This window comes from Mixophyes fleayi, chromosome 2 (assembly GCF_038048845.1).
Source record: "Mixophyes fleayi isolate aMixFle1 chromosome 2, aMixFle1.hap1, whole genome shotgun sequence".
NCBI classification, from domain to species: Eukaryota; Metazoa; Chordata; class Amphibia; order Anura; family Limnodynastidae; genus Mixophyes; species Mixophyes fleayi.
In genome coordinates, this window is record NC_134403.1 from 361104625 (window position 1) to 361240420 (window position 135796).

Here is a 135796-nt window from a genome sequence, read left to right on the forward strand (position 1 = left end):
ATTTACAAGGCAAAGTAAAGTAGGTTATGATCAAAATGATCTATTGATGGATGGAATGTGTAGTGTTCCAAGGTCCACCAAAATTCTATTGTATGTGACACGCTTAGATTCACCGGGGCAACAGCAAAGTATCACTGGACAAAATGATCTACAAATGTGTTTTTTAAATGCCGTAATGTCTTTTTCTTGTTAATTACAAAACCTTTTTACATGAATAGGAAGCAAGGTAAATGATATATTTATATATATAATGCGAGATAGAGGTCTCTCCTTCCATTGAATCCTTTGTTCTACAGAGACAATGCTGATACAATAGGTGAAAGATGAGAATGACAAGTTGTCCTTCACAGCAGTACAGTGTGTTTAAGTGTTACATTGTGTAGGAAGCTGGTCACATTGGAGAAGAATACAGCCTCCAGCTCACACATATCTGAATGAACAATGAACTTCCGGAGGGTCTGTGCAGCAGTAGTGCCCCCTCTGCTGGTTATAGGTGGCTATGGAATGAAAATGTCACAGAATTACTCTACAGAGAGACAATTTAGCTAAGACTCCGGGCCTGATTCATTAAGGATCTTAACTTGAGAAACTTCTTATTTCAGTCTCCTGGACAAAACCATGTTACAATGCAAGGGGTGCAAATTAGTTTTCTGTTTTGCACATAAGTTAAATACTGCCTGTTTTTTCATGTAGCACACAAATATCAACTTTAAATTTCAGTGTACAAATACGATATCAAGTATTTGTGTGCTACATGAACAAACAGTCAGTATTTAACTTATGTGCAAAACAGAAAACTAATTTTCACCCCTTGCATTGTAACATGGTTTTGTCCAGGAGACTGAAATAAGCAGTTTCTCAAGTTAAGATCCTTAATGAATCAGGCCCACCATGCTTAAACTATAACCCCCCCTTCTCACACTGGCCATTACCACTGAAAGAGTTAACAGTTAGATTGTCTTTGCTTAGTTTCCTCTGACATTCCTTTGAACAGTTTCTGTTTATAAAAAAAAACATACTTAAACTGTATTCTGTTACCTACTGAACCCAAGGTCTAATGACGTTAATAGATAATGCTCTTGTTTATTATAGATATTTCTAGAAATACGTTGAAATATTAAACCCACATCTAATGTATTTTTTCTCTAGTCTGCTTAGCCTTGAGATATGTACTTTCTATTGATTGGCATAATGTATTATATTTTACATACGTGATACGCTGGCGTGATTGTAATATGTCTACGTAATCTGAATTTCAAAAACTGATGTCAGAATTTTTGCAGTACGAGACCTGTGTGTATTTCACTGACTCTCCGGCCGTATTAATCTAATACACCTTATCTGATCACTGACCACTCAACAAATATCCCTGACACAACACATGATGGGCTTAAAAATATTTTATCAGCAAAGTGCCCTTGGATACTATTTAACGTTGGCTTCTATGTTTCCCTCTGCACTATTCTTTAGCAGTGCTCCCCACAGTGACAGTGATTTTTTTTAGAATGCTGAATTAACAAAGGTTCCTTCTATTATAAGTAGAATGTAAATTATCTTCATCATTTAGTTGTAAATCTCCACAAATTTAGAACAGGAAAACAGGTTATGCACAAAACAGAACAAATCACATACGTGGCAGATGAGACCAGAACAGACGAGAGTCACAGGGTAGAGATGACGCTGCTTTTGTGAGCTTACAATCAAGAGGGAGGGGGGAGGGTGGGGGGATTGAGACTATGATGATTATGGTGAATGCTGATAATGCCCGCCGGGGTAGTTTCATGTGGGTTGTGGCCAAGATGTAGGTGACAGGCCTGGTAGCAGGAATCAGGCCTCGTAGGGACATCAGGGCTGGTAGAGGCATCAGACATACTGAAGCAAGGGCTGAGCTGGAGCATTAGAGAGTAGGAGCATCAGGCCTTGTAGAGACACGAGGAGATGCTGGAGGTACCAGTTCATGTGGTGGCACTAGGAGTTGAAAAAGCCACCATGTCTTGATGGAGCAGGGGCCACAAACCTGGAGCCAGCTGTAAGGACGGAGCAGGGCCCTTGGTGGAGTAGAGGCCTGAGTCGGGTGTCAGCGACCAGACCAGCAGAGTAGTATGTATTGCCAGATGGAACGTAAAGATCAGGTGTGTAGGATGAAGACTTCAATAGGGACATCACCGGAGGGGCCCTGCCGGGAGTGGGGACATGTGCAGCCCATCTAGGCCCAGCCTGTGATCATAGCAGGCAGAGACAAAGGCCCATTAGACTGGCAAGCCACGCAGTTATGCAGCTAGGAAAAGGACACACTGCGTGGGTCAGATCTGATGGAAAGTCATCTTCTGGATTGAGACAGCATCCACTGTGCGGGCCTTCAGATGGTAAGACAGGGACTAACATCCTGTGAAGCTCTGAGACTGATAAAGAAAGAAGCCTCCTCCATATAAATATACACTGAGAACAGGAGGAGTAGGCAAGAGGGTCACATGGAGGGTCCTGGTAGAGGATGGGACGTGTCAACGACAGGACAGGTAACAGGTCATAGAGGTCCATAGCTTGGGTGGAATCCAGAGCACAGTGATCAGGGCTAGTGCAGCAGTCACTGAACTGCAGGTATGAAAGTAGCCAGCAGTGGTATCAGGATACGGAGGACAAATTAGTTAATTAGGAAGCAATCTGACATACTGTACTAGCATGTTATCCACGCTTCTACAATACAGAGGGCTTATTTATTTTACAAAATTATTGTCCTGCACAATACATTCTACAGCTTTAGCCTACATTTATAAAAGAAAGACAAAAACAACACATAATAAAATTAGCCTGCACAGCAAATGAAAATACGTATCAGTACTTGAAATAGAGATATAGGCACAGATTCAATTAGCCGCGATGTTTCTCCGATCTGAGCTGATGGACTCGCCCTATACTTTAATTGAACCAAATTTTGCACCTCCAGCTGAACTTCAGTAGAGAAAGTAATTTCAAGGTGCACTTTAAACAATGTAATAAAAATCTTCAAAAGAACAAAAGTGTCCCCTGGCAGTCCGGATGTGGAAGGCTGGCAGTACCGTTAGAACCTAGGAGCTCACCTAGGGCACCAAAATTTAAGCGACATCTAGAACCATGAATCGGTGACATGAGGTCACTCATTCTGTATTTTTAATGTCTCCATGGCGCCCCCTACACTGTACGCCGGCTGCTGACATGGAGGAGCAGGTAAGAAGGTGCCGGCTGCTGGTCCTACATGATGGAGATCTTCAATTTTTGGGAGTGTTCTGCACTGGACTATGATGTCACAGCCCGTCGCCACCATCCGAGTCTAAGGAGCAGACGATGTAGAGGGGTAGGCAAGGGGTAGAGGGTGAGGACGCAGCAACCAAGGGTGTCCATGAAGATTTTGATGACCCTACCGAAGTCCCTTCGCTCACATGATTCATTAGAACCACACATGGAGGCCAAACAGAGCAACATTTTAGGAGAAAAACTAAAACGTATTTATTGAATGAAAATAATTGATTGATTTATTGGGCAGCATGGTGGCTTAGTGGTTAGCAATTCTGCCCCGTGTTTGCGTGGGTTTCCTCCTGGTGCACCGGTTTCCTCCCACACTCCAAAAACATACTGGTAGGTTAATTGGCTGCTACCAAATTGACCCTAGTCTCTCTTGCTCTGTGTGTGTGTTAGGGAATTTAGACTGTAAGCTCCAATGGGGCAGGGACTGATGTGAGCGAGTTCTCTGTACAGCGCTGCGGAATTAGTGGCACTATATAAATAGCTGATGATGATTGATTTGATACTGTAGAGGATTAAGTACACTCCACATATATTCTGGAATCTCTATTGAAATATAAAATATCCAGCTAGAACTTGGAAAATGCTGCAGAGGCGGTTTCTCTGATTATCCGTTTCCTCTGAGCACGTTATATTTATGATATTATACAGCCATATCAGGTTGCATTACCAACACAGTAAATAATGGGTTTAATGTAACTTAAAACAGTAGTCTGGGCTATTTAATGGACCCACACACAGGTCTTACAAGGGATTCTGCACTTCCAGACTGCACAGGTCCCCCCACCCCCGAGTCTAATGCTGGGTGCCAAGAACAGATTCTTAGTATGTTCTGTGAATTAAAATCTATTTCTGCAGATTTACTATGGCTTATTATAGCACCCAAGATTCTCTACAAATGCCAGACAAACTCACCACAGCTATTAAGCTGTCTACCATGTGTAAAACATTGTGCTCTTAAATAAATGTTTCCGAGGGAACAAGATTATATATATATATATATATATATATATATATATATATATATATATATATATATAGTAATGATTTCTGTGGGGACTGTGTAAAAGTTACAGTGTGGAGCAGTACTTGATAGCACAAAGCTTTTGCATTGGAAATTGAGGTCCGAACTATACTTGTCAACTCTCCTGGAATGTCCGGGAGACGCCCGAAATTCGGGTCAGTTTCACGGACTCCCGGGAGAGCTGGCAAATCTCCCGCATCCCTCTACTGCGGGCATAAAATGACGCGATTCGTGGTGAGTCGCGTCATTTAGGCCCCGCCACAAAACAATTCCCTTTGTGGGGGGCGGGGCCAAAATGCAGCATTTCGTCGCGCCACGCCCCGTCCCGGAAAGAACTTGCCCAAAGTAGGCATGTATGGGTTCGCTGCACCAAACAGGAATGAGGAGACGGTCATCAGGAAAAATCACTTTATACACAGTCCACAGCGCTGTTTAATTCAAAAACTAGTGGAACATACTGTGCCGTGATTAACAAATGCAGGAACAAAGAAACAGTAGGTGGCTGGTTTGTGTTTGTTTCACCTGTAATATTATATATATTATTTTTATTTATATTTAAAAAATCGGTACGGTTACATTTCTGTGGATGTATTATTTTGCATTGCACATATCTTTAGATAACTGCAACTGTAACCCTAGAGTATCGATAGGCTTGGCTTGTATATAATACGACCATTATTGTCATGTTAGAAACTTGCACCATAAGATATATAAGATGCTTAAGCTAAAGTTGGGCGAATGCACAATGCGGAAATTGTTCAGCGCGTCACGTGGTGAAAATTCTATGTCTATCTATATATCTATATCATCCTTGACAACTTTATTTCATTTAGACATGTGACAAGTGCAAGAGGGGGCGTGGTGTTGTAATTGCGTCACCATCGCCCCTCCCACTGTCGAAAGCATCGCACAGCAGGGGGCGTGGCACAGTGACACAAAGGTGCCATTAAGTCCCGCCTCTGCTGGGATCAGGGAGGGGCCTTCTTTTCCAAAAGTCTGCATGGACATTCTGGGAGAGAAGACAAGTACGATAAATATGCCCTAATGACTTAATGATTACAACTTAAAGAGAAAAGATAAAAGAAAGTGGTTTTACATTTGGTGTTTTTATTACTAATAATTACATAGTGAGATGTGAATATGTGGTCTGGTTTCCACAACAGCAGTAAGACATCTATTCTCCAGTTATCTTCCATAGACTAACCACAAGACTCCTTCATTACATCCTGGACAGAACCCCGTTGGTTTTATATATCGTGGCAGAAACAATTTAAGCGGAAATCATGTTCAATTATCAAAAATTAAATTCCCTTCCCTGAAGTAAAAAATAAAATAGAAAATTTCGATGTAGCAAGAGATTTGTTTTACGCAATAACAAATAACTGAGAGGTGAAGGCACAGGGAACCCTTCCTATGGGGTAATGTTTCGTGATTCCATTAATATTAGAGATGGTCACTGACCCCCGTGTTTTGGTTTTGGATTCGGTTTTGGATCTGGATTACCGTCGTGTTTTGGTTTTGGTTTTGGTTTTGCAAAACCGCCATTGCGTGTTTTGGTTTTGGTTTTGGTTTTGTTTGGTTTTGTTTTGCTATTTTTTGGGAAAATCCATGTTTTTGGGCCTAAATTAACCCAATTTAGTGCTCCAACTGTTTTAGAGACAAGTAATCTAATTGTTGAGGTAATAAATCATCCAAAAAAACAGTTTAATTCTTCGTTGGTAGGCCTATTCTACACACAAAACAGATTGTCTTCCTCTCCATCTATGCATATTGGCAATGCAGCCATCGTCTTTGAATGTATATTACACCCTACACTTATAGTTAAATATGTAAAGAAATGGAAAAAGCCAGTTTGGTTTCTGTCTCTCAAGGCCCCCCTCCACTTGTATAAAATAGCAAAAAATTCAGCCATTATAGACTGTACAATATTAATTGACATGGAGAAAGCCAGTTTGGTTTCTGTCTCTCTAGGCCCCCCTCCACTTGTATAAAATACTAAAAAATTCAGCCATTATAGACTGTACAATATTAATTGACATGGAGAAAGACAGTTTGGGGTCACTCTGTCTCTCTAGGCCCCCCTCCACTTGTATAAAATAGCAAAAAATTCAGCCATTATAGACTGTACAATATTAATTGACATGGAGAAAGCCAGTTTGGTTTCTGTCTCTCTAGGCCCCCCTCCACTTGTATAAAATACTAAAAAATTCAGCCATTATAGACTGTACAATATTAATTGACATGGAGAAAGACAGTTTGGGGTCACTCTGTCTCTCTAGGCCCCCCTCCACTTGTATAAAATAGCAAAAAATTCAGCCATTATAGACTGTACAATATTAATTGACATGGAGAAAGCCAGTTTGGTTTCTGTCTCTCTAGGCCCCCCTCCACTTGTATAAAATACTAAAAAATTCAGCCATTATAGACTGTACAATATTAATTGACATGGAGAAAGACAGTTTGGGGTCACTCTGTCTCTCTAGGCCCCCCTCCACTTGTATAAAATAGCAAAAAATTCAGCCATTATAGACTGTACAATATTAATTGACATGGAGAAAGCCAGTTTGGTTTCTGTCTCTCTAGGCCCCCCTCCACTTGTATAAAATACTAAAAAATTCAGCCATTATAGACTGTACAATATTATGAAAAATGGACAAAGCCAGTTTAGGGTCACTCTGTCTATAACACCCTACCCTTAAGGATAAATTGCCCTAACAGCAGCCTTTCAAGATGGTATGTGATATGGAAATGCCACAAGTCCCTTTCCTCTTTGGGGGTAGATTGCACCCTACACTTACATAGAAAGTTTTAAAAAGATGTTATCGGCATCATCTTCAGCTTCATCCTCACCCTCATCAGTGTGTACGTCATCATCACAGACTATCAATTCATCGCCGCTTGAATCCGCCATTAGAGAACAGTCAGTGCTTGGATGTCTTGGATGGTGAAGGCCTTCCTCGTGGAAGATGTAGTTCATTTTTATAAACATCATTTTCTCCACATTTTTGGGAAGTAACCTTCTACGGCGATCACTGACTAAGTTCCCTGCTGTGCTGAACACTCGTTCAGAGTACACACTGGAGGGTGGGCAGCTTAGGTATTGCAAAGCAAGTTTGTACATGGGTTTCCAAATGGCCTGCTTTTCTTCCCAGTAAGGAAAGGGACTGTCTGACATTTCCATATCAACTACCTCTTGAAAGTAATCCTCCACCATCCTTTGCATGTTTATACTCATATTGGATGGACTTATGGGCAAAGTGACACATTTTTTTGAAAAATCCTTCAAACCAGCCCAGATGTTAAATTGTTCTCGTCTGCCCCCTGTGTCTTCCCTGCTTCTTTTTTGGAAATTTAATTTTTTACGAGCAACAGCTTGAGAAAGTGAAGGAGGACACGTCGTCAAGCCGAGGCCCAGTTCAGCGGCCAACTTGCTGAGCAATAGCTCCTTGCAAAAGTTCACATCTCGCTCATTTACAAGTAAAGACTCAATGTAGGTTTTAAACCTTGGATCAAGCACAGTGGCCAAAACGTACTGATCCGAGTTCAAGATCTTAATAACTCGAGGATCATTGTGAAGCGAATTAAGTACTTGATCGACAAGGCCAACATACTTTGCTGAATTGCTTGCTTTCAGCTCCTCCTTCATTTTCTCAAGCTGCTTTTCCAATAGTCTAATTAAAGGAATGACTTGGCTCAAACTAGCAGAGTCTGCACTGACCTCACATGTCACAACTTCAAATGGTTTCAGCACCTTGCACAGCACTGAAAGGATTCCCCACTGTGCAAGAGTGAAATACATCCCCCCTCCTTTCCCAATGTCATGACTTGTGCAATATGCTTGGATGGCTTTGCGCTGTTCCTCCATCCTCTGAAGCATGTACAGGGTGGAATTCCACCGAGTTACCACCTCTTGCTTAAGTTGGTGGCAGGGCAAGTTAAACTGCTCTTGGAGCTGCTGTAATCTCCTACATGCTGTGGCTGAATGCCTGAAATGGCCTGAAATTTTACGGGCCACCGAAAGCATCTCCTGCACCTCACGGTTATTTCGTAGGAAGCTCTGCACCACCAAGTTGATGGTGTGAGCAAAACAGGGAATATGTTGGAAATCACCCAGCTGTAATGCTCGCACTATATTGTTGGCGTTATCTGAAATGACATACCCTGGGGAGAGTCCGAGTGGTATAAGCCATGCATCAATCACATCTCTCAGTTTGCGTAACAAATTGTCAGCCGTATGCCTGTTAGTGAAGCCGGTGATACAAAGAGTGGCCTGCCTGTGACAAATGTTACGTAGTGGTGTACATGCTGCTGCTGTTCCTGCTGGTGAAGGTGAATGACCAACCCAGTGGGCTGTCACAGTCATATAGTCTTTGGTTTGGCCACTTCCACTTGTCCACATATCTGTGGTTAAGTGAACAGTGGGCAGAATGGCATTTTTCAGCGCAATCTCTACATTTTTACACACTTTTTGGTATAGTTGTGGAATAGCTTTACGGGAGAAATGGTGTCGCGATGGAATTCTGTAACGCGGACACAAAACCTCAATTAACTGTGAAAAACCAGCTGCGTTTATTGTGGAGATTGGACGCAGATCTAACACTAACATTGCAGCCATGGCGTCTGTGATTCGCTTGGCGACTGGGTGACTGCTGTCATATTTGCTTCCCCTCGCAAATGATTGTTTCACAGTTAATTGCTGAAATGTAGGACTGCTCATTTTATTCACCTGCCTCTGGGATGACGATTCACCCCCAGCAGCAGCAACAGCAGCAGCAGGACTAACGCTTTCTTCAGAGGAATCAATAATAGTGCCGGAGTCATCCAGCCTTAAGTGGGATGCCGGGCTAACTCCGAGCGCTACTGAGGATATTGATGAGGATGGTGTGGTGGGTGTATTTTGTAGCCGTCGGTATGTCGGTGAGCGGAGGGTCTTAGCTGATGAGGGAGTGCTTGTATTCTTTTGGGAAGAACTTTCAGCTTTTCCCAACACTTTGCCATGAACTCTCGTTAAATGGCGTAACATAGACGAGGTTCCAAGATGGTTAAGGTCCCTCCCTCGACTGACTGTGGCTTCACATACACTACAAATGGCTATACAATTGTTGTCTGGATTTGGGTAGAAATAATTCCACACATAAGAAGTGGATTTTTTTGTTTTATGCCCAGGCATGACAATGGCCTTTTTCTTGTCACGTGCCAGAACTGCTGCCACTGGTGCAGGACTTACACAAACAACCTCATCCTCATCAACATCCTCATTAGCGCCCTCGTCGCCTACACAAATCTCCCCCTCATCCTCTTCTAATTCCAAAGTGGCATCCTCAATTTGGGTATCACCGGCTACACTCGGGCTATTAAGGCACACATCAGCAGAATGCTCACGATTAGACATCCCACTGTTGGATGGACTCTCCACAGGGATTGTTGTCATTTGTGAATCAGAGCAAATATTCTCCTGTAATGCCTCACTGGTATCTTGCAGCTCAGCTTTGACGCGTAACAGTAGTTGTGCACCAATTGTAGCCTGGGTAACTTTTTGGGATCTGCCACTAATAGCCAAAGGTGAAGGCCTCATTCTCTCTTTGCCACTGCGTGTGTAGAATGGCATGCTTGCAATTTTTTTTTTATCGTCACTTAACTTTTGCTCAGTTACACTTCTTTTTCGCTTCAATACAGTAAAATTTTTTTTGGTTTTTGTTTTTTGCACTAATTTGAAAACACTCTGTTGTTTGACATCGCCTTGGCCAGATGACGTACTGGGAACACTAACATCAGGACTGGTGACAGAACCTGGTTGCTCATTTAGATCATATGTGGACTGCTTTGAATCCATTCTGAGCGCAAACCACTGAGGAGTGCTAAAAATTATTGAGTAGATACTGCTGACAGATATGACTTTTGACAGCCAGAAATATTAATGCACAATTAGGGAGGACACCCCAAAAACACTGAGGAGTGCTAAAAATTATTGAGTAGATACTGCTGACAGATATGACTTTTGACAGCCAGAAATATTAATGCACAATTAGGGAGGACACCCCAAAAACACTGAGGTGTGCTACAAATTATTGAGTAGATACTGCTGACAGATATGACTTTTGACAGCCAGAAATATTAATGCACAATTAGGGAGGACACCCCAAAAACACTGAGGAGTGCTAAAAATTATTGAGTAGATACTGCTGACAGATATGACTTTTGACAGCCAGAAATATTAATGCACAATTAGGGAGGACACCCCAAAAACACTGAGGAGTGCTAAAAATTATTGAGTAGATACTGCTGACAGATATGACTTTTGACAGCCAGAAATATTAATGCACAATTAGGGAGGACACCCCAAAAACACTGAGGAGTGCTAAAAATTATTGAGTAGATACTGCTGACAGATATGACTTTTGACAGCCAGAAATATTAATGCACAATTAGGGAGGACACCCCAAAAACACTGAGGAGTGCTAAAAATTATTGAGTAGATACTGCTGACAGATATGACTTTTGACAGCCAGAAATATTAATGCACAATTAGGGAGGACACCCCAAAAACACTGAGGAGTGCTAAAAATTATTGAGTAGATACTGCTGACAGATATGACTTTTGACAGCCAGAAATATTAATGCACAATTAGGGAGGACACCCCAAAAACACTGAGGAGTGCTAAAAATTATTGAGTAGATACTGCTGACAGATATGACTTTTGACAGCCAGAAATATTAATGCACAATTAGGGAGGACACCCCAAAAACACTGAGGTGTGCTACAAATTATTGAGTAGATACTGCTGACAGATATGACTTTTGACAGCCAGAAATATTAATGCACAATTAGGGAGGACACCCCAAAAACACTGAGGAGTGCTAAAAATTATTGAGTAGATACTGCTGACAGATATGACTTTTGACAGCCAGAAATATTAATGCACAATTAGGGAGGACACCCCAAAAACACTGAGGAGTGCTAAAAATTATTGAGTAGATACTGCTGACAGATATGACTTTTGACAGCCAGAAATATTAATGCACAATTAGGGAGGACACCCCAAAAACACTGAGGTGTGCTACAAATTATTGAGTAGATACTGCTGACAGATATGACTTTTGACAGCCAGAAATATTAATGCACAATTAGGGAGGACACCCCAAAAACACTGAGGAGTGCTAAAAATTATTGAGTAGATACTGCTGACAGATATGACTTTTGACAGCCAGAAATATTAATGCACAATTAGGGAGGACACCCCAAAAACACTGAGGAGTGCTAAAAATTATTGAGTAGATACTGCTGACAGATATGACTTTTGACAGCCAGAAATATTAATGCACAATTAGGGAGGACACCCCAAAAACACTGAGGAGTGCTAAAAATTATTGAGTAGATACTGCTGACAGATATGACTTTTGACAGCCAGAAATATTAATGCACAATTAGGGAGGACACCCCAAAAACACTGAGGAGTGCTAAAAATTATTGAGTAGATACTGCTGACAGATATGACTTTTGACAGCCAGAAATATTAATGCACAATTAGGGAGGACACCCCAAAAACACTGAGGAGTGCTAAAAATTATTGAGTAGATACTGCTGACAGATATGACTTTTGACAGCCAGAAATATTAATGCACAATTAGGGAGGACACCCCAAAAACACTGAGGAGTGCTAAAAATTATTGAGTAGATACTGCTGACAGATATGACTTTTGACAGCCAGAAATATTAATGCACAATTAGGGAGGACACCCCAAAAACACTGAGGTGTGCTACAAATTATTGAGTAGATACTGCTGACAGATATGACTTTTGACAGCCAGAAATATTAATGCACAATTAGGGAGGACACCCCAAAAACACTGAGGAGTGCTAAAAATTATTGAGTAGATACTGCTGACAGATATGACTTTTGACAGCCAGAAATATTAATGCACAATTAGGGAGGACACCCCAAAAACACTGAGGAGTGCTAAAAATTATTGAGTAGATACTGCTGACAGATATGACTTTTGACAGCCAGAAATATTAATGCACAATTAGGGAGGACACCCCAAAAACACTGAGGTGTGCTACAAATTATTTAGTAGATACTGCTGACAGATATGACTTTTGACAGCCAGAAATATTAATGCACAATTAGGGAGGACACCCCAAAAACACTGAGGAGTGCTAAAAATTATTGAGTAGATACTGCTGACAGATATGACTTTTGACAGCCAGAAATATTAATGCACAATTAGGGAGGACACCCCAAAAACACTGAGGTGTGCTACAAATTATTTAGTAGATACTGCTGACAGATATGACTTTTGACAGCCAGAAATATTAATGCACAATTATGGGGGACACCCCAAAAGCGCTGGGGAGTGCCAAATATGAAGAAAAAATAATAAACCTCTATCCTCCTCTCTGCACTAGCGATTTTGGTTAGAGCAATTGCAAGAACAATATGGTATTCTCTGTCCCTGCTCTAATTAGCCTATGACTACACCCTGCTCTCTCCCTCTGTCAAATGGCGATGGATTGCTGTGGAGGCGTGTATTTATAAAGTTGAAGTATCGCGAGAACCGAGTCCCGAGATCCGACGACGTCACAATGACGTTCGGCCTCGATTTGGATTCGGAATGGGCGGGAGAGTACCGAGCTGCTCAGCTCGGTACTCGGATACCCAAAGTTCGGGTGGGTTCGGTTCTCGGAGAACCGCACCCGCCCATCTCTAATTAATATTATCTGGCCCAATATTATCTGAAATAAACAACACTTATATACACAAACTAAGCTTTGTTCTAATAATGTCTAGTCTTGGCGGTGTGATTTTGGTTGATCAGTTTTGTCATTGTGACGCCTGCTCAGGGGTCTGGCTTCCGCAGTGTTCCCCTATTATTAGTTTTTCCTGTGTGGGTGCTAATGGCTCTCACAGCCTCAAGTTTTACCCTGATACACTCGGAAGCGGGTAATTCAGCGCAGTCCACTGTGTAGCGTGGAGGATATAAGAACCTCTTGACCCATCTAGTCTGCCCATTTTTTAACCTATGGCAACCTCCGGGGAGCCGGACGATCCACCGGTAGTCCCCGATGCTGGTTAGCCCCGGCCCCGCTGGGTCCATTAGCCACGCCCCCGCTGGGTCCGTTCTCTAAATTCCCCCGCTGGGTCCGTTGTTCCAAATAGGTGACAGGTGATTGAAGTGCAGAGAGCACAGACGCGACTGTGGCTCTCTGCACATGCGCTGTACAGCACAGTCGTTGGTAGATGAGTCATGTCACATGACTTATCTGGAAAGAAGAACCGCCCACGTAGGAGAGGTCCTGACTCCTGCCGCCCAGAGGAGCTACATGAACAATGCAGGAGCAGCAGAAGCCATTTCTTATAAGGTCAGTAAAGCGTGCAGCCTGTCATTTTGGGGAAGAGGGGAGAGAAACAAAGTGGCATGAAAGATGAGGGGCAATAAGGGCATGTGAACTGCCATGGCAGCATGGCAGAGTGTGAATGGGGGGGGGGGGCAGAGCAGCATGGCAAAGTGTGAATGGGGGGGGCAGAGCACAGCATGGCAGAGTGTGAAGGGGGGGCAGAGCAGCATGGCAAAGTGTGAATGGGGGGGGGCAGAGCACAGCATGGCAGAGTGTGAAGGGGGGGCAGAGCAGCATGGCAGAGTGTGAAGGGGGGGACAGAGCACAGCATGGCAGAGTGTGAAGGGGGGGCAGAGCAGCATGGCAGAGTGTGAAGGGGGGGACAGAGCACAGCATGGCAAAGTGTGAAGGGGGGGATAATGCAGCATGGCAGAATGTGAAGGGGGGGCAGAGCAGCATGACAGAGTGTGAGGGGGGGCAGAGCACAGCATGGCAGAGTGTGAATGGGGGGGGCAGAGCACAGCATGGCAGAGTGTGGAGGGGGGATAGTGCAGCATGGCAGAGTGTGAATGGGGGGAGAGCACAGCATGGCAGAGTGTGAAGGGGAGGGCAGAGCACAGCATGGCAGAGTGTGAAGGGGGGGACAGAGCACAGCATGGCAGAGTGTGAAGAGGGGGAACAGAGCACAGCATGGCAGAGTGTGAAGGGGATGGGACAGAGCACAGCATGGCAGAGTGTGAAGGGGAGGGGACAGAGCACAGCATGGCAGAGTGTGAAGGGGATGGGACAGAGCACAGCATGGCAGAGTGTGAAGGGGGGGACAGAGCACAGCATGGCAGAGTGTGAAGAGGGGGAACAGAGCACAGCATGGCAGAGTGTGAAGGGGAGGGGACAGAGCACAGCATGGCAGAGTGTGAAGGGGAGGGCAGAGCACAGCATGGCAGAGTGTGAAGGGGGGCAGAGCAGCATGGCAGAGTGTGAAGAGGAGGCAGAGCACAGCATGGCAGAGTGTGGAGGGGGGGATAGAGCAGCATGGCAGAGTGTGAAGGGGAGGGCAGAGCACAGCATGGCAGAGTGTGAAGGGGGGACAGAGCACAGCATGGTAGAGTGTGAAGAGGGGGAACAGAGCACAGCATGGCAGAGTGTGAAGGGGGTGGGACAGAGCACAGCATGGCAGAGTGTAAAGGGGAGGGGACAGAGCACAGCATGGCAGAGTGTGAAGGGGAGGGGACAGAGCACAGCATGGCAGAGTGTGAAGGGGGGGCAGAGCAGCATGGCAGAGTGTGAAGAGGAGGCAGAGCACAGCATGGCAGAGTGTGGAGGGGGGGATAGAGCAGCATGGCAGAGTGTGAAGGGGGGGCAGAGCACAGCATGGCAGAGTGTGAAGGGGGGGACAGAGCACAGCATGACAGAGTGTGAAGGGGGGGAACAGAGCACAGCATGGCAGAGTGTGAAGGGGATGGGACAGAGCACAGCATGGCAGAGTGTGAAGGGGAGGGGACAGAGCACAGCATGGCAGAGTGTGAAGGGGGGGCAGAGCACAGCATGGCAGAGTGTGAAGGGGGTGCCAAAGCAGCATGACACAGCGTGATGATGGGGGGCCAGGAGAAGGGGGGAGCAAAAGCAGCATGGAGGGCGCAGTGTGATCATAAGGAGGCACAGTATGGCGAGCATGGTGATGAAGGGGCACAGTAATGTGTGTATGATGGCACAGCGGGCTTGTGGCAATGTAATGTGTTTGTGGTAGGTGGTGGCTAACTAATGGGTGCTATTTTGTTTGTAGGGTGATGGTGGGGCAATGTAATTTTATAGTGGAGACTATTAATTTAAGATGGGGTGTTTGGGGACTATTAATTGAATGTGGGGCTGAGTTTGAGGAGCATAATGTCTATTTATTAAATGTGAATATGAATTATTTAATGGCAGTGACGGTTGTGGGAAATAGGTATATTTATTATACATAAATGTAATTCATTTATTGCTGGGGTTGTCTGAAGGGAGGGACATAGGTTAATTTATTTAATGGGAATACTATTACTTTAATGTTGGGGCTTTAGGAAGGCTTAAGTATTAATTGTGGGTCCTATTGATTTAAGATCGGGACTGATTGGAATTTTCTAAATGTACCCATTTTTTTCCAGATAGGGCCCCCAAAATTCCAGGATCCAGACAAGCCGCAACTAAAGAAACCAGCAGCCACAGGTGGTGACAAGAACAGGTAGGACAGTCTGTCAAATGTTCTGAGTCTAGTGGGAAAATCCGGTTTTTTTTTTGTTTTTTTGGTGACTGTTCTGCCCAATCTATGGGGCAGGTCAAGACTGTGTACTCTTTATGTACACACTGCATTCTTTTTATACTACACTAGGGTGCTAGCTGTCCTTTGTGGGCTGATCACTCCCCCTCTAGTGTCTGACGGTCTTGCCTCTTTGATGGCTTGCCACACCCCTTCTGGTGGGCCCCTGGCATTGCAGCCCCCGGTGGGCCCTTCATGCCCCAGTCCGACACTTGATATTATTATGGCTATCCCAAGCATATTTAAATTGCTCTACTGTATTAGCCTCTACCACCTCTGATGGGAGGCTGTTCCACTTATCCACTATCCTTTCTGTGAAGTAGTTTTTCCTCACATTTCCTCTGAATCTAATTCCCCCCAGTGTCAGTACATGTGCTCGTGTTCTAATACTTCTCTTCACCCTAGTGTCAATGCATGTCCTCGTGTTCTAATACTTCTCTTCCCCCCAGTGTCAGTACTTGTCCTCGTGTTCTAATACTTCTCTTCCCCCCAGTGTCAGTGCATGTCCTCGTGTTCTAATACTTCTCTTCCCTCCAGTGTCAGTACTTGTCCTCGTGTTCTAATACTTCTCTTCCCCCCAGTGTCAGTGCATGTCCTCGTGTTCTAATACTTCTCTTCCCCCCAGTGTCAGTGCATGTCCTCGTGTTCTAATACTTCTCTTTTCTCCAGTATCAGTGCATGTCCTCGTGTTCTAATACTTCTCTTTTCTCCAGTATCAGTGCATGTCCTCGTGTTCTAATACTTCTCTTCCCCGAGTGTCAGTGCATGTCCTCGTGTTCTAATACTTCTCTTCCCCCCAGTGTCAGTACATGTCCTTGTGTTCTAATACTTCTCTTCCCCCCAGTGTCAGTACATGTCCTTGTGTTCTAATACTTCTCTTCCCCCCAGTGTCAGTACATGTCCTCGTGTTCTAATACTTCTCTTCCCCGAGTGTCAGTGCATGTCCTAGTGTTCTAATACTTCTCTTCCCCCCCAGTGTCAGTACATGTCCTTGTGTTCTAATACTTCTCTTCCCCCCAGTGTCAGTACATGTCCTTGTGTTCTAATCCTTCTCTTCCCCCCAGTGTCAGTACATGTCCTCGTGTTCTAATACTTCTCTTCCTCCCAGTGTCAGTACATGTCCTCGTGTTCTAATACTTCTCTTCCTTTGAAGAATGTTTCCTTCCTGCACCTTGTTATAATCCTTGATATATATGAAAGTTTCTATCATGTCCCCCCTTTCCATTCTCTGCTCCAAACTATACATATTAAGATATTTTAGTCTTTCTGGGTAAGTTTTGTGCTGTAGACCATGCACCATTGTAGTTGTCCTTCTTTGTGCAGTCTGTAATGTATTTATTGGACAATCAATGGAGTAGTGCGACGCAGATATATTTCATTGTAAGGATAATCATTTAATATACATTTGTTTCAGCAGGTTGGCAAGATAAAGCTCTTTGGGAGCGACATTGTGCTTTAATACAAGTCCGTACCAGGACAACATAGACAAGCGAGATAAGTGCTTGAAATCTACCCTCTAAATATTGATTAAAGGAAATTCTTGTACTGCCATTTAGAGCATTGCACAAGCACTGGCTGCTATGCGCCAATTAATCCATCAGATAGCTCTGGTATTAACCTAATTACCATCACTTAGCCCTGTCCCATTAGACCTCTATAGGGGCAGCAGCATTATTAGTTTATTGAGCTGCGAAGAGCGCAGCCTTTTTGCTGCAAAGTCATTAGCCCTTTCTCAATTCACTGGCAGCATTAGTGGAGGAAGGGGGGTCTTTGCCGCGGCTCTGAGAGCAGCCCCGCATGGTAAATTGCAGCGGTATTTAATTTTCTATCATTGCCATTTGCAGCGATAAATATTGATAGTGACCCCTAAGGGCTGTTCTGTGATATAGAGATGCAACACTTGTGTTGCTGAGGTGGGGGGGGGATGTATATGTTTGCCCCCTTTGTTATATTATTTTTCCTGTGGAATGGGACCCACGCTTAATACAACTGCTCTTCTGGTGAATTTATTTGACATTTTGCAATAAGTTTTTATGAAATAAATGCAGACAACGCATTGTGCAAGCATAGTGATACTATACAACCGTGCCTCGCTGCTAGTTAACAACATTAAATGATCAGTATCGGAGAAACCGTTTTACTTGTCAATGTGTCGGTTCACACAGTGGACTTAACCTCTCCAGCACATGAGACGCGCGGGTCATCGTCTGTTGTCCTTGGCTTAGGCTAATATCAGGGTAACCTGATAGCCTGCACTGTGTATCGCTTAGGTGCTTCCATGCGTTGCGAGGCCTGTAACTGTGTTCCTATAAAAATGATTCAAGCTTCCTTTATGTAACAGAGCCTAAAACCAAGGATGTGGGATAAGGACTCTTACTGATTGTATTGGGAGTCTGACACACAGCCAAGATGAAAGTGGGCTACATAGCCTAAATGATTTATACGCTTTGGTGCCGGGACCTGGGCGACAGATTATCTCGGAGGTGGCTAACGAAATCAACACGTACAGCATATGTAAATAATACGGTAATGCTTCGTAGGGACATAAATGTGCCTTACAGAATGAAACAGTTGATAGAATCGTAGGCATTGAACACTGCCGGATCTAACACGACCGCCTTCACTACCTGGCGAGCTGCAGACCAGGGCCTTGTTTAATAAAACGTGTTAAGCTATTTGTCTTCCAACAGGATAATTTCCTATTTGTTTAATGTGAGATGTTGGTTCGGTCTGCAACAAATCCGTGAAAAATGACTACATAATGTGTGTTCTATAAAAGTGACTTTATACTTTGGGGTTGCAAAACCACGCCCACGTAGTACTCATTAGCATAAGTAGAGCCAGAAATCACATATAAGATTTTAGAATATGGATTATAAAGGACAATCCTATGGCCAAGATAAGTCTCCATTACATTCCTTCACCTTGTGTAGCAAATCCCCATCTGTGGCCATCTACCTCTACCTTAATGCGAGTGGTCCCTCATTTGCTCTTAAAACAAATTAGTGGGCCATGGACTAAACAAGGTGTGGAAGGAGCAGCATCAGACTGTGGCCCATAAATGGGTCATAGATACAGTAAATTATCTGTCCTCCAAATAGCTTGTTCTATCTCATCCCACAGATGCTTCATTGGTTCGAGAACATTATTCCACACGTATTAATGGACCCAAAACCACACTGACAGTAATACACCCAAAATACTAGTCTGTCGCATTGTCAGCCTTCCAGATGGATCTATGGTTCATTTAGATTTTGTGATATCCTGTTCCTCCAATCAGCGTGAGATAGCCCGACCACAGGTGAGCTCTTAGCGGTTATGAAATTATATTTATAACTGGGGGATCTCCCTAGTCCTGAACTCAGGGCGCGGGAAATCCCCCCGTTATAAATATAACTGCATAACCGCTAAGATCTCATTTGCGACTGTCGCTCTTAGCGAGCCAGTACTGCTTTGTTACATACCGTTTTTTATTTTGCCAAGGCGTTGATCAATAGATGAAGATGATGCCAGCGGCGCCACATGGATATAGGATGTTGTAGGGGTATTGTTAATTAAAATGTGTTTTTAAAATGGCGTGACTGTTTCATGTACATTTTCCCCAGTGCACCACAGATCCCAGCAAGCCCCGTGTGCCAGGGCATACTGGCATTAGTGGGTCATCAACTAACAGCATGTCCTGGCAGCCATGGGTATGCTGGCATTTCTGGTACTACAAGCACCAGCATGCCCACTTAATGGCATGCTGGAACTTGTAGTGCTCTACAGCCAAAATGGTACATTAAATCTATTTTTTACAGAGTTGATCCACTCACAGACAAGGGATGTGGAAACAGCCCTGTATGGACCGACCCAGGGCTGGTTTGGCTCTATGGCAGGGGGGCCGCACTCTGCAGGTCTCCTGTGGCTGGCGTGGCCTAATGCTGGTACTGGAAAATGGAGATGAACCCCACACTTTTGGTCCTCCCAATTTTTCCAGCACCATCCAAGGCTGGCAGGACTAAGATTTGTTAAGCATTTTGGCGGAGCCCGTTTATTTATATTTATTTAACAGACTTACAGGCCGTTGCGTAGGATTCACTTAAAGCTCAAGCTATCCTTTAAGTGTATATAATGAAAATGTACAGATTTCGCACATAGCTTAAGATACAGGCAGCTCAGAATACAGAGTAAACTACGGGACACAATTTACATTTGGTAGTAATAGTACCGAATATCCCTGTCACTGGGACACCTTATGCAATAAAGACGCATTTCACGGTAGCTCACATAAACCTGTGTAAATACTAACAATGTAAAGTTAGGATACCCAAACAAAGACAGCCCCATTGTCCCCATATTCCAATGACTAATTTAAGACATAAAGGGGCATATTCAATTAAGCACAAAGTGCCTTCGGAACGGACCAGAAACCACTTTGCGTTACCGCAACATCACAGATTTCCGTTCATCCCCCCATAGAGTTGCAAAGAGGGAAATGCGCAATGTTGCGGTACCGTCTTAACATAAAAAATGCACGGCCGCAATGCCCGTGGGTAACTGAACATGCTCCTAAAATTAGAAGTATTTTAGGTGAAAATATAAAAATGACATTTAGTAATGGGAGTGTCCTATACGTGACAGTTCAGTACATTTCAGCGAGAGTTCTGCTTGCTGACATACGCATTTCCGTTACGCAAATCGTAGATAATCATTATAAAGGGGGGATGACGCTGTCCTCTGACATTTGCTACCAGTGGACCAACAAAAATCTAGGTCCCTCATTCTTGGCTAAATGTAAGGACCATAACATGACTTCTACCCCATCTTGGGACTGAAACATTATTGTTTCTCACGATGTTAGAAGCAGCGATCAGCCCCCAAGTACGTGTCCTTGGATAGCAGCATCTCTCTCTCTCTGGCCGCGTCTCCTATCTCACAGCGTGTAAACGTGTACAACACACCAGCGACAGGACATCTGCTCCGCATCAAGCCACGGAAGACCTCCAGATTGCTATTTTTGGATCACAGGGCCATTCTGCAGGTGGCCCAATTATTAAAATATGGTTCCCATTCATGGCCCACAGTTTGTTTTTTTCCCCCCCATAAAACGTAGCAGCTTTTAAAGTCTTAAGTAGAACGTTTCAGGAGTCTGGCAGACGTATGTCAACACCTCCGAGAGGGAACACGTCACAGGAACACTTTACGGAGCTTGTTTTATGTCAAGTTTGCTGGAAGGGGGGGGTTCTAATCATTACGATGCCCTCGGGGAACCTTTGAAAGGGTTAAATGAAGTCTGGCAATTGCCAACGGCGGATTTGTGTGATAGGGTTGACTGAGAGCTCTGGAGACGGAGAGAGAAGTCCGACAGGGTCGCGTTTCTTAGCCAACTGCAGGATTTTATTCTAAAATAATTAAACGGTCAGTATCTTTAATACAGACTCTCTGGTGGCATATTAAGAAGACGCCACACACGAGCCCACGAGTGCACTGCTAGCTCGGCCCATGCAATGGATTGCTGCATATTGTCCACCTACATGCGTCGCCAATTTGGACAGAGGGCCTGTCGCTCAGCCCAAGGTGAATGGTTAGATTGCGAGGCTTTGTAGATACAGGAAACAAGTCAGTCTATAGAATTCTACATGTGAAATAGATTTCAGAGAATTCCAATTGTCCCCAGGTTCCAATGAGCGTTTACAAAAGATTTGACCCTGAAGTTCTACGTTCTACTTACATTGTATACTGGCTGAAGATTTCTGTATCTGTTGTTCACAGCACTACTTTGTCTTTGGTAGGTAAACAGGATGAAATTCTCAGTATCTTGGTTTTATTTTGTATATGTGACCCCAGGCACAGTATCACTTCTCGTTAGTACACCAACAGGTAAATGGATCAAGCTGTAAGTTTCAGGGCGGGTTTGAAAAGTGGAGGTGTTGCCTATAGCAACTAATCCCATGCTAGTTATCATTTTATAGAATGCACTGACTAAATTATAGCTAGAATCTGATTGGTTGCTATGGGCAACACCTCCACTTTTCAAACACGCAGGGAAAACTCTCAGCTTTACGTGGGTCTGCCCGGCGGATTATACATCAGTAACGGCATTGGTCTGCAGAGTGCTCTTCAGACAACGCAAATTAAGGAAAGCACTCTACATTTGTTTGTTGTTTTGCTTTTTTTTTTGCTATTTAGCCCCCTTTAACACTTAAAAGTATTTCAAGAATTGCATTATGATACTATCCAGTGATCACATGATGGGGTGTTCAATACCCCGGGCACAGCCAGAACGGGTTCCTACAATCTGTTTTTAAATGAAAACCACTAGATGGAGCAGGATCATCCTGGATACATGTCTTCCATCTCCGTTTCATGTGGACCATTTGAGTAACATGCTCTAAATCAGTGTTGGCCAACCTGTGACACTCCAGGTGTTGTTAAACTACAAGTCCCAGCATGCTTTGCCAATATATAACAGCTAATTGCTGGAACTTGTAGTTTCACAACACCTGGAGTGTCACAGGTTAGCCAACACTGCTCTAGATAATGAAGTCACTGGACAAAAACATCTGGTCCTTGTTACGGACATAATAAAAATCTATTGTGTTTAAAATAAATAGAATATATATATATATATATATATATATATATATATATATATATATATATATATATATATATATATATATATATATATATATATATATATAATCAGAATAACTATGTATACATTATTTCTAATCATAAAAACTGACAATTATTTAGCTCTGTATGTAATAAAAAAAAACAAAAAAAAACATTTTCAATTAAATAATTAAATAAAAAGAAAACAAAAAGTGGGGAGCAGAAAGGATTCACACCCCAAACGTTCAGCGCTCTATCACTCTAACCTACAAACCCCACATGCAGCTATTATTTTCCATCCTTGTAGAACGCTAAATAAGCAAATACGTCTCCGCTATCAACTTGGTGTCACGGTCAACGAGAGACGTAAGAGCTCGTGGTATTGTCACGTTATTGATCAGCTCACCAGAGAGCAGACATAATGCAGCACAGGATGAGAATCAACCAATACTGCCCTCTAGTGTCACTACAGAGTACTACAGCACCCTCACAATGTAAGACCAATGATTTTACTTGATTGTTTAATTGTTTTTAAAACATTCTCGTCGCCCTTCCCCTCTAGTTAAAACTGCATGGCATCCCAATACGCGTGACAATTACCATTCAGGAAAATTAAATGCCCAAAATGTAAATCTTCCGAGCTTCATCCCTTAACTAATTATATATTATATTTATCCAGCATTGATTGAGGCACTCTAGGCCAGTGCAATCCTGCTCCAGGCTGAACAGAAACAATATGAAGGGTCTGCAGACCGGAGTTTCGATGTAGCTCTCCTATATTAATGTTCATATATAAAATACTATATATTTTTTTCCTACCTCTTTTGAAAGGTGTTCTTCCTTTCTCTCATGATGTTATTTTCTTACCTCACACCAGCTAAACTGCTCCTCTCCTTCACTTAGCACCCTACGGATCACATGGGAAAACCGAGGGGGGGGGGGGGGGGGTTCTTAGTGCCTGGAAACCCCCTCCAAGCCTGGGGCACTGTATAATTGAGGTGGCTGGACCCTGCCCTCGCTTCACACGACTCTGCTTGAAAAGGGAGAGCTGCGTGCATCTAACAGTAGTGCACGCAGCATTGCCCATGTATATTATGGCTATAGGAAGAGTTGGAGAGCAGCCAAGCACTGTCTAATAGTATAGCCACACCCCCATGTATGTTGGCCACGCCCACTGGTGGCGTGGTGTGGAAACCCCCCTCTACAAATCCTGCGTTTGCCCCTGGACCGCTGGAATCCGTGGCACATTACCTCGCGTCCAGGACATTCAGATACCCACCGCTGTGCTTCACGGCTACATCATAAAACAACTGCCCCCGCCAAAATGTCCGCCTCCAAGTGTAGGAGACGAGTTCAGGCGACTGCTACTAGAATTAGGCTTTAATATCTGAATGTATACAACACAAATGCACGGTTAAGAGAAAATAAACATTTTATTCCTCGACATTTACTAAACAGCACTGTGTAAAATGACCATTATAGTTCAGCCTCCTATTCCCTGCAGAGGTAGGAAAACCAGACTCTCCAGCTGGGGAACTACAAGTCCCATCATACCATGTGTCGGGCACGTACGGCCCTCCCAGACAAAACTATATGTACAGGTTGCTTTGAACTTCTCCGGTTTTCACCGTCTCCTTCAGACTTTCTTCAATTTTGTCAGATTTCTGAAAATAAAATAGTATTACGCTCATTCATAGCATGTGGCTTCAGGATTATGGGGTAGATTTACCAAACTTTCTAAAAAGGAAAAGTGGAGGTGTTGCCCATAGCAACCAATCAGATTCTAGCTATTATCTAGTACATCATAGCTATATTCTAAGTGGTTGCTATGGGCAACACCTCCACTTTTCCTTTTTAGAAAGTTCAATACATCTATCCCTATATGTTTATTTTCACAGGTAATATAGAATCTATTCTTTAAGTTGCCCAAACTGTTGAAAAATGGAAAACAAGAGCATTGGCAAAAGATTTATCAACGTATGGTCGTTCCACTCTATTCTTATAGCCTGCAGTATTATAATTGCTACTGGTCTTAAGTTTACTCAATGACTTTGCCTCCACACAGCGATCTCACTGGTGTTATCTGTAACGGACCAGATACAGCGGTAAAACCACCAAATAATAGGATCATAATCAGTCTGATGATTTTCAGGCTTTACCAGGAATCCAGTCTGCAGACGACTGTTCTGTCTGTGCGTGTGCGATGATCTGCAGACTGTAACCGCAGCTTATGTTATGCTGGCCTGGGCCCACGAACAGATGGATCTGTCCAAATCGAAGATGGATCCCGTCACACGCTGGTTGGTCAGCCCGGGTGTGTCCAGTTTAAAAGCTTTCAATATACAGCGACATTCTAATGTGTAGATTGTAAGAATCAACTATGTCGCAACATTCCGTTATACTTAATATCTCTACCGGGCTTTTCAGCAATATAAAAAAAAAAATCTGTGCAATAGGCGGAGGTCACGGAATCTTACCACAGCCAATCGGATCATGCTCTGGCAGGACAGGACGGGACGGAAAGCCTCCATGGTAATGGAATCCAGTTTAGTGATGTCGGTGTAGCACTGGTAAAACACCGCGGGAATCTCCCAGACCTGACAATACGTCATCACTGCAAGGGACAAACGGAACCAATGACAAGTCTCATCCTATCCTCAGTTCTTACACTACAATCACTTTACATAATAGGGTCTGGTGAACCATCACCACCAGTTATTATTACCGGCGGCAGGCAGTCCATCCGCAATATTTGGCTGCTCCAGCGGGCCGCAGGGCGTCCTGTCTATGTACCGCTTGGTCTTGATGGCTTTGAGGAAGGGGACCGGCAGGTTATAGGTGGAGTCTGGGGTCTTATAGTCTGAGACGGGGCAGGTAGAAAGTATGGTGACCTTTAAACTGGACCTCTGTATGCAGCCGAGGACCTGAAAGACAATATATAGCACTGTATGTAAACGCCAATATACCAAAATGTCGTGGTGACTACTGACAATATGTGTTACACAATATCCTGCATTCAGTTTGTATGTAATGACTACAGAAACTCACATAATACATTGTGTCATGACTCTATATCACCTTACCGCTAACGAATCGCTTCTTGTTTTACTGCTAAACCGTTATTTTGATTACGTTGCTGCAAAATGACATCTCACCTACTCTTCACTTATAGATTCCAAAATGTACACCTGTCGCACAACCAATCACATGCAAGTGTGAAAAGGCCACTTAGGAAGTCAAGAAATGTGGGTTCAGCAACTTACACTCTGGTCAGACAGTAACTAAGCCCACCCGCCACGTCACGGCTCCTGTCCAATATATACTGTATGCAATTAAATGGTGAGAGGATAATTTGCTGTAAAAGTGAAAATGTGTCAGGAACCCCCAGTTCTGCAGGGAAGCTCTTGGATTGTCGGGTACAGATGGTGGCATCTACAAGGGGGGGGGGGGGGGGTACATGACTTTGGGAAGAGCTGGGCTGGTTGTGAGCACTCCTTGATAAGTTTGGTTTGGGCGCAAAGGTGCTCCTGGATTTGCACAGTGAAGCAGAAACAAGATTTCGTTTTGTGGGACGGGATTTTTTCTCAGTGAGACAAAGGAGTAGAGAACGTGCACATACATGAGCATTTTCGGCTATATGAGAAAGTGCGATTGTAAAGCGCTATGGAATTTGCTGGTGCTATATAAATAAATGTTGATGATGAAAGTGCAAAGCCTCTTCCTTCCAAAAACATGCCTTGAATTCTACACCACCTTCAGATTTTGCAATTTGCAAATGACCCTCGGTGAGTGGATCCGTTAAATTCACTCTAAGGGGCATATTCAATTAAGACGGCAGATTGCGGTTATGCGCAGCTGAACGCTTCACGTTACTGCAACATCGGTACATGGGGTGTGACTGCGTTCTGCTGTCTTAATCGAATATGCATCCTAAAAAATTACTTGAAGTGTAAAAGGCTCTCTCTGTAGGATACAAGGTAAAACTCACTCGGTCCCTGTTTGTATTTGGGAAAAAAACAAAAAACACTACAGTCGAGGTCGGAACTTCAGAAACCTTTGGTGCCGCGAATACTCTCTGGCCATAATAACGCCAACGTTTCCCAACTGCAGTTAGTCACACACTCACTTTATTCAATGTGTTGCTGAGCAGAACAGACTTTCAGTTTTGTATTCACAAGTGGAGACATGCAGAGAGTTTAGCGTCTTAATAGTAATGTAAAGTACAACACTGTAGTCTAGAGACTTTAAATACTCCATCAAAGGACGTCTGCAAAACATTTATCTCCGATGCTTTGGATACGATAGAAACCTGCTCTGTTCATACAACCACATTCCATTGCACAGGAAAGAGCAGAGTCGTGTCCGAGGGCAACACAGATAAACTCTGGGGGTTAGATTTACTAAAACCTTTAAAATGGAAAAGTGGAGGTGTTGCCCATAGCAACCAATCAGATTCTAGCTATCATTTTCTAGAACGTACTAGATAACCGATGGCTAGAATCTGATTGGTTGCTATGGGCAACACCTCCACTTTTCCATTTTAAAGGTTTTAGTAAATGTAAGCCTTTATTAATAGGGGGTTATGTCCTTTAACATTCGATGTCAGTCATAACGAGAAGTCAATATCTGAAGGAATCCCGAACGGCTTTTTAAGATACTAACGATCCGTCTAATTTAGAAGGATCATTACAATTACTAGTGAGACAGACACTGAAGGATCCGGCTTCATCTTATCGTGTAATAAATACGGAGACCGGAAAAAGTCACACTCAGTAATTCTACACTGGAACATGTCCAACATCAGAATGGAAGGACTAACGCTTATGACATTTCTTCCAAGATTTATTTATTGTTTCTCTGCATTTTGACAGAAAATTCCATCAATGTAACGCGCGCCATTTCATGGGATTTTTGAAACTTATCCAATTGCAATCAGATCTGTTTACAGCAGTTCAGGACATACATGACCGTGTTTGAAAATGCCGCTTGTGCAGATAAATATTTGTACAGACATCACCTTCATCCAGAGTTCTCCCTGCGTCTGACAGACACGATGACAGTGTGTTTGGGCTAAGAGTGATGGGCCAAAGGTCTGGTTCATATTAGGCTGTGATTGTATAACTCATGGGATGGGAGCGGAATGAGGAGTAATATTTGGGACATCTGGTAATTACTGGGGGCACGTGATGAATCATTCTCATCTTTATACAAGAGATCAGTCAGGTTATATCTACCCCGCCACGTTCTCTTACAGGTTCTTCTGTGCCGTCCTTTTACAGCGGGCCAATTGTCTATTGCCAGATATTCACAGCAAAATGCAATGCGCTAATTCTCAAGTGTAGGTATACCAAATACCAGGGGCTGACACTGTTTTAATGCCTAGAACCAATTGATATTTTTGGAAGAATAGTTTTTTTCCAATCTATGGAGCACTGTGACTGCAAGAGTGTGAATGGAACCAATGGTGATTAGTGTCCGTCTCCCTCCGTCTGTCCGTCTCCCTCCCCTCCTCCGACCGTCTCCCTCCCCCCCTTCCCCCTCCCTCCGACCGTCTCCCTCCCCCCCTTTCCTCTGGCCGTCTCCCTCCGTCTGTCCGTCTCCCTCCCTACCTTCGATCGTCTCCCTCCCCCCCTTCCCCCTCCCTCCGACCATCTCCCTCCCCCCCCCTTTCCTCTGGCCGTCTCCCTCCCTCCCTCCCTCCCCCCTCCGGCCGTCTCCCTCCCTCTCTACCCCCCTCCGGCCGTCTCCCTCCCTCTCTACCCCCCTCCGGCCGTCTCCCTCCCTCTCTACCCCCCTCCGGCCGTCTCCCTCCCTCCCTCCGGCAGTCTCCCTCACTCCCTCCCTTCGGCCGTTTCCCTCACTCCCTCCCTTCGGCCGTTTCCCTCACTCCCTTCCTGCGGCCGTCTGCCTCCCTTCCTGCGGCCGTCTGCCTCCCTTCCTGCGGCCGTCTTCCCCCTCCCTCTCTCCGGCCGTCTGTGTGTCTCGCTCTCGTCGTCTGTCGGGAGTGGGGGGGGGGGGGAATCAAGGTGTTAGAACATTTTGTGCAAGGTCTGTAGGACACACAATATATGACCATTTCATTGACCTGGAAAAAGGGGGAGATAGGGACTAGCAAGTGGTTCATCTGGTTGCAGAGACGACCAAGGCCCTGCACACCAGCACTTTGCATCACTTTTAATAGTGCTGTAATGTTATCCGACATGTCACCTAGCATTAGGTCATGGTTCCATTACAAGCAATCTATTGTCATTATGTGCCTGGGAGAGGTGGACCAGCAACTTCCTGCATAAACTTTACCCCTCCCGAGTACAACCGACCCCCCACTAACGTCATAAAGACATCACCGTTACACTCTTTATACTGAACTCTGTATCAGGTGTTCAGGAATCAGATCAAAGAGCTGCTCTACAGCCTCTACCAGACAACAGTGTACAGGGTGACCGTCCCCAAGAGATGGCAGCACCGTGGCTGTAAGCGATGTGCAAGGACAACGCATACAGCACTGGAAGCGGATTGCGTTAGTCCATAGTGTAGATGTTAGTTACAGCTTTTCCCTTCAATAACAACATTTCTGGTTCTCACCTTCTCGCACCACTGGAATTGTTGATCTTCTGCCACAAAGCACTTACACTGGCACAACATTACCTGAAACCAGAGCATACAATATCAGAGAATACCTCAATCTTAGTAACATTCTAAGGACATTTATGAAACATTTAAAAAAAAAAAAAACATATTTTTAAAATTTACGTTAAATCCTTTTCTCTAAACCCAAATGGGGAGGGGGGGGGGGCCCACTGGTACCAGGGGGATCTTGCTCCTCCCTCCTCTATACCCCACAATCTGGGGACTCTGTTTTTGCAACAAAGCCCCCCAGGAGAGACAGAGGATCTAGAGCAAGAACACGTCATCTCGGAAAAGAATCACAACTTTTCAACAAGAAAAAACAGCAACAGAGGGTGAGTGCGCAGCGCCCCCCAATGGATTCAGAGTAAAGGATTTAACGCAAGTATAAAAATCTCGTTTTCTTTTTCATCCTATGGGAGACACTGGTACCATGGGAATATCCTAAAGCAGTGTTGGCTAACCTGTGACACTCCAGGTGTTGTGAAACTACAAGTCCCAGCATGCTTTGCCAATATACAGCAGCTTATTGCTGGAAGGTTATGCTGGGACTTGTAGTCTCACAACACCTGGAGTGTCACAGGTTAGCCAACACTGTCCTAGAGCTTCCCCATTGGGTGGGTACAGTCACCAGGTTGCGCTGTGTATCACCTTTCAACCAAAGCTGGCATCCTTGGCTGCCAAAACATTACACCTGCAGAAATATGTGTACAGAAGACCATATTCATAAGGATGCAGCCGATCAATCTACTGGTTTCGAGTGAACGGATAAGCTGCATTTTCATCAATATTGATCCAGCTCACAAAATAATGGCTCCTATAGGTGCTAGAATTTAAAATCACATTTACTTTATTTCATCTTCCAATTTTGCCGCTGCTTCAATGTGATTGATGCATTCTCTGTACAATAAACAAATATCTCATTAACCGTGCAAGATTTTTCAGGGCTCTTTGCTATATATATATATATATATATATATATATGAATATCCCCCAAAATGTCTGTGTATCTCCTCACCATGGGATCAGTGATTGATCGATAGAAGATGCAGGACGATGGGGCAGTTGTGTTGTCATTTCTGGGTATGTGGTCTCGACACCTCTCATTCCACAATCGGATATAACCGGAGACCTCCCAACTTCCAGAGCTCAGGATATAGGACGACACGAACCCTGGAGACAGAAAATATACATTAGCGCATATGATCCTGCGGTATCGTTAACATAATTAGGTTTTAAGTGGGGCGGGAATAGAACTTCCTGTAGCCAATCAGATCAACTTAACTCTCATAGCAGCAGGAAATGAGCGAGTTGATCATGTGGGAGGCAGGGACCGTCCAATCATGTGATTATAATAGTGAGATCAGGACTGTATGTGACAGGGGCAGTGACATGATGTGAGGAGGGGAATGGAGGCAGCAGGAAGTCACAGACTGAGAGTTATATAGTAGAAGGAGCAGGGTCCCCAGCAGCACAGAGTATATCAGGAGATGAGTGATGTGTTAGTGAGGACAGGGCTGCATGTGACAGGGGCAGTGACATGATGTGAGGAGGGGAATGAAGGCAGCAGGAAGCCACAGACTGAGAGTTATATAGTAGAAGGAGCAGGGTCCCCAGCAGCACAGAGTATATCAGGAGATGAGTGATGTGTTAGTGAGGACAAGGCTGCATGTGACAGGGGCAGTGACATGATGGGAATGAAGGCAGCAGGAAGCCACAGACTGAGAGTTATATAGTGGAAGGAGCAGGGTCCCCAACAGCACAGAAAATCAACATAAATAAACAGTTCAATGTTTAGTTACGTATGTTGCGGATTAGGCTGAGCCCTAAAAAATCAAGCAAGATGATAATGATAGACAATTGTACAATCCTGTTTACAAAGATTTGCGTAACAATTTGTAACTTATATTGTAAGGCGTCTAACTGATGCTCAATTCCACAGTTTATTTATTATTATTATATCCCACCTCTCATTACTGAATTATAGTGCACAGAGAGCCTCGGACATCTCTGTGGTAGAGGGGTCTTATGTGCCTGAAGCTATTTACATACAATGGAATTTTCAAATGTTTAACCCGCGGAGCACTGCGTACACTTGTGGCTCTATAGCACGACACGCTACAAACCTGCGGCATTATCACCAACAGCGAGGATTAGGCTGGTACAGGGGAGTTTATGGTCCGGAGAAGATTCAATAACTGCGCAGGTTTCCGTATTCCAGGTGAGAGTCACCTCCCTGTAAGGAGAACACAGGATGTCGGACTGTTAGCACAAAAAACAAAAACCAGAGCTAATCCCAATCTAGTCAAAAAACTCAACAAATGACCACATGTGAGGCGTTGTGTGCGCCCAACCAGAAAACTGAACGGGTTTTGTTTATAATAAACATCTTTTTATTTTGAAGTTACCCGTCTTTAATACAAATTACATCAATACTGGTATATACTGAGGAGGGGTCTTCGCCAGGGCCGTTTTAACAGCATTATAGGCCCCGGGCAAAGCTGTGCACTGGGGCCCTACCTGCAGCATACGTGTGTGGAGGGGGTAGAGGAACTGGAAGGAAGAAACATCAGATTTAAACACATTTTTGCGCCAATGGGGGCAAAGAAAACACCAAACAAAGCCACTGCCGGGTCACAGCCTTCAAACTTCATTGCGATCCGTTCCATTTCTTTCATTATTTACGTTTAGTAGGTAGCAGGTGGAGGCAACTGACACAAACTGATAAAAATAGAATAACTTTATTATAGCTTTACGGCTTCAAAAAATTGTTTGTGTTGATTTTGTCTTACTAATGTACAATTAGTACGTGTACGTTGTTTGTGTCAAGGCCAAGATATGTATTTGCAAAAGCAGGATCACACGTACAGATAACAGGTGATACTGAGGGGATTACTCCACCTAAACATTTAAATAAAGAGGGTTTGAAGGTTCTAAATAAATATCCCGGAATAATATACTGAAAAGTTAGCATGCCTATGGGGCCCCTATGCTTGTGGGGCCCCTGGGCAACTGTCCAGTGTGCCCAAGTGTTAAAAACGGCTTACAGAGCAGTCTCGGCATAGTAAATAGCAGCGGTACATAATGATTGTTACAGCTGCTGAGTAATACATAGCGCTCTTATCCTCTAAGCTTAAGAAGTTAAAATGTATTGAAAATGTGGACTTCGAATGCAAAAAGCAAATTCAGTGCACTGATAGGATGGGGGTTGTTATTACGTCTGCGGTACCCCAAGTAACCTGCAGTTTAGCAGCAAAGTGTTCTTGGACAATAGTTTGAAATAAATGTTGGACACTACGGATTTGTGCACCAGATGGACAGCTGTAACTAGAAGATGATTATAGGATTATACTGTACACTGATTACAGGTGACTACACAGATTACTGTCTACAGAAAAGGTTAATATGTAGCACTAGTAATCCCTGTGATGTAAAACACCATAGAATGGGAGTGTGGGCATTGTATACAGATCAGTAATTACCTTTTCTTCTCTAACTCCCTCCTGATCTCTCTATCCTCATCCTCCTCTTCTTCTTCCTCTTCCTCCTCATCGTCATCCACAGCCCGGGAGAAAACAGACACAACCTCCCCGAAGAACGTGGCCATCTCTCAGCTGTAGGTAGAAGGTTCTGTGCAGCAGGAAGCAGCTCCCAGCTCAGCCCAGGACGGTGCAGAGCATGACACAGACAACAGGCCACACTACAGACAGTGCCTGCAGCGGCCACTAGAGGGAGGAAAGAGCCGCACAAGGGATCATCAGCGGCCACTAGAGGGAGGAAAGAGCCGCACAAGGGATCATCAGCGGCCACTAGAGGGAGCAAAGAGCCGCACAAGGACGATTATATCTGCAGTGATCATCAGCGGTCACCAGAGGGAGCTGAGGGAGCCACTGCTGCAGATTGTATCGACCATGATCAGCAGCGATCAAGATAAGAGAACATTAACATGCTCACACGAAGCTGATGTGTTTGCTCAGTAGTGCTCACTAGGCGAAGTCTGAAATCACGATCGCACTCGGCTCTGCAGATAGTTTCGGCAATGATGAGCAGCGGCCACTAGAGGGAGTGTGAGAGTTGCGGATCAGTGTAAGGTAGATGGGAAACATGCTAGTAAATGGAAGAGTAGTGATTACCACAAGAGGCCGCTAGATGGAGACCTAACCGAGTTACCTGTTTGCACAATATATCGAGAGATACTGTAAGCTCCAGGCACCTGCCCACTGGAAAAGATGGGGCAGGGACTGATGTGAGTTCTCTGTACAGCGCTAAGAAATTAGTGGCGCTATATAAATAGCTGATGATTATCCCTGATAGCATTATACACACTAATGCACCCTCACAATTATCCCAATCTCTACTATGAAACACATTTACTCCTCTTGTGTCAGCTGTGCCCTCTTCCACTTAGAATATAAGCTCTATAATAAGCACGGTCCTCCATACTCTTTGTTTTCATGTCTGCGATTATTTTGTCTACCTTGTATGTCTCTGTTTTATATACAGGGCCTGATCAACCATTAGGCTGACTGATCAGGCTGCAGCCTGGGGTGCTGGGACCTGGGGGACGCAGTGCAAGCAGCAGTTAAGGGGGGTTTTTTTACGTGTTTTTTTTTTACTACTTATTACTTGCACCCGGAGCTGCCCCTCCCCCCCTCCACTATGCTGTCACTCCCTCGCTGTCATCATCACGTCCCGACAGTGTCAGTGAGGAACCCGGCAGAGAGGAGCAGCAGCCCGAAGACAAGTGTTGGGTAAGGAAAGCATGGTGTACAAGGGAGAGGGGCTGTGTGCTGCGAGGAGGGTGGGGGGGGGGTTCCTTGTGATTCAGAGGGGGCAGTGGTGTGATACACAGAGGGGGTGCAGTGGTGTAATGCACAGGGGGGGTGCAGTGGTGTGATACACAGTGGGGGCAGTGGTGTGATACACAGTGGGGGCAGTGGTGTGATGCACAGTGGGGGCAGTGGTGTGATACACAGTGGGGGCAGTGGTGTGATACACAGAGGGGGGTGCAGTGGTGTAATGCACAGGGGGGGTGCAGTGGTGTGATACACAGTGGGGGCAGTGGTGTGATGCACAGTGGGGGCAGTGGTGTGATGCACAGGGGGGGGTGCAGTGGTGTGATGCACAGGGGGGGGGTGCAGTGGTGTGATGCACAGGGGGGGCAGTGGTGTGATGCACAGTGGGGGCAGTGGTGTGATGCACAGAGGGGGCAGTGGTGTGATGCACAGGTGGGGGCAGTGGTGTGATGCACGGGGGGGTGCAGTGGTGTGATGCACAGGGTGGGCAGTGGTGTGATGCACAGTGGGGGCAGTGATGTGATGCACAGGGGGGGCAGTGGTGTGAGGCACAGTGGGGGCAGTGGTGTGATGCACAGGGGGGGCAGTGGTGTGAGGCACAGTGGGGGCAGTGGTGTGATACACAGGGGGGGCAGTGGTGTGATACACAGGGGGGGTAGTGGTGTGATACACAGTGGGGGCAGTGGTGTGATTCAGAGGAGGGCAGTGGTGTGATGCACAGGGGGGGTGCAGTGGTGTGATGCACAGCGGGGCAGTGGTGTGATGAAGGGACACGCTAGGGCTGTCTATTCGGATTACTTGTCATTTCCATTTGGACCAATAAAGAAAGGAAGATGCTAATTGCTTTTAACAAGTACATAATACATAGGCTTATTGTGTTTTGTGTTCCGAAATCTAGCACCTGGACACATCCCATCTAGAAATCCTGTGTTTGTCCCTGGGCAGCAGCGGAGTCTGGACTGTGTCTGCATCAATCATCCCTGCATCTGGACCTCTGGAGGAGGTAAGGCTTATATTTTTGTTTTTGTTTTTTACACAAGTCAAGTGTGTGAGGGTCTGGGAAGTGGGTATTTGGTGTGTGCGAAATTCTGTAGGAAGTTTTACCTAGGGCTCCGAGAAACCCTGCAGCAGCCAAGAGGGGCACAGCCGCATAGTTAAATAAGGGGGTGCTGCAATGGGGGTCAGACTGTGCTGCAAGGGGCAGAGTGTACTGCGAGGGGCAGTGTGTGCTGCAGTGGGGGGCAGTTGTCCTGAGGGGGGACAGCAGAGTTGGCTGTACAGGGGAAAGTATGAAGAAGGGGGACTGAGTGTGCTGCAAGTGGCACAGTGTCCTGAGGGGCAGTGTGTGACGGAGGGGCGCTACGGGTGTCTTAGCCTAGGGTGGCCTGAACCCTTAATCAGGCCCTATTTATATATGTACTGTTTTCCCTACTGTACTGTGCTGCGGACCATTGTGGCACCTTACAAATCTACGATAATAATAATAAAATGTGTAGGGATAATAAGGGTTGTGTGTTGTTAAAAATAGATAACCTACTTTGATTAATAAGGGCAGCACCTGAGTTTATTGAAGCCAGGCTGGAGGGAGATCTGTCCCCTCCGCCCCATCCCTGGACTTCATTTTTGATGTAGTGTAGATGTTAGTGTCTGGTGATCATGTGGGATTACTTATAAGAGGCTACATTATCCCCCCCTCTTTCAAACGAGGGTGCCACTTTCTCTAGGTCTCAGGATGGGGTAGATCAGGCACTTTTATTACCCACAACCCATTCTACAGCTTTTTCTCGAGAGCAATGATGTCAATGTTATTATCATTATTATTAACATTTACTTATATAGCGTCAGCATATTCCATAGCGTTTTAAAATTAAGAACAACACAGTAATAAAATAACACTGGGTATTACAGACAGAGAGGTAAGAGGGCCCTGCTTGCTGGCATAGAATCTATATGACAATAGGGGTTTGACTGATACCAGATTGTAAAGGTAGAAAGTGCTGAGTGGCTAAATAATGCAGTCACACAATGTGGGTCATCAGGTCAGAGGCTTGATGGACTATAGAATGAACACACAGGTCTTATGTGAACTGTGTAGAGCAGTGTTGGCTAACCTATGACACTCCAGGTGTTGTGAAACTACAATCCCCAGCATGCTTTGCCAGTAGATAACTAGCTGATAGCTGGCAGAGAATGCTGGGACTTGTAGTTTCACAACACCTGGAGTGTCACAGGTTAGCCATCACTGGTGTAGAGGATAGTAATAAAGTACCCTGGGGGGGGGGGGGGGGGGGGTTAATAGGGTGGTTGTGGAATTTTCTAAGTTTGTCTAAAGAGATGGGATTTCTGAGAACGTTTGAAGACTAGAGGAAAGTCTTATTGTGCGAGCCAGGGAATTAAACAAAGTGGGTGCAGCTCAAAAAAATTCCTGTAACCGGGAACATGAGCTGGTAAAGAGTATGGGTGAGAGATGCAGATCTGGCAAAGAATGGAGGTGTAGAGACTGACAGAGCAGATCAGCAGTAGAACATCGGTTTCCAAGCAAAATCAATCTAACCACTGCATGCAATATAGATTGTAGTGGCGAGAGTCTGATTCGGGTAAGACTAGTAAGGATGATATTGCAGTAATCAATGTGGTCTTGTGCAAGATATGTGCGTATTCTGGAAATGTTTTTTCGATGTTTGTAACAGGATTTAGATATAGATTGGCGGTGAGGAACAAATGATAGTTTTGAGTCCGTGATCACAACCAGGCAGCGAGATTGTGATTTTATTGTCTACAGAAATAGAAATGTCAGGTAGGTAACATCTGTTGGTGGGTGGGAATATTATAAACGCTTTTTGAAAGATGGAGTTTGAGTTGACACGAGAACATCCAAGATGAAATGGCAGAAAGACTAACGCAGAACACAAATGGCGAGAAATCAGAATAAATTAAAGATAATTCCATAGACAAAAAGGTCTCTGCCTTAACTGTCATAATTTCATTGCTTTTTGCAGTTTTCTTACATTGTAGATTGTGTATAAGGAACCTTAATTGGACATGTTAAACCGTAAGGTTTTTTGTCTATGGAATTTTTATGGCTTTTTGTGAAGTGTATACATGTATGTTCTGGCAGTCAGTGGTGGCGTGCAGTATGTATGTATGCATGCATGCATGTTCTGGCAGTCAGTGGCGGCGTGCAGTATGTATGTATGCATGTTCTGGCAGTCAGTGGCGGCGTGCAGTATGTATGCATGTTCTGGCAGTCAGTGGCGGCGTGCAGTATGTATGCATGTTCTGGCAGTCAGTGGCGGCGTGCAGTATGCATGCATGTTCTGGCAGTCAGTGGCGGCGTGCAGTATGCATGCATGTTCTGGCAGTCAGTGGCGGCGTGCAGTATGCATGCATGTTCTGGCAGTCAGTGGCGGCGTGCAGTATGTATGCATGTTCTGGCAGTCAGTGGCGGTGTGCAGTATGTATGCATGTTCTGGGAGGCAGTGGCGGCGTGCAGTATGTATGCATGCATGTTCTAGCAGTCAGTGGCAGCGTGCAGTATGTATGCATGCATGTTCTGGCAGTCAGTGGCGGCGTGCAGTATGTATGTATGCATGTTCTGGCAGTCAGTGGCGGCGTGCAGTATGTATGTATGCATGTTCTGGCAGTCAGTGGCGGCGTGCAGTATGTATGCATGTTCTGGCAGTCAGTGGCGGCGTGCAGTATGTATGCATGTTCTGGCAGTCAGTGGCGGCGTGCAGTATGTATGCATGTTCTGGCAGTCAGTGGCGGCGTGCAGTATGTATGCATGTTCTGGCAGTCAGTGGCGGCGTGCAGTATGTATGCATGTTCTGGCAGTCAGTGGCGGCGTGCAGTATGTATGCATGCATGTTCTGGCAGTCAGTGGCGGCGTGCAGTATGTATGTATGCATGTTCTGGCAGTCAGTGGCGGCGTGCAGTATGTATGTATGCATGTTCTGGCAGGCAGTGGCGGCGTGCAGTATGTATGTATGCATGTTCTGGCAGTCAGTGGCGGCGTGCAGTATGTATGCATGTTCTGGCAGTCAGTGGCGGCGTGCAGTATGTATGCATGTTCTGGCAGTCAGTGGCGGCGTGCAGTATGTATGCATGTTCTGGCAGTCAGTGGCGGCGTGCAGTATGTATGCATGTTCTGGCAGTCAGTGGCGGCGTGCAGTATGTATGCATGTTCTGGCAGTCAGTGGCGGCGTGCAGTATGTATGCATGCATGTTCTGGCAGTCAGTGGCGGCGTGCAGTATGTATGTATGCATGTTCTGGCAGTCAGTGGCGGCGTGCAGTATGTATGCATGTTCTGGCAGGCAGTGGCGGCGTGCAGTATGTATGCATGCATGTTCTGGCAGTCAGTGGCAGCGTGCAGTATGTATGCATGCATGTTCTGGCAGTCAGTGGCGGCGTGCAGTATGTATGTATGCATGTTCTGGCAGTCAGTGGCGGCGTGCAGTATGTATGCATGTTCTGGCAGTCAGTGGCGGCGTGCAGTATGTATGTATGCATGTTCTGGCAGTCAGTGGCGGCGTGCAGTATGTATGCATGTTCTGGCAGTCAGTGGGGCGTGCAGTATGTATGTATGTTCTGGCAGTCAGTGGCGGCGTGCAGTATGTATGTATGTTCTGGCAGTCAGTGGCGGCGTGCAGTATGTATGCATGTTCTGGCAGTCAGTGGCGGCGTGCAGTATGTATGCATGTTCTGGCAGTCAGTGGCGGCGTGCAGTATGTATGTATGCATGTTCTGGCAGTCAGTGGCGGCGTGCAGTATGTATGTATGCATGTTCTGGCAGTCAGTGGCAGCGTGCAGTATGTATGCATGTTCTGGCAGTCAGTGGCGGCGTGCAGTATGTATGCATGTTCTGGCAGTCAGTGGCGGCGTGCAGGATGTATACATGTATGTTCTGGCAGTCAGTGGCGGCGTGCAGTATGTATGCATGTTCTGGCAGTCAGTGGCAGCGTGCAGTATGTATGGATGCATGTTCTGGCAGTCAGAAATGTGGTGCGGTATGTACCACATTGTGCTTATCAACAGCACCTGCAGCACTGTAATCACCTCCTCAGTCCTTAAACTTGAGTCCTAGTTGATGCTGTCACCAGTGAAAGCAGACAGACTTTTACAGATTCTGACAGAAAAGCCATGAGTAAACCAATGAGTAAAACACAGCCCACAGCAGGCAATGAGAAGTGGGTGTGTATAGATTATCTGCAGCTTCTCTCCAGTACATGTCACTTGTAAAGAGGGACATGTCAGATGCTAATGTCCAGATACCTCACATCTACTCCCCGCTGTGATTACCACTGAGTGTGATCAGTACAAGTACCGCAAAGCACTTTGGAATGAATTAACTGATGTCACTGAGGGGCGGGAGCTTTACAATGGATTCACTAACAGCTGTCTCAGGGAGAGATGAAACTCTCAATTGAGAGCAGTGCCTGGGCTAATAGTACTACAGGGTGCCCCACCCATATCCCCAAAACACTAACCAGCTCCCCCTGTGGCTAGAAAATGTGGGTAATTTCTTCAGCTCAGAGATTCAGCCATGTTTGTGCTCTCAAGTGAAGCCAGTATGAGTACACCCAGCACAAACCTCCAACTGCCATGTGCAACCTCCAACTGCCATGTGCAACCTCCAGCTGACATGTGCAACGTTATGAAATCCCCTACCTGTAAAATGGGGCATATTTTACCAAATTGTTAAAAAACGAAAAAAAAACAAAACTAACTTTCTCAAAATTTTAAACCCTCAAAGGCACTCCTCAGCCCTAATAGCCTTCTCATAAAACTTTAGACCTCCTGTACACCGAGTTACGCTCTCCCCAAAAAAAACCCAGAAAAACTGACTTTTGCAGAACAGGAAGTGGGGAAAAAAAAAAAACATTGAGATTTTGAACTTTAGATTATTCCTAATTTGTCATTTTTTATTCTTTTTTTCTGAAATTTGTTATACGGCACCTATGGACGGTTCTTCATTCGCATGCCAAATTTCGGTTTAATAGCTTTAATACCTTTTAAAATGTAGCTCCTCAAACACCATGCCATGCCATCCCCCTCTCAGATTTCCAATGGCAGAATGTAATTTTTTAGATATAATTAAGGTTACAAGGGCACGACTGTGCCCTTATAATACCAAAATCCAAAGGGGCCTATTGGTTTTCCAAGAGAAGAGGTATTGATGGAGAAGAGCAGAGGGTCTAGGACTGAGCCTTGTGGGTCTCCTACTGATAAGGGAAGCGGAGAGAACGTAGATCCAGAGAAATAAATAAAATATCTCATCCATAGCACTTTCTAGATATATGGGCAGGAAGAGTCACACTATCCGTAGCACTGACAGGGTTACATTGTGATAATCCTCTTAGGACAGTTACTCTGGAGCATGTAAAGTCTGAAGATATGACAGAGAGCAGGGAAGGAGGTAACAGACATCCCCATAGGTTTGGTTATAACCTGCACAGTGATAACATAATACTGTATAGTGTATACAGTCCCTTCTGCTATGTATAGCTAAGAAAACATTGCAGGTTACCGTCTCATTACTGTTATGTATGTTATGTTCTAAGAGCCATCTGACATAACAGGTGTGGGCATGCTCATACATCTAAATAGTATTCTTACTTATATAGGCCAACTAAAACAAAATACAATATAATAAAACTGTTACATTTATAATTTTTTATAAGTATATATATATATATATATATATATATATATATAATTAGTTCAGCAATAAGATGCCACAATCTCCCTCATTGTGGATTTGATTGGTCCTCCTGTCATAAACGTGGACAGGTTGTGGGGTGGAGTGATGACTGCACACTGAAGCTCCATCCAATCATTTTGATTTTCCGGTTGTCTCGATTTTTGGGGTTTTTGAAATATACCCCTGTGACAGTAACTGTTTATCACTCACCCTGTATAAATCTAGCACCTGAGTAAGTTTATACTGAGTATTGGATGAAAAAAAACAACAAAAAACCTTACAAAATTCTTTTGTTTTTTGTTTGATTTTATGCTTTACTAATAAATATAACATTTTTAATTTCGATTGAAGGGGGACTTCAGTTTGTTAAATACACATAGGATCATTAGAAAGGCCTAGGGTATATATCACTCATTGATCCCACTATAGCTTATTGGTTTAGGTGTCCCACCACCAAATTGGCTATCTAAACCTCTCTGTGTACCTGAGCAAGTAGATAAAGGAATGCATCTGAAACTTAATTTCTGACTCATTGTAACAGACATGCAATGAAACACAGATCAGTCACTGAGATTGGTTAGTGAAGTCAGATACTTCATATATCGTACAACAATGGATGCTTCACATTACCAAAATATACTAGTAGAGTGACTGATGTTTTCTTTAAGCATCCATATATTAAAGCACAAATTGACTTGTACTGCAAAATGCGTGGTGTATGTCATGGTCCTATGGCTTGTATTAGATCAGGAAACCCACCTAGATCTTACTTGTAGGGCACCCATCATACAGCACCAAAATGTGACATCTTATGGAACGGCATCAACGACGTTCCAGGATCCATAAATGGACACATTCAACTTCACTTTCTTATGGTGGCAATTTGACCACAAAAATAAACCCCAACCCACCTTCAGTCTAAACGCTAGTTCTCAACCATGTACTTGATGCAGCACGTTAGCAATTACTACTTTTGCAGATCAGGTTTGGTCTTTCGACATACTGACAAGTCACCTGTGATAATACCACGCATTCCTTACTTTTTGATGCATAGATATCTGTCAGTGGAGCAGAGGTCAGGGTGACTTTCCTTCTTCCTATTTATTTTATTTGTACAAGTTGTGCTCTTGCATATTCTGACACATGGGTAGTTGTGTTTGCATCTGATCATTTGGAGCTCTCCCAGGGATCTTTATATACTTACAGGAGACTCTCGCAGACTGCAATACCAGATTGAGAATTGTACATTTTATTGTATTATAAGATTCATTATTGTGGGTTGTGTGGTTTTCTTGTGAGAGTGAAACAAACATAATTACATAACCAAAACCTATAAAATTGTTATGACGAGGGCCTTGTTCTCCTCCAGATATTACAAGATAAGCCATTAAAGTCACCAGGTCATCCCGCAGGGGATGACAAGTGTAAGAGTGTTCTACAAGCATGTTTGATACAAGGAAAACATGATGAGTGTTATCTACTATCCAAATAAGTCCACGTTATATAGTGTATGGATGCACAGTACTGCACAGTGCACTCGGACTTCCACGTCGGCTCCTCTAGAATAACAGCAATCATTTAGGATTTTCCAGTACTTGGTTGGAGTATGGTTACATGAATATCGCATGTTTATATAGGTGATGTCCTGTGCATATTAATACTTGCTGCTCCATGCAAAGTAATCTATTTTCCCCATGTTTGGTTATACTCCATTTTTACATAATTAAATATTTGCATTACCTGTGGGAGGTGCGCATGTCTCTCTATCCATGGTAGTTTGTTTTTAAATAAAAAGCGATTGGGTTGAGAACTAGAATTCGAGATTTTAGTCTACATAACGTTTAACCATGGCATTGAAAGACTATTGTGAGAATCACACAGTGATCTGTTGTATTCTAGAGAGATTATACCAAAAACAGGAAATGTAGTACACCAAAATTATTACATAACGTGAGACCCCCACTCTTACTGCCTAGTGTGCTACAGGACTGAAAAACATAATAAGATACAGCCCCCGGGCTGAATTATAACCCATGTCAACCTTTCAAATCACGCGGTTTTTGTTTGTAAAATAAAAAAATAAAGAGAGGGTCTTTAAAATTGCACATAATCTTTAATCCGTAGCAGAAAATACTTAGATATGAATTAGCTGGCCCAAAAAAATATATAAATGCCTCTCAATACATCTGGCATCTCACACTCCCACACGCACAGATGTGATCCAAAGGGCGCACAGTGCAAAATGCCAATCCAAACTTTATACAAGAAAAATAATAAACCACTGAACACATATGCCTATTAAAACATAAGAAATGCATTTTAATTAAACATAAGCACCTCATACACCGTCCCTTTAAAACGAGGGTAAAAGGCGTAGTTATTGACTATATGCTCTTTATAAGTACTATAACAAGACAGTCTCAATCGATCTCCCTGCATTAAACACTGAAACTCGGTTGCAAACTTTTTTTATTTTTATGCTGCAACAAGACTTCCTGGGCGAGACAAATTTAACATAGTTGGCTTTGGACTCTATACCAATTTATTCACCAGAGTCATGTGCTGCCGAAATTAAATAGCCGCGGCAAAGTCGTTATTAGTCTGTAACGAACACAAACCAGCTTCGCTAGAAACGGAAGACTGACCAAAGATGCATAAAGTCTAAACAATTCTTCTACGATGGGTGGTCGCTGAACTAACCATTTTCATACAAGTCTGCCTACACGTGCCGTTATGGCTGCAGAAAAATCAGAGGTCTTAACCCATATTTTAACTTCAATAAACCAAAAGGTATTTGCTGAATTTGAACATGAAAAGAGAACGAAAAAAAAGGCTTTGAGCATTTAAAGAATGACAAACGGAGCAGACCGTGTGCAAACAAGAGCTTCATTCTGAAGAGCAGATATAATTACTGAAGGCTGAAAATAAATTAATGGCACTAGTGTGTGGGATTAAACCTGTGTTCAAGTTTTGCAAGGGGTGAAAAAAAAATGTTAGTTTTTCTTTTACCATCTTTCTGCGCGATTCATAAAAAAGAATCCCCAAAACAACAAACTAAACAGACAAAAAAAAAAAAAATAGTACAAAAACTTTAGACAGATTTGTAAACTTAAAGCAAACTGTGCAAATTAGTGTTCAAAGGCCGATAAGTCTAGCGGTAAAACAAGGGTCTAAGTAGTCAATTCCCATTGCAAGAACCCTCTGAAGTTACCGGTTGTAAAACATTTGGAAATACAAACAATCTTTGCTCTCAGATGTCACCTGCCCCGAGGCACATTTTGGCATCTGTGCTATAAATTGCTTTAATAAGAAATACAGTCAAATACAGTCTTGTTTCAGCCACATTCATAGATCTTTTACTGTAGAAAAATAGAAGTATATTCCCTGAATTTGAACTAGAAGTTAGTACTTCTTTCACTTCTCAGTTAAGCAGAAACTGCCTGGCGCGCGCGCGCTCCCTCCGCAGAGAGGCGGTTTTGGGACGCACGCGATCCAAGTTTATCTCACTCCGAGCCGGAGCTTCTTCGTCGTCGTTGTATCTCACCGTCCTTTTTCCCCGGTTCCTTGTGCAGATCTTCGAGCGGCGGGTTAATTTCTTTCGCTTTCCAGTGTCCACTTCCTGCCAGTCCTCGTCACAGCTGCTCTCGGCTCGCTTCCTCTTTTGATCAGGGCCTCTAGATTTCAAAACTGGACCTTTTCCATTCATTTTACATCGAACGTTAATGCTGCTGTCAGAGAGGGAGGATTCTGGATCCAAGCATACAACGCCATTCTTGTTTTTTGCCGCAGAACCCTCACCAGAACTTGAGAACTTGCAATTACTATCATACTCGCTTCCTGAAGAGTCTTTAGAGTCACTTAATACTATTGTGTTTCTAGCAGGTGGCGACACCGATGAAGACAAGACTCTCCTTCGTTGCGTTCTGTCCTGAGTTTCAGCTGCCGAATCGGAATCCGTATCGGAGACTCTCCGTGGTTTATTTCCACAAGACTTCCGGAAATATTCTTCAGTGCCGGATAGACAAACGTCTGTAAGGACCACTCTGCATTCGGACGACTGTTTCTTCCTGAGTTCGCTCTGTTTTTCCTTTAATACTGCAATGCTACTGTTGGAGGACGACGTTTCACCCTCGGAATCCTCAAGATACTTACGGGAAGTGGAGGCTGGACGAGCACACGGAGAATCCGGTACAGAGTGCTCATCGGCGCTGTGGTTCTCACCATTTATGTGATCTACGCCCTGGCATAAATCCTCATCCGCGGACAGCTTTGGAGAGGAGAAAGTTATACTTAAATCTGAACTATATATGCTAGAATCACTTTTTGGACTACTGGCGGCACGGGAAGACTGTGGGCAAATCTTTGGAGACCTTAGTTTTGTTACAAGCTCTTGGTCGCTCTTTGAACCAAGCTCTTCCTCACTGCCGTCCAAGAGTCGTTTCTTGGCTCTGGCCGCGGCCGTCCTGTGGGGCAGCGTCCTGGTGTTTTTGCTGGCGCTGCAGTCAGTGTCCGAGGTGGAGGCCCCACAGTCTTCCACATCGGTCATACGTTTGATCTTGTTGGCCGCCATGGCCGCACTCTTGCGGAGCACTTTCTTTCGTGCCCCCCGTTGGGCTTTTACGGAAGATACAGAGTCCGACTCATCAGAATAACTTAATATTTTCCTTTTACTGGACACAGTCCTCCTTTGGTTATTGCCCTGAGATGCTTTATCTAAAAAGATTTAGAAAAAAAAAAAAAAAAAAAAAAGGGGTTAATAGTATTCAAAAAGGCAGAGTAATAAAAGTTTAGCATTAGCCATAATGAGTAACAAAAACGTCCAAGATAAAATCCCTCACTGCTAAGTCACACTAAAGACGTCTGCTCCAGCAGGGCGGTGATTCCTTCACACATTTAAGTCTGAAAGCAGCAATAGGGATTCACGAGGAACAGATCAGAAGTAAACCGCTTATAAGAACACACAGATCAACAAAATGGACTTGTAAATTAAATTTGCTGTATACAGTGTTTTCTGATCACTTCCAAACCTCTAATTTAGGGGAAGTTTTTACACCATTTTTGACCAATACAGATTGCAGGAAATTGGCCAGAAATGAAGGACAGAGGCCTCCTAAGATAATTTGGGAGAGAGTCAGCACAAGGAATAACAGTTTGTTTTTGTTTTTTAATTATTCACGTACCTTGCTTTGCATTAGTGGATCCTGGCTGTCTACCGTTACATGTTTTTGCTTTTAAGCCATTAACCCTGTGTTTGACAGGGCTTGAATCAGACTGATCGTTGGTCTCAGAGTCGGAGCTAGAGGAAGATGAAGAGCTGGAGGAATGTTCAGAAGCTGAGGTAGAGGAAGTGGAGTTGGTTTCACTGTCTATGAAGTCAGAAAAGCATGTAGTGTTACAAATACAATGTAACATATAGGATCCCATAGTGCTTCAATTACAATCTTATGCAAAAGACAATATTACAAAATAAAAAATAAATAAAAAAAGTGAGTTTATTAACCAACATCAATATGCCTAAACAGATACCAATGGAGCAGATCTCCAAAGAAATGCATGTGATGAGGTCACCACAGCCAGGGAGCATATCAATGGCTGCTTCCATCTGTAGCCTTGTAAGCTTACAATCTAAAACGTTATTTCTTATGAATGGCTACCAGGGAACGGTCCGCTCATCTGCAAGCGTGACCTGGAAGACTAGCAACACAGGCCCCAGCGGGTACCAGTGGTAGATACGCAGGAGAAGTGGAGGTAACTGGTGAAACTACTAAGATCACCTGATGACGTAGAAGCGCCTGGTGAGGGGTCACGCACTCGAGATGTTGGCTGGGGAGCGGTGCCAAGTGACTGTCCTTCTGAGCGTCTCGTAGAGGAACCGCTTATGCTGAGCTGGCCTACAGCAGAAGCTACGCCACTTGAGGTAGACTGTGATAAAGAAAATTCTGTCCGAGAACCGTTCATTCTGCCAAAGGGAGACGGCGGTCTTGCTTGTCTGACTTTCCTGGAGATTGTGCTGAAAATAAATATGAACGCATAAGGGGACGGTATGTAGTTTGCCATTATCACATGATCATCACCGTAGCCACAGACCACCAGATCCACCTACACCCTGCTCCCGTACCGCCAAAGCAATGCGAGTAACAGAACTTAATACACGTCAAAAATGGAGAAAGCTTCCACCCGAAACATGTTTGTACTAAAACAATTTTCCCAAAACATTGAATACATCATTTATATAGCGCCACTAATTCTGCAGCGCTGTACAGAGAACTCATTCATATCAGTCCCTGCCCCATTGGAGCTTACAATCTAAATCCCCTAACATACACACAGACCAAGAGAGACTAAGGGGAATTTAATAGCAGCTAATTAACCTACTTGTATGTTTTTGGATTATACAATAATACAAGAGAATAATTCATAATCGTTTTGCAGAATTCTTTAATATGTTTTAAGGCAATGAAAAGAGCCATAGCCGTAGAGGTGCCATCTAGTTTAACTATTGATTTTACCATCTTATTCCTCTATTCTGTGATCTACTGATCCTAAAGGAGAAACAGCCGCTAAAAGGTGTGGACTAGGCGTTCTGTCTGCACACTGACAATTCTTTCACTATATTTTAATAGAATGCACTGGAAAAATGTTCTGTGCTTAACGGTGTCTGGAATACACTTTCCTCTGGGTTACTCAGAGAGGAAACTTGGGCCGTTTGTCTGCCACCTCTGTCATATTCCTAGTCCTCTCCAGACCTGACCACACCCCTGGGGTGTCCTCTCTACCCCTCAATCACATTTATCCCTTGCCATTAGGCCTCTTCAGTGATGATGCAAATTATGGCAATGCAGCAAGATTGGCAAGAGGCTCTGGGAGGGGTTAAAGGGATTATTGATAAGACACATCGTGAATAGAAGATATTATCCTCTTGGAAGATTTACTAACAGAGCCATAAAAACTAGGACTATTTTCTTCTCTTTATGATAACATTACACAAACATACAGGAAAGACCCATATTTGGATACAGTCCGTTTTAACAATCACAGCATCCTTTTTCAGGGGACAATTTTAAGTGTAGAAAACCTTCACCCAACATGGGGAATCAACTGTGAAGAAGGGTCTTGAAGTACAAAGACATCTGAGGACAATTTATGTGTAGCACCAGCGGGTGGAAATTTAGCCAACTCTTATCGGTAAAGACTAGAATTCCAATGTTATATACAACAAAATAAATCTAAGGCTTACCCAGATGAACTCTTGTAGTGTTGCAGGTCCTTTGCTCCGGGTCTCCTCGTAGCGCAGGGACCTTCATCTCTCTGCCAGGATTTCTTTTCAGCTTTATAATCTGAGAGAATAACTTTCATCTTTTCTTCCACCAGGGCAGAAAGCCTTAAGACCATACTGTAGATCTACGAAGGAAAGAGTTTCTTTAGTAACCGAAAGTCCCAGGGAACACACAAATAGCTTCCACTCACTGTAAAAGGATTACCCTGAAGAGAAAGCTGCACAGACCCAACATTCATTCAATGGACCATTTGCAGAAGAATTACAGTGTCAAAAAGATGCAAAGGAAAGTGAAACAAAAGGGTGAGAGGGGCAAATAGATCAATAGGTGGCAGACAAATCACACACAAGGAGGGTACAAACCAAGATAAGGAAAAACGCTGGGAATTGTAGTCAGTCTATGATCAAGTATAATAACTATTATACCCTCTAAAGTCAAGGACAAAGACTAGCCATGTGTGCTAAAGTAATTAGCAATACTAGCCCTGGACAAAGCAGACTATCCTATCTACTGTCAGCATACATCAGTCTTCCTATCTAGCTACCATCAAGGGCTGAGAGGGAGCCCCTACAGTGGCTCTGGGAAGGGTTCCTGTGACTGGATCACTGATAAACAACATCTGGTATGAATTTATATAAAGAAAATATCACAGGGTGCTTATTTATATAATTGCACAAGCACTTATGTTTGATATTGTGTATATGTTGAGATAGGAAATCGTTATTTCAGAGACCAGGGTACAAAATTAGTTTTTTCTGTTTTAACCTTTCTAAAGAAAATGCCTATTTCTGATGTATATATCTGATACAATGAGCCTTTGTTTACAAAGCCTTTTGTGAATTGTGATGTGAGGAAATGGCTTGTTTTGAGGTTTGTACTTTTTCTTTGGGAATGTGTATTCGGCGACTGTCTGAAATATTCATGCCAGTCAGACCTGTTGAGTGGGTCTCCTGCCTCTGAAATAAGATGCAGGATATCACAGCAAGGTTTTTAAGAATTTCATAGATAAGTGTAAATATTAGTGGCTTTGCAATACATGTACATCTATGTTTGTGTAAACAGGTTATATCCTGATGCTAAAAATAGTTTGTGCCTAAACTATATAAAAGGCACTAGCTTGTATTGGAAACTTGTTCTCCTGATTTTCATCTGACCTGATCACTGGTAGCTCCAACCAGTGTGAGCGCAAATTAACATCACTTGCTTCAAAGACCTGCTTGAAAACATCTTCAGTATTGCTGTATTCCTGTGACCTGCAGATTAGACCCTAAAACTAATCTGTTCTCCATCTGTCTGAGGTTTGGACCCAAGCTTTCTGGTACCAGCATTCTGCCTGCTACCCATGCAGCCCTGGTCAGTGTGATAGCTTCCCTGATCCGTAGTAAGAGGTCAGGAGTACCAGCCCAGGTACACCAGTAACAGGGTACACTCGCAGCGTCAGTTACCCAGAAGAAACCTGGTTCTGGATGCCGGTATAGGAGTCCAGTGGTGGCAGCCTTTGTAAGCCCCTCCTACTGCGGCAGAGGGCTCATTTGGGATAACGGAAGGGAACGGTGGCAAAGTTAGCTCAGCCGGTTCCCAGCAACAACAGACAGGGTGGTATAGGCGGTCCATCCTGTCACAGTTCCTTGAAGATGTGAGTGAGAAGGGGACTGGTAGTATTTGGGCTCCTGCAACCTGATTCCCCACACCAGGGTTCTGGCTATCATTCCTCTAAGGGGTGCTAGATCCCAGAGTAGGTCTCACGGTAGTTACTTTGGGCCCAGATTTACGCCACAAGGTTAGACAGGGGGCTTAGCCACCTCCCCCCCGGCAGGCTACACACAACGTGTGGGTAAATGCTTACAGACATCACCCTTAATTCTTAAAGTGAGGCACTGTACACTTCGGATTACAGCACAAAAATCACACTTTTTACCATATTAATATATACACAAGTCATACCCGTGATCTTTTGTTTGGCGTGTACAGCTTGGCATTAGAGAAGACTAATCGCATATCTTTACACAACTCCAAGGGACTACTGTAATTCCCGGCTGCAAATCTTTCCTTTATGGTCCCAAAATCCATAGGGGTTTTTATAATGTTCTTGTAATCCTACAAAACCAGAAAGTTGTGTTACGTCACTGAGGGTTGGTAGGATCACCATTCACTTTTAAGAACAGTATTTACAAAACTCAAGGATCGTTTTCAACCCTTATTCAAATGCGTCAATTAATGTGTCCTTACACGCCTGAAAGGGTGTCAATATAAACCTACTGGGGCAATCGTGTGTTATTTGGTTAGTATATATGGCCACTAAATATTGTGCGGATTTTTTAGGGAACCTAAATGTGCTCAGAGATTCAAAAATGTGGTCCCATAATATCATAACAATCTTAACAGCATCTAACGATCGTATCAGATTAGAATAGGAACTCCTACAATCGTCCAGGTGTTCAAAGACCAGAAAAGATTTAACATTCATGTTGAATGTCTGCCCATTTAAAGTCCATCTGTTCTTTGAGAATCTTTTTCAATTTTAGTGCTTCGTTTACATAACATTCAGCAAGTATATTGGTGAGGCTGGATGTGGTTTAGAAATCTGTGGAGGGGTAGGACTTGTTTTAGAACAACTTTTCCCCATTATCTACTGGGTCTAATTCCCTATGCAGCGTGGACACACAACTATTAGTCTCAACACCAAAGTTTAACAAAACATTTTTTTGTATCTCACCAAAATCTTCCACCAGAGCTGAACAATAAGATGCAATTATCTGACCCCTTTGAGTCACAGAGCAAGTAAATTGTGTAGCCCATGTGAAATCACTATGCTTCTAAGCATAACAACTAATATATACCTGTACTTTAATACTCTGAAGCACATTATTCACGATGTGCCCTTTTTATACTTTATATGAGCTTACTTGTTTTTGTCAAGAGGACGTGCAGTTGCTTAAAACAATACTGGAATAACCGTGGACTTACGGGGTACAGCTCCAGGTCAACAGGCTCCCTGAACGGCTGAGAGTCTTCACAATCTATAACGAAGTCGACCAAAGCCACGCAACGTTTCTTCCAAGCATTCGCATTCCTCAATCGCTGTTGTAGTAAAGAGGATACAGTTATTGTGGGCTGATCAACCAAAGTAATACTGTATAAAACAAATAAAAGTCACTACAATGCGATGCACCTTTTTTGAGGGAAATTGTTTACATAACTAAAATAGTAAGTGTTTTAAGATTAGAATGTCTTATAACAAAATACAAATGAATCCCTCCAGATTCAGACAATAGACTTCACCCCCCGCCACACTCTACAGGCCCGCGGGCCCCCCCCGCCACACTCTACAGGCCCGCGGGCCCCCCCCGCCACACTACAGGCCCGCGGGCCCCCCCCGCCACACTCTACAGGCCCGCGGGCCCCCCCGCCACACTCTACAGGCCCGCGGGCCCCCCCGCCACACTCTACAGGCCCGCGGGCCCCCCCGCCACACTCTACAGGCCCGCGGGCCCCCCCGCCACACTCTACAAAGTCCAGGCACGATGTGTATAAGACGTCACTGCGCTTGAACGGACACACACATCATGTATCTTCGTACTTAGCGTCAGGACTGCACATGTAATGAACCTTTGCAGTTGATAATTGGACACAAAATCACAAACCTCTCTCTTCAGGCTAAAGTATCACACACACTTTTGTGGGCATTTTGAAGCGATTGAAGAAGATTTGTAGGTAACCCCATTGCATTGAAGATTTACTCCAAATAACAGAATGCAACCACAATACCAATAATATCATGAGCTGGCAACATTAGTAACAATGATTTGTTTCCCTCCAGTCTACATGTCTTGTACGAGTGATAAAACCACTAGTTCTAATCTCCAGTTCATTTTAAATTCCTGCGTTTCCTGACCATTTACCAGTAAGTGCAGAAAAAGTTACCAAACTAAACAAATAGTGAACGTTTGTATTTATCTGACCCACCGAACAATTAAGCTTTTATTATGTAACCAGATTTGGATATTAAATACCATCTTAATACTTTACTATATGTATGGTGTGACATACAATGGATGTACACATCTGGCTGTGGTCGGTTTGGTGGGTTGCTCGATTCAACTACTAAACAAGCAATAGAAACCCAACTGTAATCATCACAATGAAGTATAACAGAAGTGCGGGCACTCTGTGGTCTGTGTGTGCACTGTAGCGAGACTGATGGGGAAACAAACCAGTTCCTCCACAAGCACATGCACCACGCTGGGACACCAAACACCTCCCTTACCCTCAGTGCTAAGTGTGTGTACTGCACAGGGACCTGGAAGGGATCTCTGATCAGGGGCAGTAACTCACAGAGTGTGAGGGGGGGGTACAAGTCATTCCTCGATCACACATGTCAATAATAAGGCCGGTCGACAATTATCTATATGGCCATATCATGATTGTAAATGTTACTAGAAGATGTTGGGGTTTGGTGGTTCTTTCAAGCTTGTTCGCAGTGAAACAAGCCCAAGTTCCGATACAAATAACTTATAAAACTTTATGACCACAAGGAGATACTATACCGGTCTGTCACACGAGTCCTGCTCCTCAGTAGTGTTGCACAGCTCCGTAATCCTGCTACAGCTGCTGTCACTGCAAAGGAGATAGAAAAGATGTTATGGTCTGGGTAAAGCAATCAGGTGTTCTTTGCTTTCACTTCGGTAAAAGTGAAAGAAAATGGGATTTTTAAGCTTAAATCCTGTTCTCTAAGCTCATTGGGGGACACTGGAGACCTTGGGGTATAGAGGCTCAGTCAGGAGGGCCGGCAATTTAAATTTATACACTAAAACCTGATAACTTCTCCCCCTGTTTACCCCTCTGCTGGAAGGAAGCCAGTTATTTTACTTACCAAGCCCCACAGAACAGAAGGGAAGAAACAATAAAGATAGGTGAGGAAAAACATCCTCCTAGAATATGAAACATTACAGGAGAATTTTGATTGAAATGTAGGCATAGAGCTCTATAGTCCCCATAGGATCATACACATTGGCATCTGCAGGTGGGCGCAGAGCTTTGTGTTTCCATGAACAGTCTCTCTCGTTATTTATCCATTTAGATGAATGTTTGAATTTACTGGTTTTTGTTTTCAAAGTATGCATCAGACCTGGTCTGAAACCTGGTATGACTACGCTTCTCTAATAACGGAACAATCACTGTGAAATGGTTCATCGCTCTGCATTGGAAGTCCAAGGCACTTGGAAATTACAGCAGGTTCATTTCCAAGAGATTACCGCTGCCAGTTTTTGAATATTGTAATTAAGTCTCAAAAATAACACATTTACGGTGACCACAAGCAGGCAGTGTGTTCATGACCTACTAGTAAACATGACATATGAAGACTGCTTGTATGAAACAAGAGTCACTCCATAAGACCATAAAACTATACAGAAGACAGCAATCCTTACTTGATGAATTTTAGCAGCAACTCTGTGATCCCCTTTGCGGACTTCGCAATGTCGCTATTTGGTTCATTGAAGACCTGTGCATTATGTTCAATGTATCTCACTTCCCAAATCAGTGCCGAGACTCTCCTGCAACAAAAACAGTTTACGTTATGAACAGCGTGAAGCCTGAAAACAACCCACAGACAAGATCGATGTAGAACAACCTGATGTTTTAGAAGAGCACATGGCTCAATCTTTACTGCTATGCAACTTTATTTACATTCATTAATTCATTACAAAAAGCTACCACCCAGTCCAGAGTTTCATATAAACACATCTTACCGATAGAAACGGTTCACAAGCCTCATCCGTATTGTGCAAAGATCCGTAGGGTAAGGAATCACCGTGCAGTATTCTGGGTAGACATTTATATCAACAGGTGCAGAAAAGGGGGCGGCCATGTCTGTCACAGAAAACAAACAGCAAATATTTATAAAAGCACCAAGTTCAAAATAATCCAAATACAGTCAGTCATGCGAAGGCGAACATGGGATACATGCTGCTAAGGTCCGATATCCATCTCTATAACTATAGGCACTAGGGCTGCTCGGACGAAACATTTGTATCCACACATTCATCTGATTTAACGCAACATAGCTTAATTGGATATAGTACTTAAGTCCCTTGTCCCAGACATCGGGCTTCATGATGTGGGAGCCAGAGAGAAAACCAGTGACCCCTAGTGGTTATATATAGTATGTTCTTTCTTTCACTTCTTGGCAAGTAAAATTGATAATAGTGCAAGTGTTTAGCATAATAACAGTGTTCCTGTGTGTTTAATTAGTTGTTCAGTTTCTCCATCACTGGTCAATCTGGGCCGTAAATGGGATAGTCTATAAATCTGCACTGTTTGCACTCTCTCAGAGCAGAGATCGCATACACGTGTCTAAAGTTAAAAATTAAAACTACAAAAGTGTCAAGTTAAACCAATAAACAGATCAGTAACACGTTATGTGCATTATTCCAAACCCATTCAATTTCTTACCATGATTAAGGAGCTGGTCAATGCCACAAATGATTCGCTCACATTCACTGTCTTGATCCCCTTTCCCCCATTCTCCCTCCTGGGGGCGATACAGTAAAGCATCCAGCTCTTCAAGTGTTATGGAGACACTGGTTCCCAGTTCTACAGGTGGAACCACTATCATGGAGAAAAAGGGACTAATAAATACACAGAGTTGCACATGGGACACGGGCTGTCTAGTCTAGGTCAAAATACGGCCATCAGGACAACCGTACATGGTAACGGCACAGGACGATGGACAGCTGCAGTGTGGGAGGAGTGGCTCAGTGGTTAAATGCATTCACAGTAAAGCAGACCGCAGAGTAGCTACAAGTGCGATATTGACCAATCCACATACAGGCCAGAAAAAAAAAAAGTAATTAACAATATTGTGCCTGAAATATTTTATGTGCAGAGATGCATAAAGGTGCATATGCTAAATAAATGTAATATAAGTATTGTACAAAAATGACATACTATCATCAGGAATGACATCCATATCCCAAGGGCTCAACCGATCGATCTCTGCATTGTCCCACCTGTGGAAGAGTGTAAATCTTGTTAGGATACAGACAGTGAGAAGGCAATTAAAGGATGACTGGCTTAATAGTACTACTTGTAGCAATAAGGTTAATGTAATCTCCTTTTCTTGTGTAACATAACCCTCTGAGGGAGAGACACCTCAGTTTTAAGAACTACAGCCCCATTGAGAAGTGTTAAGTTGCACAGTGAATTGTTTGCTCCTTATACGTCATTAGGTGAAGGGTATAAATTCGTACTGCTGTGTCTGCTCAGCTGCGCCATCTCGGTTGATTGCAAGCTCTATTGCAATAAATGAACAGCGCTTACATCGATACCTGGACAGTCTATTTCTTGATCCACATGTTCTAGTAAAATGAGACACACAAGGAGGAATGGCAGTCTTACTTCACAGTGTAACACTGGAACAGGCTGTCCGCAAAGTCTACTTGGTACGGTTCTTGACCCACAACTGTCCCAAACCACCAGGCGTCATCTATTATAGAACGGAACTTGTCACCTGCAAATGGGAGTGGAAGACAAAAGGTGGTATTATACACTGCCTGGCAGGGTCCTATACACACTTGGATATCACAACCTGCTTCTACATTCACACTTAAATACACATAAAAGGTGTTTCTTCGATCACGTCTCTACAACATGAGCTACTTTACAGAAATTCAGACTAGTTCTACATTTAAATGAACAGGGCTTGTAGAAATGGACAGATACAATATGGCTTCATATGGAAAGATCAAAAACCATGGTAAAAATAACTATGTAGGTTTTCTTTATTAAGAAAAAATGAATTGAGCTGAAACACAATGAGGAATATTTGTGAGAATTAGTGTAGAGGTAACTGCGCAAAAGGCAGCTAGACATAGCAGCTAGACTTTATTTCTAGTACAGTCTAGAAAAGCAGAGCGACTGGCCGCGGTGTGTTACATTTCTCAGTTACACTGAGCCAGGTTTGTTAAATGTCACCAATTACTGCCAACCTGCAAATAAGACACAATGGACACAGGATAAACCAAATAGCCTAGAAGAAACATTAGTAAAAAAACAAACGCAAATGTGACATGAAATTTGCCAAAACAATAAAAGCCAACCTGTGTCTCCTTTCAGAAGCCGAATATAATAAAATATATATAATATATAATAAAATATAAACAGTGGTTTGGTCTTGACTGTACTCTACTTCTGACAGATTGGCACAGGGGAGACAGAAGCTCACACAGAAATCAACACTTTAGAGTGACAATAGTGCACATGAACGACTTGGAAAGTTGGGATTGAGGGCAGAAGGCAGGGGAACGATGGCCATTTTCCACATTGCCCTGTACTCTCGTCAACAAATCCGAGGAAAGTATCATCACCCATATGTCAGATGTTTAAGGTGCCCATACGTTTGTAGAAATAGTGATCAAATAATAATGCAATAAAAGTAAAAGTTGCTTAATTAGCTTAAATGCAGAGTAGCACAAAATAAAAAAGTAAAAGCCGGAAGATTCAAAAAATTATATACTAATATACCATTACATATTTCAGCAGACAATGGAAGAACTTACCAGCCTGCCAGTTTGTGCGACAAGCACGATCATAAAACTGTCTCAATATGAGGAAGTCTAATACATCCGGCATGTCATGATATCTAAAGACAGAAACTCACATTAAAATACAGCAAACTTCAGAAGACCAATTGCCAACATTGATAAACATGTTCTTTGAAAGGAGAAATACACCTTAAACAAAAATGATTCGGACATAAAAGGATTTAAAAACTCCTAATGAAGAGAAATCTTAACAGCACAATATCCTGCTGTAATATGTAACGAAAGCCTGCGGGAATGGACAATGCTTCCAGCAACACTCCAGAGTTTGTTGAAGAGTTACTGACACTCACAGCGTAATAGAGTATATCTGGTAACCGATGATTGTCAGGTCACCCTATTTCAAAACATTATGTAAAGATTCAGTGATCTGATGGTCTCTTAGCCTCTTGGACACAGATATCGAGCTCAGTGAAGCAGGAGATGACCACTAAGGAGGGAGCAGATTTGCAAGTTTTCATAATGGGACATTTATAAAAACCAGCATGAGAATTCATGATGTGCCGGTTGAACCCTTAATCCCTTTGCTCTGTCCAAGGTAACTCTTGCCGAGTGCGGATGCATCGGGATGGCCCTGGTTAATGGGGCTGTGGGACCCAAACGTTTTACCTATCAGTCCCGTTCTACTCACAAAATATTTTAAAGTATGGTCGCGATGGACAAAGTCACGATACGCGGTGCGATCTCTGGCTGTTGATTTTGACCCTGTGTGACCGTCTCCCCCCTGCCCTCGCTTTCCTGAGTGTATTCCTGGCATTGCCAACTGAATGGTGCACTAACCCATTTCATTCCATGGCTCTTATCCTGGTCTATTGCTGCACATATACCAATGTGGGGGACTCTGCTGGATACATCTTAATACTTTACTATTTTGAAACTTTAGTTTAAAGCAGATTGCTATGATAGCAAGATAATGTATATGCTACATTACCATGTTTCTTTACACTATGTGAAGCGACATACTTCTCGGAACTATCTAAATTTTTCTTTTTCTGTATTGTTTTAAAAAAAATAAAAAAAATATTTTTATTTAAAAAAAAAAAAAAAAAAAAAAGCTTGAATCTGTGTAAAAAAAACAAAAGGAGTCTTTGCGGGACATTTATAAACTATATTTATGGTTTTTATGAACAGTGTTTTTCCTATAACTCTTCCCTTTTCCACACATTCATTTGTGCATCAGTTTGTTTTTAAAGAACTTATCTACAGGATGATATCTAAGGTGGCTCCTCCTCTTCCCCACCCCCATTATGCCCAAATTCCACCCACAAGCGATAACATTTGGGTAAAACACCGTCCATTTTTCAGTAAGCCCAGTCTCTCTTGCGGCCTGCAAATGGGGATGTGCCACCAAAATCAGGACAGTTGGGAGATATGGAATAATCAGACCGGAGAGCAGCCTTAATACAGGATTACAGAATGACAGCAGGGATCTAATGACCAATGTAAACGTGCAGTCATGTATTCATGCGTTATTAGAAGTGGTAGCTAAACATAAAGGGACGGTCAGCACAGCTTGGCGAACTCTGTCAGTGTGGCAGTAAATCAACAGATAACATGATATTGTGGCCTGTAAAGTAATACTAAATTTAATATGGAAATTTTATGTATAAACCAAAACGGCTATGAGGACCACACAGACCCCCACCTTGCTGAAGAAAACCACGATTTTTATTTCCCTATTGTTCTAAAAGAAACACCGAGATTAATGTATAATATTCCTGACACGTCTTTAAATGCTTCCTTGGCGTTACCAACTCTATTTGCTGAAATCATGTTGCCATAGTGAGCCATTGTTTTGGTCATTGTCCAATAACCACTTTATCGCCTCTCCACCTGCCAATCGTAAGACGGTGTGATAACGCCCTTGGCCGCGTGGGCAAAAAACCAACGCACTGAGGCAACCTCATAGCTGATAGAGGTAAAACTATGCCTAATATAAAAAATCCTGCTACTAGGCTGGTTTCAGCAAATACAATTTGTGGTCAGGAATGCCTTGTAGTAGTGAGTGCCATTTATAAACATGTCATTACATTAAAGCAAAAAAAAACAAAAAACACATACCTGAGAGAGAAGGAGTGATCCGTGAGCTTTCCATTAACATGGTCTATCAAGGCAAGTTTAAGACAGCATAAAGTGGGGGGTCCAATTTCATATCGGATCCCAACAATTTTCACAAATTCCTGGTCCTGACAGAAAACATAACGTGTTAATATCTAGAGGCCAGGAAAAAAATGGCTGTCTATGTACAAATGTCAATATCATCTATATATATAACGCTACTAATTCCGCAGCGCTGTACAGAGAACTCACTCACATCAGTCCCTGCCCCATTGGAGCTTACAGTCTAAATCTGCTAACATACACAGACCGAGAGAGACTAAGGGCAATTTAATAGCAGTCAATTAACCTAACAGTATGTTTTTGGCGTGTGGGAGGAAACCGGAGCACCCGGAGGAAACCCACGCAAACACGGGGAGAACATACAAACTCCACACAGATAAGGCCATGGTCGGGAATCGAACTCATGACCCCAGTGCTGTGAGGCAGAAGTGCTAACCACTGAGCCACCGTGCTGCCCACATTTGCATCTGCAGCTCTACGCGACTCCCCTGACACAACAGATCCAGACTGCAGAGAAGCTGGTCTTACCCTAAGCGCACATTTCTGCCATGGCTCTTTCAAGGATTTGTAGATACTGAGGTTGCTGCGTCTGACAGCATTAATGTACGCTTCATGGCCTTGTCGGAAGTAAACAACCTAAAGAGGACAGCAACAGAGTGGGGGAAATAATACTTTTAGGTATAGCAAGATAATTCTTAAACACAAAATACCAGATTATGGATAAATGATTCCAGAATTCAAAACACATTAGATACATAATCATTCCACACAGAGAGCATTATTGTTACCCAGGAGAGAAGCCCCGGCACCCCGGGGTCTCACTTCTGACTGGCCAACCCATAAAGGAGAAAAGCATGACGGACCATTTAACCCATAAATGCCACCATTATATAGTTCTCATTTTGTGTCTCAGCTGCTAATACTACAACCGTGTAAAATTAAGAGTGAAAAAACGGTGTATAAACCAAGGTAAAAAGTAAATATAGTTCATAACTCACTTCATCTCCCATCTGCGGAACAAAAGGGGATTGATGAGGGGTTGTATCCGTGATCCAAACCGACGTACGCCAATCCAGAGAAATCTCCCTGCTTAGTGGAACCACCTCGGAACCTCTTGTTGCCTACGAACAGAACACATGAAACGCGTGAATGCGCAGCACTTACAGCAAAGAAATGTTTTCATTCTGCCCAGAAGGTGGACTGAAATGTCTGATCATACAGCGTACCCCATTCTGGAGGTCTCCTTCTTGAATGCGAGGACTTCTCCTTGAGGGCGAGGACTCCTCTACAGATTTCTCTCCTGCTGAGCTGTCATCCTCAGAGCTGCTCACCCATCTTCTAGCCTTGCGCCGTGTAGATATACGGCTGGGCGGATGGAGATTAACTTCTTTATCTGCCGTCCACTCAGAGTATTCGCTGGATGAGTCGCTGTATCGACAAGCAGAAGAGGACGGGCTCATTTTCATACTTTTATTACTTACATGATGGCCTCTGTAGAATTATAAGTCCATACAAGCAAGAAGAAGTAGAGAATACACTTTTACGTCTTACCTTATGCTATTTCTCCAGTGTTCCTCGTCGTCAGTAGGGACATCGCTTGAATTTTCGGCTTCATTTTCTGTCTGCAAACAGAAAACCACTATAACTTTAATGTCAATGTCTCACCGCCTAGGACATACACAAACTTGTCTGTTTATAAACAACTTAGAACCGGTTGCTGATGAGTTTTAAGCAGCACTAAAGCTAAACGTAACCAATGGAACTTCCTGGCAGATTTGTGCAGAGACAGCCCTACTTTGTATAAGAGCCCAACACGCTGCCAACTACTTTATGTCAAAGAATTACAGTAAATTGTAAGGTACACTTGCCTCGTCCTCATTTGCAGAAGAGGTTCCGTCTTCTCTTTCCTCGCACGAGAGGTTAAGGAACACCTCCACCCCACACGGCTGCCGAATATGCATCGCATTCATCGTATGCGAACTCAGATTACGAACCACAGACACATCCTTAAAATGAAATAAATTCTGCTTAAATTAGGAAAACCATAAGTACAGGTCACAAAACTACACTAGAAATTGCACCGACATGGCCAGGTAGCTATTAAAGGGAGACCATTTAACTGCCAACCTGAAAGGAAGTGCAAAAGTATCAACTAACACTCACTAATCAGACTGCTAATTCCACACCTTCAGCTGCTTGCGGACAGACTATAAGAAAGTTAAAAATGTGTGAATCGTGAGCTCTTTATTGTGACAGCAGAAGATGGGGGACAATGTATTATGACCCCATGAAATCCAAGGCGCTGTATTACTCAGTTCCTGGCAAACCCAATATAGCAGCACGTAGCGTTCAAAGCCACGCTGTGTGCTGCTTCCTCATTTGCAGAGAGAACCCCGTGGAACAGTTCTATTTTGGTCCAGTTTACCCTGACTTTTAGCGCTGCCAAAAGGTGAGACAAAAACATACAAACCAGGGTCTTTACCACTCAATGTTGCAAGATGCCTTTTAATATTTAACTTCTGTAGTCAACATTAAAAAAAAAAAAAGTTTCACTAAACATAAATTAAAATGCCAATGATTAAGAATACATGGCCAGCAAGATTAATGGCTTCACCGTTACACATACCATGTAGGGATCAAAAGGTTTCAAACATTTTTAAATACCCGACCGTAGTCTGTCTATAACCCTGGGCTGGCAATCACATATATAGGATGTTTTTGACACATTTTTCAGAAACAAAACTACAATTAATCACCTCCTGCGAAGAGCAACATATTGTCCTCCTATGCTTTCCAAAAAACAATTTCTCCTGCTGACCTCTCGCAATTCTATAATTCTCCTCCTTCCTGTAGTAGGGCGAGAAAAAAAAAAAATGTAAAATATAAAAACAGAATCAACAAAGCTGTCACCACTTGATCCAAATAAAACAAACCTGAATATACTGCACGGTATCACTGGCACGACGACCCGCCGTCGCCAGGCAAGGAGGTCCCGTTCAGTCGCAATTTGACTGCGAGGTGAATTCTGATGCATCTGGCGAACACCTTCGACTTGTCCACTACGCCGCAGGCCGATATTTGGAGGGGAGAGGACATCTAAAACATATGAAGTACATGTATCATTATGCGGGAGCACAGGGAGTATGTGCTGCTGTCAGAACAGATAATGGCTCATTTCACGTTGAAATGTAAAAAGGTGAGCATAGTATATACAATATAACAAAGAGAAATGATGGTGCAATTTGAATGAGTAAAAGGTCTAAAGAAATCCAACAGCGCTACTACATAAAGTGAAGGATATTAAAAAATAGACAATACAACTATTTTCTTATTAAAATAAATGACACAAAGCTGTTATATAGCCGATAATTCTAAAAGAGAAAAAAAAGAAAACAAAACAAAACCCCCACACACAGGTGGCTCAAAACTAAAGCGTTTGATTTCTATGTTCTATCTTAACTAGAACACTGAGGAGAATACACTGAAACACTTGCGTTATTACATGCATTCCAGATCTATTCCTTTCAATGTGTTGTAACTGGGGTGTCTGGAAGAAGACAAAAGTACTGCAGACCCCAATCACAGGAAGGTCATGTAACTATCGCCACAATCACAGATATATGATCTACATAAATCACTCTACGATTTGTCTGTCTATATGGAACACATGAAATAGACGCTCTTTGGCCAAGTACTAAATGACCACGTGCAAAAACCGAGATTGCTTTTAGTAATGTCACGTAACACTGTTTAAAGTGGACAGTAGAATGGAAGCGGAATAGCTACTTAGGATTTGCACCTAGATTGGGAGTAGCTGCAATTTGTGTCTTTTTTTTTGTTTTATAAAAACACCACAAGCCGTAGATTATAACAGACCTCTCCTTCTGGAGTCCACTACGTGGGGCTGCCTGCTAGAGCCAGGCTCCTGTTCAGGTCCCTCTCTCTGATCTTGTTGAAGTTGTAACCGTCTGATTATCCCATCCAGAACGCTCGGCCCCTGGAGCTGCTGATCATAGTTTGTCTGCTGACTAATCACTTGTTCCACTACTTCACCGTCACCTTGTAAGCACAGAAGATACAGATTAGTTTGTTCAATACACTCTAGTAGAAAATATTTAGCACAGATGTCCCTGCAGTTCCTGCCTTTTTCAACGGGCCAGCTGAACTGGATCCCGTGTCAACATTCGTACAAAACCAGATCATCATCATAGGTTTTGACAAACACTGGGATTTATGATATGGTGAATTGGGGAACAAAGATGGGATGAGTTGCAGGAGAGGTAAGTGCGACATACACTACTAGTGTGCTGGTTTTAATCCTCTAAGCATCCACCTACAGTCATGGCCAAAAAATTTGAGAATGACACAAGTATTGGTTTTCAAAAAGTTTGCTGCTTCATATATATATATATATATATATATATATATATATATATATATATATATATATATATATATATATTGTATATTGAAGTACAATTAGAAGCATTTCATAAGTGAAAAAAAAGGATTTATGTACTTATGTTAAATCCGTTTCTCTGATTCCGTCTGGGGGACACTGCTTACCATGGGTTGTGGAGGGAGCTTGGGGAGTTGGCACCTAACTAGTTAACTTTTAGTACTGCCGACAGACCCCTCCCCTCTACAATCCCCCTGCCCACTCTTGTTCAGTTAATTAAAAAACCCAAGGAGAAAAGGCCAGTCAAACAAGAGCACACAGAAAAAAAGCAGAAAGGAGGGATCGCAGTGTCCCCCAGACGGAATCAGAGAAACGGATTTAACGTAAGTACATAAATCCTTTTTTCTGTTTCATCCGGTCTGGGGGACACTGCTTACCATGGGGACGTTCTAAAGCAGCCCCCTAAGGATGGGACAACTCTGAAAGCCCCGCTCGTAAAGCACTACGAGCGAAATTTGCATCCGCGGATGCAAATACATTAAACTGGTAAAATTTTGTAAAGGTGTGGACAGAGGACCAGGTGGCTGCCCTGCAAAGCTGGTCCGCAGAAGTCCCATTTCTAGCTGCCCACGACGCCCCTACCGATCTGGCAGAATGGGCCGTAAGTCTCTCCGGCACAGGACGGTTAGCCTTTATGTAAGCTTGCTTAATGGTTGCCGTAATCCATCTTGCAATGGACTGTTTTGAGACTAGCATCATAAAGAACAAACAGGGAATCAGTACGTCTAATCTGAGAAGTTCTTTTGACATAAATGCAGAGAGCCCTAACCACATCTAACTTTCCCATAGACTGTTGATCCGAATGGAAGGTAGATGAGAAGACCAGAACTACAATTTCCTGGTTCAGATGGAAAGCCGAAACTACTTTAGGAACAAAGGAAGGGAGGGTTCTTAACACCGCTCTGTCCTCGTGGAAAACCAGAAATGGTTCCCGGCAAGACAGAGCTCCTAATTCCGAAACCCTACGTGCAGATGCAATAGCCAAAAGAAAGAGAACCTTCCAGGTCAACCACTTCAAATCTGCCACAAGTAATGGCTCAAAGGGAGGCCCTTTAGGCATATCCAGTACCAGGTTGAGATCCTATGGTGCTGTAGGCGGAACATAGGGAGGCTGAATATGCAAGACTCCCTGGAGGAAAGTCCTAATATCTGGTAAATCCGCTAATTTTAGGTGAAAAAATACTGAAAGAGCCGATACCTGGACTTTTAGGGAACCTAACCGAAGCCCTGCTTCCAGGCCATCCTGAAGGAAAGCCAACAAGCGAGGGAGACGAAAAGAAGACGTGTGACATGTCCTATTTTCACACCATCTGATATAGGCTTTCCAAATCAGATGATAGATGCGAGCCGAAACTGGCTTTCGAGCTTGCATCATAGTGTTCACTACACTGGAGGAAAAACCTCTAGCCCTCCAGAGGCTGGCTTCAACAGCCATGCCGTTAAAGTGAGCTGAGGTAAATTCTGGTGACAGAAGGGACCCTGCAGAAGAAGGTCGTCTCGAGACGGAAGACGGAAACCCTGTCCTTCCGCCATAGAGATTATGTCCGCGTACCAGACTCGGCGCGGCCATGAGGGAGCTATTAGAATTACTGGCAGACCGCCCTGCCTTACTCGTCTGAGTACGCGAGGAAGCATGGGGATCGGAGGAAACAGGTATACCAACCTGAACTGCCATGGCATTGTCATAACGTCCACTGCCACCGCTAAGGGGTCTCTTGCCCTTGCGCAAAACCTCTGAACCCTTCTGTTGTGTCTGGAGGCCATGAGATCTATTTCCGGAAGACCCCACCTCTGAACCAGAGACTGGAAAACTTTCGAATGGAGTGACCACTCACCCGGCATCATCTGGTTTCGACTTAGGTAGTCGGCCTCCCAATTTCTTATTCCTGGAATGTATACTGCCGATATAGCTGGAACATTTTGTTCTGCCCAAACCAAAATTTGAGCTGCAAACTCCTGGTTCCTCCCTGCCTGTTGACATATGCCACGGCTGTGGCATTGTCGGACTGAACTCTGACAGGGTGGCCTTGGAGGAGGGACTGGGCCCCCCGGAGGGCCAAAAGAATAGCCTTCAACTCTAGCACGTTTATTGATAGGGCTGATTTCTGAACCGACCAAATTCCCTGGAGCCGGAGGTGCAGGATTACCGCCCCCCAACCCTTCAGGCTGGCGTCCGTCGTGGCTATGATCCATGGAGCGAAGGACCTGCCCACTGTCATGTGATCCTGAATCAGCCACCACTGAAGCAATTCTCTCTTCCTCGGAGATAGAGAGATCCTCTAAAGATCCAAGCGTAAGTGGGGTCCTGACCATTTCGTCAATAGATCCCACTGAAAACATCGAGAATGGGCTCGACCGAAGGGGATAGTCTCGAAGGAGGCCACCATCTTACCCAGCAGCCGCATGCACAAGTGCATTGAGGGTCTGGGAGAATACAAGACCTGAGTTGTTATACTCTGAATAGAACGGATCTTCTCGACAGGAAGGAACACCCTTTGCTAGCAGGTATCCATAATGAGCCCTAGGAAAACCATGCGTTGACACAAAACCATCTGGGATTTCCTTATGTTTATTAGCCATCCATGGCCCTCGAGAACCGCCAAGGTGAGGGATAAGTGATGACATAAGCAATTCTCTGTGGAGGATTTGATGAGCAGTTCTTCCAAATAAGGCACGACCTGAACTCCTTGCAGGTGAAGACATGCTGCCATAACAGACATAATCTTCGTGAAAACCCTCGGCGCTGTTGAGAGGCCGAAGGGGAGGGCCCGAAACTGATAGTGGAAGGATCCCACCGAGAATCTTAGGAGAGACTGATGGTGGATCCAAATGGGAATGTGGAGGTATGCATCTTTTATGTCTATGGACGCCATAAACTGATCCTTCTCTAAGCCGTTTATCACCGACCTTAGGGATTCCATCCGAAATTTGCCCACCCGTAAGTGCACATGGAGGCCCTTTAAGTTTAGGATGGGACGAAAGGAGCCGTCCGGCTACTTGACCGAAAACAGGTTTGAATAAAACCCCTGTCCTTTCTGGTAATCTGAGACCCTGCAGATAACTCTTTGAGAAAGAAGAGAGGCGACACAATCCTGTATTGCCCGCCTTCTTGATGGATCTCGGGGGAGCGGAGTCATGAAGAAGCGATGTGGAATCAGGCCCAGCAGGTCTATCCTGTACCCCTCTGATATAATGCCCTGAATGCACGGATCTTGGGAGGACGCTGCCCACTGTTCCTGAAACAAAGACAGACGTCCCCCCACTGGCGCCCCCTCCAGAAGAACAGAGTGGTCGTCAGGACCCAGGTTTCTCCTGGGTCTTGGAGGCCTGGCGCCTTAGCTGCAAACGAGGATCTCCCCCTGGCAGAGGAGCCTCGAGAATTGGGCTGTCTGCCTCTAAAGGGACTGTCCTCTAGGCAAGGAGATCCCCCGAAAGGGCTGACGAAAGGAGCTGACCCGAGTGTTTTGGCTCTTGCTAGGGAATACCGGCAAGGAAGTGTTTTTGCCCCCTGTTGCCTGTGAGATCAGGGTATCCAATTCCGGGCCGAACAAACCTGCTGCAGAAAAAGGAATGGTTTTCACTGACTTTTTGATTCCGCATCTCCTTCCCAGGATTTCAGCCATAACCTTCTTGCTGAAATAGATGCAGCCTGAATAGAAGAGGATACAGCCGCTGTGTTCTGGGCCGCCTCATAAAGGTACCCCGATGCCTCTTTCAAATGCAAAGCCAGGGGAAGTAAATCAGAGTCCTGTAAGGCCTCTGCCAGCTGGTCTGCCCATGCTTTCATGGCTCTAGCAACCCAAGCTGAAGCAAATGTGGGCCTAAAGGAAGAACCCGCAGCCGCAAATATAGATTTTAGCTGGGATTCCACTCTGCGGCCATTGACATCCTGCAGAGATGCAGAACCTGGAGCTGGGAGTAAAGTGTGCTTGGCCAATCGGGCTATTGGAATATCCACTTTTGGAATACTCTCCCAGCGAACCACATCTTCCTCCTGCAATGGATACAAGGAAGAGAACCTTTTGGGAAAAGAGAACCTCTTATCAGGCTGTTTCCAGGCTCCTTCTGCAATATCCTTAAGCTCTACGGAAGGGGGAAAACGGATAGCCTTTTTGACCTTCTTAAATAAACTTCTGTCTCTAGGAGTAGTATGCTCCGGTTCTGGGAGGTCCAACGCTTGTCTCACTGCTAAAACCAAATCATTAATAAATTGGCTTTTAGAGCTTTCTTCCTGTCCCAAAGGTTGAACCTGGTCAGGATCAGAATTAATTTCCCCCTCTTCCTCTGAAAACTCCTCAGAGTCTGAAAGGACCATTAGGGGATTATCAGATCTAGGCCTACTTCTTTTAGCAGGCGGAATGTTTGGGGATTCAATTAACTGGTTTAGGTTATCCAAACCCTTTATAAATGCTGCAGACCATGCCGGTTCTGTGGGAACAGAGGCTTGGTTTGCATGTAGAGAGGAAGGTCCTGGTATAGACGTTCCAATAGAACCTGTGGTAACAGGGAGGCCCAACTGTGTACTAGTATTATTAGCCACCGAAGTTGGCACAGTAGATGGCAATTGATTGGATTGAAAAACCATCTGTGCTAAAGAGGAAACCGACTGTCAGGGAGGTCACCCAGGCCGGTTCCTCCGTCAATGGGCCTGAAATATGCTGGGTCTGAGCAGGGGGACCCCTGCCTCGCAGACAGAGCAGAGCGCCAACGGGTCCTTCTGCCCACAAGGTAACTTTACACTACATTTAGAACATGTAAAATATTTTGCAATAGGGCCCTTTCCCTTATCGGACATTTCTTAGTAAAGGAAGGCACACCAGACACACAGACTTAAATTGTTAAATTTAGCTGAGTAGAGAGAGAGATATAAATGTGCGGAGAGAATAGTGTAACTACAAGTAATCAACTAATCTAGATATAAAAGTTGTACTTGTAAATATTTTAAACACAAATAATACTTAAGCAAGTAGGAGAACTATAATATAACCCCTACTAGCCCACTTTGTACACAGCAATACAGAGTATGTGTTTAAGTAAATCAGATACTTAGCCCATAGGCCAAACAGGGGAGAAGTCCAACAGCAGTATCCTGGTGCCTGCTCCCTCAGCTCTGTTCTTTCTTCCCGGGCTTCTCCTTGGCGCCAGAAGACTGGGATAAACCATCTCTCTCTCTGGAAGGAGGGGGAGCTCTATGTCTTAGCTCTCCCCCTTCAGTAATGCTGCCTCTGCAGCAGATTCTGTGGTCCGTAAAAAAAAGGTTATGTGGCAGAGTAGTGGAGACCTCCAGGGTTGAGGTCTCCGCAGCGGATAATACCCGATGCCCCCTCCTATGTATGAGGGGGGATCCTGGTATAGCCCCCTTCTCCTTAGCCAATAAAGTTCCGCTATCCAAGATGGCCACCGTTCAATGCAATATCCGATAACCGGCGCTCTATGCCTGCAGCGGCAGCGGCGGTTATCGGGGAGGCTCCAGGAGTGACAGCGGTCCGTAAGACCGCTTGTCACTCCCAATTCAGGCACCCATTGCTCCTGTCAGTGAGAGCCGCTGGCTCTCATCTGACAAGGTAGTGTCTGCACTGCTCTGCTGTGAGTGTGTTCTCTAAAGTAGAACACACTCCAGCACTGCCACCTGTAAAAAAAAAAAGTTAAAAAGAATAAAATAAAATGAAATAAAAGTAAAAAAAATTACATGAAGTACTAAAAACACTGCCCAACTCCGTGGGCACCTAAAAAAAAAACTGAACAAGAGGGGGCAGGGGGATTGTAGAGGGGAGGGGTCTGTCGGCAGTACTAAAGTTAACTAGTTAGGTGCCAACTCCCCAAGCTCCCTCCACAACCCATGGTAAACAGTGTCCCCAAGACCGGATGAAAGAGAAAGGCTTTTTATTGACAATTACATTAAGTTTTTGCAAAGAGTCAATATTTGCAGTGTTGACCCTTCTTTGTGAAGACCTCTGGAATTCGCCCTGGTACGCTGTCAATCAACTTCTGGACCACATACTGACCGATGGTCGCCCCCATTCTTGCCTAATCAATGCTTGGAGTTTGTGGATTTTTGTTTGTCCACCCACCTCTTGAGGATTGATCACAAGTTGTCAATGGGATTAAGGTCTGGGGAGTTTCCTGGCCATGGACCCAAAATGTAAATGTTTTGATCCCAATTAGTTATCACTTTTGCCTTATGGCAAGGTGCTCCATCATGCTGGAAGAGGCATTGTTCATCACCAAACTGTTCTTGGATGGTTGGGAGAAGTTGCTCTTGGAGGATGTTTTGGTACCATTCTTTATTCATGGCTGTGGTTTTAGCCAAGGGAGTGGGCTCAGGATACTTTACTATTGGCATGACACAGGACTGATGGTAGCGCTCACCTTTCATTTTCCAGACAAGCATTTTTCCAGATGCCCCAGACAAACTGAAAGGGGATTCAATAGAGAAAATGTCGTTACCCCAGTCCTCAGCAGTCCAATCCCTGTACCTTTTGCTGAATATCAGTCTGTCACTGATGTTTTTCCTGGACAGAAGTGGCTTGTTTGCTGGCCTTCTTGACACCAGGCCATCCTCCAAAAGTCTTCACCTCACTGTGCGTGCAGATGCACTCACACCTGTCTGCTGCCATTCCTGAGCAAGCTCTGCACTGGTGGTGCTCCGATCCAGCAGCTGAACCAACTTTACGAGAAGGTCCTGGTGCTTGCTGGATGTTCTTGGGCACCCTGAAGCCTTCTTCACAACTATTGAACCTCTCTCCTTGAAGTTCTTGATGATCCGATAAATGGTTGATTTAGGTGCAATCTTACTAGCAGCAATATCTTTGCCTGTTAAGCCCTTTTTGTGCAAAGCAATGATGACTGCATGTGTTTCCTTGCCGATAACTATGGTTAAAAGAGGAAGAACAATGATTTCAAGCACCACCCCTCCTTTTAAAGCTTCAAGTCTGTTATTCTAACTCAATCAGCATGACAGAATGATCTCCAGCCTTGTCCTTGTCAAAACTCTCACCTGTATTAACGAGAGAATCACTAACCTGATGTCAGCTGGTCCTTTTGTGGCAGGGCTGAAATGCATTGGAAATGTTTTTGGGATAAAGATCATTGTCCTGGCAAAGAGGGACTTTGAAATTAATTGCAATTCATCTGATCACTCTTCATGACATTCTGGAGTACATGCAAATTGCCATCATAAAAACTGAGGCAGCAGACTTAGTGAAAAATAATATTTGTGTCATTCTCAAAACTTTTAGCTATGACTGCAGAGCAGACCTCTGCCAAGGCCCAGAACGATAGAACAAGGGTCCCATACATTTGACCGACACCTTTACACTTAAATGACTGGAATCAGGCTGTCACTGAAACTCTGGTTCCAGTAATGCGCTGTGAGCCAAATGTATTCAGCTCCCAGGCACACGATAAGTAAAGTGCTGAATGCATTGGGGTTAATCTATCTCCAAGGGGTAACCCAATACACGGCTAATGTAAAAATGACAACTATGCCCACACCAACTGGAAGAAGACATTCTTAGAATACAAATACTAATCATTTCATACATCTTTATGACCAAGAGATAACTACTAAACACAAGGTCCTGAGAGTCTACCTCCTATGCAGGGGAGGAGATGGTTTATAGGTGAGAGGAGAAGTCTGTTCTCTTCCAGTGTCATCTAGTGCTAGACTATGACCCACCGCTTATATCAATCTACTGCAGAAGGCCATATAATTGCTGACCATATACAAGGAAAAAAAGCAGATTAAATTGGGGGGTAAATATCTGGAGGTTACAGGAAGAATTGAAAAGTGTGTGTTTTACCTTTTATACACACATTTTAAAATATAAAATATTATGTAATAAAAAAATAAAAATTATAATATACAATATAAAATAAAATAAAAAAATATAAGATAGTATACAATATAATCTATATCTGTACTATAGGAGCAATATGAAAGATGCAGGAAAATTCATTATTACATTAAGTTGACGAGAAGCTTTTACAAGAAAAAAATAAATCTCACTTGTTTCCATATATCCCAGCTCAGGAACCAAATGTTCATCTGCACAATTCTCTCTCCCGGGTACCAGACGCTGATATTTAGTCGGATGGGGGTTTCCATCGACATCCACCAAAAACGGTGGCGGCATAAGGTGGGGAGCCTGCTGGGTTTGTTCATCAAGGACAAAATGGTTTGCATCCTGGCAGAGGGGTCTGTAGTCTGTGTGGAAAAACATCTGATCCGGAATCTAAAATAAAATGGATTTTATATCGAGACTCCTTACTGCAATTACTGCATCATCCGTATCACCGTATGGAACAGTTAAAGGTCAAAAAGTGGAAATACACAAGACGACTTCTTTGCCTAGCAATTCAACACATACTTTCAAAAATTAACAATACACTGCCTTCTACGCCAAAGAGCCATTGATATGGTCTATTAAAATTTGGATCAGGGAGTCTGTGAGAACACAAAGGAATGTTAGATTTGCCTTAATTGTAACCATATGGAAATATTTTTGAGTCTGGTTACAGGATCGCCGATGGTGGTAGAAGATCCTTCTCTTGTTAAGATAATTCCACCCAAAACAAAATATTTCAGTTCGGGCGAATTAGGTACAATTTGTTTATATACTGCTTTGGCCGACAAGAAAAGATTTGGGGAATTGGGGATTATTTCTACCCTGAAGTGGACAATGAGATTTAGATGACCTAGAGAGGGTGGGAAGGCCCATGCTTTGTTTTCCATGTAGCCCATCTTTCCTCCTACTCCTCCTGGGTTTCTTCTGCAATTGACACTTGACCATCCACTACTCCTGCAAATGTTCCTTTTCTTTTAGCAGCGAGCTCATTAGTTGCTTTAACATCTGACTACAGCAAGTGAAGAAAGACCAGCAGTGGAGGAGGATTTGGGCTTCCTTAACCCCTGTTTAACCAGAGAGCAATACGATAAGAGTGAGGATAATCTATTACGTTTGGAAAGGAGAATTTGAAACAATTCAAACTAAGAGTGCAGAGGTAAATTGTGGCAGTTAGTAGTGTGATGCTGATGTAGACTATTGCCAACCAAGAGTATTTTCTGTAGTAGCAGGTTTTGCAATTCCGGTGTTTTCAATTTTAAATCTAGGGGTTGAGATCCAGCTTGGAGAGTTCAGGTTTCCCAATGTTTAATTCCTGTATAACTCCTCATAATCACTATAAATGCTCACAGAATAGATGGCTCATGCGACTCAGACATCATGTTCCACGTTCCTCCTTATTTTAGGATTTTAAAGAAGTGGCGACCTACGGCATATAACGAATGCATCATATGCTGAATATACACGGCAGCCACGGGTAATACACTTACCTTCTCATATGTTTTAGTGTCTCCAAAGCCAAAGATCAGCAGCTGTCCGTGAGAGTCTGTTCCTGCCATGTGTTGCCCATCAGATGACAGCTTACAGTCCAAGATGGCACCGTGGCCTTGTCCTGGAATCTAGGTGGGGGAAAGGTGGTCAGAATACAATTACTAATCCAACAAACCAGCGGCTTAACAACTTGGACATAAACACCCTTATGTTTTTCATTACAAAACAAAAAGCATTCCATGAACAAAGCTAAAATGCAGCAGAATAGCTCAGCTGGAAAATGTTCATTGAAAACTCTCAAAGCTCATTGTGCATTACAGCAATTTGTTAGATTGGATGTACCACCCTTTAGTAGCTTCATATACATGAACCCCTGTTGCCCTCACTAGCTAATAGGTGAGGTCCGAAACCTGACCATTACAGATATTAAAGCAACCAAGTTTTCTAAATTTCATTGGACAGATTCAGCTTAGTGGAAGACTGAAGTGCCCAAATGTTGCCTACACGATTGGATGCTGCACTCATCCAATCAGAACAGTCTGTAGTAGATGACTTTAGTAGAGCACAAGATACAGTCAAGTCACCTTCTTGGGGCAGTGGTGCGTTACAACTTCCCTTCTTTCCAGTAACTTGGGTCACAAAATGAGAGCAGTTTGTTTACACAGAGCCTAAAGCATTTCTGAGATTGGAATGGTGTTTTCTCTAGATGGACAAGACAGGAATAGGTCAGCCTGATGTTTGTGCTGTATGAACAAAGATCATTTATGGAGGTGGCAGCAGCAGCCTGATGCATTTCAATAAGGTAAATCCATTACCGTTTTAGGGACACAGAACAAGACAATTGGGGGTGGAGAGTGCAGGAAGCTAATGAAGGAAATAATATTTTGTAAAAGAAGTTTGTGCAAATGTGTGATGAAAACATTCACCGATATGTGCTCAGAGGCCATCAATGACCAGATGCTGTAAGAGTGACTGTATGCATCAATGAACCACGTTTGAAGCATTTTCTTCCTAGTAATAAAATCGTCCATATTTGCAGACACTTGAAAACCTTCTAAAGTTAACTGAAAGGATCTTACCGCATTGAAGCTATGCATTACTTGGGTGCCATTAATAATATCCCATATGAAGGTATTTCCATCATAGCCTGCAGATAACATCACTCTGTAGTCTAAGGGATGAGGCTCTAGGACATAAATATCATCTTCATGGCCCTGTGATAAACATGAGATTATTGAGATATCAAATGTTAAGGGATTATGTAACATATCAATTTACAGGGGGGGTGGGGGTCATTCTCCTTCAGCAGCTTTACTTCCTCTGTGTTGAATGAATACTTGCCATATACACACAAAGTAACCAAATAGACAATATATAAAACATGAAGTTACCATCTAAATCGGCAACTATAAATATTCATCAGTATTAAGGAAATGTAAATATTGTAACGAGCATGCGCTCAAAAAAAACTGTGTAACGACCAATTATGAGACTGTCAGCTAAGCACATGATCACACTAGTGTAGGCACAAGATTTCAGCCCACAGGACAGCCTCACCCGTTTAACCAATTAAGCCTCAGATATTAAAACAGCAAACAGGACAATGGGAGTTTGCCAGCTATACTTCATGTTTCAGGCACTATGTAGTGGTTTCGCAGACTGTATTCTATTTTGTTAACAATATGATAAAGGTCTTAATTTGCTACTGCGGGCAAACCTTAAATAAGAGGCGTCTGAGGGTCTTGCTGAATTTACAGAGCTGCAGTTTGTCGTCCAAGCTCTACCTCACGCCTCAGCCTGAGGCTGACATGTTCGGAGGGAAGGAGACAGTGGGTAACAGATTTACAGAATGCACTGTGTAGAATACTAGATCCATACAACAGAGCAGGACCGGTGATCTCATTACCAATGTGGGAGAAGCTTCCGCTGTCTGTAGTGGGAACGTCAAATTTTACTTTTTAACACAACTGCAATTGAATATCAGGTTATAGCTGTATTTTACCTCCGTGGTTCACGTCATGTCACTTTTGGGGCTCAGTAATACAAGATAAGCGACATAATACTAAGAATAACTTGTAACACAACATATATAAGCCAGTCTTACCGTCAGAACGTGCATCAGTTTACCAGTGTGAGAATCCCAGACCTTCAGCAGGTGGCCGCTGCTTGCAGTCACAATAAGGTCATCTGTGAGGTTCCAGGCAATCATCAGAACTTTGGGAGTGTTGCTACACTGGGCTCTAAGAGGAAAATATTAAATCTGTGATAAATGATTATATAGGTATGCTAATGTGCAGTGTTTTTATCCAACCATTAGCATCTTAGGTGTAACACAATCTAAAGACTAGAAAAGAAGGGTGGATCACAGCCCTAATGGCTGGAAATTGGCCTTTTCATTAGTACATAGTGCAGTGTTTCTTAACCTTCTTAAACCCAGTGTGATGGTAAATACTTACCATGCACCAGCCTAAAGTGTGTTTATACCAGGTACCCTCCAATTGGTATAAATGTATTTAAACCCCCCCTAATCTGATTATGTTCATACCAAGCTAATCCTTGTGCATTTTAAATGTTTTAGATCAACCTGATCATTTTGCACATGTTTTAAACTTCACCAATAGATTATTTGAGTTTTACTTAGACTGAAGTATCCCTTGAATCTCAGGCCAAGAACCTATGGACCCTATACATGCATTTAAGGAGTACATTTTTAATGCTAATAAAACATTTAAAACGAGTAGGAGTATGTAACCCACTGGTTCCAATTACCCCACTAGCATTTACTCTTTTGATCAGCATTGCGAAACCTTGATTTGGACATAACATGCTCCGTTTTACTTGCATTCAGTGCAAGAAAACTCATGGGGATCAATAGAGCATCCCCTATAAGCCTTCTAGGCTGGCAGCCTGGAGTTTGAATATGAACCGCAGCAGATTGAGATGGTCAACAGGCCTTGTTTAGACTCCAAGCTGTGAGTCTTACTGCATCATGAGTCAACAGACGCTTGTGGGCATCTATCATACTTCCAGAAACACTCAAAGTAATGACAATTGTAGGAGAAAAAAAAAAATTGTGTGTTCTCCTGTAATACAAAGTCCAGTGTAACTTGAGTGACAACACACTAGATGTGATATGCAGAAGAGTGACAAGCAGCAGGAATCTATCTAGTTCCACAAGTAAGGTAATGCTTAAATGTTCCATCCCTTGAGTGGCATGTCATAGCTCATGTGACACCAGCGTGTCCGACTATTCTTACTCTCACGTAGGATCCTGGGCAAGTAATATACTGTAGTTTTACTTAATTCCATTCAACCCAAATCCTTAAACTCTTGGTACAACACCTACCATAGGAGAGAGCATATTCTGCAAGTAGAATTTTATTTCAATAATAAAAAAAAATCACACCCCCCAAAACGTTCCTTTGATGCTAAATCACAAATAAACAAAAAAACATAGCCCTGTTGGGACTATTGAAAAAGTATAGTGGTAATGTCTTACATCCACGGAACCCCAGACAAATGTCATGCAATCAGCATAGTTTAATTCATGATACTAGACATATAGACAAACATGTCCCCTTACTAAAGAACATTTGGAAGCTTTGCAAAAAGCAGTGTTGCCTTAATAAGTTTCATCAAACACCAATCAAATCACACTAATCAGACATGCACCTAACCCCAAAAGTTCTGCAGAGCGCACAAACTGGTAACCCAACGATTGACGAGCCAGAGATTCTGCTAGTGTGGGTTTTAGCGTTAGTCAAAGGCTTCTAAACCTGACCACATGCAGATAATCGTGAACTGATCAGCCCGAGAATGATCCAATCACAAACAGAAAAGTATCGGGCCAGCCCAATAACCCGGTCAGCGGATGAGCAGTGCTCCAAATCATCTGCTAAGCACAGTAACGACAGGGGCCTAAATCTGCCCAATTCAGTCAAACGATCCCGTCTACTCTACTGAACAGCAAGATCAGCCCAAGTTGCTGCAATTTAACAATACTTTTAACGTTAGGCTTTAACCTAGAGTAGAAACTATTAGTAATACATTTTAAAGACTAGCTAATGATGATTTAATTAAAACCAGAGACTTTGTTCCCTCAACCATGAGAAGCTGCAAGAAGACACTTGAGTAACACAATTTATACACACTACCTGTCATCTAGACTTGTGGTCATATCAAGCATAATACTGTTTTGTTCCGGCTGCTGTAAATTCCATATGCGAGCAGTGCCATCCTCGCTCCCACTAACAAACCTGGAAAGGTAAAGGAAAATGGTAAAGGGTAAATCACCTCTATCAGAGACATAGATGTCTCCTTTAAATAAAAGGAAACTTACAGGGACGAAGAAAACACAGATCCAAAACATTTACACAGAAACCACTTCCTACTTAACGTCTACTTAGAAAATGTTTTTAATATATTGGTAGATTTACAAAGCTGCTGTTCAACAAACCGCCATACAAGAGATTGCGAGAAGCGAGGTAGCTCACACCGCGTGATATTGGAGCTATCTTGCCATTCAGAACATAAGAGGAGGCACCATTGACAAATTATGGAGGGGCAAAATTAATTTTGTAAATAACTTACAATGGAAAATAAAAATTCTTTATATTAAGGATGCAATATTATTGTATTATATTATGGGGAAATATGTATATAGAATTATATTGACAGGGTAACACTATTTGACTGCTAATGGGGTCTATAATTATTTATGATGCACACTTGTGGCAGAACATAGAACCCCATAATATTTCCCCCTTAATACAATGAAAAATAAAATATGCATCCATAAGTTTATTATAAATTCATTTTGCCATGATCACTAAATCATGATTGCCCCATAATTTATAAGTCAATGATGCCTCCTCTTATGTTCTGAACAGATCATCAGAATCAGGCATGAAAAAAAACAAAAACAAAACAAAAAAAAACTTTATGGCGATTTTAATGGTGGTTTTGACTAAGCCGGCGGTGTAGCAGTTTTCAATTCGCCACACACGGCTAGACATTTAACACCCAAGCCTCAACTCGCCCTATAGTAAATGCAGCTGCTTGTAGTACTAAGCCACCGGCGATGTGAGGCGAATTAAAACTGCCAAATAACGCAATTTTTAGCAAGTCTCCCCCCCCCCCTCCCCCCAGCTTCAGCAGCAGCTCTAACACTAAGGGCTTGTTCAAAACACTCACATCTTAAAGCCTAACCCTGCTCATTCATGTTATCAGTAGGTCTGACTAACCGACTACTAGTTCTATTTTCAGAGAATAGGTGACCAGAAAACCCATCATGTGAGTTTGAAAAGAAAAATGGGGGCTGAATTCTCCAGCACACAAAATAAATATTGAACAAAGTTCTGATAAAACATTGGAATACTATTCTCACTGGAACAGCAAATTACATCTGTAAAATAAACCACTTTTCAATAATACGCTTTAATTACAAAGCAACTATTTAACAAAAAGAACGACATACCTTTCCCCATTGTAAGAGAATAGTATGCTGTCAATTATATCCTACAAATTAAGAGAAAATACTGTTAAACGTATGCAAATAGGCAAAGCTTTTTTTATTTTTTTTGGGGGGGGGGGGGGGGGGGAAGACAGGCAGACAACATTTTTGGGGGGTACAAAATTGTGACAGGGAGAGGTATAAACTGAAATTAATTTTAAAATATAGAGTATGGAGAAAGCATGAAAGAAATGTAGTAAGTTTTTAATAATGACTTATTCCCGTGGTAAAGGCTGAAGATTGGGATAAGAGTAGGAGACAAGAATGGAAGGCCAGGGGGTAATCTGACCCTGAAATAATAATCTGCTACACACGTAAATGCCTGTAATAAGTGTTGGGTACGTAATCACAGGAGGCGGGGCTTAATGAGAACAATTTTTTACAAGTACAGGTAACTAAAAACATAAGCACTTCACACTATTCTTATAAACAAGTCCGACTTGTTCAAAACAAGATCAATGTGTGAGTGTGGGGGACATTTATAAAAGACGGTCACTACAATTTGTGTGTAGAGATTTTTTAACTGGTAATAGTTGATTAATTTCGACAGCTAACAGCAAAAAGAGGATTTATGTACTTACGTTAAATCCGTTTCTCTGATTCCGTCTGGGGGACACTGCTTACCATGGGGTTGTGGAGGGAGCTTGGGGAGTTGGCACCTAACCAATTAACTTTTAGTACTGCCGACAGACCCCTCCCCTCTACAATCCCCCTGCCTCTTCCTCTTCCTGTCAGTTAATTAAAAAGCCCCAAGGAGAAAAGTACAATCAACCAAAAGCACACAGAAGAAAAGCAGAAGGGAGGGATCGCAGTGTCCCCCAGACGGAATCAGAGAAACGGATTTAACGTAAGTACATAAATCCTCTTTTCTCTTTCATACAGTCTGGGGGACACTGCTTACCATGGGGACGTTCTAAAGCAGCCCCCTAAGGGTGGGACTACTCTGAAAATCCTGCTTGTAAAGTATTACGAGCAAAATTTGCATCCGCAGATGCAAATACATTAAACTGGTAAAATTTTGTAAAGGTGTGGACAGAGGACCAGGTGGCTGCCCTGCAAAGCTGGTCTGCAGAAGCCCCATTTCTCGCTGCCCGCGACGCCCCTACCGATCTGCTGGAATGGGCCGTAAGTCTCTCCGGCACAGGACGGTTAGCCTTTATGTAAGCTTGCTTAATGGTTGCCGTAATCCATCTTGCAATGGACTGTTTTGAGACTAGCATCATAAAGAACAAACAGAGAATCAGTACGTGTAATCTGAGAAGTTCTCTTGACATAAATGCGGAGAGCCCTAACCACATCTAACTTTTCCATAGACTGTTAATCCGAATGGGAAGTAGATGAGAAGACGGGAACTACAATTTCCTGGTTCAGATGGAAAGCTGAAACTACTTTTGGAACGAAGGAAGGGAGGGTTCTTAACATCGCTCTGTCCTCGTGGAAAACCAGATATGGTTCCCGAAAAGACAGAGCTCCTAATTCCGAAACCCTACGTGCAGATGCAATAGCCAAAAGAAAGAGGACCTTCCAGGCCCCTTAAGCATATCCAGTACCAGGTTAAGATCCCATGGTGCAGTGGGCGGAACATAGGGAGGTTGAAAATGCAAGACTCCCTGGATGAAAGTCCTAATATCTGGTAAATCCGCTAATTTCAGGTGAAAAAATACTGACAGAGCCGAAACCTGAACTTTTAAAGAACCTAACCGAAGCCCTGCTTCCAGGCCATCCTGAAGGAAAGTCAACAAGCGAGGGAGGCGAAAAGAGGACGAGTGACATGTCTTATTTTCGCACCATCTGATGTAGACTCTCCAAATCCGGTGATCGATCCGAGCTGAAACTGGCTTTCTGGCTCGCATCATAGTATTCACTACGCTAGAGGAAAAACCTCTAGCCCTCCAGAGGCTGGCTTCAACAGCCATGCCGTTAAGCTGAGCTGAGGTAAATTCTAGCGACGGAAGGGACCTTGCAGAAGAAGGTCGTCTCGAGACGGAAGACGAAAACATTGTCCTTCCGCCATAGAGATTATGTCCGCTTACCAGACTCGGCGCGGCCATGAGGGAGCTATTAGAATTACTGGCAGACCGCCCTTCCTTACTCGTCCGAGTACACGAGGAAGCATGGGAATCGGAGAAAACAGGTATCCCAACCTGAACACCCATGACATCGTCATAACGTCCACTGCCACCGCTAAGGGGTCTCTTGCCCTTGCGCAAAACCTGTGAACCTTTCTGTTGTGTCTGGAAGCCATGAGATCTATGTCCGGAAGACCCCACCTCTGAACCAGAGACTGGAAAACTTCCGGATGGAGTGACCACTCCCCCGGCATCATCTGGTTTCGACTTAGGTAGTCGGCCTCCCAATTCTTTATGCCTGGAATTAAAACTGCTGATATTGCTGGAACAAAATGTTCTGGCCAAACCATAATTTGAGCTGCAATATTAATTGCCGCTGCACTCCTGGTTCCTCCTTGCCTGTTGAGAGGCCGAAGGGGAGGGCCCGAAACTGATAGTGGTAGGATCCCACCGAGAATCTTAGGAGAGACTGATTGTGGACCCAAATGGGAATGTGGAGGTATGCGTCTTTTATGTCTATAGACGCCATAAACGGATCCTTCTCTAAGCCGTTTATCACCGACCTTAGGGATTCCATCCGAAATTCGTCCACCGTAAACTGCACATTGAGACCCTTTAAGTTTAGGATGGGACGAAAGAAGCCGTCCGGCTTCTTGACCAGAAACAGGTTTGACTAAAACCCCTGACCTTTCTGGCAATCTGGGACCCTGCAAATAACTCTGAGAAAGAAGAGAGGCGACACAATCCTGTATTGCCCGCCTTCTTGATGGATCTCGGGGTAGCGGAGTTAGAAAGAAACGGTGTGGGACCGGGCCCAGCAGGTCTATCCTGTACCCCTCTGATATAATACCCCGAATCCAAGGATCTTGGGAGGACGCTGCCCACTGTTCCTGAAACAAAGACAGACGTCCCCCCACTGGTGCCCCCTCCGGAACAGAGTGGTCGTCAGGACGCAGGCTTATCCTGGGTCTTGGAGGCCTGGCACCTAGCTGCAAAAGAGGATCTCCCCCTGACAGAGGAGCCTCGAGAATTGGGCTGTCTGCCTCTAAAGGACTGTCCTCTAGGTAAGGAGGTCCCCCGAAAGGGCTGACGAAAGGAGCTGACCCGAGGGTTTCGCCTCCTGCTAGGGAATACCGGCAAGGAAGTGCTTTTGCCCCCCGTTGCCTGTGAGATCAGGGTATCCAATTCCAGCCCGAACAAACCTGCTGCTGAAAAAGGAATGGTTTCCACTGACTTTTTTGATTCCACATCTCCTTCCCAGTATTTCAGCCATAACGTTCTTGCTGAAATAGATGCAGTCTGAATAGAAGAGGATACAGCCGCTGAGTTCTGGGCCGCCTCATAAAAGGTACCCCGATGCCTCCTTCAAATGCAAAGCCAGGGGAAGTAAATCAGAGTCCTGCAGGGCCTCTGCCAGCTGGTCTGCTCATGCTTCCATGGCTCTAGCCACACAAGCTGAAGCAAATGTGGGCCTAAAAGAAGAACCCGCAAATCTAGATTTTAGCTGGGATTCCACTCTGCGGTCATTGACATCCTGCAGAGATGCAGAACCTGGAGCTGGGAGTAAAGTGTGCTTGGCCAATCGGGCTATTGGAATATCCACTTTTGGAATACTCTCCCAGCGAACCACATCTTCCTCCTGCAATGGATACAGGGAAGAGAACCTTTTGGGAACAGTTAACCTTTTATCAGGCTGTTTCCAGGCTCCTTCTGCAATATCCTTAAGCTCTACGGAAGGGGGAAAACGGATAGCCTTTTTGGCCTTCTTAAATAGACTTCTGTCTCTAGGAGTAGTATGCTCCGGTTCTGGGAGGTCCAACGCTTGTCTCACTGCTAAAACCAAATCATTAATAAATTGGCTTTTAGAGCTTTCTTACTGTTCCAAAGGTTGAACCTGGTCAGGATCAGAATTAATTTCCCCCTCTTCCTCTGAAAACTCCTCAGAGTCTGAAAGGACCACTAGGGGATTATCAGATTCTAGACCTCCTTCTTTTAGCAGGCGGAATGTTTGGGGATTCAAGTAACTGGTTTAGTTTATGCAAACCCTTTATAAATGCTGCAGACCATGCCGGTTCTGTGGGAACAGGGGCTTGGTCTGTATGAGAAGAGGAAGGTCCTGGTATAGACGTTCCAATAGAACCTGTGGTAACAGGGAGGCCCAACTGTGTACTAGTATTATTAGCCACAGTAGATAGCAATTGATTAGGTTGAAAAACCATCTGTGCTAAAGAGGAAATCGACTGTGACAGGGAGGTCACCCAGGCCGGTTCCTCTGTCAGTGGGGCTGACATATGCTGGGGTTGCGCAGGGGGAACCCCTGCCTCGCAGACAGAGCAGAGCGCCAACGGGTCCTTCTGCCCACAGGGTAATTTTACATTACATTTAGAACATGTAAAATATTTTGCAATAGGGCCCTTTCCCTTATCTGACATTTCTTAATAAAGGAAGGCACACCAAACACACAGACTTAAATTGTTAAATTAAGCTGAGTAGAGAGAGAGATATAAATGTGTGGAGAGAAAAGTGTAACTACAAGTAATCAACTAATCTAGATATAAAAGTTGTACTTATAACATTTTAAACACGAAATAATACTTAAGCAAGTAGGAGAACTATAATATAACTCCTACTAGCCCACTTGTACACAGCAATACAGAGTATGTGTTTAAGTAAATCAGATACTTAGCCCATAGGCCAAACAGGGGAGAAGTCCAACAGCAGTATCCTGGTGCCTGCTCCCTCAGATCTGTTCTCTTCCCGGGCTTCTCCTTGGCGCCAGAAGACTGGGATAAACCATCTCTCTCTCTAGAAGGAGGGGGAGCTCTATGTGTTCGCTCCCCCCCTTCAGTAATGCTGCCTCTGCAGCGATTCTGTGTCTGAATAAAAAATTAAAACTATTATGTGGCAGAGTAGTGGAGACCACCAGGGGAGGTCTCCGCAGCAGATAATACCAGATGCCCCCTCCTATGTATGAGGGGGGGATCCTGGTATAGCCCCCTTCTCCTCTCCTCCGAATACAAGATGGCCGCCGTCAATGCAGTATCCGATAACCGTCGCTCTATGCCTGCAGTGGCAGCGCCGGTTAACGGGGAGGCTCCAGGAGTGACAGCAGTCCGTGAGACCGCTTGTCACTCCTAATTCAGGCACCAATTTCTTTAATCTCCTCCTGTCCCTGTCAGTGAGAGCCGCTGGCTCTCATCTGACAGGGTAGTGCCTGCGCTGCCCTGCTGTGAGTGTGTTCTCTATATTAGAACACACTCCAGCTCTGCCACCTGTAAAAAAAGTTAAGATTAAAATAAAAGTTAAAAATTACCTACAGTACTAAAACACTGCCCAACTCCATGGGACCTAAAAATAACTGACAGGGAGAGGAAGAGGGGGATTGTAGAGGTGAGGGGTCTGTCGGCAGTACTAAAAGTTAACTAGTTAGGTGCCAACTCCTCAAGCTCCCTCCACAACCCCATGGTAAGCAGTGTCCCCCAGACTGGATGAAAGAGAAAGCAAGTTTGTGCTGGGTGAAGGGTGTCCAAGATACTCAATGCCGGGTAAATGCTGGGAAACAACATAACAGTATTAGGTAAATGGGGGTCATCGGATCACTCCTGCACACTAACAAGTGGAGGTGTTAGAAAATGATTTGGGGAGGATAATGTTATTTCTGTACCATGCATAACAAAAACCGATAGGTTGCGGGTACTCACATTATGGCCTTCAAGTTCTGACACTTTCTCCGGAGTTTCATTGCCAAAATAATATATTCTGATGGCATGGTCACTACCACCAACCGCCATAAACATACCGCCTATAATTCAAAAAAATACGAGTTACAGGGGAAGTAAATCCAACATGTGAGAAGTCTTCAATAAAACATGTCTAACATTTAGAGGGAAAAGAGTTATGGTTTGAATGAAGCTGTCAGAAGAGACATTCAAGTTACTGTCAGGCTCCAAACTTCTTGTTCACAGAAAACAATCATATTGTTAACGCATCAAGCAGCCACACCCGGACTTCAAAAGACCAATGAACAGCATATTCTACTTGTAATTACATTGAAGTTTGTAATAATGCAACTTTTTTTACACATTCTTTTGAGAAAGCTACAAGACACTTTAATAAATTGGATTTGCATACAGTAATGTAATCTAATGTTATTAGTGAGGACATATTCCCACTAGAGATGCTCACTGACCCCCGTGAACTGGTTTTGGATCTGAATTAGCTTCGTGTTTTGGTTTTAAATTTTTTAGGAAAAATCCTAAAATATGCTAAAATCACATATTTTGCTCTTTTTTTGTTCCTACATTATTATTAACCTCAATAACACTAATTTCAAATGATTTGCAGTCAATTTAGACCACCTCCCATACACTTTCAGACAAACACTGCAGCGACCTGGCTGGATGGTAAGCGACAGAGCAATGACACAAACACAGCAGTTCCTAGCACATCTAGGACACATTGGCACACAGCAGTGGCAGAAAAGAAAAATGGGGTTCCGCCCTCCCTCCCAACCCCCGCTATGTTGGATCTCAAAAAGGAATTTAATACTCGCGAGACCCAAGGGCGTAACGATGACGTTTTGCCTCGCTTTCGATTCCGAGGGCACGCAAGAGCTCGGCTGGGTACTCGGATCTCTTAAGTTCGGGTGTGTTCGGTTCTCGAGGAACCGAGCCTGAGCATCTCTAATTCCCACCACTGTTTTAGTCCATAACTAAAACTCACCCAGCTGCAATATCCACATAAGCAAAACTTTAAACAGCACCTAATATTTTGAACGGGGCTAGCACATCATATCGGTGCAAGTCTTGTATTTTAAAAAGTTACTTTGAATGTTACTCTATAACAGAAGGTTGGTCAGACATTCCATTCATAAGCTAACCGAGCATTTCAGCCTCTACCTATACTCACCAGCACTACAGGAGCAACAAAGCATTTGAGATCCAGGCCCAGATTTTTCTATAAACTTCACAGGTCGATTGCTGAATTTATATAAAAATAAATTAAAAAATTAACACGAATAGCAGGAGAAAAAGGTAATGCACAATTTATTTTTAGAGATAAAGGAGTTACACACTTGAACTGCAAGGTGTCCACATTCCATTCCCATAAGCAGATTGTTGCATCCCTTCCTGTAGACACCAAGTATCTCAGAGAACCTTTGACCAGTGGGCTGAACTAGAAAGAGGACAGCTGTGAGATCCTGCTGTATAACACCGACTAGAACAATATACACTGCATGTATCTGGACACCCAAATAAAACTGGAGATTTGGTGGAACCAACAGAAGTATTTTGTGAAGCTTTTTGGAGAGCGGTTTAAATTCTCTAGGCAATGACACTCGCAGTATTCAATGCGAGTGGCTTTCCTCACAGTGAGGAAAACTTTAGGGACTAGGGGCTTGATTCAATAAGGAAAGTTAATCAAAAGTAAGTAAGGCAAAACCATGTTGCATTGGAGGGGGAGGCAAATTTAAAAAGTGATGGCAGATTTATATTTGGGGTAGGGCATGTCCTAGATAAACTTCAAATTTCAGTGTACAAGTAAGCCATCAAGTATTTGTGTGCTACATGAAAGAACAGCCAGTATTTTCCTTATGTGCAAAATAATAAACTAATTTGCACCCCTTGCATTGCAACATGGTTTTGTCCAGAAAACTTGAGTAAGAAAACTTACTCAACTTTTTGCTTAACTTTCCTTAATGAATCAGGCCCTAGGTGCCTTAAAGTTCACTGACGTCAGGGAAAAATAGTATCACTGTGCTTCCAATTATAGGGGGGGGGGAGGAGGGCACAAAAAAACATTATCTGGAAATCCCCAGACCAAGTATAATAGATCTTTGGTTGAAGTTCACTTTGTCCTGGACCTCCGCTGTTACCAGAATGCGGCCTGAGCAGTAACAGTGGAGGTCCCGGCGTGTAGGGAGCTTATTAACGGTGGGCTTACAAGGGAACGGTATCACTGATAAGCAGCGGTTGTCCAAAAGTAGACAATGCCTTTAATAACTTAATAGCCTAATAAAGTGAGAAAGCGAATAGCGTTGAGTAACAAGAATATCTTCTGCTTACAAGTAATGAGGTAACGGACGCAGAATGACCTTGCAATACAGCCACTGGTGCACACGTTCTGAGAGACCACACTCTGATAATCTTTTCACAACTGGAAGCAGCAACCAAGGTATTCTCATAGTTCACAGTAAGTTCAGAGACCTCAGCCGAATGGCCTCTTAATGTGGCTAGCAGCCGACCGTCAAGTGTAGACCAGATTTTCACCAAGCAGTCATCCGAGCCCTACAAGCCGGGAGAGAGAACACATATCAGAATGGTCATGGTTCCTAGCCTTCTGGTTTGGGTGTTATTCGAGGCTGGAAAGTATTTGCCTACATGGGTTATAAACAGTTTACATGCTAGTGTGCCTACAGGAAGTTGTGCTTAATGGAAGAGAAAGCAGGTGTAAGACACAGCTGTAGATAACCATCAGTATCTACAATGCAGAAACATTTCTTTCATCATGTGATCTTCACCACAGAACCTTGGTCAACAGACAGAATGTAAGCAGAATAATTTCAAGTAAACTTCAAGAGGTGTATTTAGCATTTAAGCACATGGAGGCGAGGCCAGAGCAAATTGATTTTTTTGTCAGACAATTTCTGATACAAATCAAAACCATAAAGTCCACAACCAATCACTACAAAAGATTACCACAGACAGCAGGATATATAGTCCAATCACAGGAACATTAGTGTTTAATGAGGAGGCGCATTAGTACTTATGACAAAATGATCGCAATGAGACAATCACCAGAATCTCTGTATACATAAGTATGTGCCATGTACATTAATTTAAATACATGACTCCTCTATACTACAATGATATAAAAAAACATTATCTATAATATAAATGCTTAGTGGCGTGTGTTAGTCTGTGTCTGTGGAAAAAATAAAACCAAGCTGCAGCGCCACCGGCTGGGCGGAGTTATACACTGACCTACTAAATTCTTAGTGTGTGTGGGGAAAAAAAATTCAGAAAGGGCTGAAATTTGGCATACTAAGATGTTTTTAATTTGTTAATTTAATTTGTTAATTGTTAAAAGTGTTTATAAAGATTTAAAAAAATATATATATATTTCTTGAAGGAGAAGTGACAGTTGGGAGTGGTTGGTGGTTGCCGGGGGTGACAGTGGGTAGTGGTTGCCGGGGGTGACAGAGCGAGAGGAGTGTGATACTCAGGACCGCTGAGAGAGATCCCTGTGTCTGGATAGACATCTGGATAGATGTGGCGATGAAAATGAAGGATGAGGTGATGGAGAAGAATGATGAGGTGGTGACATGTGTACAAAACCACGTTAAAAAAGGGCGCTTACGTCGGGAAGTAACGCTCTTCCCCTGAGGAGGCCTGGGCTATGGCCCAAATGCATGACAAGAACCTTTTTAACACCTTAAGTAGCTTGATTTGACTAGAATGCATGAGTATCATGCACGGGTTAACTTGTAATATATATACATATATCTGTACATAGTTAAGGCTTAGACCACATGTGGCTCTATAGCTGTTCCAAGATCTACACCTACTTCTTCCACCCGAATAGTCTCCGTTTACTTTTCTGCCCCTCTCGAATGTCTTGACCAAAATATGAACGAATATCTGATGTTTTCAATTTGCTAGATACACAGATAGAGTGGTAAAGACAAGAGCCAACAACGGTCTTTGTAACCTCTCATAAGCTTGGCCCTCTCTACCTCTAATCTCCTCGTCCTCTTTGTAAGGTTTCCTTTGCTGTTGTTGTGACTTCTAAAAGATGTTTTCCCTACTGCCCTTTCTATATTGCTCTGTTTATGTTTTGGTTGATTGTACGGCACTGCAGATTCTGTAAAACTATGCAGATGGTGTGCCTAGGTACGCATGACCTACAACTTCATTTTTTCAGTCATGGTATGTTTGCAACGCTTTAACAACATGCAGATTCAAAATTTGAATTAGTTTTCCCCCCATTTTAGTTTCATTTTCATTGTTCTAGAATCTACTTACAGTAAAAATTCTTTGACCTGAGCGGTCAAATGCAACACAGTAAACGGAGGAGAGATGGCCAAGAATCCTCTTCTGCATCTTGATCTGGCGGTACATTGTCACAGGAAAGGCGGAGGTAAGGCGCGTAGCACCAGTTAAATGTTTTCCGCGATGCACGTCCGCTGAAACACAGAGAATGGTCGGTCACAGAAGCGTATGGATTTTAGAGACACCGCACTACACAGACTGAGGCTATCCCATACCAACATTCGGCGGATTCGTCATATTAATGGGCACTTCCGGGGGTCTCCCACGGTGCAGTGTAGCAAATGTTTTCTGGCACCACTGAGCATTTCTGTAACCTGAATCAATGTTAAAATCGTTAATAGCACTTTATAAAGTTTGGATAATTCAATTTAACAAAAAAAAAAAGTAATACAAGAGAACCAACATTTTCAATATTATGTTGAGTGTCTTTTAGCAGATTTTCTCCCTCTCTTTGTAATGTAATTTTCCATTTTCTTTATTTTAAAATAATAAAAAGGTTACTCATGGTGACTGGTCCATTTGTAGCCTCATAAAACAAAACAACTAAGTGTGCAGAAGTACCTTTAACAGTGCGTAGTGTAGGTTGTTTGAGAATTCCAAGTAAAGAGCTGGCTTTGGATATATTAGCTGGACCACGGCTGTCAAGAAGAGACGTTAAACTCTGGCACAGCTTCAACAAATGGTCAGGAGCCACACGTTTGTTAGCAGAGACCTAAAATATAATAGTAAGCTTTATAAATGCATATATAGCAAGTGCAGTTAAGATTCCTATTAGCTCGTCTCCTCTCTCCACATGAGAGCAAATATCATAGTTATGCTAAAATCAGTAAAAAAAAAAAATACAACAGTTATAGTGCATTACTTTAATCAAGGTCTGGCCACTAAGAATCAATCAAGTCTTAGGATAACGTAAACATACATGGGATTGTACCTTCCAGAAGTGCAACAGATTATATCCACAAATGCAAAGCTCCCTTGATGCAGAGACGACGACTGTGTCAGTTGGCGATATATGGTTATGACACTTTACAAATGTCTTTCCTCCCACGCATGAGAGAGCCCTTCTGACTGTGTATGATTCACCATTAGCAAGAGTCTCAGATATTGGACTTGTGTAATTTTACAGGTTGCACTGAAGGAAAGTGGTTTCTTGTTTGGTGGTTCTGCTCGGTCATACAGGAGTTGTTGAGTATGGTCTCTAGGACGCTCTTCAGTCTTAGGGTTGGACCCTAAACTTTTTGTTTTGGGTAGGAGACGCATGGTAAATAGTCTTCACAGTCCATAAAGCAGACTTCGGATAAAAAATAAATAAAAAAAAAAATTACTTTACTCGATACCCAGCACTCATCCAAGCAGTAACCTCACTGGGCGGGCCATAGTTCAACTGTAGTCCAAAATGTTGTCTTTTTTTTCTTTGCAGATTTGTCTTTGGGCTCAGAAATAATTGCAAGAACTTCCCACAAAAACAAAATATGCTACTTGGTAACATCATCCAAGCAATCAAAGAAAAGCATGTTGGCTATAGAGTAGGTGTCCAGCTGGAGACTCCGCATGTGCCACTTTGTCCAAGGATCCCTATGTTGGAAGAAAACATTCCCAACAATCAAAGTTCTTTTCTTATGATGGTTTGGTTAGACATTCATTTTGCAAGGGCCGGATCTTGATACACCTTTCTTCTGATAGTTCCACCTTGTTTCGTATAGTGTGGACCCCCAGAAACTTCATCTGTTATGTGATGAGAAGACGGGTTGTCCTGTTCACAATCCAGCGATGTTCATGTAAGAAGACCATCACTTGTGCCACCCTGTAGTTGACTCTGTGCTCCGAACTCCCCACTACAAAGATGTCGTCCAAGTAGGGCCATACCATGAATGCTTGTTGTTTAATTCTGCTATAAGAGTAACTAGCACTTTGGTAAAATTTCTCGGGAATGTTGCCAGGCCAAATGGCAGGAAGGTAAACAAAGTGCTAACCTATGACTTGAGGAATATCCTGTGATGAACAGCAACAGTGATATCAAAATAGGTATCCTGAAGGTCTAAGGACATGAGAAAATCCCCTTTGCTGGTGGCCCAGAGGATAGAATTCACATGAGAAAGTGTCTGGTACCTATTGAGTTTTTTCAAATCTAGAACAGTGCAAAGGGCTCCTGCCGATTCCTTGATGAACAAAAGTCTGGAATACTTGATCTGCAGTAACAAGAGAAATTGCCTGAGCCCTTTCTTAAAGTGGCAGACTGGTGTGTAAAGCTTCCAACTCTGCTGGGGCTGATGGGAGTCTTGCACTGGACGAAAAAAAAAAAAAAGTTTCCCCTGGGATATTGATGGAACTATCTTGTATCCACTTCTTACAATATGGACCTACAAATCCCATTGGTTTGCATATTGCGATTCGGCCCCATCTCGATGTGGGGGCAGATCCTGCCAATAGTCATTGCCAAGTCCCCCGATTAGCCTTCCTTTCTTTAAGTCTGAATGGCCGAAACGACTACTCTGGTGTAGTAAGAATATTCTGCCTGATGAACTGTCTTCCTGGCCTAGTACTTCTCATTTCTTTAAAGTGCTGATGAGACAAGGAAGAGTGGAAGCATTCTGACCTTCCATTCTGGGGTAAGTGGTGACATTTAACCCCAGATGACTTCTGAATCATGGCTTATAGCTCGTCTCTGAAGAGCAAGGACCCTCTAAATGGGATATTGGCTAGACTGGGCACAACCAGAGGGCTCTCCCAGCAACCACTCCTTATGCCATCGACATTGCTGAATAATAAACGGTGTTCAAAAGATGCTTCACATATATATCTGATGCCTCTCTGTATACATTTCACCATGTATTGCCTGCTGACCTTCTTCTGAGCCCTCTGGCCACTGAGGCCTTGGCCATGCCTAACTTCAATGTGATTCCAGATGAAATATGAAGCTTTTTAAAACAAATCTCCAACTTTTGATCCATAGGTCACTTAGATGACCCCCATCTTCAAGAGGGATAGTAGCTCTGGCTGACATACTAGCTGTAGATGCATCTACTTTTGGAACCAAGCGCCACTTCTGCCTCTTCATCACTGAATGGACATATATGCTCTAATCTCCGGGTTAGACTGAAGCTTCTCCCCAACCGTGCCCCTTATGAGTAAGTTTCTTCCCAACTTTCCTACGATCCTCAAAAAGATTTCACCAGATTCATTAAGTACTAGAGGAGTCTTCTAAATTCTCCGCAGACTCCTACTGTGTGTACTTCTCTTCACAGCTCATACTGGTCTGAAACCTTGCTCTCGTTATGGATTGCATAGCAACACAGATCCTCTTTGGTTGCAGAAGACTCCTTCATCCAGGTCCGTAAACTGCTCCAGGGGCTGAGTCCCCTCTTTAGCTTGAGGACTACACTACATATTGCGCAAGACACCTTCAGATTTGGCTGTTAAAGGGTTATCACAGGCTCCACAAAGTTTATGTTGCAGTACTTTGCTGCTCCTTCCCTTCCACAGTCTCTACAAGAGTACTGAAAACAGGACATTACCAACAGCTAACTACAAGAAACTAATGCAGGGATAATAAAGCACCCATAACTTAGGTGCTTACCTAGCGTGGGTGCCAGTCAGCTGTTTGGGGTTGGACTCTGGCTCCACTGTGCTCCAGCTGCTATATTGCCATAGTGAAGGTAACAGAAACCTTTTCCCAGGAACAGGAAACTCTGAAAGCAGTTCTGAGTCCTATGCTTGCCTGGTTCTCTATTTTAGGGCCCTCCGACTTATTAAGCCATATGCGCAAATCACCAACGCCAGTGAATTTGGTGCAATAATGAAATTACACACCAGATCTGCTCCGAGAGGCAGCAGACTGTTCCCTGGGTAGCCAGTCTAGTCCCCGGCTTACACCACCGGATGATGCGTTGCTGGCACCACAGTGAACATAAACCCCTGCACTACAAAAAAAATGACTGTCTGACCTACCTAATCAGAGACAGGAAAAGACATATAGGAAGAGCAGGAGCTGCATTATATACCATCAGGTTGCATATTTATTTAACCAGTCTCTACCCACTGTCTAAAAACCCACCTTTTCTTAAAGCCTTTGTATCTCCCACTTAACTTCCTACCTTATCTTCTGCCTCCGTCCCCCTACTCTCCCCTGAGTCTCTCTGTCTGTCCACCCCTCCCCTTAGATTGTACGCTCCTCTGAGCAGGGCCATCTCTCCTCCTGTTTCCGCCACTTCTAACTCTGCTCTCCAGCTACTTAGCCCTCCTCCTCAAGGGTCCTCCACCCCACGTCCACTCTCGCTCCTTCCTCCCCCCTGGGGGTCTCCCTGTCTTCCGCGCCCTCCTTCTTGGGCCCCGTCATTTGCAGATCCTCCCTGCCCCTTCCCCGCCCTCTCTAGCTGTGCATTGAGCTTACTGAGTTGCTGTGCTTACTGTTTACTGTACTGTGCTGTCTCCCATTGTATTGTAATTTGTTTGTCTCTGTACGGCGCTGCGGACGCCTTGTGGCGCCTTATAAATAAAAATTAATAAATAATAATAATAATAATAATAATAATAATATCAATATCTAGTGCATTGGCCTTTGTGAGTTTTTACACAAAGTATCTAGCAAAATGCTCCTGTAATGTCTCTAGCTGGTACATCCTCCCCTCTCACTATCTGTTGGGGTCCAACAAGCCTGTTCTTGGCCTCTACTATTCTCACTATACACCTCTTCTCTTGGCAAACAAATTCACTCTTTCGGCCAGCAGAACCACCTTTACACAGACGATATCCAAATCCACCTCTCCTCCCCTGTATTATCTCGTGTAACCAACAGTCTGTCTCCAATCTCCACACGGATGTCCTAATGTTATCTAAAGCTCCACATGTCCAAAGCAGAACTCTAATCTTCTCTCCTCCCCATAAATCTCCCTCACCATCAGTAATACCACAATTTCCTCTGCTTCTCAAGCCTGTTTTGGTGTCACACTTGACTCTGCCCGCTGCTTTATTCCTCACATCCAGACTGTCTCCCAGTCCTGTCGCCTCTACCTTAGAAACATTGCCAGAATATGTCCTTTTACCAAAGATGCTACCAAAACTCTTATCCACTCGTCACCTCCCACCTTGACTACGGCAATCTCCTCCTATTTAGCATTCCCCTCACTCATCTACCCCCACTTCAATATATCTTAAATGCAGCAGCAAGATTGCACCTCTCCCACTACTTCACATCTGTCACCCCACTTTGAAATTTCTATATTAGGCTCAGTGTCCTCCAGAACCCAATCCAAATTACTGAACTTTACCCTACAAAGCCCTCAACGTCACCCCTTCATAAATACCAAAACTCACTTTAAAATATTCCCCCTCTTAGATCTACCTCTGGCTCGCCTCGTCCCTGGTAACCTCATTGCCTCCTACAAGACTTCTGCTGTGCTGCTATTCACTTATAAATTCTCTACCATGCCCAACCAGACTTAACCGCAGCGTTCAAATCTTTAGACGCTCTCTGAAGCCCATCTCTTAATTAGAGCCTACATTACCCCCGATACTACTATTCACACTAATGCACCCTCAAACTGCCTTACAATGAAAGCTCAACGAGCAGGAAACTCCATACCCTTGATTTTCATGCCTGCATTTATTTTGTCTATCTTGTATGTCCCTGTTTTATGCATGTCCTGTATTCCATAACGTACGACTCCGTGGACCACTGCGGTACCTTACACATCTATGATAACAATTCCTAAACTAGAAGGGAGCTTACCCATTGTAATGGCTGATATGGAGGATTGAAGTGGAAAAACTTCTTCCTAAACTAGTGCAAAAACTTTACTCACCCCAGGTTTTTATTCTTGTTAAACTTTAACACTAGAGACAAAACGGACATTTATCAAAGAGGAAAAATCCCTTTAACCAGTAAAATGCTTCACCCAATACATCAAGAGGTCACCTGCTTTCTGCGGCAATAGCTTGCCTAGTAAGGATTACAAGTAACGTTTCCTTGCAGGCTCACTTACACATTTGCGCAGGTAAAAAGGGTAAAAACCAATGGAAAATAAAAGTGGATAACTATAGAATGCATTAACATATTTTCTGCATTACCAATACAATCGATTGTACTGGTAGCGCATGTCAATGTTTGGATAATGTGGTGTGCCATGTGTTCTACAATTTTAAACAGTACCATTTTATAACACAATGGTGGGAACGAGTCTGTAACAAACCATTCATCCAATTTTTTTGAATGCGCTTTCCAGTTAATGAAAAGAGCAATTAACAGCAAGTGTGAAGGAGCCCTCAATATTCAGTAAAATATCATGTTGCACTTGTCTACAATTTACATGATTTTACCCACACCTTACTTTGAAAAGATAAATATACGATATGTAAATGCTTCCAGATGCCAAAATGGAATTCCCCTGCACCATTGCTGTCTAGAGGAAGCAGCATATGTGAGGGGAAGGTTGCAATCAATAAATTGTACAAAATATGTTCATGTCACCTTTATTTATGACCTACACGTAAAATTACAACTGTCAATAACAATTTGTACTGTGAAGCTGTACATGCCTACTGAGCTGAGATAATTACAATGGACTACATACAAGAAGGATTACAAAGACAATGGACAAAGGAGCCAACAAGAACAATCAAATAAACCATAAAACAAAGAGCTGGATTCTGAGAGTTGAACATGTACGTGAGCTGGTATGGCCGCTGCTTTCAGCTTATAGCACGAGTGCCTTTGTGTTTTTGTACATACAGGAACGTTCCTCTATAAGGTAAACTGCATAATGGATCTTCCAAGAGGACTATAATGCACAGTATCTTCCTCCACCGTGAATTTAGAACAGAAAGTTTTAACAGGGTTTAAAAACTTAAATCCAAACAGCAAATAAAAAAAAAAAAAACACCCCAAAAGAACAAAAAATAATAATAATAATAGCGGAACCCACAACCATTGCATGCAGGATACGGTGTATTATAGAACCGATTACCCTCAAAAATTTGAAACTCCCTTACATAATTTATATCAGCACCAATATTTCAAATAAATGTATTAACAATGTTCACTTCATGCATCAAATACAGCTCATGCCTATTTAAAGGATTATATGAACTACACTTATAGATGATCTCATCTCTGTGCTACAAAGTGAAAACAAAATAATTTCACTTCTCATCCTGCATGTAAATGAGATGCATATAAACATTACTATTGTGCTTTCAGGTTTCAGCACAGTTAACCAGCTCTCGTCTGTAGTTTCTGAACAGTTTAGCCAGAGCAAAGTACAAATCAGACAAGTCTAAGTATGCGGAGGTAAATCATAGTTATTTAAAAATCCAGAGGGAAGTGACATTTTTTTGCTACTACATAAACATACATCGGAAACAAAAACAAACTACTGCCCTCTAGCGCTTACAGTCTAATAGGATACAATGAAACACACATAAGCAACTTACAATAGACCAGGCCCGGCCAACATGTGGCTCTCCAAGTGTTGTGAAACTACAAGCCCCAGCATGCTTTGCAAATAGATAGCCAAACTTTAGCTGACAGGGCCTGCTGAGACTTGTAGTTTTACAACACCTAGAGAGCCACAGATTGGCCAGTCCTGCAATAGACAGTTAGAAAACAATCATCACAGCAACTTGAAACACTTACCATTTCATCGTATGTTCTAGTGTGTTCATTGCCTTGCCAATCCAATCTGTTTGGAAGTAGCTAATACGCGGAAGAAAGAGAGAAAAAAAAAGCTTAGACCATTTCTTCCCGATATCTTCTTCGCCATTAAATAAACTTTTTCCCCGTTACACCTACACTACTGCAGAAACTTTTATCGCTCCATCTCTTCTTCCTGTGAAACTTCAACAATCAACAGGTTGACCCATGAGACAAAGGATGAAGCGTCCGCATATTTTATGAGTCGCCTGCTTTGTGACAGTAGGCCACTCAAAGCAATGCCAGCCACATGGAAAAACCCCAAAGGCTATGGCAAAATAAATAAATATATAATATATATATATATATATATATATATATATATATATATATATATATATATATATATATATATATATATATATACACACATACACACACACCTCTATCTATACCTCTATCTATACCTCTATCTATACCTCTATCTATACCTCTATCTATACCTCTATCTATACCTCTATCTATACCTCTATCTATACCTCTATCTATACCTCTATCTATACCTCTATCTATACCTCTATCTATACCTCTATCTATACCTCTATCTATACCTCTATCTATACCTCTATCTATACCTCTATCTATACCTCTATCTATACCTCTATCTATACCTCTATCTCCTACAATTCTGGTTGTTCTTTTCACCATCATTTCTAGCTACCAAGAAACTATAAGCTGCACATTGCAGCTACAGGAATGTAATGAGTATGTACGTACCTCCTTTTCATTTATCTCCTGGATCAGCATCTATGCAGAAAGAGGGGATTTTGAAAAACATTAGTTGCGCATAATTACGAAAGCTTTCATTCCTTTGTTCTCAACCAGTCTGTTGGCTTTTTGTGTGTTTTTGAAACATGCTTATGCGATACCTGTTACACAAGTTCATAGCTGTACATGCAAAAAAGTTTTAAATTTTACCACGGACTCACAAGATTCAGACCCTGCAATCAAGGCCGCAGATTGTAGTGAATGTATATTTTGTCATCTTCCGCACACGTCCTGATAAAATGTGTAACTTTAATCTATATGTTGTGTCATTTATAGTGGTACAGTTTATTGGTTATATTGTGTCACCCTAATGTACATATAAATACTTGCCTCTGCTGTTTTAGTGCAGGGTCCATTGGAAAGATAGCGAGCCATTAAGAAGTAAAGCTCTAAAATGATTAAGAAAAAGAACGGTTAGATGCAGAAAACATTAGATTACGGCGGTGCAATGCTTTTACAATTTTCAAAATTTACTGAAATTTTCCAAGCGTTAGTAGCCGAAACTTGGAAGCCGGCGACTTCTCAGAGAAAAATGACCCATGAGCTGCTGGCGAGAAGGGTTACAGGGTTGACCAGGCAGTAAGTAGTATCACCTAGCTAGTCCAGTCTAGCCGTACAAAGCTTAGTTTCACAAAATGCGACTTTGACCACATTGCTCGAGACTACGCGACACCCAATACTGTGGCCAGGACAGACAAGGGACCCCGACATCCCATGTTGTTCAACACCACGTTTTATTCTGGCGACTTGGCCACTATATATTGTGGTGACCTGGACATATTCACATGCACTCTACTTCATGGTAACTCAAGTCTCAGCAACAAATAATATACATACAAGTGCATTTTAATTCCGTAGCACATCAGTTATTTACAGCACAGAACAAAAATGTTAACCACGTCTTCAGTGCAGCAGTAAATTCCTCTAACACAAGTCTCCACAATGCAACAAGAAATCCACTGATACAGGATGTCTAATATTATGATTCTATAAGGAACATATAGATAAAATGAGAGGAAAAAGATACATTATACAAGCATCTGTGTACTACAGAGCTAATAGCTATCAAACTTGACAGCCAGTAAAAATGAAGTGAAATTTGCATAGCCTCAGCAAGCTAAAAATAGTACTCAGTAACTACTTGACCTCCCACCTGTACCAAACCAAATATTGTGAGACTACATATAATTGTAAGTTCAGTACAAACGAACCGAATGCTCCTCTTAATATACAAAATTTTTCCACAATTGTAACATAAGAAATTTGTATAAATAAAAGACAGTAAATATTAAGAGAGGATCACAACCCTGAAGTACCAGTTATAAATATAAACATATAAAACTAGGGCAGGGCTAGAAAGCAAAATGTAGGAGCCATCCATGACAAGTTTATTGCCCTATACTGTGCAACTTTGAGTTTTTGGTTTTTTTGAAGTTACAAAGAACAAACATGTGGCACAATTCAGGCAATACTTGGGCAGTACTAAATAATACATCTATATATATATATATTTATAGTATATATGTATGCCACTGAATATATCTCTAGAAGCCTTGAGCCCTGATGTCATCGCTTCAGTGCAAATTAGGAAAACAGGTGTATTAGAAGGGACAACACAACCCTTACCGAGATATTATAAATCACCTCACAGATCCATGCCCTATATGGTCACAGACCTCCGTGACTTACAATATCCTTATAATTTACAGTAGGGTGTACATTACCCCATAAATTAAGCCTCCTTTGTAGAACACCAACATATTCTCAACTCCACACCACAGAGTCCTCAAACTAAACAGGATAACAATACAATAACACAGAAGGGGAGTCTAATGTGTACGGCAATACAAATATATTTATAAAAAAAAGTTACATTTTAGCTGGCAAGGCCATCTGTTCTAACAATTGGTTCTGTAGTTTAATTGTATTCCCCCACCCCAAACTTCAGTGGTGGCACTGTACAAATAGAAGGAACAATGTAAACTGCTGTGCAAGTTACATTGCATCAAGGGAAAAAACTTAAAGGGGCAACCTGTTTGTACTGCAGCTGTGGAAGTATGAGTCCACAGTGGGCAAGGCATTCTAGAACTTGTAGTTCCACAACAGAATGCCTTGTTTTGCACCAATATATATATATATATATATATATATATCACACACACCAACTCTGCTGCTGTCATCTTTGCACCTATGAGTACACAACAAGTGACAGCCAGCAGACTACTATTAAGTGGATTATGGAGGTTGTATTATATTAAGCAATCCCCCTGCTGGGGGTTCTGCCTGTCTTGGAGCAGAGCTGGGGCAGTTACCTGACTCTGCCGGCTGCCTGGAGCAGCTGGGCCCCGGCTGCTGAGCCATGCCGGCTGTATGGGGGTTAGGACACTGCAGAGTGTGTCCTCCTCGGCGCGGCCTGGTGCTCAATCCACCAACTCTCCCACAAGCTCCGCCTCCTGCCCCAGGAACCACCTGACACGTCCGCGCAAAACGTTCCAGCTGCGAATCTCGCTAGAAAGTAGTGCGTGAAGAAACCCCGCTCCCCCTTCCCCCCGCGCGGCTCTAAAACACGCTCGACGGAGAGAAAATAGATCTCAGCGACGGATGATGAATTCTAAGCCCTTCTGCTGTCAGCACAGTGGGTTTATTGTCACACACACAGACAGCTTGAAGAGACTCGGGGTTCGTATTCATGCGCGGCAGTTCTATAGGGACGTACAACAATAGAGGGTGACGTCAATCCCAGCTAAGGTTCTCAGCAGGTCGCTGATGCATAAACTACAACTCCCACAATTCTTTGTTTGCTGTTCAGTCGTGTCGAGGTCATGGGAGATGTAGTTCAAAACAGAGAAAGAGTAGCAGGGTGCCCCTTTATAACTACTGATGGGTGTATAATCCTATAAGTACATTTTGAGTCCCCAGAGTAACGGTTTTAGACCAGGTTATGGTACAAAGGACATCAGAAGTAGTTTTGTGTATTATATAGTAATAGGCATGGTGAAATATGTAAAGTATTGCCTCTGTCACAAATTTGTTGAAAGTATTTTATAAGGGCATGCAGGGATTTGTAGTTCTGCAACAGCTAAAAAGCCACATGTTGTGTAGTATAATGTTATAGATGCTGATTAACACAACATTTATTTTAGGATATATATTGTATGTCCACTAAGCTTCTCTGTCAGTTTATAACACAGACATATTAATGAGTCCAACCTACAATTTGAATTATTAACATGCTATAAAACAGGAGGTGCTGTCAAAATATAGGATATCCATAGTCAGCGTTGATTCATAATTATGACATTATTACGAGGATCCAATATGAGATAATGGGAATTACTTATCAGTAAATATTTAAGCATAAAAAGTACCAGACAACAGGTTGCATTGGATTTTTATTGCACTATTTCTTTCTAATTTGCACATTTCTTACACATATTGTGCCACCTTTGGCTTTAATATTTCACCAATTTTATGGATTAGGATTCCTAATAAAATAAAGTGGAACATTTTAATGGACTGGAAATAATATGCTGACAATACGGTTGTATTCGTCCGCTGCCCACCCCCACTTGTGCTGGAGTAAAACTACAGTTAAGAATAAATGTCCATTACCTGTTGTAACTGATTTATTTGATCAACTACGGGGAGCTAAAATCTTCATGAACATAGATTTAAGAGGGAGCATATAATTTGATACTGATTAGGAATGGGAATGAATGAAAAACAGCCTTTAATTTCAGAGCTGGAATTTGTGGGCCTGATGCAGAGTGTAAATTGAGCAAATTTGCACTACGCATGACCACAAAGAGAACAGACATACATGCACCAATGCAGAGTTTTGTATATTTGACACTATGAAGTATGTTTACTAAGCAGGTTTGAAAAAGTGTAGATGTTGCCTATATCAGACAAAGATAGAATTGCGCAAAAGTACCCAAATCGGCATTTATTGTATTTGAAATGTTTATATATTTAAAAACATGGATTATAAAGTACATCAAATCATTTAAAACCACATTACATGCCTCATATGATATAAACAACTGAGAGAATTGTCTACCATAGACATATGAAAAAATCTAGAACATTATTGTCAATATATAAAGATAGACCACATGTGATCAAATAATATAGAAAAAAGATCTAAAGTAGAACCTTGAATGGTCAAAATATCCAATTTATGGAGTTTGTATATTATAACGTATTGGCCAGTATGGCAGAAAAAAGTAACCTTCAAGGTTCTACTTTAGATCTTTTTTCTATATTATTTGATCACATGTGGTCTATCTTTATATGTTGACAATAATGTAATAGATTTTTTCATATGTCTACGGTAGACAATTCTCTCAGTTGTTTATCATATGAGGCATGCAATGTGGTTTTAAATAATTTGATGTACTTTCTAATCCATGTTTTTAAATATATAAACATTTAAAATACAATAAATGCCAATTTGACTTCTGCGCAATTCTATGTTTTTCTGATATTGTGTATATGGAGGATTAACACTGCCTCCTTTTTGAGTTCCTGCATTTGATACCCAGGGGTCATTGTTATTATCTAGATTTGTGTGCTCTATATTAGCGGCAGAGATTGAGTTTGGTTGATAGATGTTGCCTATAGCAACTAATCAGATTCTAGTTATTATTTATTTAGTACATTTTACAAAATGACAGCTAGAATCTGATTGGTTGTTATAGGCAACATCTCCACTTTTTCAAACATACAGTTTAGTAAATCTAGCTTTATGTCTCTGTCTTTATTTTGAATCAGATCTGCAGTACCTCTGGGCTACTAGAGTTGCTGCTGTTATACTTGGACATTTGTCTCCTCACCTGCAGCAGCTACTCTTACTCTCACTCCCTGTTTAATCACCTGTGTCTAACCGTTATAAGACTCACTCTACAGCAAACCGTGACAGTTCAATTGTTTTAACTCCTGTGATCTGGCTCTTTTTGTCTCGTAGCATTGCACCTTCTCAGTGACCCTGACTTCGGTTTCGTTTGACCTCACACCTGTTTATTTCCTAGTACCCTTGTGGATCTCTCAGTGTCTGACCCTGCCTTGCCTGACCTTCCCCCTGTCTGATTCGTCTGTGGTATCCAGTAACTCCTGCTTCTCAGCTAAACCTGGAGATCCCAGGATCCTGTACCTGCAGTTCTTCAATTATGCCTGATATTCATTGTCTCCTGCTTCCTCAGCTAAACCAGGTAATCCTGGTATCATGTTCCTGTTATTTCTAATGACTTGTGCTATCTGTTTTCCCATTGATTGCATCTAGTTTATGCCTGTGTGTAAAATAAAGAATCTCTGTTTCATTTACACTAGTCTCCGTGGTCTACATACTGGGAACCTGCCTTTTGTAAGAGTAATTTGCATCCATTTGCAACCTCCATCATCCCTTATGACTATTTAATCATGCCATTTGTTCTCTGTTAGGGAACCAGGGACTAACTTGTAAGGAAGTAATCCTCAAATTAGTTCACAAATGGAGACCTACTAACACATGTATCTATAGAAGAGAACATGGGATCTAGTGCAGTGGGCAAAGTAGAACTTTAGAAGTGGCAGTATGGAAAAATGAATGGGAATGTAAGTGAATGGAATTTGATAGATTTACAATTTCACAGGATGAGAACTGATAGGTTTAGTTCAGGAACTGTGGAATAAACTTAAAAATGCATTATTAACTGCAACAGACATTTGTGCCCGATATGTTAGGAAAAGCAGAAGGAAGAGAAAGCCAATATGGTTCACCAAGGCAGTTTATAAAGAGATGTTACATAAGCTCTCAAAATTAAAATGATATTTAGGGTCATAAACCAACGTGCAGGTGCTCCGCTACCATGCACTAACCAAATATGGACTCGTAGACTGGTATTAAAGAAGAGATGGTAACAGCTTTATTCACATAAACTTTTTTCATAGGAAAAGCGACGCACAAAGCTAAGATATTCACCAAAAGCCAACATCTGGGGCGTGTTCTACCTACAATGTATGCACCATAACAATGCCCCTAGAATAAGAGCTTGGCGTATACAATAACCTCACTCCTCCCTGGCACGCAGCCCAATAGTGACCCAAACTTTCAAGCTGGAGTTACCATGCAGCCGTCTTCCCTGGTGGACTACGCGCATCTCTGCTGGTTTCTCACATTGCTAAAGATTGTCTGCTGGTTTCCCCTGCCACACATTGTTAAATAAGTCTAAATCGCCATCCAACAGGTGTACCCCATTACTCCTATGTAGGGTTGAGCATTTTACGCCAATAACCTTATGGAGTATGTCACTGCTGTCGCTGGAGGCAATGAGCTTGCTAATGGCTCAGTTCACTACTTTTCTCACCCTGTCAATGTTCATGGCCCCTACTCTCGTCTTACCAAGATAAGTTTGAGATGATATTTGCCCATATTCAGGTCATAGTGCGCCAGCGAGCCTTCCTCCATTCCGTTGATCTACCCTTGCTTCGTCCTGCTGCTAACTGCAGATAGACCCATAAGGACAGGGGAAAAGGAGAATAAAGGTGGGAGGGAATGGGGGACTGTTTGGCCCCCATCACTTGATATCCTTGACTGAGTATTACCCCAGATGCTGACATTGCTGCACCTAATCTGAAAGAATTTGTCTTGTCACAGCCCAAAGCTTTGGAGCAATATAACCCATGACCCGATTGTCACGAATCAATGTAGAGATACAGCTGAGGAGCCATGAATAAGGTGAAAAACATACAAGTTTATTGCTGAAGAGACTGAACAGATGATGTAATAATGGTCTTGTAGAAATTACCAGGTATACACAGTTGCAGGTAAACGGGAGGTGTGGAAAGATTCCAGGCAGCAAGTACAGGGAGATGCACAGGAAAGTACCAGGTTCACAGATGAAAACAGTTCAGCAGAATGTATGTTGAGATCCTAATGCAGCATAATCACAAGAGCAAGCAGGAGGAAGAAACCACAGGGTTTAACAACAGGATATGACAACGATAACCAGCAATGTGTGCTGGGAGTGACAGGTATATAAAGGGAAATGAGAACACACCCAGGTGCATGGAATAATTAGTGAACAAGTTAACCCCTAAAGCAAACAAGAAAGGCACAATAGTAGCACCTCTGGTAATCAGAGGTACTGCTGCAATACAATAATAAGGACAAAGGCTGGAGCTGCCAGGCAAAGCAGCATGTAATGCATAAGCTTGCAGGCAGATCCTGACACTGATGTTTTTGTGTGTGTAGTAACTATGCTCTGTTGTCCCATTCATATGTGACAACATTCCGGTGTGCATGGGTGTAGAGTCTACTGGGGCAACAAATACGCTTTGCAGCGTCATTGTGTGGGGAGTGTAGTCTTGCTTGTGTCTGCCCATCTAAGCTGTTACACTCCCTTGCTGCCTCTAGACTCTCCACCCCTACTACGCTGTGTACTAGCGTGTGAAGCGGTTGGCAAGTCAAAAGGGAAAAAGTAGAGTTGCGCAGAAGTACCCAATAGGTTTTTAAAGCGTGTGAAGCGGTTGGCAAGTCACTCATCCTCTGCTGATCCATCCCGAAGCTGTTAGGTACGCACTCTCCACACCGTGGGATGATCGCTTGTTGGACATGGCTGAATGCTGGACATGGTGCAGGTAAATAAAGGTAAGTATACTGGCTTTGAGAAAAAGGTCTTGGGCAATGGTTCATGGTCACTGGGGTCTGCTTGAGCAGGTCGAGATCACTGAGGTCTGCAGTCTGAGGTAGCCATCGCCCTACACTACTTCTTGGTGTCCTCTCCTTTGTACAAAGTGAGTACAGCTTGCCCTCCAGTCTGTCCTTCCTTCCTGCCAATTGCCTTGTGGCCACCTGTTGTCCAGTCGCACACCTAGGTGGGGGTTCTAGTTGCCTTGAATCTCCCTCTGCCCTTGGTGTGTTGGATTGACTGACAGGCTACTCCCACCCCTGGGACCAGCAATGTCACAGCATGCAGCCGCGTTCCTTCCCTTCACTTCCTCTGTGCCCGCCCCTCTCTCTCACGCTGACAGCATGTCACATGTGGGGCTGTACCACATGACATTTGCACCACCCTACATGTTAAGGCAGTAAGAGTGTCAGCCTCTAAAATGCCCATTGCTGAACAAAGAAAGGCAAGTGCGGGTGAAGAGAGGGCACAGGGAAACAATGTGTAAGTCCGTAGAGATTTTGTAAAGTGTGTGGTTAACAAACCTGATAAACATTATTATGCTGGAATTATGCATGCAAAAAAACTTGAGTCCTCTCTTGTGCCACAAAGGAGAGCTGCTTCAACACAGATAGGGTTTAAATGATAAGATACATCTTACTCAAGCAGCCATTAGGGGGGCCCGGCTTGTTTCCCCCATTTGATACCCCAGTTCCTAACCCCAGCATTACTTAGTGTGCCATATACTCCAAGTTAAGTCAGATCTCTCCTCCTCTCAGCAGTTACCCAGGCTGGTGAGCATCTGGTACTGGCCTTCAGCAATGATGTACTTAATCATCATCATCAACATTTATTTATATAGCGCCAGCAAATTCATTAGCACTTTACAATTGGGAACAAACATTAATAAAACTATACTGGGTAATACATACAGACAGAGAGGTAAGAGAACCCTGCTCACAAGCTTCCAATCTATGGGACAATGGAAGTTTGAAACACAAGGGCATGTGCTACATCATATTGCACACTGACCCAGCTAGAATACAAAGGTAAAAGTATTGTGGGGGGTGTGTGTAGCAATGTTGGTCAGAGGGTTGTTGTCTTGTGTTAGCTGTGTAGAGGGTAGTAATAGGGTAACCTAGGGAGATTAAGAGGGTGGTTGAGGAATACTATAAGCTTGACTGAAGAGGTGGGTTTTCAGAGAACGCTTGAAGGTTTGAAGACTAGAGGAAAGTCTTATTGTGCGTAGGAGGGAATTCCACAAAGTGGGTGCAGCCCGAAAAAAGTCCTGCAACCGAGAATGGGAGGATGTGATGAGAGTGGATGAGAGACACAGATCTTGTGCAGAACAGAGGTGTCGAGTAGGGAGATATTTTGAGACAAGAGAGGAAATGTATGTCGGTGCAATTTTATGACGGCCTTGTATAATTTTATTTTGGATTTTTTAAAATAAGGCAACCAATGTAGAGACTGACAGAGTGGCTCAGCAGAGGAAAAACGGTTTGCAAGGAAATTCAATCTAGCTGCTACGTGCAAAATATATTGTAGGGCTTCAAGTCTGACTTTGGGAAGACCAGTAAGGAGGGAATTGCAATAGTCGATGCGGGGGAGGGTGAGTGAACCATGAATTAAGGTTTTTGCGGTGTCTTGTGTGAGATATGTGCGTATTCTGGAAATGTTCTTTAGATGTATGTAACATAATTTAGATATATAGAGTTGATGTGGGGAATAAATGATAGTTGTGAGTCAAGGATTACACCTAGGCAGCGAGCTTGCGGGGTGGGATTTATGGTCATGTTATCAACAGAAATAGAAATGTCAGGCAGAAAGCTTCTGTTTTTGGGTGGGAATATTATTAATTCAGTTTTTGAAAGATTGAGTTTCAGTTGGCGAGAAGACATCCAAGATGAAATAGCAGAAAGACAGCCAGTAACGCGAGACAACACAGATGGTGAAAGATCAGGAGAGGAAAGATAGATTTGTGTATCGTCCGCATAGAGATGATACTGAAATCCAAAGGAGTTTATTAGTTTTCCAAGAGAAGTGGTGTAGATAGAGATTAGCAGAGGACCTAGGACTGTGCCTTGTGGTACTCCAACTGATAAAGGAAGTGGAGCAGAGGTGGATCCAGAGAAATGAACACTGAAAGAGCGATTAGATAGGTAGGATGAGAACCAGGATGGGACAGTGCCTTCAAGACCTAGTGATTGTAGTGTTTGTATGAGGAGAGAGTGGGCAACAGTGTCAAATGCAGCCGAGAGATCCAGGAGAATTAGAAGAGAGTAATGTTTTTTTCTTTTTGCTGTGATCAGATCATTGACAACCTTGGTCAGTGCAGTCTCTGTGGAGTGTTGAGAGCGAAAGCCTGACTGAAGAGGATCCAATAGGTTGTTTGCTCTAAGAAAGTGTGTGAGGCGAGTGTAAGCTATTCTCTCGAGAAGCTTGGAGGGGTATGGGAGCTGAGAGATGGGTCAGTAATTTGCGAGAGAGTTTGGGTCAGAATTTTGTTTTTTTAAAACGGGAGTAATCACTGCATGCTTGAATAGTGATGGAAAAATACCAGTAGAAAGAGATAGATTACAGATTTTAGTTAGAGGGGAAATGAGCACAGGAGACAGGGACCTACTAATTTGTGAGGGAATGGGATCAAGAGGACAGGAGGTAGAGTAGGAAGATGAGAAGAGAGTAGAAACTTCCTCTTCATTTGTGGGATCAAATGAAGAGAGAGTGTTAGAGGGTGCTACAAAGGAATTGAGCCGATTGCTTGTCAAGGGAGATTGAAATAGGAAGCAAGATCCTGGGCACTGATGGTAGTTGGAGGATTTGGGGTGGAAGGATTGAGAAGAAATTTAAATGTGTTAAAAAGGCGTTTGGGGTTAGAAGCCTGAGCATAGATGAGAGATTGGAATTATGTTTGTTTTGCAGTGTTCAGAGCATTTCTATAGGAGTGGTAGATACCAGTATATGTGATGAAATTATTAGAGGTACAAGATTTATGACAGTGACGTTCTGATTTACAAGAATGTTTTTTGTAGAGTTTGTGTTACTTTAGTGTGCCACAATTGGCAACGAAGTCTACACTGAGTATGTAGTGTCACTGGAGCCACTTGTTCAAGGGCAGTTGCTAGGGTTTGGTGAAAATGGGGTACTGCCCGATCAGGGGAGGAGAATGTAGAAATTGGGGTGAGAAGGTGTTGAAGAGAGGTGGAAAACTGTTGAAGATCAATATAGTAGATATTCCTGCAGTTGTGAGGAGACTTGGAAGAGTTTGACACTAGGGAGGGTAAAGAACTGGGGGTGAGTGAGTAGCTAATAAGGTGATGATCCGAGAGGGGGAAAGGAGGAGGATAAGAAGTGAGGGAGCCATGCAGAGAAGTATTCAAGAAATTGTTGGTGTGGTCCAGGGGGGCGATAGATGACAGCAACACGCATAGAGAACGGGTTAAAAATCCTAACAGCATGTACTTCAAAAGATGTGAACGTGAGTGATAGGACATTTGGTAGAACTGTGAATGTGCACTGTAGGCAAAGAAGTAGTCCAACCCCCCCCCCCCCTCCTTGTCTGCCTCCTGGTCTGGGGGTGTGGGTGAAATGGAGACCACCATGTGAAAGGGCTGCAGGTGACGCATTGTCTGATTGCGTGAGCCATGTTTCTGTTATTGCTAGAAGGTTGAGGTTGTTTGAGAGGAAGAGATTGTGTACGGAGGTAAGTTTGTCACAAACAGAGCGTGCATTCCAAAGGGCACATTTAAAGGACATTGAAAGAGAGTGGAGACAGGTGATGTGTTTGAGATTTGCTGGATTTCTGTAGGGTTCAGATATATGCGTGTGGGAGAATTGAGGGGGGACCTGGATTAGATGATATATCACCAGCTAATAGAAGCAGGGAGGAAGAAAGGTAGGAAAGATGATTGTAAGATATGTGTCTTTTTAGTTTCTGGAAACAGGGTGAGGCTGTTAACTAGAGGTGAGTGAAGTAATGAAGGGGCAATGTGGACAGAGGTTTGTGTTGCAGGATAGGTGACTGATGATATAGTCCTAAAGATAATGCCATGAAAAGAGAGAAAGAAAAATATTTTGGCAAGCATTGGGATTTATGAGTAAAATAGCAAAAAATTAGGGAATTAAAGGAATAACCTAATTGCAATGTCCTGTGTAATCAGAGAAGAAGTGCAGAGCTAGGCTGCAGCAAATGTAGTTTATTCATGGATGTCTGGATAGGATAGAGTAATGATGTGGGGAGCCATGTGGGGGAGTGGGTGGAAGTGTTGAATGGAGAGTAATAAAGAGCAGGTGATGGAGTAGCTGAGTTCTTGCAGAGTCATGAGAGAGAAGAGTGGTTCAAAGTCAGTATCATTTCTTCCTACTTGTGATGGCAGACAAAGCCTTTTTTTAGTAGAATTGAAAGTACAATGATGAGATAGGGGACTGAAATAGCTGTGGCATAGGGAGAGAATGGCTAAGCAGGTAGTCCAGCAGGCTGATTAAACAAAGGGGATTTTGCAGGGGAAATAAACTGACAGATAAAACAAACGTTCATGAGCTGAGTAGAAAATAAGAGCAGACCAAAACAGTCCAAAACAGTCCTCATGTTGCATGAAGCTTGTAGCCAGGTAGAGATGGAAACATCAGGGGTAAAATATACGTCTGAGGTTAGAAATTACCTTACCCTTTGGTTCAGCATGGCATTGCAATGTGGGTAGGGGCTTGGGTTATAATCTTAATAGGAAAAGCAGGGCTAATTATTTAATCATAGGTGGAAGATATTTATTTATTGGTAAGAAGAATGGTGGGTGCCATTTAATTTAGTAGTGGGATACCTATCAATTTATGGTGGGGAGATGGGACAATTAATTTAACCTGAAGTTTTTTGGCTATTAAATTTATGTTGGGCTTTGTTTGTGGAGAGGCTATTTATTAAATGTGTTTTTTGTTTGTGGTAAGGGGATATGTATATATATTAAATGTGAATACCTTAAATGTTGGAGCAGGCTTGGTGGAAAGGAGCTAGTTTCAGGTACGGTAGCCTAATCATTAAACATTGGTGCTATTTAGCGTTGGAGGGAGTCATGCGTAGAGTGTTCACTCATTGTTAGACTTTTCATACTTCATGTACCTATCCTTTTTCCAAATAGGGCCCCAGCATTCCAGGACCCTGGCAAGCAGTAACTGAGCCCAAGCAAAAAAAGGTAGTAAATACAGCAAAAAGGTAGGAGATACCAGCACAGTCTGCCAACTGTCCTGATTGTGGTGGGGCAGTCCCGATTTTGATAGCCGCTCTCCTTGTATGGCAACATTGTGTTGAAAGCCCCCTCCCCTCTAGAAATCCTGCACTTGCCCAGATTGGCCATGCCCGTTATCTCTCTGCAGCATCATTTAGCATCTCCACCCCCATAAATCAGAGTTTCCAGATGTATAGATCAAAGAGTATTAAAGGAACTAATAGCTGTAACTTAAAAAAAAAGAATTGTTGACCATTTAGAAGAACAAGATCCAAGTTGGCACGGGATTTCCGCTGGGAGATCATTATATCAGGGTGGATCAGTGGATATAGGTTATATAGATTTGGCATTTGATATGGTAAGCAACAATAAATTAATGCAGAAATGGTCTATCCTTAGATTTGGCTGTATGAATTCAATTTTGGCAAAAAGACAGCAGATGAAGACTTACTAACAGTACCTAGAATCTCTTATACTTAATATGGGGCCCAAGCTTTTAGCTTTGCAGCTCCTGCTCTCCGGAACTTGTTGTATTGCACCGTCTGAGAGGCCTCCTCATTAGAGATCTCCAGAAACAGACTCAAGACTTACCTGTTTACTCAATCATGGCATTAATGTACCTCTACTTTCATAATACCCAATGCTTAGCTCTCGTTTCTGTATTCTGTTAATTCATAATATTTTTATTTTGTATCGTGAGTTTATTTCTGCAATTATACCGTACTTTGAATCCTATTGTGAGAAAAGCACTATCTACATAAAAATATTATTATTATTATTATTATTATTTTGGTAAATTATGTAAGCTCGGAGAAAGGGGTGATAACCAGTGGAGTATCTCAATGATCAGTTCTGGGGCCTGTTTTGATTAATGTATTTATTTAAAATATGAGTTGTGGTCTGCAAGGGAAGATATGTGTTCTGGCAGATAATACAGAGAGTTGTAACAGGGTCGAAGCCCCAGAAAGGGTTAATAATGTAAGTGGTGATTTAGAGAATATAGAGCAATGGTTTATAGTGTTCTATTTTACATTTAATAAATGAAAATGTAAAATAATGCGTGTGATTTACAAACATCCAAATGCGAAATACAGAATCAATGGAGTTATAATTTCAGGTGATATAAAGGTAATTCAGGTGCAGAAAATACAAAACTAGAGCATAGATTTAGGCAGCTATCACCAAAGAGATTGTCAATATCTCAAAAAACAAAACTAATAAACATAAATTGATAGCGCTGTAAAAATCTATTTAATTAATATAAAACAATTTCATTAATAAAAATCAATCAATATAGAGGGCAGAAATAGAAGCTACAAATAAGAATGCAATCAACAATTTATTAAAAATAGCACTAAAAAAAATTCTGTTGGCGCCAATGTTCCCAAATAGCCGATATTTTTCATGTCTTCTGGGCATGTCCGATGATTCAGCCGCTGTGGGGTGAGGGAATTTGCTTTGATCTCAGCTGTTCTAAAGACTCCTGTTGCTCCAGACCCAGCCCTAGCTATTCTCCATGTCTACCCGACTTCCATCCCGAAGCACGATCGCTACCTCTTGGGCCATATATTAATAGCTGCTAGAGCAGCAATAGCACAAAACTGGAAGTCTCCAGCCCCCCCCCCCCTACCACTACCTGAATCATCTCTAAGCTACAGTACAGCTTTGAGATGGAAACAATAGATACACCCTATTCCTCATCTGCATCAGCTCCTATCATAAAATGGTTCAGGTGGCATGAATATATCACAGATGGCCCCGGAGCTCCCCAAGATACTCCCAATTTCCCAACAGCTCACTCCCCAGTGGCCCTTATAGAATCTCCCCAGCCCATTGATCAGCTCTTATCCCCTGGTACCCCTCCCATGGTGGGGACATCTCCGGATGACCAAAATGAAGGCTGATATGCCTTGCTGTATTTCTTTGGGGCTGTCTGTTTGTTTTGTTTTTTGTTTTTTACTGGATTGTTTTGTTTTCTCCCTTTATTTCTAAATGTGCATTGTTGTTATTGTGTGCCTTATTTTAATTTCAATTTTAATTGAGTGATTCCTTTCCCCCTGCGAGGGGATTCCTTATGTGTTTCCCTTTGTTTGTAATTTCTTTCCCCCTTTCTTTTTTTCTGTACCCCATATATCTTTGAAAAAGTTGAATAAAAAATATTGATGCAAAAAAAAAATAGCACTAAAACATTCACATAAACAAATTAATAGCAAATAACATATTAAAAGGAGTTCTATAAAACCCTAACAATTGATCCATTTCATAAATATAAAATATAGAATATATACTGCAAAATATCCAGTTGTTCTTTCCCAAATCTGTTAGACGCAAATCTCACTCTTTACCCATACAACAATCATCAGCATTCCTTTAAATCAATTGTTCCCGGAGTTATTGATGATATGTTTTCCAAAGTTCAAAGAGATAATAGTAGCAACCATCTTTTCCCCATGAATCGAAAATAGTAAATAACAGGACCTTTCGTTCCAAATGTCCCACTACCCAAAGTCTGGAAAATCAGTCTTTTTCTCAAACCGACATAAATTTTCCTCACTGCTCCAAACAAATGGGCTGACAACTTCTGTTTACCCAGATCCTGGGAACGAAATCTTGATTGAAGGCGACACACAGTTTTTGCAGGCACAGAAATCAAATCAGGTGGCCACCCACACGTATAGAAACTCCTTACTCCAAATCGGGAAACGCTTTAATAAAGGCAGTTAACCATACTTTCTGTCAATCAGTTATCGCCAAAGGAACTAAGGAATCGCTGCACTTGCTATCGTGATCCATAAAGCAAAATAGACAATAGTCTTCTTGCATAATGCACTGCCCACTGACGCGTTTCGTTCCACAAAGGAACTTTATCAAAGCATGCTTCTATTGTTTCTATTTTTTTCTTGTCTTTGTTTCTCAAAAAGACAGTTGTTGTCAGCTCTTGTACTTAACACTGCATATGTGTGTAGCTGGCAAAATGAATTCATTAAGTATTGGTTCATATTTTGTTCAAAACAGTTAAATCTGCATCCCAGCAAAAATGAGCAGACACAATGAAACTGGAAGTTCGTTTCCTCCATCTAATTTTGTTTCTAGTCATGAGATTTGTTCTCTGTAATGCTCTGGTCAATTAAATGTCCCGACAATGTTTAGGACAACCCCTAGTCATTTATCTTATATGATATGTTGAAATTCTTCTCTTACTTGTTGAAACATCATAATCATATCCGTTATGTGTTGACCAAGCTCAAAGAAAACTTTTTGTATACTAGGCTTGAGAAATTAATTTTGAAACTACTGAAATTCCATTTTTTTGGAATTATATTTACCAGATTAGGGCTACACCTGAATTCAGGAAGGTTTTAAGCTACATCAGACTTTTTATGTTTCGCCAAATACTGTAGATGATTCATTAAGAATTTCTCTTCATAAGTTGAATTTATTGCTGCTTTAACTAAAAACAGCGCTAATCTAGACAATTGGCCTTCAGAGGCAGATCGGCCTTCTAAAAACTAGCTTTATCATCAACTCCAGTATTGTGTCAACCTGATTAACTGCTACCATTTAGTGTGGATGTTGATACCTCTGAAGTTGGTGTTGGTGCAATTATTTCTCAATATTCACTATTCAATTCAATATTTAATTTAATAGTGGGGTCATGGTAGTGTCTATTAATATAAGATGGGTTGACTGGTCTGTTAAGTTAATGCTGGGGTGGCTTGGGACTATTAATTGAACGTGGGGCTGTTTATTAAATGTGAATATTAATTGTTAAAACAGCGGTCAGACTGATGCCCCCCTGCCCCCTGGTCCAGCCCGCTCCTGGTCGGTATAGAGGTAGTACTGGAGACCAATGGAACTGATTAGTTCACCAAGGGAGAATGTGTAGAGAGAGAAGAGCAGAGGTCAGGAGACGGATACTTGAGGCAACGCAAAAGAAAGCAGGAGAGGGTGGGAGGAGCGGCCGAAGGTTGAGATGGACAAGGATTGGTTGGAGAGATAGGAGGTGAACCAGGAGAGGACAGTGTTGCAAAGTTCGACGGAGTGAAGGGAATGCAGCAGAAGAGGATGGTCCATGGTATCAAAGGCTGCAGGGATATCCAGAAAGATAAGCACTGAGAAGTGACCCTTGGGCATGGCAATAAGATGTTGGTGACTCTAAGTCAGGTTGTTTTCTGTGCAGTGGAGGGGGCAGAAGTCAGAGGAGGGACTTGAGGTGGCAAAGAAGCACCAGGGGTTGACAGACGGAGAGAAAATTAGGGACTTAAATAAGGATTGTTGACCTGGGTAGAACACAAGATGAAGACACATGGGAGACAATTAGAGAGAAGGTCTCTAAGACTTACATCTCATCCCTTGTTAAGGAAAAGTCCTACAACATTTATTACCGCTGGTATCTGGTTCCTATCCGGCTAAAGAAAATCTACAGGTCCGCTTGCGACTTATGTTGGAGGGACTGTGGGGAACAGAGGTCCTTCATCAACTTCTGGTGGTCTTGCCCGGAAATAGCCTCCTTCTGGGATGATGTGGCAGCTTTGATTAGCGCCGTTACTACCGTCCAAGTTACAAAGTGCCCATCGTCCTTCCTTCTTGGCTACCCTATAGAGGTCCTAGACAAACACTCAAAAATTGTCTGTTCAGATCCTCAACGTTTACAGATGCTTGGTCACGAAACACTGGAAAAGTCCAAACCCTCCCTCCAGACAACAACTTCTCAATAAAATCTGGCATTTAGCATCCATGGAGAAAATTTCAGCGTACCTTTATAAGAAAATCCATAAATTCTCCCAAATTTGGGGTGATTGGTTCATCTACAATGGTCCCTTTAGTCCCAATCCACCACCTGATCAAACCCAGATATTTCAGCCCTACTGTGAACAGCTCTGTCTAGGGTGTTAGCCGCATAATGCTCTGACCTCTAGCCAAAGGCGAGCCCAGACCTGGTCTTAACCGCCCCCTCCACCCCCCCCCCCCCCCCACCAACCTCTCCTGTTTCCCACAATCTCACTACTGCATACAACACCACACTCTCCTACATCCCTTTAAGGTTCTTCATTGTTAGATTGTTGCAAAATTCTTCTACCTGTTTATGTTTTGTAACTGCCCCAAGTAGACTTGTTCTTTTTACTCTGATATCCAATTTACAATGTAACTTGGTGTTGTCCTCTTGGGCTACAGATTTTACTTGTCTACTGTGTGACAAAATATACAAATAAACGACTTCGAAAAAAAAACAAGGATTGTTTAGCGAGGGAGAGGAGGGAGCTGTAGGAAGGTGATATATTTGAAGTGGAGGAAGTCAGCGAGAGAGCAGAACTTCCTCTTAAGGAAGTGTAAGAACATTGTTGTAGGTACTGGGTGTGTAGAGTGCCACAGTTGGTGCTTGGAATGACGAAGGCTAACTAAAGTAGCAGGGAGGACAGTGTGGATGTAAAGTAAGACAGTCTGATTGGGGCGGGCCAGGGTAGTTATTGGAAAGAGGAGTGTTTCAAGCAAAAGATTGCAGGTTGATGGTGTCAAGACTACATGTGATGAGTGATGATTTGGGTGATGACAGTGCAGGAGGCAGGGAGAGGGTGAAAGAAAGACGGTGATGGTCGGAGAGTTGGAAAGGAGAGTTGGAGAAGTCCAAGATGAGCAAAGATAGCAGAAGACAAGGTCAAGGGAGTGGTCGAGGCAGGCTGTTGTTGGGGGAGAATTACCATTGTGAAAGGCCAAAGATGAAGATAGGGAGAGAAGTTTGGTGGTAGCAGTGTCATTGGGGTTGTCAGTGGGAATATTGAAATAGCCCAGGATGAGAAAGGGAAGGTCAGAGGAAGTGAAGTGAAGGAGCCAGGCCACAAAGTTATCAAGGAACTTAACTAGATCTTTAGGTACAGAGGAACATAGTGTGGGAGTTACCATATCACTAACTCTCTCCCTGCAGAAACTCTCTTACTGCTCAGCAGTCTCCGTCTGAGGAATCAGAGTGTGCCAGTCAAACACAACCATGCCCCTTCTCCTAGCCGTGATCCTACAGCGTTCATGCAGCCAGGAGCTTGCTGTGAGGGATCCTACTGCTGCCCACTCTTGTTCTCCGCACTAAGAAACAGAGAGCAACAGCCTAATATCATCGGGACACCTGACCAGCCACTGAACCACCAGATAATTGCTTATTTCTAAGATATATGTACATTTTATATACTGGCACACTGTACCAGTACTTTCAGTTTAATATGTTTCCCGCAGCAAATGCAGTTAGGGGTTGAGGGGAACCCAGACATAATACCGATCATAAAATTCTTGAGCATATAATACAACCTAAGCGACTTAACCCTTACCATTCAAATTTCTCATTCTTTTCATGGCTAAATTTCATCCCTATTTTCTGACCAGGAACCATAAACATGATGGTCAATCCAGAAGTTTTCTTTTGAACATATTGAATTCTTAGAGATTCTTCCCATTATACTAAATCACTAAAACAGCAGTCTTAACTCAAGATGCATCTATAAAGATTCAGCAAAATCAAGATTAGTGCCCAACAAAAACCTCAAATAAATGGTTTTGTCAGAGGTTCATGATTTTTAATTAGCATTTCAGTCATGTTTTTCTAAAACATTTTTTTCTGTTTATCCAGGTGTGTTTTATGACCCTATTTAAAAAAAAAAAAAAAAACTATGGTGACTCTTGTAAGGTCTACACACGAAACTAAAATCCCAGCTCATACTCTCTTGGGGTATTACAGCTCCTAAGCATTCCCACTAAACAATGGCCTCATTTAGCTATGGATTTCATTGTGGTTTTACCCCCTTCCAAGTGATAAATGTTAATATGGGTGATTGTGGACCACTTTATTAAAATAAGTCATTTTGTACCTATCTCATTACTCTTCACAAAGGATTAGGTGCGCCTTCTGTATTCTTCCCCAATGACCAGTGTCTGTGTCAATGGCTTTGTCTCCCAAAGCTTTGCCCTTGGTAGGGGCACAAGGCAGGGATGTCCTCTTTCATCTACCTTATTTGCACTAGCTATTGAACCATTGGCATGTATGATACAAGTACATCCAGATATATATGAACTGCACGCTGGAGATAGAGCTCTCTTGTCTGTAGTAACTATTTTTGGGTCATTCTCGGGACTTAGAGTTAACTGGGACAAATCTAATATATCTCCAATTCAGGGACCCTCTCCGACTACTCCTGTTCCACATCTCCCCCTGTAGTGGACCGATATATGTAAGTACTTGGGTATCTGGATCTCGAACCATATGTCCCGATATTTTGAATATAATATTTAGCCTTAAACTGACTATATGAAAGGTAGGATGCAGACCTGGAAGAAGTTGCTGCTCACTGTCATATGGAGTATCGATCTTATTAAAATGATTAGACAGCAGAGATTTTTATATGTCCTGCAGCAATCAACTGTTTATGTCCCTAAAGCTGTTTTTCAGAAGATATATCATTATATAGTGTTCTTGGTATGGGCGGACAAGAGAGATTGTATTAAGCTCACCACTCTATGAAGATCTAGAAGAATGGGTGGACTTGCCCTCCCAAATTTCCAGTTATACTATTATGCCTCACAGTTGGCACATATTAGACAATGGGTGACGTCTGGATCTCACACTGACCTACTGTCAGGATCTGCCTGCAGCCTTCTGCATTGCATGCTGCTTGCATTGGCAGCACCTGCCTCCTGAACTTTGGACCTGTGCTTTTAAGTATTATCTGCAGTGCCTCTGTTTACCAGAGGTGCTGCTATTGTGCCTTTACTTTCATCACTAGGGGTTAACTTGTTGCAGCAATTATCTCTTGCACCTGGGTGTTTCTCCACTTATACCTGCCGCTCCCAGTATACCTTGCTGGTCATTGTTGTTTCTTTCTTTCTGCAGTCTTCAATGTGCAGTTTCAGCTTTTTGGGTTTGTACTATTTACCTGTATTTTCTGAGCAATAAACACCTTTATACTTCATTACATCCCGGGCTCCAATGCTGTGAATTACTTTGAAGTGTGACACATAATTACTTAATTGCTGAAGAAGACTTCACTTATGTATGGATCAATTTCCTTATGACGAATATACACCCTAGACAATGTTCCCCTTTGCTGTCTCAGGCAATGAAATTATGGCATCTTTCATTCAGGCTCATTGATGGTTCCAGATATGTTCCGGAAACCCCTCTTTAGTTCATTACTAACTTTGGTGAACTTATACGTATGGATGGTGTGGCTGTCTGGTGCAAGTTTGGGATATACTATCTGGGTCAACTATATGAAGGAGGGTATCTTCAATTCATTGGCGAACTTAAATTGGCTCATGGTATCTAGAACCTACTTTTACAGATATCTATGACTTCAACATGCTCTTTCTTTTCAATTTAGAGATTCTGCCTCACAACTATCAAAGAAACAAAGGTGAAGCGCTCTCATTAAATGTAAATATGCAGCACCTCATAAAATATTATAATTAGATGAAAAAGAGAGGGCACAGTGTTTGGCATACAGATATGCATATGCCTCTTTATCCACTAAAGTTTTTTTATAAGTAGAGGTGTATAGAGAAATTGTATAATCCACCTATAAAATAGGTGTGAGTCACTTTGAGTAATCAGTATTGGATATATTGGGTATATATAGTTCTACGAACTCTGATTGAAACTAATTGTTTGAAAATTGCCGATGATTAAAATAAAAGGAATAAAGTGAAGAATAGATAAAAAGTAAATAAAAAAATAATGAAAATTAAACAAAAAAGGGAAAAATAAAATCAGACACATGTAGGCACTTTAAAATGTTATAGCTATTTTTGGAGATCAGTAGGCATATCTGGAGCCAGTGGGACAGAAATCACCGATGCATAGACCTAGATGATAAGCTTACCCTAGTTATCCTCAGTGCAGGTCTTCTTGCAAACAAAGCAAAGAAAGAAGTTTGACACCACACAGCCACCATAACCATGCAATCCACTTACGTATTTCCGCGTTCCATACGCAACGTTACGGAAAGTCTGGACGCTCCGGCTGCTGAACACCAAATTAAGAACATAAGACCTGCACCAGGGATAACTAGGGTACGCTTATCATCTTGGTCTAAGCATCGGTGATTTCATTTCTGTCCAAAGTTTCATTGTACAGTTATGGACAGTGTAAAGAAACTTAATTTGGAAATTCCATCTATTAGTCCAAAAATGTGTATATTTGGTTTAGGTCTCACCGAAAACATACATAAACTAATTGGACAGCTATTGTCCACTCTCTTTATGCTGGCTAAAGTTATTATTGTCAGAAAATATTTGACACCAGAATGTTCATTCCTTGGAGACTGGATTGATCTGGCTTATGATATAGTTGGTTACGAATGATACATGCATATATATATATATCTTGTATTTTATTGCTTTCATATAATCTCTTGTCCATGAAAAAAACCTTAACATTGTAAAACTAATGAGAATTTAAAATTGTATTCATTCTTTATTAACTATAAGATATTAACGCTGATAAATTTGTATTTTACTTTTATGTACATTACTAAACTTAGTAACATCCATATAACACGCCTACGTGGGTAATAATTGTGTGACTGTTGTTACTGTTTCTTAAACATAAAATAAAATTTGGTTTAGAAACAAAAAAAAAGGATTTAACATACAATACATAATCAAATATCATGAAATACCTGATATTTTTCAGACAGAGGAATTCCATGTATATCAATATTTTATCAAATGTTTTTCTCCATTTAATCCTCAAAGCAGTAGTCAGAGAGAACAAACCAATCAATCTTTGGAGCAGAATATTTAAGGTGTTATGTGTCAAGTCATTAACTAGACTGGTCTGATTTACCCTGGGGAGAATTTGCTCAAAACAACTCTCTACAATCCTCTTCGTGGACCTCTCCTCTTCTCATTGCTTATGAATTTCATCCCAAGTTGTTTTCATTCACTCCACTGCCCAGTTTAAATGTTCCCAAATAAAACACGTTTGGGAGGAAGTACGCGGTTCACTTTAAAATTGGACTTCAAGCTAAAATATTTTGCGAATAAGCATTGTCTCAGAGCTTATAGATTATAGATATTAGAAGAGATAAAATCTGTTTATCAACCTGGAATATCCATCTTTGCCTCCCTTCAACTAAATTAAGTCCTAACTATATTGGACCCTATGAAATATTACCCCATATCATTTCAGCTCTATCATCATCACTCACAATTCCTAATGTATTTATGTGTCTCTATTTAAACCATCACAGTTCTCTAGATAGTGAGCTTCTTGTTATCATTGTCCTCCAATCATAATTGAAGGTGAACCTGAATATGAAATTGATGAAATCCTGGATTCAAGATGGTTTCAGAAACATCTTTATTACTTGGTACAATGGAAAGGTCCCTAAGGAGAGATCTTGGGTTCAAGACAATGTAAATGTGAAAAAAGTGCAAATAAAAGGTACCAGGAACCTGTGTGGTGTTAGGGTTTTACTTTCTTAGGCTGGACACACACTATACAAAATTGCTCCTTACGCGATATCCTTAACGATTTTACCAACGATTAAATAAAAAAGAAAAAAAAAAGTCCAGATGAGCATGCCAATTCATGTGCACACACTATACACATTTTACATTATTTACCTTCAGATCCCTGATCTTCATCTCTCCTAACCATCGACTGAAAAGATGGTGACTCTGCACACTCCATAGAGAACTATGGACACTGCCGGACCTGAGTACATACACACTGCAGGATTGGAAGGACATCGTTCCATCGTTGAACGAGATTTTTAGTCTGGTTTAAAAATCAAATGAAACCGTAATCGTTCATTGTTGCAGTGTACACACTAATGCGGTATCGGGCCAAATGGTCATTTGGCCCGATAATTGGCTGAAAACACAATAGTGTGTACCCAGCCTTACGTCCACTGTGCCATGTTGCTGTCATTGAATAAGCCTTAATGGGCAATCATTTATGTGCCTTGAGTGTACATTTGATTTTGCTTTTGCCTGTTGATTTTTTATTGTGACTGCTGATTTGGGTCCTGACCTTAGTTTGTTTTTACCTATCCTTTCTTTTCTTTATCTATTGATACAGAGTAATAAACATTAATAACCCTGTGCATAAGTGCTGAGGGCGACAAAGCAACAGTCAGAATATTTAGATTTAAGAAAAAAGGGGCTGCTATAGGTGAACAAAACTAGTAGCCAAGCATATAGTGTCCAAAACATCCCTCAAGACTTTTTGGGTGGTATTCAATTGTTCCTCCGGGCGCCGCCGGAACGAGCGCGTTATAACTATTACCGTTTATACGGTAAACTTGTGCGTAAAAAACGTTAATACGGTAGTTTACTCGCTGAATTTGAGCTGCGAGATGAAATTCAGCGAGTAATTACCGTATGAACGGTAATAGTTTTAACGCGCTCATTCCGGCGGCGCCCGGAGGAACAATTGAATACCCCCCCTAGTGCTCTATGTTTTGCTGGTCTGGGCACCCTTTACATAAAATGCACAAACATATCATCCACCACTACTTTAAAGTCTTTGAGGCCATGCAGCATATAAAGAGTCATACTGGGTCTGGTAGTGGTTGCTAACACTGCTACATCCACCGCTAAACCCCTGATATTATAAACTAGTTCAGCTAACATGTCAAGATGAGGATTAAAGTGTAGTGAGATCAGTCTACACAGTGGGCTTTAGAACACTGGTGCAGCAGTAAAGTTTCTCTAGAAATTCTTTTAATGTTTTGACAACTGTGACTGTATTCCTAGTCCAACCCCATCCTCAACACACAACAGAATTAATTGATGGTTGTCGTCACAGATCTAAACTATAAATACAGTGGAACATGGATTTAGAGTCACAATATTGAATGGCATTCCATGGAATATTGAAGATTATATCTCTGGAACTTTACATTTTCTGCAGAAAGGCCTGTTCCGTGGAAATTAGCTGTGAATTTACACATACTGATTGAGGCACGGCATATAATAATTAGCGTACAATATGCTATTAGTCAATATTGTACACTAATTATAGTGACTCTTGAGACCCCATGTCATACGGTGTCTCACACTTTGATATTGATTTGTACATATAATTATCATTGCACCAGTGGACTAGACATTTGTTTCTTAGAGAGACAGGGGGTTAGTCTTTTTACATTCCCAATTGGAGTATGAGGATGAATAGATCACTGTGGCTCAGTGGTTAACACTTCTGCCTCACAGCACTGGGGTCAAGAGTTCAATTCCCGACCATGGCCTTATCGAGTTTGTATGTTCTCCCCGTGTTTGCGTGGGTTTCCTCCGGGTGCTCCGGTTTCCTCCCACAATCCAAAAACATACTAGTAGCTTTGGCTGCTATCAAAATTGACCCTAGTCTGTGTGTATGTTAGTGAATTTAGACTGTAAGCTCCAATGGGGCAGGGATTGATGTGAATGAGTTCTCTGTACAGCGCTGCGGAACTAGAGGCGCTATATTAATAAATGATAATGATGATGATGATGATGAATAGATCACTCCATTGATATGTAACCACTCATCGATTATATAACCATATGAACCAATCAGAATCCTTGTGGACTACGGGTGTATACAGCACCTATTTGTGTAGAGTTTTACTACTCCACCCACGTGCCTTAATGACTCAGGCCTGTGGTGTAAAACAATGAAAGAAAAATAGATGGATGTGGCAAACTAAAATATGTAATTAGCTAAAATAATTTATTTAGGAAATACGAGCATGATAAATAGTTTGCATTATTATACAGTAGTGAACACGAGACCAGTAATTCTTGGTGACAGGTCTAATGTTATTCTTCAAACATGAAGTCGCCCAGGCTTGTACTGCTCAATCTAGTTTTCTTTGATTATGACTTTAGCTAGTAATGTAACATTTTTACTTGTTGTTTTTTTTTTCATTGATAAAAAAAATATTGTAAAATAAGCTAAAGAGAAATCAGCATACGTTTGCATATCCAAAAATAACATATAATCCTTCTCAACAGGTTGTATGGTGGACTAATTCTGTACAGCTTACCTGTGGTAACCCCTTCCATCCCAGATACTTTCAGAGACCTGTCCTCAGACAGCATAAAGAATAATCCGTGTGTAAAGTATATTTTGCTCTTTGTTGGTGAGTTGTGAATACTGTTAAAATATTTTAAGATGCTAAACAAAGACTTTTCAATGTATACCACTTAGCATTATTACAAAAAGATGCAAAATAATAGAAAAGAAATGTTGCAAATAGTGTTGCAATTAACATTATGGGTGACTTTAATGAAAGCACTGAAACGGTCATAGTAAAAATGCAAAGTTAAAGTAATCGTTAATCGCCTACAAACTTAGGCTCCAAACCTCTGATGAAATGCATATTTCTATATTCACATACTTTTCATTTCTGGTGCTAACTTAAATGGATTCAATAATTTCTCGGAGTGGTAGTCATGATGCTGATAATTCCGACAATCCCATTTCTCGTACTCATTTACGATTCTTATCTGGTAGTAAAATTTGGTACTTTTGTATTCTAAACAACCCAGGAAAAATTACAGTAAATGTATAATATTTATGAAACTGCAAAATGTCTGTGTTCATGTCATGTGGGCCTATATTTTTGTGAGTACACCTAATTTAAAGTAAGACATATCAGTCAGAATTTGCGGAACAAGATGTTTAGGTCTGCAAAGGGCGCAATATTTTTCATCTTCTAATGAGCGGAATTCATACTTGTCTACTCTCCCAGAATATCCTGAAGACTCCCAAATTTTGGGAAACAGGCCAGCCTCCCGGATCCCGCTTCTCTTTCTTGTAAAGTGGAAGTGGGCGGGCCTTGATGACAGGATTCCCATCATTAGGCCCCATCTCCGTTGCAAAAGGATGTGATTTGCATCATCGTAAAACGGTGGGTTGGGCCCGATGATGCAAATGAGGTCACCGTGACTCCACCCCAAAGTAAGATGACGTCAACTGTTCATTGCACAGCGGGAGGGCAGGGCTGTGATGTCATGATTTGCCCTTCACATTTGTCCCTTGATTGACGATGGACGGGAGGGCCAAAACATTGGCAAGCATAGTAGAAGCACTTCTGTCTCACAACGCTGGTGTCATGAGTTCAGTTCCCGGCTAGGGTCTGATCTGTGTGGAGTTTGTATGTTCTCCCCGTGTTTGCACGGGATTCCACTCACACTACATATACATACTGGAAGGTAAATTGGCTTCTGACAATAAATTAACCCTAGTGTGTCCCAGTGTGTGTTATTGATTTTAGACTGTAAGCTCCATGGGGGCTCCATTGATGTGAATGACAAATATTCTCTCTGTACAGCGTTGTGTGATAGGTGGCGCTCCATAAATAAACAGTAATAATAATAATAATGGGTGGCGTGTACAAGTTAAATCCATGAAGGCGTCTAGTTATGCACCACATGCAATATTTTGTTCTGCTGGAAAATATTATTTAAAGGGACGGAGAAAGCATTTACCAAGGTGTTCTCTGTTTAGCGTGTGGACACCCAGCATTTAGACCCCTGCAGAAGGACTAGAATTGTATTGGTAATTAGCTGATGCCAGTGATCAAATAATCCTAAACTTTTAATGGAACATCTTTTGCACCTTCCAGGCTGATTTCAACCATTGTAATAAAAGCATTTAAACCACCGTTGCCTACTGTGTCCTGGAGTGTCCGTGAGTATCCCTAATCAGGGGGAGACCTCCCACTTTCCCCAAAATGCAGTCAACACTTCAATAAGAGCACTTGACTGCCTGGGAGGTGGGCAGAAAAGTCCTGGTATTATGCAAATCACATGAACTATTCCCAATCCTCCAACCCCAAACCCTCCGTCTACTATCAGTGCCCAGGATCTTGCTTCCTATTTCAAGGAAGTCTGATAAGATCAGACTAGAATTGGTATCCTCTCCCTCGACAAGCAATCCGTTCAATTCCTTCCCACTACCCTCTGACACGCTCTCTTCATTTGACCCCACAAATGAAGAGAAAATTTCTACTCTCTTCTTATCCTCCTACTCTACCTCCTGTCCTCTTGATTCGATTCCCTCGCAAATTGGTAGATCCCTGTCTTCTGTGCTCATTTCACCTCTAACTCAAATCTGTAATCTCTCACTCTCTACTGGCATCTTTCCATCTTTACAAGCATGCAGTGATTACTCCTATTCTAAAAAAACAAGATTCCGACCCAAACTCTCTCTCAAATTACCGTCCCATCTATCAGCTGCCGTACCCCTCCAAGCTTCTAGAGAGACTTGCCTACACTCGCCTCATACACTTCCTTTCCGCAAACAACCTGTTGGATCCTCTGCAGTCAGGCTTTCGCTCTCAACACTCCACAGAGACTGCGTTGACTAAGGTTGTCAATGATCTGATCACTGCTAAAACTAGACGCCATTACTCTTTCCTAATTCTCCTGGATCTCCTGGCTGCATTTGACACCGTTGACCACTCTCTTCTCATACAAACGCTGCAATCCCTAGGACTTCAAGACACTGTTCTATCCTGGTTCTCATCCTACCTTTCTAATCACTTGTTCACTGTTAATTTCACTGTGGCCACCTCTGCTTCGCTTCCATTATCAGTTGGAGTACCGCAAGGCTCAGTGCCAGGTTCTCTGCTGTTCTCTATCTATACCGCTTCTCTTGGAAATCTAATAAGTTCCTTTGGATTTCAGTATCATCTCTATGCGGATGATACCCACATTTATCTATCCTCTCCTGATCTCGACATCTGTGTTGTCCTGTGTAACTGACGGTCATTCTGCCATTTCATCTTGGATATCCTCTCGCCAACTCAAACTTAATCTTTCTAAAACAGTTATAATAAACAGTTAATAATATTCTCACCCACCAACAAGAGCATACCTGACATTTCTATCTCTGTTGATAACATGACCATAAATCTCACCCCACAAGCTCGCTGCCTAGGTGTAATCCTTGACTCACACCTATCCTTTGTTCCCCACATTGACTCTATATCTAAATCATGTTACATACATCTAAAAAACATTTCCAGAATTCGCACATATCTCACGCAAGACACTGCAAAAATCTTAATTCATACACTTATCATTTCCCGCATTGACTATTGTAATTCCCTCCTTACTGGTCTTCCCCAAAACAGACTCAAACCCCTACAATCTATTTTGCACGCTGCGGCAAGATTGATTGTATGTCTCTACACTGGTTGCCTGTTTTCTACCGAATCCAATATAAAATACTTTTACTAACCTACAAGGCCATCAACAAAGCTGCACCAACATACATCTCCTCTCTTGTCTCAAAATATCTCCCAACTCGGCAACTCCGTTCTGCACAAGATCTGCGTCTCTCATCCACCCTCATTACATCCTCCCATTCCCGGTTACAGGACTTTTTTCAGGCTGCACCCACTCTATGGAATTCTCTCCCTCGCACATTAAGACTCTCTTCTGGTCTACAAACTTTCAAGCGTTCTCTGAAAACCCACTTCAGACAAGCTTATAATATTCCTCAACCACCCTCTTAACCTCACTACATTAGCCTATTACCACCTGTTATACAACTACCCCTTGACCAACATTGTTGTGTGACAGGATCATTTAGCTTATGAGTCACTTTTACCTTTGCAGTCTGGCTGGGCTGACTGCAAATGTAGACTTAACCTCATGTGTCAAACTCCCATTGTCCACTAGATTGTAAGCTTGCGAGCAGGGCCTTCTCACCTCTTTGTCTGTTTTACCCAGTTTGTTTATTAGTTTACTATGTTTGTCCCCAATTGTAAAGCGTTACGGAATATGTTGGCGCTATATAAATAAATAAATGATGATGATGATGATGATCAAGCCACACCCGCCTCAGTGAACGATAAGTGGGCAAGGGAATGATGATGTGTGATGTCCCAACAGAATCATAACTAATTTAAGATATAAACTTAGGCTATACTCACCAGTATTTTAGGAGAAAAATATATAAATGAGGATGAAAGATTTTCATCATAGCAAAACCAGCTCTGCAGTTTCACTTCTAGTGAACATAAAATAAAAATGAATGTTAGGCTTCCGAAAAATGTAAAAAGAAAAAAATAGGGGAATAACGCTATATATATCGGAATCTGAACTATTTGTCACCATATTAAAGATAATGTCTACAAAATGTCATGGCTACAATCAACACAATCCGACAGAGACGTTACTTTTTGCTCTCAAGCACATTTCCGCAAACACAATTAGCAAATGACACAACAGAAGACAAGTAGCTGTTCAAGTGCGGCCAACTGGTCAAGTTCCTTCACCGTAGGAGACAACAAGCATCAGATTGCAGGTTTCTTCAACGTGGTTTATTTTTGGCACAACATTCTTGTACTTTCAGGGCGAAGCTCTCGTCAGTCGAAGAAAAAAAACAACCTAAAAAGCGATCAATCTGTCAATCAAATGGGTGTTTATGCAGGATGTACTTAGTGGGGATGAACAGCAAACCATACGTTTGGCACTAGGCAATAGAATGACACAGGGTTCTGTAGTTCTGTTTAACAGAGCTGCAGTTAATATTTATTTTCCCATAATGGTCTACTTTCATGCGCTACAAGTGATCTCTCCTCTATCTCTAGCAAATGGTTTATTCACTCTGCGACTTAAACGTTTCCATCTTTGGGGCATATTTACTAAACTGGGGTTTGAAAAAGTGGAGATGTTGCCTATAGCAACCAATCAGATTCTAGCTGTCATTTTGTAGAATGCGCTAAATGATAACTAGAATCTGATTGGTTGCTATAGACAACATCTCCACTTTTCCAAACCCGCAGTTTAGTAAATCTAGCCCTTTGTCTTTACAAGTCTCCAATGCCTAGTTTACTATCTCCTATAATCCGACTAATTCTAGACACACACACACATACAGCCAATCAGAACCAAATTAAAGGTTCAGACCACCGTAGCCTAATGAACTCGTAGCGTCCCTTCCTTCCACGCCAGGCTAATACATGGTAGGCAAAACTATACTCATCCTTAATTTAAAATCCAGCTTCCTTCACCAACCCCCAACAAGGGATTTTTCAATGCCTACATTGTGCCCTAGACCAGTGCAGGTGAGAACATATTGATTGTGATATGCTATTGATTTTTTTATTTTATTTTGTAAGTGCAAAATTCTTACTAATTTTATGTCCTTAATTTCTATCTGCTCCATTTCTCGTGTCTCTCTTCAGAATAACTATAAAAGCAGACTTGTATCTCTTACTCCTTCTCGTTCCAGCACCCAGGCAAACTTATTAGTATCTACCTTTCGTTAGCCCTCGTGGCAATCACCACCTCAAAGACACGCTGGGATGAACATTCGCTGGGGCAGTAAGAAAATTACATTCGACTAAGTGCAGCCTGGGCTCTGCGCAGCTCCCGCGACCCGAGCGGATCCTCCCCTTCTAAGCCATCGTGGAGGACGTCTCTGAGGAGATGCTATTCATTCAAGTGAGGGGGATTTCTGGGCAACTAGAAAAGCCTCCTAAGTGCACACGAGGTGGTGAAATCCGGTCTGCACCCAATTCAGCGATTCATCATCAGGCAGCCCCTCAGAGATGACTGCAGATTAGCCCTTCTGTGCAGAAGCAGGAAGGAACTCGCCACTCGCTCCCCCAAAAACTATGCACCCTAGGCTGGAGCCTAGTCAACATATTGGTTAATAAGACAATGGGCTAGATTTACTAAACTGCGGGTTTGAAGAAGTGGAGATGTTGCCTATATCAGCCAATCAGATTCTAGCTTTCATTTTGTAGAATGCACTAAAGGAATGATAGCTAGACTATGAGTGGTTGCTATAGGCAACATCTCCACTTTTTCAAACCCGCCGTTTAGTAAATATACCCCAATGTGTGCATGGGATCTCCTTGTCTGGAGTGCTCTATTAATAAGAATTTTTATGAAAGCTGCCAATTGCATATAATGTAGCAATAATCTGGAATGAACAGTGGACTGGATTAGGCTCCAAGATATTGGAGAGTACTATAAATTTAACACCCCTGCATTCCCCTATATATGCTATTTGAGGGTATTACTAAGCTCTCCATGAAGATTTGGAACCCCCAACTTAGTTTCACTATTCTCACCTATAACAATTTAAAAAAAAAAAGTTTTTATCCTAATCCCATTTAAAAGTAATACATTGTCAATTTAAGTAACTCAACGATGCGGTGTTACATAGTGGTTCATATATTACGGATAATTCTTAGAATGCCTTCAGACTAGACGAGAAAGGTAATTTTGCGATTAGCCTCATTTTAGCCCATACATTGTTACTGAAAGGCACTGCTAGAATTTTGGAACTGGAATAAAGTAAAGTAAACAAATAGCATTAGTAGTCAGTAGAATGGTCACCCAACAAAAGGCTTTAGATATAGTAGACACACTAAATTTCAGGGGTAGAGATTTATAAATCCCCTAAAATTCAGATTGCAGAGATTCACTCAAGTTTGCGAATCGTGGCAAAATTTGCTTTTTTATATTACTAAAGGTGAATCAGTGCATTATGCGGAATTACTGATTCTCCAGATATAACATAGACACCCCTCCCCCCCCCACCCAGCCTTCCAACAATCTCTGAAATAAAACAGGCAGCAGAAACATTAAATCTAGCTAGGATAGTTAATAGTTTTATGACAACATGCTAATAATTACTAAATTTCTACTAATAACTGCTCACAATATGTGATTGTTATTCAATCCCACACCAGCAATAAGGACATATTAGAGAGTCATTTGTTATTTCTATACTCTTTCCTGGGATAGCTAATTGTTTAATCGCATATAAAATATATGTATAAAACATGTTTAACTCATAAAACACATTACAACATATTCAATATCTGGGTGTAGGTACTTCCATTACTGATCTCTTCCTATGTCTCCCATCTTTATTTGTATGTTTTCTATTATAATGGCCCTGACATTAGTAGCCCCACCAGCTCCCACATATCATCATCATCATCAGTTATTTATATAGCGCCAACATATTCCGTAGCGCTTTACAATTGGGGACAAATGTAATAAACTAATAAACAAACTGGGTAAAACAGACAAAGAGGTGAGAAGGCCCTGCTCGCAAGCTTACAATCTATGGGACAATGGGAGATTGACACATGAGGTTAAGTATACATTTTGCATCTTGGCCCAGCCAGACTGCAAAGGTAGGGTGACTCATAAGCTAAATGATCCTGTCACACAATAATGTTGGTCCGGGGGTAGTTGTCTTGTGTAACATAACATTAATAACATAACATAACATAACATAACATAACATTAATACTCTCACCACCAGTCCCCACATAAAATTAATACTCTCACCACCAGCCCCCACATAATAGTAGTATACTAACCCCCCCCCCCCCAACCTTAATACTTACGATCCTTCATTGATCTCGGTGGTAATACCCTTTCTGCATCTTGTGTGGTCTCAGCTCTAGCCACGTGCAGAGGGGAGCAATGAAGAAGGAATGAGGGAAATGGATCAGAGGAAAGAACAGCAACCAAGAAGCAAGTGATGGTGGACCAGCCCAATTTAGGCCCAGGACCTTAGCCAGCGACAGCACCTCAGTCCAATTTTTTTTCGTTTGTGATTTGCAGGAATAGAGAAAAAAGCAACTCAACATGCTACCCAGCTCTAGTACTTCTAGATGACTGTGATCCACAGGAATTTGGGTAAAAGAAGCTTCACCTCTGACCACAATTATCCAAATTTGAAAGCGTTTCTTAGTCATGTTCAAGTGTTGTCTGACAGAACTCCCACTGTAATTGTAACTGTAAAGCAGTCAGTTATTCCCCCCCCCCCCCAAAATTAGGAAATACCAACATTTATAAACAAATAACAATGGATAAACCCGAAATTCACAAGAATGCTGCACAAAGCTTTTTCCAATTATAGTGCAAAAGGAGCCTACACAATGGGTTAAACTCTCTTATCGCTTCACTGGTGTCTTTTGAGAAACTTCCAAAGCTGACCTTAAGAAACAAAAACAGACAACATGGGAGGAAAAATTAGACCACTATGGAGTATTTCAAGGAAAAAGGAATCATCGAAAAATATAAATTGTTTATTACCTCTTCAATATTCCAACGGAGCCTACACAATGAGGTGCTTTGCAGATGTCCGAGTCCTTCTTGCCCATTAGCTGTACCTGCTCTTGTGGAGTGTTCAACAAGAGTCTCTGGCACCTTATGTCTAACCTTTCAAGGTTCTGTTTGGATGTGACATGTCCTTGACGAGGTCCTGTCGGAATGACAAAAACTGATCTGTCTTCCTTCTAGACAGATAGGTAGGGATTGCACTGACTAGATCCAATGTATGTCCACGGCTAGTAGATGAGCCTATAGAACCAAGCTATTAGAGGTGTTCACCTTTAGCAGCCGCCTTTCCCGTAGAACTGATGTTGCTCTGAGGTACTCAGATGCCCCAAGGACTTAGGCTCTAGGATAGTAAAGTTTTATCAGCATAACCGCGGTACAGGATAGAGGAATACTGGAAGCTGGTACCAGGGACAGCCCAGGGTCGGGGGTCAGAAGCAAGCAAGGAAGGTTGTGAAACTGGCCAGAGGTCGGTGCAGACAGCAGAGGAATCCAGGAAACAAGCAGCAGGGTGGCTTAGTGGTTAGCACTTCTGCATCACAGCGCTGGGGTCATGAGTTCAATTCCCAACCATGGCCTTATCTGTGAGGAGTTTGTATGTTTTCCCCGTGTTTGTGTGGGTTTCCTCCGGGTGCTTTGGTTTCCTCCCACATTCCAAAAACATACTAGCAGGTTAATTGGCTGCTATCAAAATTGACCTTAGTCTCTGTAGATGTTAGGGAATTTAGACTGTAAACTCCAATGGGGCAGGAACTGAGTGAATGAGTTCAATGTACAGCGCTGCGGAATCAGTGGTGCTATATAAATAAATGATGATGATGATGAAGGTCAAATGGGGCATAAGTGTGGTTGCAGAGTCCAATAAACGAGCCAAGGGTCACAACGGGTTAACAATCTAAGGAAAAAAACGTATCCAACAGCAGGTCAGCAATCTGTGCAGCACACTGATGCCATAACCGGCAGGGAGGCTAATCCCTCCCAGCCTTAAAGACTATGATGGGCCAATCAAGAAAAAAAAGGCACAGGGCTGAAAATCAGTCTCAGGAAGCTGTTAATTAATTACTTATTTGGGGCCATTATTGGGCATAACATTACCCAGAAACATGTATACATGAATGTGTTAGCCAGTTTTCATTAATTGTAAATCTCCCTGCGCATTCTCCTAATAAGGGCGACAAACAAGATTTATATTGTTTTATATCTGCGCACGCGCCCGACTGCTAGATCATGTAGGGACGCAGTGCTATTTGCAAAGAGAGTCCTGACAAGTCAGTACAGAAGGGGAAATGATGTCCCGGTCGTCATGGTGACGGCCTGGACGGAGCTGAGGAAGGAGCCAAAAGTCTCATGACTGCCGAGGCTCATGACTGTCAGTAGTTGGTTGTGGAAATTAAAGTATGATTTCTTGATTTATATGGAAGTAGAAACTACTTCCGGTAGGAAAGCAGGATTAGTTCTTAATATTGATAACTCAATACCCATATAGATGTTCAGGAAAGGTTCTTTAAGAGTGGTCGAAGTGGAAATTTAGACGCAGTGGTATGAATTTAGTGACCGTATGGAAAATGTAAGAGAATACGTGAGATAGGTTTACTGCATACCAGCCCACTTTGACCACTGTTCTTTACACAATACGCCATGTAATTCTCCAATTCTACGAGCAGCAGTGATTGCCATAAGAAAAACCACCTCAAGTGTAAACCACCTAAGGTATACCTATGGTAAAGGCTCAACTGGATCAGACATTAAAGTGTACAAAACAACATTGAGAACCCGAAGTGAGGCAGAATTCTCTTCACTGCTGATCATGAGAAGTTAGTCTGGTGTCCAGAAAAATACTAAGCGTGGACACCTGAACTTTCAAAATTGAAGAGCAAGACCCTTATTAAGAACATGTGAAATATTAGCAGAAGCTGGATACAGTCCAGGCTTAATTTCTTCCAAATGTTATAGCAAACTGTAGAAGTTCTTTTTCCTTGCCTGCGAAACCACATCAACCACCTTGTTAGAGACTCTCTTACATCTTAATCTTCTTTAGAGCATGAGGAATGACAGGGAACACATGCTGTAGTTGAAAGCTCAATGGAATTGGCAGGGCGTCGCCTACTTTTACTTCTGGAACGTTGCGGTTAAAGAACTGAGCGACCTTGGTGTTGCGGGTTGTTGCCACCAAATCTATTTGATGAACACTAAACTTCCAGATCAGAATCTGATAAACCACTTAGTGTATAATCTACTCTCCCGGATGGATCTGCCGCTGGCAAGAGTTAATCAGCCACTGTTTTGTTTGCCTGACACGTGAATCGCAGAAAGAAACCACTGAATGTCTTCGACCCAAGACATCACTGCTGATACTTCCGACATCATAGCCCTGCTCCTTGTACCTCCTTGGCAGTTTAAGAAGCCAGGTACTGTTCAATTGTCGGCAAACATTCCGAGATATTTGTCGAAGAGGATGAAAATGCTGAACTGCATTCCACACTGCTCCCGTTTCCAGAATGTTTACGTGCACTCTCTTTCGTTCTGAGACCATCTAGTCTGAACACTTCTTGTGACTCCCAAGCTTGTTGAACTGGAATCTGATGTGCACTATGCATTGGCTTTGAAAGAGACATTTAGTATCCCCTCAATTTTGAATCATACCACCAGTTGGGACACTGGTAAATCTTGTAAGCCGTATACCTTGATCTGAAAGGGCTTATCTCCCTCCAGCCATGTCTCTGCAGAAATATTATCTGGGCTGTTCAGAATTGAAAGATGGGTTCTAACCTCCTTGCGATTAGTGTATTCCATGTATGGTCAGAATAATTATTTTCTTCCTCAGTTCCACTACAAGAGTAACTATTAACTTGAAGTTTCTTGCGAATGTCGCATTGATCAAAGGGAAGGCATTGGAAGTGTTGACCAAAAACAAAGAGCCAGAGTAATTGCTGGTGAGCAGATGCAACAAAGATATGAAAATTAACATCCTGAAGGTCCGAGAGCCTGAAATAAGTGTTGTAAAATTATTGTTCAAGAGCCTTTGCTGCCCATGGACGGAGCTAGAGAGCTCTTATAGCCACCCCCATTGAAGCCGTATTCCTGCTTGAATAGACGGTATCGCAACATTTTACAAAGTCATTTGATCTTTGGCATGGTTTCATTGCTTTTAATTACACTACCAAGTAATCTTCTCTTAGATCTCTGTATTGGCTGAGACTCAGAGTCCTAGAAACTGAAGATATTGCTACATCTGATCCCAGAACAGTTCCAGCAGATATGTGAAGTTTCTTAAAACAGTCTTCGCTCTTCCCATCCATAATCTCTTGAAAGGTCACCAACTTTCAAGGGATGGAGGTTCTAGCTAAATTGCCACATCAACTTTAGGGACTGAAGTCCCATTTTTCAACTTCATTATGCTGGCTAATCAATTATTTTAAGGTCAATCTGACATCTATTCCAGTTTGTTGATGACATTTTATCACCTGGTGTATGGGGAAGTTCTAGTTTTCTTAGGACAACCCTCAGATTATTTTTTTTTATCAGAGAGGACTGGTGTGTCAATAAGGTCCAAGGTCCTATTATAGACAAAATATCCACACAATCCAGGTTAAAAACACTAAAAAGTCCTCCTTAACCACACTATACTCACTGCTAGAGGACCTTTAAGATCAACCATGGCCCCTTGCAGAAAGGCCCACCGTGTCATGTCCAAACTCCTATATGACCTAGCGTATCTCCTGTATGCCATACAAGTCTGTAGTGACAAGAGTAGCCTGTATGGATTTCAGGATTGTATCTCCTTCAATTACTCCGAGACTGCAACATACATGCTGCACAACAAACACAAGGATGATGGGTTTTTAGTACGTTTACTCATTAGGCTCTGCAAGAGTACCAAGGTGATAATACTAAACATAAAATGCCATCCTGGACTAGAACAAGTGCTCAGACTTTGACTCCATCTACATGCTAGCAATCCTATAGTTTTGCAGTCTCATAGGGTGTGCATCTGTTTTTGTCTACTTTTATCCTGTGTCTGTAGATAATGCCGAAGTTAGTACACTGTGGGGGTGCAACAGGCGTTTTAAAGATCACACTAAGTCTGCTTTCGTTTTGGGCTGTTGAGAATTGTATTTTTTTTCTTTAAACAAAATGTTAGATTTTTCTTCTGTAAAAGAAGAGCTTCCCCTTGTTGTGTTCGGAGCTCTCATCTACCAGAAGAAAAAAGTGCTATTTTTCTGGTGGTTTAAAGTAGTTTTTACACCAATCATTAAAACAAAAAACAAAACAGGATGGCTCAAGCTGTTCGGTTTTAAAACTAGCCTTATGTTAGCTTCCAAAGCTCACAAAAAAAATGTTCAAATAATTTGCAGTACTGCAAAATGTAGTCCTCTACACAGAACTTAGGTCAGGAACCTTATCCCGGTGGCGTAAACACAGACATCGGATCCCCTGACAGGATGACACCGAAGGAGTAATGGCCGACAGTGTGAACACCAACAGTGTCAAAAAGATATGAAACAATTCAGACGAAAGATCCCATCAGCCTCCAACGATGTCACTTCCAAGAGCCACAGTCTGGTTAGTGCCGTTGAAAATTTGTACAATTTGCCAATTGTACAATGTTCTCTAGAGCCCAAAACATTGTACACAGCCAGCACCTCCTTAAATTATCAGCACAAATCAGACTGTGGCCCTTGAAAGCGAGGTCATTTGAGGATGCTGGGATCTTCGTGCGATTGTTGCACAGCTGTTTTTGAAGTGGTCAGTATCACTGTTGTCCATTACACCTTCGGTTTCATCCCGTCAGGGGTTTTAATGTCTGCGTTTGTCACTGGGATGTTGACTACCACTGGAACTTTTTTTTCTTGACTTACTGGATATATATGATTGCTCATAACTTGCAGTGTTCTGTTCTCCAGAGTAAATGTTTGTTTGGCTACAAAACCTCATGACCAATTGTTGTAAACTGACCATTGTCTACAGTAGATATTCCTGACAAAAACCCCAACCATAATAGGACATGACATGCGCTTGAAACACTGAATCCCTCGTCACCATCTCCCCCTGTTGCTGGAGCAGGAAAACGATCTTAAAAATGTGTGTAGAGTGATGGGATAATTTTAATGTCCTAGATAAAGCAATAACCGTTTAAACAAAAGTCTAAAGTAAAAATGTTGGAAAAAAACAAAACAAAAAACAAAGCTACACACTACAAATAAGATTCCTATATGGTCCACATAAGCTACTCCTGCTTCTTTAGCAGCTAGTTAAGTTAGTGCACGCTTGTGTGGCATTACCCTAAATCTTTGCCCACAGGCACGAGACAGTTAAGTAT

The 135796-nt window shown here is 42.6% G+C and overlaps 2 protein-coding genes across 3 annotated transcripts; both read right to left on the reverse strand.

The window, feature by feature from the left end:
- Nucleotides 1-23947: 23947 nt before the first annotated feature.
- PSMG1 (proteasome assembly chaperone 1) lies at nucleotides 23948-32874 on the reverse strand. The gene is made up of 7 exons (XM_075197253.1): nucleotides 32640-32874; nucleotides 31284-31393; nucleotides 30176-30330; nucleotides 29116-29178; nucleotides 25259-25457; nucleotides 25011-25147; nucleotides 23948-24197 (listed from the first exon to the last, which is right to left on the reverse strand). The coding sequence occupies exons 1-7, from the start codon at nucleotides 32762-32764 to the stop codon at nucleotides 24123-24125; spliced, it is 864 nt and encodes a 287-aa protein (XP_075053354.1). The 5' UTR covers nucleotides 32765-32874; the 3' UTR covers nucleotides 23948-24122.
- Nucleotides 32875-42747: 9873 nt separating this feature from the next.
- BRWD1 (bromodomain and WD repeat domain containing 1) lies at nucleotides 42748-99004 on the reverse strand. Of its 2 annotated transcripts, none has more exons than XM_075197255.1 (39): nucleotides 98846-99004; nucleotides 96864-96922; nucleotides 96483-96512; nucleotides 95709-95768; nucleotides 88640-88790; nucleotides 88294-88392; nucleotides 88052-88212; nucleotides 86093-86314; nucleotides 85102-85202; nucleotides 84936-85006; nucleotides 83729-83829; nucleotides 77923-77963; nucleotides 76601-76702; nucleotides 74551-74686; nucleotides 73526-73660; nucleotides 72446-72574; nucleotides 71120-71345; nucleotides 62529-62711; nucleotides 61586-61748; nucleotides 61409-61499; nucleotides 60521-60658; nucleotides 60204-60274; nucleotides 59879-60080; nucleotides 59651-59773; nucleotides 59181-59288; nucleotides 58593-58717; nucleotides 56490-56572; nucleotides 55330-55441; nucleotides 54880-54941; nucleotides 54385-54540; nucleotides 53682-53802; nucleotides 53361-53486; nucleotides 52479-52548; nucleotides 50899-51012; nucleotides 49876-50028; nucleotides 47892-48055; nucleotides 46429-46664; nucleotides 45835-46020; nucleotides 42748-45367 (listed from the first exon to the last, which is right to left on the reverse strand). In XM_075197255.1, exons 1-39 carry the CDS (start codon nucleotides 98892-98894, stop codon nucleotides 44076-44078), a joined length of 5952 nt encoding a protein of 1983 aa, XP_075053356.1. In that variant the 5' UTR covers nucleotides 98895-99004; the 3' UTR covers nucleotides 42748-44075. The 2 variants fall into 2 exon arrangements, with proteins under 2 accessions (XP_075053356.1, XP_075053357.1); XM_075197256.1 differs by having other exon boundaries at nucleotides 60204-60270; nucleotides 60517-60658.
- Between the last annotated feature and the right edge of the window lie 36792 nt (nucleotides 99005-135796).

Coding starts and splice junctions, on each gene's coding strand:
- PSMG1 (XM_075197253.1), bottom strand. CDS start 32,764: ATGGCCACGTTCTTCGGGGAGGTTGTGTCTGTTTTCTCCCGGGCTGTG. Junction 31,394..32,639: donor AGGGAGTTAGAGAAGAAAAG/GTAATTACTGAT, acceptor TTCTCCTTACAG/GGAGGTGACTCTCACCTGGA. Junction 29,179..30,175: donor GATCAATCACTGATCCCATG/GTGAGGAGATAC, acceptor CTCTGGTTTCAG/GTAATGTTGTGCCAGTGTAA.
- BRWD1 (XM_075197255.1), bottom strand. CDS start 98,894: ATGGCTCAGCAGCCGGGGCCCAGCTGCTCCAGGCAGCCGGCAGAGTCA. Junction 53,803..54,384: donor TGACCAGCTCCTTAATCATG/GTAAGAAATTGA, acceptor TTTCTGTGACAG/ACATGGCCGCCCCCTTTTCT. Junction 48,056..49,875: donor CGCCAAACAAAAGATCACGG/GTATGACTTGTG, acceptor TTTCCTTCGTAG/ATCTACAGTATGGTCTTAAG.